This window comes from Schistosoma haematobium, chromosome ZW (assembly GCF_000699445.3).
Source record: "Schistosoma haematobium chromosome ZW, whole genome shotgun sequence".
NCBI lineage: Eukaryota > Metazoa > Platyhelminthes > Trematoda > Strigeidida > Schistosomatidae > Schistosoma > Schistosoma haematobium.
The window spans coordinates 34,118,001-34,262,179 of record NC_067195.1 but is presented as its reverse complement, the minus strand read 5'-3'; the positions used below and the strand labels follow the sequence as shown (position 1 = coordinate 34,262,179).

At 35.4% G+C, this 144,179-nt stretch overlaps 4 protein-coding genes across 7 annotated transcripts; 1 reads left to right on the top strand and 3 right to left on the bottom strand.

Annotated features, from left to right (window-relative positions):
- Positions 1-24,159: 24,159 nt before the first annotated feature.
- Positions 24,160-42,508, bottom strand: MS3_00003370 (uncharacterized protein). The gene is made up of 7 exons (XM_051211140.1): positions 42,446-42,508; positions 39,487-39,603; positions 37,245-37,472; positions 36,009-36,150; positions 32,457-32,854; positions 29,841-30,335; positions 24,160-28,886 (listed from the first exon to the last, which is right to left on the bottom strand). The coding sequence occupies exons 5-7, from the start codon at positions 32,610-32,612 to the stop codon at positions 24,189-24,191; spliced, it is 5,349 nt and encodes a 1,782-aa protein (XP_051071178.1). The 5' UTR covers positions 32,613-32,854; positions 36,009-36,150; positions 37,245-37,472; positions 39,487-39,603; positions 42,446-42,508; the 3' UTR covers positions 24,160-24,188.
- Positions 42,509-45,149: 2,641 nt separating this feature from the next.
- Positions 45,150-63,554, bottom strand: XYLT2_1 (Xylosyltransferase 2). 2 transcript variants are annotated; one of them, XM_051211139.1, is made up of 11 exons: positions 63,244-63,554; positions 63,011-63,203; positions 62,188-62,523; positions 61,212-61,366; positions 58,284-58,492; positions 57,799-57,879; positions 56,476-56,692; positions 52,289-52,604; positions 50,872-51,039; positions 49,934-50,217; positions 45,150-46,184 (listed from the first exon to the last, which is right to left on the bottom strand). In XM_051211139.1, the coding sequence occupies exons 1-11, from the start codon at positions 63,361-63,363 to the stop codon at positions 45,555-45,557; spliced, it is 2,709 nt and encodes a 902-aa protein (XP_051071177.1). In that variant the 5' UTR covers positions 63,364-63,554; the 3' UTR covers positions 45,150-45,554. The 2 variants fall into 2 exon arrangements, with proteins under 2 accessions (XP_051071177.1, XP_051071176.1); XM_051211138.1 differs by having other exon boundaries at positions 50,872-57,879; positions 58,284-62,954.
- A 14,582-nt stretch (positions 63,555-78,136) lies between these two features.
- MS3_00003368 (uncharacterized protein) lies at positions 78,137-135,377 on the top strand. Of its 3 annotated transcripts, XM_051211137.1 has the most exons (20): positions 78,137-78,312; positions 85,937-86,070; positions 88,507-88,588; positions 88,625-88,706; positions 88,756-99,296; positions 101,737-102,015; positions 107,534-107,612; positions 108,373-108,508; positions 109,327-109,491; positions 109,867-109,944; positions 114,144-114,312; positions 114,659-115,272; positions 117,540-117,765; positions 119,451-119,582; positions 121,192-121,278; positions 122,244-122,450; positions 124,321-124,537; positions 126,715-130,929; positions 133,246-133,439; positions 134,195-134,560. In XM_051211137.1, exons 6-12 carry the CDS (start codon positions 101,761-101,763, stop codon positions 114,683-114,685), a joined length of 909 nt encoding a protein of 302 aa, XP_051071175.1. In that variant the 5' UTR covers positions 78,137-78,312; positions 85,937-86,070; positions 88,507-88,588; positions 88,625-88,706; positions 88,756-99,296; positions 101,737-101,760; the 3' UTR covers positions 114,686-115,272; positions 117,540-117,765; positions 119,451-119,582; positions 121,192-121,278; positions 122,244-122,450; positions 124,321-124,537; positions 126,715-130,929; positions 133,246-133,439; positions 134,195-134,560. The 3 variants fall into 3 exon arrangements, with proteins under 3 accessions (XP_051071175.1, XP_051071173.1, XP_051071174.1); XM_051211135.1 differs by lacking the exons at positions 78,137-78,312; positions 85,937-86,070; positions 88,507-88,588; positions 88,625-88,706; positions 88,756-99,296 and having other exon boundaries at positions 99,525-102,015; positions 115,076-115,272; positions 121,192-122,450; ... (2 more) ...; positions 129,460-130,929; positions 134,195-135,377; XM_051211136.1 differs by lacking the exons at positions 78,137-78,312; positions 85,937-86,070; positions 88,507-88,588; ... (12 more) ...; positions 122,244-122,450; positions 124,321-124,537 and having other exon boundaries at positions 126,164-126,990; positions 129,084-129,414; positions 129,453-130,929; positions 133,246-134,562.
- Positions 135,378-136,208: 831 nt separating this feature from the next.
- MS3_00003367 (uncharacterized protein) lies at positions 136,209-142,425 on the bottom strand. Its single transcript, XM_051211134.1, has 3 exons — positions 137,820-142,425; positions 137,429-137,784; positions 136,209-137,391 (listed from the first exon to the last, which is right to left on the bottom strand). The coding sequence occupies exons 1-3, from the start codon at positions 138,031-138,033 to the stop codon at positions 137,290-137,292; spliced, it is 672 nt and encodes a 223-aa protein (XP_051071172.1). The 5' UTR covers positions 138,034-142,425; the 3' UTR covers positions 136,209-137,289.
- Between the last annotated feature and the right edge of the window lie 1,754 nt (positions 142,426-144,179).

The following is a 144,179-nucleotide window of genomic DNA, read 5'->3' as shown; positions in this document are numbered from 1 at the left end:
GATGATAATATCACAAATAATACTAAATGGCAATCAAAATCTTCAAAAACAATTTACGTTTAACCAGTAGGACCTTCTCATTTAAATATTAGTGGAGAAATCACAGTATCGTCCAGAAAATTTCTCTAAGTAGTAAAACCACTACGTACTCCTACCTTAAATTATCGGGTCGCATATATTTCAGTAGCTCATTATAAATGAGGTCAATAAAAGCTTGATGAAGTGATACTCTTTTCAAGTTTATAACTCACTTTTATTTGGTGTCATACAAATGTAGTTTCAATGCATCACCTCTGAAGATGTGGAATACAGACAAATGTAAGCAACTGTTCAGTCCTATTAGAGTCTCATTGTTTAAATGATTAAGGAAACTTGAAGCAACTGATGTACAGTCATGTTTTTATCTTTTAGGCTGTTTCCTACTCAACAAGACAAACAATTGGTGATTGTCGGTCAAAAAGCCTATTCATGCAAGATTCATTTGAGGTTTCATATTATAACAACTTTGTTTTCGGAGAAAGTTATTTGTTATTGATAGAACTGGAATGGATGGAATTTCACTTCCCCTGACTTATCTATCAATTTTCCACGTAACCCTCTAGGTTTATCAAAAGTTATCAAAAGGTTTATTACTTGTTGGTCATTCCCACTAACATCTTATGTCACATGGAGAATTCTGTTGAGAAATCTCCAATTCATAGAACTGACTAGAATAACTTTATTGAAAGGAGAGTAATCTCAGTAAATTAAATTTCTATAGCTTCTAAACTTATTTTGTTTCTAAAATAATTTTAATAACACACAACCACTTGATAAATTTTGCCAACATAACACCAACTTGACAAGTTTTCATAAAATTGGCTTAAAAAATTCATGTTAATTTTTTAATAAATGAAAATCATTTGTTGTTTTTCCACAGTTATGAAGGATAATATTAATTTGTCATTTTTTTGAAAAAAAAATTCAGTCGCAAAATTGACAAGTATTACGTGACTGTTTCAAATTTCTATGCAATATCCGTTCTAATGCATCTATGCACATCACTTTAGGCATACGAACACTTATGTACACATAAAATGTATGAAATATGAATCTATGAAGACAATATCGTTCGTTATTTTCTTTACAAATTTTGTTAGGTCAATAATGTGTTTTCTGTTTTGGTGTTCAGCTTAGCCAATTATAGATTTCTAGTATATATATATATGAAGGGGATTTTTATTCTTGTTAAATATACACCGGACAAAAGTTCGAACTTAAGTTGGAGTCGATGAACATTGTGCCCTAGTCGCTACATTCTCTAAAGTCCTTATGATCACTTTCCAGAACAGAATTATCAGGTACCAAGATGTTTAAGCTTTTAATTAATTAGACTAAAATTAAGTTTTTTGATTCAAACTGAACATGCAAGTTTGCTAGGAAAACGTAAGTTAATAAAAGTGAATTATAAATATTCTGTGAAATAAGTGTTGAGAAATATTTGCAAAAATCTGTCAAAAATCTCAACTGGATTTTCCGCAAGCCATTAGTTAGCTCTTAAAATACTTCATCGGTAGATAAAGATTTTTGTAAAAATCCAGTAACAGAAACTTATGCATTTTTAGTGTACTCAAGAAATAAGTCTAAAAAGGATTTAAATGGTGTTGAGCTTATTTTCATCATTGCTACTAGGAGTTACGATATAAATGGTAGGGATAAAAGATAAAAAGAATATTTATGCTCTACTCTTTAATAAATAAGGCTTAAGATAGCCTACAATTTTAAAAGTAGGAGTTTTTGAGATGTCAATTGCTACCTTGAAAAAACTTACTCATAATTTCACAAGAGTGAAAATTTTGCTAGATTTCACACTTATTTAAACTTTTCGTCGATTAATACCCCTTCATAGCAGTTTTACCTCACATTTGATATTGCCTTTTAAATGAAACTTACTAGTTTATCTGGTCGGTTTTTGGTGCGACAAACACTACATCGGACAAAGCGGGCGCCCCCTCCACCTACGCCTACATGAACATCAATTAGCAGTCAAACGCCATGATATCTCTTCACTTATATCAATACACGTGGATAACTACGGACATTCATTCGATTGGGAAAATGTAGAAATCTTAGACAGAGGAAACTCCAAAAACACCAGAGAATTTTTAGAAGCTTGGCACTCAGGTCAATCAGCAATCAACAAACATATTGAAATCAATCCAATTTATCAACCAATCAGGAAAATCATGCATAAATATAGGAACAAAAATCAAACCAATGGGAGACACAACCAAAACAAAGAAGTAAACAATGATAAATTTAAGGTCAACAAGAACCAATCAACATCGAGGTGCACAGAACAAGCTGTGAAACACATATGGAGAAATTCGAACACTTCACTTCTATCTGAAGTTTGTGCTGATGATGTCGTTCAGAAGAACGATGAAAGCTCCACGACCAAACCATCCAGCTCAGAGAACAAAACACCACCAAAATCATCCACCTGAGCTACAAATCTTCTCCATTATCTGGTCGGTAAATAGTAAACTCATTATTATTGATATTCGTAATTTTCGTATCTTATTCTAAGATACCATTCTTTTTACTGACATTTTAAGTTTATGGATTCGTATCATCATTTTGATTAAATAGCTGTTCCAAAGTAATTTATGAATGCTTAAATAAAGTATAAATCGGAAAGGCATATTCATAAAAAGCCATGAGAAGCATGCTGAAAAGGATAAATATTATAGAAATTTTAAAATGTTTTCATAGTATAATTTACTTTCGCAGTTAAACTAATTAATAATTACAATGGTTAAGATCATGTATCTGTTGAAGCTAGACCATCATGGAAAACCTGGAAGCACTGGACGGCCGTTTCGTCCTACTGTGGGACTCCCCAGCAATGCGCATCCACGACCTCGCCCCCTACGAGGTTCGAACCCAGGACCTACCGGTTTCGCGCGCAAGCACTTAACCACTAGATTACTGGGCCGACATCCAACTTCCAGTGCTTCCAGGTTTTCCATGGTGGTTTAGCTTCAACTAACTCATAATCCTAACCATTGAAATTACTATAATATCCACAAAACCCATCTAATATTAATTAACAATTAGTTTGACGACGAGAACTAAATGAGTTGCGAATTTGTCCAACTGAAGATTTTTATGTAGAACAAAATAACAACGCGTCCTAGATTCTAGTTCGATGCACCACCAAAAGCTAATTTATTTCCAATGGTTATGAACTCTTTTTTTCAAATAGTCGTTCAAACTGTTTTTATGTAACCTATCTCATGTAAATACATGTTTATTTGTTTATTTAGTTAATCATTAACTTCTGCTTAATACAGCTGTTTGTAATAATGAACATTTAATAATAAAGGATGGAAATTATGCTAATTCTTGAGTGGCAATCGACATTAATTCACTAGAGTGTCTTGACAACATATTTTTGTGTGACTTGTGCTTATTATTGTCGTATGTACAAACCCTAATTGAGAAAGATATCCTTCTACAGTAGGGTATGAAAATAATCTATACTACTACTACTACTACTAATACTAATACTCACATTTATTCTTGTGTTTTCATATGTGTATTGTTAGAGTTGGTTTCGATTTAATAGGATATATATATATTAAGTAAACAGACGTTTTACTCAGTAATTTAAGTGTGGGTTCTTTAATAATAAATGAATAAATGAAGATCAAATTTCATATTAGATCAAACAGAAACCACTTTGAAAAATGACATAATAAGGAAGACTGTCTCGTTTACTCACACAAAGGTATAAGTTTATGAACTTATTAATAAAAAAAACAACAATTTTGATTAATATATTTTTTTAATAATATGCAGTTATTTAAAATGATTGGAAAATAGTTTTGATTAGTACAGGATAAATTTTAATCAGAAAATTCATTGATAATATGGGTATACATTTTGCGCACTTTCCTACAAGATTTTAAATCAAACATGTCCACCATGTTGCTAAGTGGTGACATGCATATTTTGTAACCTGAATACAGCACAGAGGGAGGAGTTAGATAAGTGATTAACAATGATTTTTTGTTTGACGAAATAAATTAATTTTTGAAAACTAAGAATATTTGAGCGAACAACTGTTCTCAATAACTTCATCATCAAGCTCTACAGTTATACATCCATAATTATTGTGTTATTTTTATAAGCCACGCATTCATGAATTTGATTATGTTATATATTAAAATTGATGAACTTTTGCATTTATTACGACATATATACTCCAAAATTGTGTTATAGTTATTTTCCTTGGATCGACATGATATGATGAAATTTCCTTAATACTTATGATCTAACACTGTCCTGGGTTTAATTATAATTGATTAGATGATAACTGACACTAACCATATTGAGATATAATTAAACTTACGAAGTTATTTGTTGTGTACTGCTAGATAGAACTCTATGAATTTTGATTGCATCAACGATAAAAAGTCTTAAATGTTATAATTTCAAATTCAACAGCGGATATTACTTACTTACTTACGCCTGTTACTCCCAATGGAGCATAGGCCGCAGACCAGCATTCTCCAACCCACTCTGTTCTGCGCCTTCTTTTCTAATTCCATCCAATTCTTGTTCATTTTTCTCATGTCTATCTCCATTTCTCGGCGTAATGTGTTCTTTCGTCTTCCTCTTTTCCTTTGGCCTTGAGGATTCCGTGTGAGGGCTTGTCTTGTGACGCAGTTGGATGCTTTCCTCAATGTGTGTTCTATCCACTTCCAGCGCTTCTTCCTGATTTCTTCCTCCGTTGGGATCTGGTTTGTTCTCTCCCACAGTACGTTGTTGCTAATAGTGTCTGGCCAACAGATCTGAAGTATTTTGCGTAGACAACTGTCAATAAACACCTGTATTTTCTGGATGATGGCTTTTGTAGTTCTCCAGGTTTCTGCCCCATATAGTAGAACTGTCTTGACATTTGTGTTGGAAATCCTGATCTTGGTGTTTGTTGACAGTTGCTTTGAGCTCCAGATGTTCCTCAGTTGTAAATATGCTGCTCTTGCTTTGCCGATCTGCACCTTCACATCTGCATCAGATCCACCCTGTTCATCAATGATGCTGCCCAAATATGTAAAGGTTTTTACATCTTCCAAATCTTCTCCGTCAGTTGTGATTGGATTGGTGCATGCTGTGTTGTACCGCAGAATCTTGCTTTTCCCTTTGTGTATGTTGAGACCTACTGCTGCTGAGGCTGCTGCTACACAGATCATCTTGTGCATTTGTTGTTGCGTGTGCGATAGAAGGGCCAGATCATCTGTGAAGTCTCGATTATCCAGCTGCATCCCAGTTGTCCACTATATCCCGTGCTTCCCTTCAGACGTTGACGTCTTCATGATCCAGTCGATCTCCAGGAGATAGAGGAAAGGTGAGAGTAAGAAGCCTTGCCTGACACCGATCTTTACCTTGGACGAGTCTGTCAACTGTCCTCTGTGCACGATTTGGCAGTTTAATCCATCATAGGAATTCCGTATGATATTGACTATCTTCTGAGGCACGCCGTAGTATCGAAGAAGCTTCCATAGTGTTGTTCTGTCCACGCTATCAAATGCTTTTTCGTAGTCAATGAAGTTGATGTAGAGTGACGAATTCTATTTAATTGATTGTTCCACAATGATCCGTAGTGTTGCGATTTGGTCGGTACACGATCGATCCTTACGGAATCCAGCTTGTTGGTCACGAAGTTGGGTGTCTACGGAGTCCTTCATCCTGTTTAACAATAAACAGTAGATCTTAGGTGTATTTTATAACTGAAACAAAAAATATCATTGAATGTTTATTTTACTTTTAATGGCTAATTCACTGCTCTCAAAATTCGTAAGAGCTTGCACTATTGATTTGCTAAAACCTTAATGAGGTAATAAATTGACCATTTTTATGACGGATAGATTGTCTAATGTTTGATGAATAATTTACATTGAAGAACTTCATACAAATAAACAGTATTAACGAAGATGCTTAATTTAAAAATGAATCACAAGGTCTCAGATTAAATAACCGTCAAAACACTATTTTGTTCTAATTCAACCCATTAGTCATAGTTTACGATATTTTTATTTCATGGCATCACAGTGGTATGGATGCATTTGTAGTCATTTTTAGCAGGCTTTTGGGATTTCAAAGTTGTTAGATGACAGAAGAAAATCGGAAGGAACTCCTGAAACCAGGTACTGTTATTCTTAATGTGCATCCGTAAGATTTGTAAGTACTTTCCACAGAACCGGTATTAATTCAGATATTCAAATCGATATCACAGAGTATTATAATGATATCAAGTCATTTAGTCTACTCAGTTGACACAGTAACCTGTTCAACGATGTTCGGTTGTTCCTAATGACTGGAAAGGAAACTGCTTGCTGCCGAATAACCGAAAACTTGAATAATTATTACAATAATATAAAATTAAATGTTCCCTAAAAAAAGATAGCTGTTTGTTTAATGCGATTCCATAGCTTTCCTAAGAACTTGGTATTGCTAGCTGGTGATGGAATCTGAGGGTTCAGTATCAGCCAAGAATGGCTATGTGGGTAGACGCGAAAAAAACGTCACATGTAAAAGAGCAGTTAGCTGCTTCTTGTGTTTCTAGACTGTTCTGCATGTGACCTCATTTCATTCTAGAAATCTGTCCAGAAAAAGATTTCCAACAGCTCCCCTACCTCATTAAATTCAAGGAGTATCAAACTCTTAGAATAGTGATTCGAAAATTTTGAATACACTTTACTTGATTCTGACCAAGAAGCCTATTTACTTTAGTTTTTTTTAATTAATTCACCACTTGGCAAATATTGAGAGAATGATTATACAAATAAGTCTTGCTACACATAGATTATATTGATAAGTAAACTTGACAAAGAGATATGCGTAATAGCGGAGCTGATTTCATTACCATAGTTCGAGAATACTTTTAGATGAAGTGTCAAGATTAATTACGACTATTCCACTTAGAAAACATAATAAAAATAAGAATTTCTTGCACGGTTGGAGATTTTTGAGCAGAGTACAAGACACAAATGAGTAAACTTCACAACTCGTCCGTGGTATAAAAATATTCTGTTTGGAAAATTAACTAGCAAAAACCACACGATGTGATCTATCGGACAAAAAAGTCGGAGAAACAGAAACTGGAGACCATTTCGATCATTTTAACTGTCACACATTTGGTCATATTCAAGTTCAGACATACTCAATGCGTCAAGGTAAATGCTGAACAAGTAACTCATGTAAGCAAGTGATTTTGTGAGACTTCATTTATGTAATAACAAGAAAACAACTGTGGTTTAACTTTGTTATAATTCACACCCAACCACATATTGATGAATAATTTTTTACACCTTCCATCTTCACACTCCTTAAACCTGTCTGTTGCATAATAATATTAGTAATTTTCAAAATGACATAATCAGTTATTATTGTTGTTTAAAGATGAATATGAAAGTTAATTATTTGTGCAGTGATTTACATTTTAGTAGCATGGTTACAGCCATATATAATTTGTTTTTCAGAATTGCTATGTCTTCATATATTTGGGCTAAAAGAAAGTCCCCACCCAGATATATTGAGCATATATTTCTATAACACTTAAACCAGTCACTATTTCCTTAGTATATGTGGTCAAAATTTATCGTTAGGGTTCAAGTTAAGAAAGCCATGGTGGTTTTTATATTAGCCTTGTTTATGGAGTAACATTAACTAGAGAATCACTTAACCACAGAGTACTTAGTGTTATTAAGCATTTTAAATTATTCATTCTTTCTACTTCCCGTAGAACATATAATAGATAAAGTCTATTGACTTGTTAGGACAGAATGAACATAATATAAATCTATTTATCGCTATATTTTTCAGTCATAAAGAGTTGATTACATTCAACAATCTGTCTTATTCAAGTATACGATTGAATCTTTGCAAGAATAAGCTCATATTTTAAAATGTAATTTTTTTGGAATTCCCTTTTTATATTTTCACCTGTATCAAGATTTTAATAAGGCAGGCTCTTTTCCGGAGCAGTAAATATATCATCACTTTTAATAACAAAATAATTGAGTGCTAATTGACTTTGATATGAGCTGGTATAGCCTATATGCAATGAAAAGACTAGCCATCTGTTTGTAGAGTACAAATTATTCGGAAATGAATTTGTGCTTTTTAAACAAATACGGATAAATGTAGCCGATAGCGATTATTTAAAGTTAACTGACCAGTTGGGGGCGGGGGAAGAAATAATAACAACAGACAGTGAACTATATCTCTGTTACAAGTTGGAAGTCTAGGAGGAGAAAATCTCTTCCCAAAGACAGGCAAGTCATAAAATACTTTTCTAGAATCAATGGATCTCATACAAATTAACATTAAATTTCACCATTACTTCATACGCTTCCCTTTCCTTGGCATAATTCATGAAATTTGAGAAGGTAAGTGTCATAAAGGAATACATCTCGATTTTGACATGATTTCAAACAGAATAAGAAACTGAAGTCAAATAATTTATCAGTTTATCAATATCATTCATTTAAAGCTTCTGATAAATGACATATTGCCTAGCATAACATAATTAATCTGTAAATTAATCTTTAAGACAAGCATATTCCCGGTAAAAAGATGAACCTTCAGAAATTAAAAAGTTGACAAAGTCTTAAGGTAAAGATAAACTTATTCAAAATGATCATACTTCGTTTTATCTAAATAGACAGTTCATCATTTGTGTGTGGGCTGTGATACTACCCGGGCGCCCAGACCGAAGCACGTGGTTTCCTTAGGGGGCCACACCCCGAGCCTTTGACCTAAAGGTCTAACCCACAAGGCAGTGGAGCATCGTGAGGAGATGCAATCCCATGGTAGCCGGTGACCAACGATTGGTTCATACGCCATTTGTTCCCGCAGGATACTGGAGCCCATGTGCACCATTGGTTTGGGATCCAGTTAAAGCGCCGGACATTCGCTTTTCGTCCTCTCATTTTCGTAAACAACACTCCCACCACGAGAAGGCAGTGAGTAGGACTTCCCTGGCAGAGGCTGTATACGCGTGGCCGTGTGAGAGTATTTCGAGAGGGAGGGTGAGCCCACCCCGCTCTCAGCCATATCAGGGCATTTGGGGGCCAGAGAATTCCACGTCGTGCATTATTTGCCGACTCTGGGACTGGTTGGAAAAAGCGGAGAGGTGGTCAGTGTATGACATGGTGTCGTGGTATGAAAGAAAGCTGTACAGGACTGGCTTGTGTTGGTCCTCCACGACTCCCTGGCTGGGGTCCGAGAGATGGTGCAACACAGTGGCTAGAGACGTTATCAGATATGGCTCAGAGTAGAAGCCAGTGGCGATCCTGCTGTAACCTTTTACTTTCTTCATAAAAGGTGGTTGTATCTTCCTTAACTGAAAAATTTCTTCTGATTGTACCTTTTCGTTTCCTCCATTAGTATTATTATTACGCTACCTTACCTTATTCTGTTCGTTATTGTTCTTTATTTTTTTGTTTTTACTCTCCTCACCTTTTTTCTTTCTCCTCTTCAAATTCCCATTGTTTTGTGTGGCGCATATATATTTGGTGCCCTCTTGTACCAATATTTGTGTTCAAATAAATAAATAAATTTATACAATAAGCGGTACTTATGTACTATAACTTTTTATGAAGCTGCTTACTCAGTAGCTCATGTGAATATTTAAAATTCGGAAGTTGACATCAGAAAGTCGACCTGTGAGTAAACCATCTATATCAATTTCAAACATAGTACTCTCAATTCATATTTACCCACTACTCTTCTATGATAAATGATTTACACCCACTTAATTTGTGCGCCTTATAGTTACCTTGATTTAGCCATGGATAGAGTAAGCATAACAGTATCATTAAGACCTTTGCGAATGTCACAAATAAAAATATGCTTAACGGAACATAGACAACAAAATAGTTCGATCATTACGTCTTTTTCCCGACTGGGTCCGAGAGATGGTGCTACACAGTGGCTAGAGACGTTATCAGATATGGCTCAGAATAGAAGCCAGTGGCGATCCTGCTGTAACCTTCTTTTACTCTCTTCATTAAAAATGACTGCTTCTTCCTTATTTGAAAGGTCTCTTCTGATTGTACGTTTCTGTTTCCTCCATTATTATTATTACATAACCTTACACTAATCTCTTCCTTATTGTTCTCTTTTTTTAACGCTCCTTACCTTTCGTTTTTTTCCTTCTTCTCTTCAAATTCTCATTGTTTTGTGTGGCGCATATTTATTTGGTGCCCTCTTGTACCAATATTTGTGTTCAAATAATAATAATAAATAATTTATCTAAATATCAAAATAACGAGAAAAAAAACTCGCTAGGTTACTGAAGAGAAATAATCTCAACTCGAGGGAAATAATTCTGTTTTCGACTATACTATTTACGAAAATTGTTCAACTGTATTCAGATTGACTTAACATGTATGTTAATCCATTGAGAAATAGAACGGGGTTGGATATCAAAATACTTAAGTAATTTAAGAATCCAAAAAAAGTGAGCTAATATCAAATACCAAGATAAAAACAGTTCCTTGATAAGAATTAGTTGTCTGTTGGGAGAGTATAAAGTAGGTAAGGAAAAAACCTAGCCTAAAGACGATCATAACTACTAACTAGTAATTACTAAAATCATGGGATGAGAAATGTCAAGTGATTATTAAGTATCCAAAAGTACAGAGGGCTAGGACCATGATGGGACAAGTAGCTACTGTAACTGCGTTAAGGTTAAACTAACGATAAATTCGTATTGGTCTGCTGATTACTGAAAACGATTGACAGAAAACCTTGATACTTGGTTTCATGTTTAATGAAACTCTGTAGTTAGGTTTAACTACAACCTTAATAAAACTGATACTTCATTTAAGATTAAAACTGATGTTGCACAGTGTAACTACTAAAAATGTTCACTTCTTGAAAATCAACCAGTAACTATAAAATTACATGAACATCTTGGAAACACAAGTATTAATAGAGAGAAAGCACTACCTCAGAATAAAAGTCTGCGTAGACTGGTGCTCTATAATTTTGTTCTAAAACTTTCCGATAGAGTAATACTTTCTACTGAGATGATTATCGCAATTATTATGATGGTCATCTCTGCAGAATGATTAATATGGGAGAATATTTGTTCCAAATGAGTTTTGTTTTGAGTGCTTTTTTGCCATAAACATGTCCAGTTGTATGAATTATATGTTTTCATCCCAGTGTGGGAGATCTTTATAAGATTTTGATAAACGAAAAATCGAAATGTGGATCATTTCCACCAAAAAAGAATAAATCTCTGTTCCGCCCAAGTAGGGAATAATTGCATGTGCTCATCTTAATTCTTTCGGAGAAAAAGCTATTTTTCGATGATACATGTATTTCTACTTTAAAAGTATTCATATTAATAAAATCATCAATAGAAGAAATAGTCACAAAAGTAACACTTTTCTTAAAATACATGTGGTTTATTGCTAGATCAACCAATTTAGTTTCCATTAAAGAAAAAAATTCTAATAAATAACGATAATCTGAAAAAAACATTGATTACTGCTCTATGTGAGTGGAGGATTTCTGTAAAACTTTTCCCCTAAATATATCGATTTGGTTATATCCCGCATCAGTTCTAATCAAAATAGATTATTTAAATAAATATTTGTGCATATACTCTTTTAAATAATTCAAAATTAATCTGATGGTACCTATTTATAATAAGCCAAGTTAAACCTTTCCTAGAATAGAACTGTATTTGTATCTATTCAGTGTGTAAGTTTTATTTGACTTTATTTGAATATTCATTTTTCCCCACTTTTTTTTTTAAAAAAAACACTCAGTATATGCTAATGAATAAAGAAAGATAAATACTCCCTGAATGAATACTATTTACTCAACTGGTAGCTTTTGCCCGCATTTATTTAGTTTAATTTTTCTATTAAATATAAATTTAGAAAATTTTTTGTAACTAACATTTTATTTTTAGAGAAAGGAATCTCGTCTCCGTGATGTGTGCGTATGTGTGTGGTCACTTCATTCGACACACCAATGCACAGATGTAAAAGTATGAACATAAGAAATATAGAAAACAGAAAGGAAAGTAAAAGCCAAGAGGTGATGTCCAAAAAGAGAAAAAAATAAGAGGGGGTTAGTAAATTTTACTATGTTCGATAATGTTTAGGTCTACAATGTAGATCGCAACGATTACTCATCCAATGTGTCAGATTCTTGTGGATAAGTCAATCTTCATTTCTTCAAATATACCCCTCCACTATAAAAAAAAACCATAGTATTTCTACTAAAATAAGGGTAGCATATTTAAACAAAATGCTAAAGTGATGCAAATGATCTGAAGGATTAATGGAACATTGCAGAGCAAAAGAGGAATACTGATAGAAGAATAAAATAAAGGACATGGGTATTATTTATAATTTTTTGACTTTATGGATGTAGAGATAGGACAAGAGGAGATTGAATGAGAATATGTGGGCAATTTCTAGAAGAAATATATGAAAGCATACAATAAAAATGTCACTATGATTTTGCCATAGTTTACGTTTTTATTTCTTTTTTAAAAAAAGCATGTTTACACGGTTGCGGGTTAAGTGACTGAAATTAAAATTCATCTATACATTTTAAACAATTAAAAATGGTTTGAAAAATTCACTATCAAAACAAAAGCAGGTATAATTAATGATAATAAGGACAATATCAGTAAGGTCATGTAGTACAGGGAATTTTCCACACTTAACGACTATTTAATAACACTTGACCATTATACTATACTGTAGAAATATTTTATTAACCAAAGCAAAACATTTTAACTGTTTATTAACTGCAGTAACAATGGGTTTAACTTGTGATATTTTATAAACACACACACACAGACATCAGAACAAATAATCGAATTTAGAATCTAAACCATGTAAGTGATTCAGTTGATGATGTGAGGAGACAAAGAAAAACAAACAATGCATGCCCAAGCATAAATGTACCGTATTCTTGTTCTACAAAATGCGGGGTGCTCAAAAAGATTACTTTTATTGACTTTTAAAAATAATTTTCGGAAATTTTGGAAGTATTTACTCATTAATTTATTTATATATCTCGGGTGTGTGTGTGTGGGGGGGATTGGATAATTTAGACATTTCCAGAGTCGATATTAATCTTGTAGTATAATCAATAGTCTATGATTGTTGAAACAGTCATTTAAAATATCGAAATATTATGAGATACTTGAAAATTTTTTAAAGAAACCTAATTATTCATCATTAATTCAAAAAGAAAAAAGTATTTATGTAAGTACTTATGCTGGTATCCGATGAAGAAAAGTTCCATGAATAGAAAGAGAGAGAGAGACTATTGAAAGAGTCAATTCAGTCATCATTAATTCTTTGTTTTAATGTTTGTCTGAAATGTTTTATTTTACAATTAAATAATCATTGTATTTTTCTCTATCAGATATCTAAGAAAAAAAATAAAACAGAGATCAGATAATTATTTTAACTTCACTTCATAAACTCAATTTTCTGTAAAAAATTAATGTCGTTATTCACCTTTTTGAAATCATACTTTCATATATTTTCAAAGAAAGAACGATAGAATCCTACTCACAAAATTACAAAACTACTCAATTATGGGCTATTATACATAATTAATTTATAAATAACTTGAGAGTAGTTGATTTTATTGTTCTATATTGATGAATAAAACTAGTCATTGCTCCGATTCCCTTGAACTGAACGTCCCTAACATAATCACACCTGAAATATATCATAGATAACTTTATTCATCTGTATAACTGTATAATGAAACATTTGAAATAAGAGAACATGATGAAAGTTATTTACTTCGGTCAAAACTATGACGATGTTGTCTTGCTGAACAGATGGTGATACAAATCTATGCTTATCCTACTGATAATATATTTCTGAAAAACTCATATCTCTGTCAGTGACAAAACCAACTTTCTTTTACTCGCCTTTGAAAAGAGATAAAATGATTTAATTAAAGTGGATTTAATTTAAATTAATTCATCAATAAAAGTGTAAATAATAGTCATTTTGTAATCGAAATCTATAGTTTATGGAAAAAAATTGTTCAGTGGATGAATTTGAATACAGAATAAAGTTTTGAATTAAATAAACATTTATGACCTTCTATTACAAACATATACCAATGATAATAAGAATAATAGACCACTAATAAAGTTCATCAACTAGGACATCCAACATTTATATACACACCCTCTGAAAACTCATTCAAGTCACGTGCGCATTTTTATGAGCAGGTATTAAATGACAGTAGAACAAGAAGCAGTAGCTCTAATTATAGACGGAAAAAAAGATTTCGTTTGAGTATATTATTAAACTTATTTATTGTAAAACATTTTACAACGGCAAACAATACTGAATTTATAAAACAAAGAGGATAGTTAAATTTTTTTTATAATTTTAAAGTCACTCTTATTCATTCCAGTTTTGACGAAAAAGCACAGGTTTGTTCAGTAGAAAAATCCTAAAATGCTTTAAACAAACAAATAGGGAATTATTTGACGATATGTTTAGTTATAAGATTAGGATGATTAATATTAGTTAAATAAAGGTGCTGGATTTTTATTTTCTTTATCATTTTTTTTTTAAATAAGACCTTCAAATATGAACAAAGGGATCTTGTAGAATTATTTCTTTTGATTAACAAGGTAACTTCATTGTATGATGTCGTACATAGTCAGGTCATAGAATAAGTTATTAATCGTTTATGTTGTTTGACATCAAGTTAGAAACTCAAAAGTGTTGTTATGTAATGACTGATGTTTATAAATAGTGTCGTACTGTTAGTATTTAAAACTACCGAGTTATGCAGTCTCATGGTTGGCACCATAAATGATGAATAAAAAGATGATTTTAGTACTCACCCAGCAGAAAATAAGATCTTATATTATATTGTTACTCAGTAGGAAATAAGTCTCAAATATTTTATCACTTAAACCAGCACCAAGATTACATCATACTATTGTGTACTATTCGAAGATCAATTTACTGACAGATTTATTTTGATAAATTAGCAATATTTGGAAAGCCTGGTTGCAATGCGATTGTTAATTTTATTCTAAAACACTTCTATATTATAGACACAAAAGTCCTTTACAAATTTTGTTGTTGATGTACAGTTTAAGAGTTACAATGACAGATTTATGGATTGTTTCTAATATTAGTACATATTAACTGAACAAAGCAACTGAAAGTTTGAATGTTCACAACAAGGTTATTGATTAATACATATGAATGACCCTGTTTAACATACAATCCAGAACCTTTAGTTTTTGAGTCGATTACCTTTCCAAAAATTTGTTAAGTCTAATTTCAGCGGCACACATTTCCTGAATTATTTAACTTATAATGTAGCTTAACTAATCCTCCAATTCATTTACTACCCAAGATATTAATGCTGTACTTATCAAAAATAGCATCTATTGTAACAGGTTATCATCATAAAACAAAAATGTTCTATTAAGCTAACTAAAAACACATGTTGATCTTTTAGTGTGCACACAAACGTACACGTTATGATTCTGTATATTTGACTATTGAAATGAATAAGCTATTTGTCGTGTTACACACAAAGGCATTATTGTAGTTGATAGAACATCAGGATAGTGGTAGAAGATTTCCATCATTGAATATTCTGCAACAGCTAAGTATTCATTATAAAGTAATTCCAATTTTGTCTCAAAAGAAGTAAGCCACGACATTGACAGATTATAAGTAAAGCTGCCAAATGGAGCGTCCTTAACGAAGAATTAAGACGTTTCAGCGTTTCTGTAAACATCATCATGATTAATAAAAGTCATACATAAGAAAGTTGAATTAAGGATATTCTCAATGATTGGAGATAATGAGGGAAAATCTAATGAGTAAATTTTTACACCTATGAATGGCTGCCGTAAAGGTTGTAATTATTAAAAAAAGTAAACAAAGAGAAAAATATTATTTCCTATTAATTCTCCGTTAAATAATACCCCCCCCCAATTCTATAACATATAATGCTTTATCTCTGTTCATCAGCTTTTTATGTGCATATTTGTGGCAGTTACAAATATACTCTGTTTTGATAGTATTATTTGATTAGTATTATAAACACAATATGACCGGGTGCTTCAATAGTCATTACTTTATTTTCAGCTAAAAACGAATCATGATCAACTTGATTGACAAGTGAGAACATATTTCTTAGATTTAAACATTAAGTGAAAAATTTAAACATGCTAAAACTTTATTCTTTGTCCGAAGTATTTTCTTTTTATTTCTGTGGTACATATTCATATGTATATTTCTTACTGATTACGTGAATCACAGGAGAAAAAAAATTCACCGTACAACTGTTCACTGTCCATTGTCTAGATAATCAAGTTTGATAAAGTCAATAGAAAAGTAATTATTAGATGTAAAACAAAATATTCACCTTAAATAAGGCAAGGGAATATTTCATTGGAAATAGAGAAAAATATGTGAAATAAGGAAAATTAGACGTAAGTTTACACTGAAGATAGATATCTGAATATTTTCATGTTTACGTTTTATCTGTATAATTTCTCTACTGAGAATTTCTCACGCAACAACGCACTCACCATTGTTATCTTTTTCAGTGATATGTGTGGCAGATTTTTAAGAAGAAAAAAACAACAGAATATAGGTGTGATTTGAAGTTAGTGGATGGATTATTAAAAATAGCAGAAATCTCAGTAATGTCTGTTTCGTAACACCCCAATGTAATGGTTAGGAATGAGTGACATATTAAGCAAAAAAATATTTTGTGACCTGAATTCTAACACTGTGATTTAGAGGAATAGGATAACCAACGCCGTGAGAACATAAGATATCTAAAAACTAACAGGATTAATTACGAAAGTGATGGTTATTGATACAAAAAAACATTATTTGAATATAACTACAAAATTCTTTGAAAACTGGAACTATTTTCATCAATCACCCATATCAAACATTAAATAACTATGTGTAATGATGTTCCTCTCATAACATGATCTCATTCAGAAATTCACACTATACACTCCTTCTGTTATAGATTGTGTTAGGTTATTGGATCAGGATTTGAGTGACGAGGTTTACCGAATCTAATTCATTTGCAATGAGACAACTTCAATATAACGGCAGTTGTTTTCACCATCTCTGTTATATTGATTCCACTTCAACGGTGATTAAAAGACGTACTTAATAGATTTATAAAACATGATAAAATGTAAACAACACCAAAACAATCACTCTTGTAAAATGTATAATCAGTCAGTCTATCCAGAACAACAATGAACGCTTCAAAATTAAATCATTTAGCTCAAAGAAAACAACACAAGCAAAAGCAACCACCTGAACTGTAATTCTTCTTCATCATTTTGATTGATCGACTGAATGAGATTATTCTCTCTGGTTTATACCCTAATTTCTTATATTCTATGAACTCCAGTTTAAGAAAGTTATATAAAATTAGCTTTAGTTGGTTATCAAGTAATTTTACAGGAAATTTTTAATAGATATTTACTTTTATTTGTTTCAGTGAGCAGCACTATCTTATTTGATGACCGTACCGATGGAATCTACATAACTGACACGTATTTATTTTATTATATATTGGTGATAATGCAATGTGAAATTCAGGAAGACGTCTTTTCTGCGTTTGATTGAAAAGTTCTGTTTAGTTGACTACACTGAAGTAAACCAAGCAGTGACCGGATTTTCAACCCAAGTTCTGAGTCAAAATAAAACTGCAGGTCCTCAGTTGATAACATTTAATTTAGTAGGATTCTTCTGAGAAACGAGAAACTGTGAAGATTTTTCTTAGGTAAATGAATATCTTGAAGATAGAGAACTACTAATTTTTTAAAGAGAAATATAGACAAATCAAAGAGAAAATGTAAGAATTGGGTTTAATTTGTGAAAAATGTTCAATAGAAGACATTCTTATGACAGTTAGCTCTCTAGCTTAATTGGTGGTCAATGTATGTAGAAATTTCACATGAATATACCTGAATTTCTTTTTATATATCATAACTAATAATGAACAGTACAACAACTTCTGACGATTTAGCTCGTTCAGTATATAATGCTATTTAAAACAGTTAAATGAATCATTTTTTGCTAATTCAATGGGACGATATGAAGTGGTGGGGGAATATTAATATTCATTTAGAAACCTATAACTTTACGTGTGAGAAATGGGATCTGAATGTTTCGGATTCCTTTTGATTTGTCTAAAAATTAATTTCGCCCTAATCTGAAAGTTTTAGTCAGAATTCAAATCACAATTAGACCCTATTCTAGTTGGTTTCAGGGCTTGTTTTTCTGAGAAATAAACAATTTAAGGTAATTATAAGTGGATTAACTTTGGCATATTCAAGAACACAAATCGTATAACTTTGATTTTTGTCTGATTACAGTTTAATTAAACATTGGTATTGTTTTTCTCAATGAAACCACGAAATCAGTAATCTTTGTAATCTTGTTAACCGTAACTTGGGACTAAGACACATTCGTAGAAAAAAAATTTAAACGTTTTCTGCGGATAGACCAATTAAGCATCACTCTTATCAAATTGATAGATTAAACTGTGAATTGCATGCCATATTCTATTTGTGTACTAAACATTGTTATCTTTATTAAAAATTATGGACTACTTTTCGTTTGAAAATAATGAATTGTTTCTTTCATGATATTGAACAAGGGTGGTTGAGAGAAAGTAGACATGTACATAGAAAATAAAGTTGGATTCAAAGGATTTTTGAAATAATTCTGGTTTGTGTGGGGAAAAAAATATTCGTTTAAGATAACGGCATTGATAAATGATTCTGAATTATAAAATGCTGTCCATATGAAGCTCAGTAACATCATTTATTGAGTCTGTGCAACTGACAGTAGGATTAATCGTGCATTAAAAAAATCTAGGATTAATCAGAAATTACTTACCAAACGCACTGATGAATTCTAATACGGAATACGTTAAAGTCTGTCCCTAGTAAAGTTGTATCAGAGATAATGTCCAAGTTGATCATATAGTTTTGATTACTAATAAAAGTATTATGCTAATGAATATATGCAACCAAGTCATCTTTCATTATTAATGATATGATGGAAAGAAAAGTCAAAATTAGATTGATTTACTCATTCTGAGTCTTGTTCAACTTTACTTCCGTTCTGATTCAATGTAATGGTTACTTAATGTAGTATTCGGCTTTGTTTTCTCGAATGATATTTTATTCTGTATAATATACGATATTCTTGTTTTCCATTGACATGAACTATGCTCAGTATGCGATTTGTTATAACTTTAAGTATTTTTCATATATGTGATTTCATCCTAATTGTTAATCAAAATGAGTGTATTTTCTACTAGAGTTGTCGTCGTCGTGTTTTGGGGTTAATAAATTATCACTTATACCAGTCTTTGTGTTCTTACTTTCGTGTCGTGGGAATTGCAGAGGTCCCTCGTTCCGAGTATAAGTGATAAGCGTTTCCGACATAACAATCAGTGACGACCAGATACTAAAAGTAGCATTAAAAGAGCCAAGACAATAAGCATTCAAACGACAAATTATAACAGTTAGGTACAAATCTTTACGACAGTCTGAAATGACAATAGAATATTACATACTGTGCACTTGTTTTCAACTAAACTTTTTAAACCGAAAGTTCAATTAATGCTAAAAAGGCATTTAGATGTGATAGTGCCCCTTAACCTTTAAAGATCATCGAAAGTACTAAAGTAAAATATCGGTGGAAAGGTAGAGAAAACAGGAGTGGATTGAATATACAGTAACTTGATAATTCATGACCAGTATCTTTATTCTCATCATCGTCGTTATTACTGGAAGAGTTTTCATTTGAGCAGTAGTAGACGAATTTTATTACTAATTTTTTTAACGATACCTAGCTACTGATAAAAAAGCCAGAAGAATAAAATAACGAGTGAGTGAAACTATCGATCTCTGTAACAGTCTTCAATATAAAGGACTGATGAATAGAGTGACTCACAGTTGTACACGTTACTTTCCTAAAATGAAATCTGAGTTCGGGAGCAATTTAGATTTTCCTAAGGAAGGTAAAGTTTCATGTAATTGGCTTTGTACCACGCATTTTATAAGATTCCTTATGATTCTATCTGGTTCTTTAGACTATAATATGTAAAATCGGGTTCAGAACCAGATTTTGTGAGTCGAAAATCAAGTACTTTAGCTAAGAAACTACCTCTCCCCATAGAATTGAAGCATATTTCTAAAAAAAAACTTAAACCTTGGTTTTTTCAGTTGTCCGAGATAACCATATTTTATGCTTATTGTGATCACTATATCTCCAAAATTAATTTGCGGCATTTAACTACGACTTGTACTCTTCTAGACTGTACAGGATTAAGTAACTGGTTCTAGGTAAGTAGTGTTTAAAGAATCATAAGATATCTATGTGAATTCACAAATGATCCTACGGTTTAATATAAGATATTTTGGAATTTTCTGGTTTTAATTAGCTACCACAAAGAAGCAAATCGAATCCTATAGTCATTTGCGGAAAGAGAAACTTCATCAGTTAACCTTCTACATACAAAATGACCTTAATAGGTTTTCATTTAAAGTAGCTTAAGTACGGAGATATTAATATTTCTGTTAACTTATATAGTTATCAAGGTAATTCGTAGGACATAGGGTGAGTTGATCTATGGTCAAATGTAATTTTGTTAATCAGTAATTACAATACCCAAAATGGGTGAGAAGAGCAGCCATATACAGAGAAAAATATCTTGACAAATAGGATATAGTATAATTAGAATAATTATGAAGCAATACTTCATACACTTTTGAAATTATTTATCCTTTCTCTAAGCACAAGAAACAAGCATTTGAATCCTCACAGATATTTCCAAGATACATTACTTAGAATTCATTTCATCGATAGAGCTAAAAGAATCAATGTGGTATAATAGTGAATAAAATGGTTAACTGGAAACCATTCACACATATCTACAGCTTTGATAAGTCGTATCGAAATGCATTGAATTCTGGCAGGCAGTTTGGAGTGTTTGAAACTGAGTCTGTCTACATGGTGCTCAAAAACATTCAGCCTGAAGGAATTCACTTGTCTCTGAGTTTATCCGGATGCAACACCGATAAAATTAGCATAAAAAAGACGAATGTTCTATTTAGTGCTAAGATTTAAAATAATCTGATTTAAAAAACCTGTAGATCAGTAAGAGAGGTTTCTAAGCGATTATTGTTTGTTGAATTCAGTCCTTAATTCTTTCCTCAGGATCCTATTTCTTTCTCATTTTCACACGTATCATATCCCCTTTCATAATTTAACCCTTTTTGTTAGCTTTCTTCACAATGATGTTGTTAATGATCACACCTTCAGACTTTTTAATTAGACTCTATTTGATTCTAATCACTTAATCACCCAATCAACTTAATTCAGAAACCTAACCATTCGTCTTGATAGATGAACCGTATCGTTAGTTTTATCAAGAATTTTATTATCATTTGAAGTTTACGCCAAATATTTGTTTAAACCGAATGTTTCGTCGTGGTTTTGTTTGTCAGTCAATATTTATTAAATAATTTTCAGCAAAAAATTATATTTATTCTTTTGCAAACATTAAATTAGTAAATATCATGCTGATGTTTCTATAAAGCTAGCTAGGTTTGTCAACAGAGGTTAAGGGATGGGATAAACAGATATTATGAGATCATAATTCTCATATTTTAGAGAAAATCTAAAACAGACTTTCACTAGTGAGACATACAACTGCTACAAGTTGCTAATACTAACCCCTACATATCAGTATAACAATTTGTGTTTGATTAAAGCATATGAATATGCATGTACAATATACCAAGTTAATGAAATATCACATTTTGGGTGGTATTTTTGAACTGAATCGTTAAAGCGTAATACTCTTATAGAGGAGCCTAACAAATCTCAAAGGAATAAGTTGATGATATTTATTGATAGTTTAACGTTGAACAGAATAAAACAATAATTTAATTGCCTTTCAGTGAACACAATACTTTTATAGTGACTATCTTTAAGCAATTTTATCAGAGAGTATATAAATTTTATTTAAATAAATTAGCCCAATACTTATTTCTCGTAATATTTACTTACCTAAAATGTGGTGAAATATGAATTAAGAATAACCGAAATAAGCTCTCACCTTGATATAATTATTGATAAATACTTTACTAAACCTGGTCTGCTATTGTAAGCTTAATAACTGCATAAAATATTAGCTGATAGATGTAATCAGATCCTCTAAATTATTTCTATGGTAGGCCAGTTGAGTGTACCTATATTACTGTTACTATGACTAAGTCTGGCAAACATTTTCATTTTATGCTTAGATATTGTTAGAATACTCCCGTAAGAATAGTTACACGAAGCACAAAATTAATACACATAACGGATCCTGACAAAATATCACTAATACATTCTAAAATGATGTTTGAAAATTTACTTTTAACTGCGTCTATTAGTTCTTATTTGCATCTCATAGAACGTACACTGGAACAATAGTGATTAATACATATATCTATACTTTCTATTACTGTTTAAAAGATTCTAAACTCTAAGTAAGCACTACTGAAACTGTTCTAATGTTAGCCATCTAGTTGACTCTGAACATTATATTAGTGATTAAAGATACATCAGAATAATCGGATGTAGTGTGAACACTTGTCATTCACTCTCAAACGATTAAAGTTGAATTTATCTATTTAGCAAGAAAAAATGGTAAACCATTCAGTACGATAAAAAACTATATATATTTACACAATCCAGTAAGTCATTAATATGACATAATCTATTTAACTCCGAAAATCCATTTCGAATTTCTGCAGTCTATGTTTGTAGCTACCCAAACTGTTAGGCGTGAGCAGCTTTGACCTTTACTCTAGAGTGTCATGTCTTGATTACTAAAGAAAGTTAATTCGAAATTTGAAGATACATTATGGAAACACATCTTAATTAAAATGCGATTTCCGATATCCACTTTTTCTTAATTACATTTAGACATGGGAAACCATATTCATAACAAGTTAATTTTAGGCTGTATGTTGCACTAGGAACTCAATGAAATAATCACTTACTGAGTGTTGGTACTTCAGAATCTCAAGTAATGTCCACTATGTAGAAAACATCAGAGAGATTTTCTCTGTGTCACAATACAATTATCACATTATTTGAAAGGTGCAAAAGTTGTGATAGAAAAATATACGTAAGGTAGCTTAGAAAATTAATGAGCTATTTATCAGCTGAATAGAAATGTGGATTATTTGGACACTAATTCATTCACTTTCTTAATCTAAATAGACTTGATTGTTAGAAACTGGTGTCTAAATCATAACAGACACATTAATTTTCATCCAACTGTGATATGTATTCAGGTTTTACACTCATCTTTGTGATCCTAAAACGTTTTACCATATAAAGCAAAGTTGGTATTTAGTAATGTCACAAAAAGAATGTTATGAAGAAAACTCATCCTTGACATAAGTGCCATAGTCATCTAAAAGTTATTCATAAAAGAAGTATGTAACCGTCCAGTTGTACTGAAATACTGATCATTCAGCTTTTATGATTGGGATGTACCGTTCTTAATTTCACTTGACTGTTACTGGAGTGTTTATCTAAAACTCATAGCCTAAGTGACTTTTCTCGTTCATCTAGAAGAGACTTCGAATAACTAAAAACATCATTTTCTCCAATCAATACAACTATTATATATATATATATATATATATATATATATATATATATATATATATATATATATATATATATATTAGGTGATTTGAAGTACAAGGCAGGGAACCCTGGACCTAGGTTTCATCATAGTTTATACTCGTCAACAAGGTGGATCTACAATACTGATGGAGTTGACACTTCCTGGGGGATCCAAACCCGCGTTACCCGATTCACTGGGATTATTGGCCATATTACAATTTGATCGACAGAATTATATCAACACTAAGAATTAGACAAAACTGACACTGGTAACCACTTAGTGATTAATTAATGTAATTTATTTATATAAGTTATTATTTGAAAAACCAGAGTTCAGCAACTAAAAATAAATTGATGTTCAAAAGACGGAACCATTTAATTAATCTAAACAGTTTATATTTCATTTAGTTGTTATACTCAAATAAGTAAACAAGTTTGTGATCGTCTCTCACCGAAGTGTCCACAGTGTTGATAAAGTTTAAAGTCCTCTGGTTTTATATGCTTAAAAGGCAGATAATGAATCATTGGATCTAAATATTTTACATCATTCATCTTATCTTGAGTAGAATAGAAGTTTAGGTGTTGACCAATGCTTTCAGTTACTTTTGAATTCGTGTTTAAATGAGCTTCTTTCAATACCAACTGGATACCAGTGCTTTCATTGTTTAAATTATCATCAGTGGTAATATAATATGAAATAATATAGCCATCAAGGGTACCAATAAATAAACTTCTGTCACTAAATGGATTTTTACTGATCGTTGTTATAGTATGTTGTACGTCAATAAAAGTAACAATTTTGGCTAACGCTGGTCTAACTAAATAGATTGTTGAATGGTGAGAAAAAATGCATAAATTATCGTTCAGTACGTAACCATGAAATTTTACTGGGTTACAATTTGTGTACTGTTTAGTTTGTACTGTGAAATGAGGTATGTGCTTCTTGAAATACTCATGTGACACATGTCTTGTTCCTGGTGGTAGGATATAATATTGCCCAGTAGTAGAATCGTACAGCTCGTGCTTCGGGAAAGAATAATAAAGAGTTTGAAATGGTGACCATTCACTCAGTCCTGTAATCGATCTCAGTATAACAAGCATCCATTCTTTTGATAATTCACTTTGATCAGTTTTAACAATTTCAGCTAATAGCATACCTTTCGGTAACCCCATGCCTGTAATCCAATCAACTGAAAGATCAGATTTTATGCGATCATTAAATTTTGCAAAGATAACAACAACTAGAGAGGACTCATTTTGAATAGGCGCACAGTTTAAAATATGTAAATCATATTCTGTATTATCAGTCAGCAAAGTCTTAAGTTCTTTGGTATGTGTGTACCATAATTTGCCATTTTGTTCTGTACTTTCATTTTCGGAAGAATAAAAGCTCCAGAATGCTAGTTCTTGGCATATATAAGCACCTTGCTTTAATCCATCACTATTTCCCATTTGGACGACTAAATGTTCATCATCTGATGTCACAAAAGGTCTGGAGCCAGGGACAATAGATGACAGTCTAGTGGATGTAACTGGTTTGATGCTAGCTTTGTTTTCCTCCTTATTCGTTTTATCAATTTCCACCTGTAAAATTACGTAAGAACATCCCTGTGTATTATTATCCAAAGCCAGCTCTGGCATTAGATGAAGAAAGTGGCCGTTCTTTTTAGTACGCTCAATATGAAAGCCGACCTGATTACCATATTCTACAACAATCAGTCTTTTGGATAAATCCCAGATTAAATTAGCATTTTCCTCAGTTTGGTTGTTTACAGACAAACCGATTAGAACATACTTACCACATGAACTAAGTACAACTGATTGAACTATTCCATTATGCGTAAACACGTCAGTAAGATGTCCGCTGTGTAAGTCAAATACGCCTAACTCATCACTATTATGACATGTCACTAACAGTATGTTGGATGAATTCGAGTAAATTAGTTGATTAATTGGTTTAGTTAGACAATCTATCCTGTTACTTCCATTTAGAAATGAGACAGGAGTTGTATCAGAATTTTGTTTTAATGCAGCGTTTGTGAGTGCTAGCGGTAAATTCCATAAATTTAAAATCTTTGATGTGCTTATATATCCAATGAGCTGTCTCTCTGAGGGATCAACTAACAAACGTGAGATAACCCCGATGGATGATGTTAGTGTAGTCAATTGTACGCCTAGGCGTACATCCCATATTAAAATATTACGAAATATTGCAGCTAAGACAATTTGGTCGTTTAGTGCAAATTCAACAGCTGTAAAAACTAAACTCTGATATTTTGTGTTTGGTAGGCGGAATTCTTTTGGTATACCAGTTGGACGTGTGATATGAACAAATACAGCATCGTTTTCATAGTCATAGACTAATACATTCTTTTTGGCATGGATCAGTAAAAATGAGTGGTATTTTGATAACTTGATATCGAGAATATTATCTTTTGTGATTAGATCATCATAAGAAATCCGAAAAGATTTGTTAATTTGACCCAATTTATTGATTAATAGTTGTAAAACACATGGGTGACTACTGTCCAAGATGAATAATCTTTGATTGTCATTACTGACTAAAATTTTACGTGGTACAAATTGTAAATCAATTGAGAATTGTTGTTCACCGGATTTTAAATGGAAACCAAGTAAATGGTCGGCTGAATTTATAAAAAATAAGTCACAACTTCTATTTATACTTTCATTGTTATCGTCAATACTAACATTTGGTGATTCTTTCTCGTTTACTCTACTGACTTGAACAAGTTTAACTAGCGTAGCACACGGTGTTGGACTTATTAGATGTAAAGGCTTTCCTGTAGTCAACTCGAAGATAACCACGTGATTAATTGTACCAGCAGATAAACTTTCGGAGAGATGGTGCAAAGACATAGATTTATTAATTGGTCCCTTAGTCTTATTTTTGTCTGTGTCATTATTGCAGTCACGGATGTTATTGTGGAAATTCTCATCTCCATCATCTAGATAGTCAACATATTCGCTTGGATTTAAGAAACTTCGTGTATTTTTAGTTTGCACAATGAACCCCACATAGTCGTCAGTGATATCGAGGAAGATAATATCCATATTCAATGTTTCCTTTTCAGGGTGTTTTATCCATATTGGTTTAATCCACAATCCTGGATTAATCTGACCTATTAGCGGTACGCAACCATCGATATCTATATCGATTTGATGAATTTTTAGAGTGTCTCTTTTTTCTTCATCTATAATAATGGCGTATTTACCATTAGGTGTCAAGTATAAATATCCGGAACTTGATTTCCAACAAGGGATCTCTCGTTCCTGCTGACAATCATATCGGTAAATAATTGGATCATTTCTCAATTTGATCAATATTTGATTGTTTAATTTCCACGCATCGTTATTTTGGTTCAAGTTACGTAAATTTAATAAAGGTGTCGCACAGGTGATTTGTCCCAGAAGGGGGTTACCCGGAGTAAGTGGATAAGAGTATAATGGTAACAGATGGCTTTTTTTGACAATCTCCATTTCACACTGTTTTACAAGTAAATCAATTAAAGAAATTCTTTCAAGTTCAGACATTTGCTTTCCAAAGTTAATGAATCTTGAAGTGAAACGAATCAGATATCCCAAAAGTTCAGTTGGTAAACTGTCTGGATTGTTGTATAAACTTTTACTTAATTGTGTAAGTATATTTTGCACAACACTTGATGCAAATCTGACCGTTTCAGTATTTTCGGCAAAGTTAGACTGATTATCTAGACTAGACAACATATCAATGAGAATTTGTAAATCGTTCAGTACTGGTTTAACACCAATTGAATAAATTTTCCCATAAAGCCAATCAAAAAAGAATATTGTTCGATAGCTGAACTCGTAATAATCTTTTGAATTCAGTAAACAGAATGATAGGTGTCGCAGGTAACGAACATTGTAATTTAAAACACGTAAATCACAGCTATAACCCTCCTTCTTTGGATTATTTGAACCACGAGGGACGGTGTAGTAAACTGAATGAAAGGAAATGCTATATGGTTTTAGAGAAAACAGATCTTTACTTTTTTCATACCATTCATTCAAAAAATAACTCTTCAACATTTTACTGACCACATTCATTGTCTTTGGATCCACTTGATTGTTAGTAAAAAGTTTGTACACAAAGTACCCATCTAAAGAACAAATTGGACTTTGATGCCCGAGACGAGCAGTTAAGCTTTTCTCAGAAGAATGTAACAGTAATAATAAACAGCCATTGTCAAAAACCGGAGTATTACTGTTTTCAAAATACTGTTGAGATGTTTGATTTGTAGGCAATTCATGTGGTAAACTTAAAATCTCCTGTAATTCATGTATGGTTGCACCTGGACTATTTAGTTTTTCGTTACCTACAGTAATAAGTAGATAAATAAGGTGTTCAACTGTATGGTGACAAAAATATTTCCCGAAATAGGAGATGAAATCATTCAAATGTGTGTGGATCAACTTACACACTAAGTCATTTCCTTTGATATATTCAGATGGTAGATCTGGTAAAATGCATAAACCCGCAGCACATGCTAAAATAGGTAAATTCTTTTCTTCGGAAATTAACTGAAACAGTTGATGAACACTGAGAAGTTGGTCGTTTGTTAAACAATGATTTAATTTAGTTAAATTATACATGCAGTTTGTAAATCCTCCAGATAAACCTTTAGAGCATACCTCCAAATTTAAACTTGTTGTAGGCAATAATATTCCATCACTAATTCCCATTTCTGACTCTTCAATGTTCTCCTTTAGCTTGGTCATTGTCAGATTGCCAGATAATATCAACTTTATTCCGCTAGCCAGACGTCTTGGGAATTGTTTTGCTTGTAGAATAGGTAGTAAGCCTTCCATAGAATCCTGATACTCGCTTACTTCAAGGTGTTCTATGCCACCAATTATGATGATAATTGACTTTGAAATATGTTTTCTTTGTAAGCATGATAGTGAATACAAGAAGGAAGCTAGAGTTGTAGTTTTTAATGTACCGATATCAGTTTGTAAAACAACACTGATTTGTTCAGCCAAATCTGATAAAACATCTGTGATCAGAATTGAATTTGTGTATATTCGAATAAGTAATAAACAATCAGTTGAATTAGCACTAAGTCGCTTTTGTACCTAAAGGATAAATTTTAAAATAAAAGGCAAATAAGCCAAATACTAAACTAAAGAACGATTTAGTATTTGTAATGTCCAGATAAAATTATATTTTAAGTTTTGTAATGTAATTCTAAAATCGTATGATTTGAATGGATCATTCTAAAAATTTGTAGTGATCCAAAATGTATTAGTCCATAAACCGAAAAAAATATATAGAAGTACCAGTGTTAAGTTTAATCATATTCTCGCACTGAGTTCTAGAGACGATATATTTTCATCGTTTACTTACCATAATAGTAAAAGTATAAAGCATAATATAGTTGGATTAACAATTTAGAACTAAGGTGTTTGTATGCTGGTTATGACCACGAAGATCTATTCAAACTGTTACTTTTAAGATAATTTAAACAACTGGTTGAACTTTAATGTTTTGAAGGATAAAATATTGTAAAACATCTACGTAATAAAAGCTTTTTTAAGACATCACGTCTTCGCGAGTATCGTAGTGAAATATGCCTATGAATTGATACACAAATATAAAAGAAAATTGCAGGTTTGTGTTCAAGGTAACACAAGTAGTAATATAGGCTAAATCTTGTTTATTCGTCTGTACACGTCTCGACCTGCTACCAGGAAGTAAATTAACTGAATATGTATTATTACATTCAACAAATTTTCCTTTTTAGACAATATTAAAAAAATATTTACAATACATCTTCCACCGAGTTTAAATCTGTTTATTTTAGTAAGACAAATATAAATATACTGATGTCATATCACTTTGGGTCACTTTTTTAAATATACACGTTAAGATAACGGGAATAAAACTACCCTATCACTGAAAGTGGACAAACTATTGTTATGCATATTAAGTTGGAGTGAGATAAGTTACCAATAAAAACAATTATCGAATCTGGTATGGTTGAATAACATTGGCCAAGTTTACTTTACTGTAAGAATATAAAAACTGACCTCTTGAAAACAGCAAGCAGCTACGCCATTAGCCAAACAAAACGGTTTTTCACTTGTTTTATCTGTAGTTTTACAGGTACTGTAAACCAACATAGGGACCTGTGCTGTTGGATCAGTATCTTCTAAATAACATAATGAGGTTTCTATTTCATTTATATATGAACTTGCAATCGGTATTAGCCATCCAACATAATTTAACGAATTCCATACATTATCCCAGAGATTAATACGTTTTTGGAATTCTCTTGCTAAATGAGTGTGTCTGTTTTGAATTTGTGGAAAAGTGATTACAGGCGCAGATAAGGTACATTCCATACCTTCATTTTTTTCAGACTCTACAAACGGAACAGAAGTTTCCTCTCTTTCTAATTGTAGATGACCAATTGGTAGATTTGGTAACATGAGAGCAACTTTCGTCCTTGCTCTTTTGTCAATCGCATCACATGTAAGATTCTTGAATCGTGTAACAAACTCTGAGAGATAATCTTGATGAAACTGAAACAAAAAAACAGTTGGATTAGGAGATATTTTCGGTTAACGACTTTGCGTACTTGCAAGTAGTATGATTTAGATCCAATCTATTCACAAAATGGAATTAAGTGAACGAGAAAGTGAATGACCGTTATCACACTTAGAAATTATCAATATACTCCATGAAACGTGTCTTGTGCTGTAATACCCTTGAGTTTGTGAAGGAAGTCCACTTGGACAGTAGTTCTTACTCTGTGTACTTCAGTTTAACTAAATATATCCATTTAAGACTAATTTTATATTTCAGTTAACTTGGTCATATTTTCCTTAAACCAAAGTAACATCCATTTAACCAACCTACATCGAATAGCCGGGATTTTCCAGTGGGAGTAATACCGATAATATATTTTACTGTACCCACCTTTAAGTTATATGATTCGTATTTTCTGTTTTAATTAAATACTTATGTATGGAAATTTTGTGATTTGCAATAACTTTTCTGTGGTGCTACTCGTAATCCTCTTTGTATACATGAAACCATGAACTTCGGGTAAAAATAACTATACTGTATCAAATAAACAGCGACGACTACAATATCAGACTGTTCGTGTCTGATGACACTTCAGGACGGATCCAAAAGTCTATTATGTGTTTCTTCAACGAGAGCCGCCTTTGGGGCAGGCAATATATTAACATATTAACGAGTATATATAACGTACAGCAGCCCTCCCACACTACCTTCTCTGAAATTGAAGGAAGTAGATATCAAGTATATGATCGTTTTATAGCTTTTATTACGCATTGCTGAACCACTGGGTAATAAATATCAATGGTTTGCGTAGAGTACTACGTAAAGGAGATAAGCCAGTGGATGATGTTACGAATCTTCTTACCGTACAGTTCAGACAGTAGTAATCTGCTTTTGGAAGCTTTACGCAATTTAGCTCAAAGTTTTCTACATTAGTATATACGTATACACCTGTTAATTTTTCTAGATCTCAGTTCCAACACTGTTTCTTTATATCCATTACATATTCATTTGGAATTATTTTAATTGCAGTTTTCTTACTTAGCTAACTGCTAACCGACGAGAACAATGAGAATTTTTACCAAACACTCCAGTAACTGGCCATGTAAATCAAGGTAATTAATAATTCTTCTTTGTCCACTTCCATTTGCCTATGGACAATAGACCTATCATTTTCCACATGGAACTCTAATTCTAAGATTCATCACGACTACACATAAACTGCATCTATATAGATCAAAAGCAGGACAATTATTTCCTGGAGTCGATATTCTAGTGAACTTTTTCTAAATGACCCCTGTTTTCCACTTCGATCAATCAGTGACAGGAGAAGACTTATTACCTGATTTGATGATTTTCTCTGTCACCATATATCGCGCAACTCGTTCATGAAGGCATAACTACATGGTAAGTCATTAATCGTGTCTCCATTAACTAATCATCAGTATGGACGGAAATTGTTGCACTGAAAATGTGTAACAAAGAAACGTTGTTTCATTGAACATAATAAATGTTTGGTTACATGTAGTCTACATTAAACACAGAATAACAATGACCATTTTCATTGAAAAATTATGCAATTTACAAGTGTTAATAAAACCAGGTGACAAATACAAATACAGAATCAACAAGTGAAGCGATACAGTTGAAATATCACACCTATAAGGATATTAATTAAGATGAACTTTCCATCCTGGGACCCTTGAAAATCTTTTTCATTTACCGGACTTAAATGCTTAGATTTTGTTGGTAAGTGAAGTCCTTAAAAAGACTAGTAGACAACATATTTATCTCCATACAAATTAAAGTAATCATTGAAAGAAACAGTCTAACATTTAGCTATCATATATACTTGTATCAGGAGAGTTCTTGTTAGTTGTGACGATCACTTTGTAACTAACTGTTATTTAACATCACTGAATACTAACATAAGCCTATTTATCTGTAAATCCTTTCAAAAATATGACAAAATCGTAGTTTTACATGAAAAGTATCAAAGCTGTATGAAGGACTAAGCATCTAATTTAATCCGAATATTTAGTTGGAGAAACGTCGAGTAACTTTAAATTACCACATTAAAGATTAATAAAACACTAAAGCATAATAGCACGAAATACCTTCCGATCAATCCCATTAGGCGATCTCCAGAGCACCTTTAGTTTTTGATCTTCGAATTTCGGCTTACTCTTATGAATCTTTTGGATCAAATGTTTTATAACAACCTGTAGATTATCCTGAAGCAGCTGATCAACCATGGATTGTTTTTTCGACATATCAGAATCCTGGCAATCAAATATTGTTCCAAAAATAGGTGTTAACTCCGGAACAATATCAATATACTTTTCAGTATTCAACTCATCATTTACATAGTACTGAATATCAATAATTTCCCTCTGTAGTACTATTGGATCCGAAAACATCCAGTCGGTATTTATGGGTGATCCGTTGTTATTCATCCAACCGTTACAATGTAGCTCAGTTGAGTTGATTAATAGCGACAATGCATGCGAGAATTCTGAAATGAAGATAAGTATTGTTAAGTGAAACCTTTTGAAAGATGAAGCTTTTAGAGATAGTGAAGGGAAGAGGTTTGTGAAATTCAGGAGCAAATTATGTAACAAATTTGCATAGAATTAAATAGATCACATATATTCACAATTTTATACTCAAGACTATTGTGCAGTGAAGCCGGTTGTCCCAATTTACAGTTTTAGCCGCACTTGCTTTTGGTGTCTTAAGCATTAAATTTGATTAGTGAAAAGCAAACACTAGACAGTTGAGCGACAGACAAAAAAAATCATCACTTCTCCACAAATTATGGAATTGATTAATGCAGCCATAGATGGTAGACTGGTATTGTTTTGTAGATAATGTGGTGCTTGTGAAAAAAACTGATTAGTAAACATTACACGGGGAGCTCTTATTTAGACCACCATTGCTATGAATTATTGGTACAGTTTAAAATTTACTAGCTGATTACATTTCAGTAACTCTGAATACACTTTATAAACATTAGATGAATAAATTATGAGCCTCTACCTCTAAAATTACTCAAAGTACTGAAAACCAATTTTCTGAGAATAATTGAACTCGGAAAAGTCTACACTGTATGGTTTAAATTTTAATAAATTTGACATTTGGTGATTCTGGTATAAGGAATGGTTAGATATTTGTGAGTTGCCTTCTATGAACGATCTGGGGGTTTCGCCCATCGCTGGAGTTCTGTATGATGGATGGCGATCTTCACAGGCACTCCATAGTGTCGAAGAAGATTCCATAACTTTCCCTATTCATGCCGTCGAGCGCTTTCTCATAGTCAGGGAAGTTGACATATAGCGACGAGTTCCATTCAAATGATTGTCCAACAGTGATCCACAGTGTTGCGGTAAATGATCTACCTTTACGAAAGCCAGCTTGTTGATCTCCAAGTTAGGTATCTACTGAATCTTTCATTAGGGTTAGTAATATTCTGCCGAGAACTTTATTTAATACTAACAGGAGTGTAATTCCTCTGTAGTCCTAAGACACACTAAGATTTCTCATCTTCAGAAGCTTGATGAGGTATCTCACGTTCCAGTCTATGGGTAACTGTTCTTTGTCGCGAATATTTCTGGAGGGAACATAGAACATCATCGAAGTTACCTCTATATCTGACTTCAGTGACGAAGCTGACATCCTGTCTAGTCTTGCTGCTTTGCCATTCTTGATTAGTCTGGTGACCTTACTGATTTCCTCCATTGTTGATAGAGAGTCGTATATAGGGGGGAAGTTCTATGCATCAATACTGATTGCCGCCTTAGTTATCAGAAGAGGTATCTGCCTTGTAGCTTCCGAAGAATCCTGGTTTTCACCATGAGGGATCATAACTTTTATAAACGAAGACCTTTCCATTTACAGTCTTTAAACTTGTTTAGCCTGATGAAAAATTTTCACTTCAGTCTATAAACCTGGCCTTTTCACACTTACTGTACCACTCAGAACTTATCAAATAACACCACGTTTTTATAAATAACTTACTTGTTAGTAATATAGTGTAAGCGAGTTTCTTGACCAATGTATTAAGGTAGTAACGGTTTATATTTAGTAAATAATCATTTTTATTTGATTTCATAGTTGGTAAAAAGCGTCATATTCTGTATAGAGATTAAGCCATCCTTGGAACGTTTAAAAAGTTATTTTCAACATTTATTATGAAAGTTAAAGTAAGTCTGTTCGTTTGGAGAGCAAGTAGAATATTTATTTTATGTACTTTATAAAAAGTATGGTCATTTTATGATAAGTTTTACTCAAAAATATCACAGGTTGTAAGAAGCTAATGAGAAACCACCGAAATAAAACGTATACATAGTTATCTTCTCAATTCCTTATGTCTTCTCTATTTAAGAATATGTTCGTTAAAAAATTGACGTTTTCCACTAAGGGTTAATAGGCTTATATTAAAGATGATTTACTAAACGAAACTCATCATAAAGAAAGTGCCAATAGTGTGGGAGAAGTGTTTCATCAGCAGTTACAATACCATGGTAGTATAGATTTATAAAACAAATGAATATGATTACTTCAAGAAGACACAGAGTCAAAAAGTTATTCGGCATCTGCTGACAGCCTGTAGTTGGCTACTGATTTCGAAGTGTGGTGAAGATTCAAAAAGAACTAAGTTGGGTCTAAATTAAACAAAAAAATTATTCACCTCATAATATTTAACATGATTTGCTTAAGAGAAATAAAAATTATAGTTTCATAAACGAAAGGTTTATCACCAGATTTTGTAATAAACATCATCAAGTAACTCAGTAAAGAGGTGGTTTTCATCAATCACCTTTTAAAAATGGTAATCTGTTCGCTTTGATTTGTCAAGATCAAAAGTGAGATATTTTATTAGCAGTGGGTTATAATAACTCGTCTAGTTTCCTATTCTTGAGAAGTAAATTGAAAAACTTTCGAAAAGTAATTTGACATAAAAGCAGTTTCTTCATAGATTTTCCAGAGTAAGATTCATATCGACTTAGTTATAGAAGGCATATTATTCAAGAGAAAGAATATATTTGTAAAATCTCAGCGAAAGAATTTGAAGTAAATCCAACGTTTCTCCAGGCAATCTGGTCCAAGCTTTTTCAAGGAAAATATTTTCCTTGGGCCAGATTGCCAGGCGAAACGTTGGATTTGCTTCAAAATGCATTCGCTGAGATTTTACAAATACATTCTTTCTCTTTAATGATTCACATTAAATCGGCGCCCAAATACTGTGAAACTATTCGTTCAAATTTAGACGAAGGTTCTTAGGCATATTACTCGTTTTGTAAACAAAACGGAATGAAGATTTAACGTAATATTCTCTGATACTATTAGCGTTTACTGTTGATACTGATTAGGTATATCAAAGTAAACAAACTGGAATGTGAATAACATATTTCAAACTAAGATAAATGTGGAAAATGAAGGTGATGTAAATCTTTAATAAATCCTGTTACTTATGACTGATCGAATCAAGGTAACGGAAAAACTAGTTGTCGCTACAAGAAAAATTTATTCATTGTCATAAATGAACAGTTATCTCAACGCTCACCTTTCTTTACAGATCAAGATATCTTTAAAGTCTGGGCTGATCAAGAAATAATCATTGAAATTTCTACGTTTTATCTCTAAGGTGAAAACACTAAAAAACTAACCTGTTAATACTAATGCATTAAAATCTTGTTCTGTTATTAGATTCTCTCGTAAACACAGATTTCCAATATAATAAAAAATCCAAACTATAATATTCCGCTCATGGTTCCACTCTTTTATTATCTTCTTGCGACTTTCAAATGACTATTTTAGCGTGAGAATAAAAACAATATCATTTCAATAAAACCTGAAGGGTGTAAAGAAGATATGATAGCAAGTCTGGTGAATGTAACCTATAATTTTGATAGTCGAATAACTACATTTAAATGTCTGCTATATGATTTTGTCTACTAATAAGTAGTCTATATGAGTACAAAGTATTTCTGTTTAACGATAAATAAGATGAATTACGAGTGACATCGTTTCGGAAAAAGTATCAATTTAAGTTGAATGAGGCTGATTAATATGCTTCATACAATCTATACTTTTGAGTTTTCTTCTGTGTTATATTACATAACATACATCCACTTCTATGCATACAGTGAACAGTAAAACACTTGTAAGGCCTGAGTTAGATCTTATGTGGAGCCATGGGTGAATGTTGCTAAGGTGTCTCCGGACAAAACAGTAACCTATTTCTTGCTGAATTTAAAAGCTTCTCCAGAGAACTTCAGTCACGTAGAAAATGATCTTCCTTATCAAAGATTTGAAATGAAAATTCAATGAATTAATTTTAATTAAATTAAACCCTTAAAAAGCAGAAAAATTTCCAGCTTATGTATAAAAATATCAACTACCAACATCATTTATTTAGTCTCAACCTATCCACATGAATAGAACTGAGACTGGTACCACAGAAAATCTGTTGATGGTGAATAAACTGTGCGACTGCAAGTCTCTTTAACTGGAAGATTTGTAGTTCTATTTGTACATTTAAGCTGTATGGTTGGCTTGATAACTCATGAACCGTACTCCATTAGACGACATAATGCAGCATACTAGGTACTAAAAACACTTTTAAATTAAAGAATATTCTATCACCTATCAAAACTCAGGGTAGAAGATTACTCTTCTGAAAGAATTCCTTAACATACGGCATTTGGCCTTCGACAGCTCGGTTCTCTATATCATTCAAATAATCCAGTCAAGAAAACTGGTAAGAGGCCAAGTTCGGGTAAAATATTTCCCTTTTATCTCTAAAGCTAAACGAAAAAATTCATTCAAAAGAACAAAAACAGTGAAGTGAACAAATATATTTGAGGTTGAACATTATAGTGAACACAGAAATGTAGGCCTACCTTATTTTCCAGCTTGTCTCCTAAATAGTCCATTGAATTCAAATTCCACTCAGGTTCACCTAGTACATTTGGGTTTAGATGATACCATTTTGCCAAGTCGACTGCTTGAAGAACTTTGTAATATGGATTACAGGTCTTTTGCTTCATACGATGTATAATACATTCAAATATATTAGCAGATATTCGTTTCGGTAATAATGGTAGACCATACTTTTGACCGAGAAGTACCTATAAAAGTATGCAAGAACTCAAGAACACTATAGAATGGTTACGTAACAAACCCTATAAACATTGACAACAGGTTCAAAATATTGTGAAACAGTTCACGTAGATAAATAAACGTTAGTTTAAAGAAAAATACATGAACTGTTCTCTTGTTAATTATTTTTTGAAAGGAGATAACGGCTATATAGGGTATGGATATTTTCTAAATCAAGTTTTTAAAATGAAACCGCGTTTATGAGTAAATAGAACTAACCTTATTAAATTGAGCTGATGGTCGGAGAGATATTCAGAATCCATCAAGAAAAAAGGATAGATATGTCCTACTTTTTAAAAATATAAACACTGGTTTCGATTTTCCAGAATGTTGTTATTAGTTTAAAGCTAAAATTCACTTGTTCTCACTTTCTTCAGTCAAAATATGCGTGAAGAATTCTCAACGATTTCGATAGTAAAACATTAGAATCCCTATTCCCCTTGAATGAGGTCATTCCGAATAAATGTCGATTATTACATTTCCGTATTAAACCATGTTGCTAAGCTACTTAACCATATTAAGATGACAGAGTCTGAATTCTAGTTCAAAGTGTATTTTAACCGTATTTCAATGACTTGGCATAATGTAGGATATCCAGAGCCTATTTAACTGTATTTATGTTGTATGAACATAAGTCAAATCAACACCGCAAAAATACTTAAGGTAAGTGGATCTTTTCACATATGATTTGATAAACACCGATCATAACGCCTTAGAATAAAAAAGCATGAATGTTCAGTTATATATATAAGCTGATTCATTCTCGCTCAGATCTTTAAAGGCAAAGGTTTTTTCATAACATACATAATTTTTCTTCCCAAAGGGTGTTAAACAGTTAGAATTCTGCCTAAGAAATGAGCAATTTTCAGGAATTAGTTAACAAGATCCTATAACATCGATAGAAATGTTTGAATTATTGAGAGAATGATGAAATCTCATTCAAGCTTCTGTGCTTGAAGTACTTAAACCAACAAGATTGGAAATACTCAATCCTGAAACAAGCATTCACTTCATCAACACTGGAGATATGGTTTACTGATGATTAGCGTCTAATGAAGCGTTAGTTTGTAGGTCTCTTGGAAGATGGGATGTTCTGAATTTTAGCCCGGCTTATTATCACGTGACTTGTTAGCCAATTGAAATAAGACTTATGTAATCCTAGCACTGCCTAACTAATTACTTATCGACCAGCATGAGCAACCTAGCGTCCTCATTGGTCCTTTGTTCGCCTAGCCCTGTCAGTTGAGTCCAGAATGCCAATAACAGCTCCCACTATGCGAATCATTTATTTCAGACATAATCGCTTTATATACAAGCCAAACGGACCATATCACACAATAAAATAGGAAATAATATTTGTTAAGATCAAGCCAAAAAGTGGCTGTGAACGTGGGAGACTGTAATCAATAAACTGAACGGTAAATCGTATAATAATAGTCTATAAGTCAAAATGAAGCTTACAATAAGAGGAATAGCGATATACACAATCTAGTTACTGAACAGTTATACAATAGGAATATATGTAATATTAGTCTATTAATAGTTCTCAGAAGTTACCCGTAATTTAACCTTCACCAGGATAATAACAAGGGATCTATTGAATTCAGTCAGTCTCAGAAACTGGACAACATGGTATAAGTTATCATCCAGTAACCGAACAGTGCAAATGAATACTTCGACTAAAAACTTTGTCTACATCTTGGACTAGCTGTGGTAAAAAACTAACAACAGATTCATTACTTCTGATATTTCGATAGGCGTTATTGCAAATCAATGTTCATGTAGTTACTGAATGGAAAGCTTTAGTAAAACTAGTTTGTAGAATAAACATATTATTGACTGTTGTGAAGCATGAACAACGCACGTTCGTTTTCAAAAGTTTATCAAGGGACTAATTGGATGAAACTACTGACTGCTAAGTTTTGAACCACAGCTTTTATGGGGTATTAAAATATTATACTTAATAGGATATGATTCACTTACAATTGGACAGCAATTAAGGTCATTACGACAGTATTGCAAGCTGAGTTTTCTAAACAAGTCAACATATCCAAGATGTTCCAATGGTACGATATCTTCCAGCGGTCTGGGATCGATAAACTGTCAACATAACCAAACGATCATAATTGTGTAAGTAAAACACTACTTTGTAAATCATATTAAATAACCAAGAAAAAGTGGAAATGTCAGTTTAAAGAATAATCGAATAATCGAAAACATTAAAATCAGTTCACTGACGCTTTTGTGTCTGAAATTCAGAAGTACTAACGTCTTTCATCATAGAACAAATGAATCCAATCGTGTATACATTCTTAGTTTTAGTATTTATTAATCGCTCTTTAAAGTACTGGTCTATTTTAGCTTTTAATGAAAAGTAATGTCACCTAGATTGGTTTTATAGATCTTTATCACAACGAATGTGATTTATTGATGGGAAATACTTCCACTGCATGTGGTGGTTAGTTTAAATAATTTATGACCATAACTCTAATACTGATATGTTCGAACTGGAAATTGAAAACAAAACAACCTATGTGAAAACCCTATTTTTATCCAATAAAACATTATCTAAATACCTAACTTAAAAGTGTGTCAAATAACTTTGTTTAATCACATAATTCATAGGTTTACGCGAAAACACGTGTAGTAAAATCCGCATAGCAGAGGAAGTAATTTCCATTATTTTACAAGAACCTGGCTGCTTCATATATCTACCTGACAAGTATGGAGTTTTATGAATTTCGGCGCATACAAATATCAAACCTTAATGAAAAGTTATCAAGTTTGTGGGTATACATTTTTCAAGACAAAATGAAATAATAGTTAGGTTAATTAAAATGTATCATATGAGCAGCAGAGATTTAGCACAGAAAAGGGTTAACTATCTAGGGAAAGTATTTTAGAAAGTTGAAACGGCGCGCATGATCTATGAAAAATGAACATAAAGGTGTATAAATGTTCAGATAGATATATGGGATAATACGAAGTCAGTCAGCAAAAACGTAGAACTTCGTACGTACGTACATCAGTTCAAGTTGTCATACCACATTAGCACACAGATACAATTGTCAATTCAAATCCCATAGTGGTAGAGGTAGTAAAAAGTATAAGTGATAATCGGAAGGATTAGGGTTTGAAGATGTTATTCAAGGAGTATAATACAGTGAAATAAATTTGGAAAGAGAAAAATTAAGGGACATGAAGAATTCAGATTAGAATTTGGGAGAACACAAAGAGTGGATGCACCCGTGTCGTTGCAAACGACTTTAAGTCATGTCATTCAGGGTCTCTAACCATCGGTTGATATAATCTCGCGGTCCCCAACCAGGTAGTCTACACCTACCAACATGACTCAGTTCACTTGTCAGTGGCTTCATGGACTTGTGCCATGTTGTGATCTGGCCGCCCCTAGCTTTCTTCCAACCTACTCCTATACCACTGAACATCGCACGTCGAGGCAGTCAGTGGTCGGACATGCGTAACACGTGTCCCAGCCATCTCAACTGATGAAGTTTCACTACGTCATCAATTGATTTGCCATCCTTACCTAGTACCCGTTTCTTAACAACTACATTACTTACTCGGTGGTCCCAGGATATACGAGCAATGCTTCGAAAATACTAGTAACCTACGAATATCCTGTACTCTTACCGGCCATATTTCACTGCTATAAAGTAGGACGAGACGAACTGCTGAGAAGTAAACCCGTCCTTTGGTTGGTAGACGGATACCTCAGCTGCACCATAAATGACACAAGTTGGCAACAGCTAGTCGAGCCTTCTGCATCTGTGCTGAGATTTCGTCACACACCAGAACACAAAGACTGATGAGACTCCCAAGATAAGTGAAGCGGTCAACACACTCAACTACTTCACTCACTATCATTAGTTCAGATGCCGATGAAACCCAATCCTGAAGCAACATTTTGCATTTCAAGGGGGGAGAATTGCATCCCGAACATGCTTGCATTGCTGCTTACGGTGGTCAGAAGACTCGGCATTTTGTCAGCGTCTTCACCAAACAGAACTATATCATCGGTATATTCCAAGTCAACAAGTGAGTCTCCCGGTACAAGTTCAACTCCCGTAAATGTAGATGAGAGAAGTGTTATCTTTAAAAGTACGCCAACGACAAAGCTAAACAAGAATGGAGAAAGTGGACAACCCCAACGAACACCACTTGAGGTAATCAATTCTGATGACAGTTCGCCATGAGCTCTCACTCGACCAGTTGTGTTTGAGTAGAGAGCCTTTATAAGGTTAATGTACTTCTTTGGTACTCCTTTCAGTGAAAAACACTAAACTGAAACCTATTTAGCTATTTTATTTTTGAGAAATCCATAAAATTGACAATTACAAGTAAGTGCTTACAACAAATTGACTAATTGATTTTTCTTTATATTCTGTTGTCGATTTCCGAAAGTTTATCAATAAAGAACTATGCTTCTATTAATTATTTTGGTTTACGGAGTAGTCATGTCTAAAATTATTATTCAAATTATAAAAATCCGAACATATCAGAAGTAAAATTATCACGTCTTTACAACTGAATAGGTACTAGTATTTTTTCACTACAACCTGAGTTGAACCACTGACCCACACTTTAGAAGATAATAATAGTAATAATCACTTTCAACATGGTTAAGTTCAATTAGTTGAGCTAAATAGAATTTAAAAAAATAGTCAACCAAGTGATTCTCCCTTAGGAGCTCAACAGTCACGTATATATAGCATTATAATTGAGGGTTGGTACCTCAGTTATGGAAATGTTTAACGAAACCTAGAAAAAGGGATCAATCCCTAATGGTTGTGCAGTTTCTAGTGGTCTATCAAGTAGTGTTGATTACTGGAGAAAGCTGTCGTTGAGAAACAATAAAGTTCAACATGTTGTTTGATTTAACCACAAATACTAAAAAAAAGTGAAGGAAACCTCTTCAACTTACACAAACATCAAGCCCATATTTTTCTTGAGAATATTTACGAATATCGTGATATATACTTTCTTGTAATATACGTCTTTCCAAAGAAAAATCTATTTAATTAGAAAAACATAAACATATTTTATAACACTCAACTGCCTAAAATATGTAGCCACATTTTTTAATATGTGATGAATCATTCGGACCAAGAGATCCACTTTTCATAAGCATATGTTCTTTAGTGTTCACTAGGATTCGTCCTCATGTCTCTTACAGTAATTTTATTTTGAATAAAAGTTCAGTATTAACTTATCCTTACATGGTCATCACTTATTATCAGGTTAAAAGTGAAAAACTGGCTCAATTTACAGGGTGTAGTTCCTGGAAATATCTCCCTAGTTAAAGATATGTGATAAGTGATGTTTTCTTGACGATAACCAGAATTTAAATATATATAAATGATTGATTTCTTGAATGCCGACCTCTATGAAAATATAAACAGAATATACTTTATACGATCGAGAAATGCTTTTAAAAACGTCGAACCCTGTCGGATGATCATGAGTAACAGGAATTTGGACTGAAGTTTGAAGCCCGATTTATCGCCATTCACAGTCAAATCACTTAACTTAGTAATTCCACTAAACAACACAAATTCGATCGATAATGGGTATACAGTATTACGACCAGTAACTTTAAAAGTGGTTATTCTTCTGGATGCACTCCCCGAATGGTTCGGTGTTATTGTTTGGGACTTCAGTGCAAATTGATGAGGGTTAACTTTTTTGATATCCAACTATTAAATAAAAAAGGCAAATACATAAATAATTATCAGGTGTTTGATTTATGTTACCTAGAGATATATAGCATTCAAGTTATATACCGGTCTTCATTTCATCAAAAACAGAATAAGTCAAATGTAAAATCACAGAATCTATTCGAAAGCTACAGATAAACGTGATGGGAATTCTATTCACTTCCACAAAACTTATTTAAATTGAAAACTGACGAGATTTCGATCTAGTTGTTTGAATATTTGATAAGAAGTTAACTATTTATCGATTCAGTAAAAAATTGTATACATGTATATTCAAATTTTAGGTATAAAGAATAGACTGGGTTAAATTACTGCAATTTCTTTTGGAAAGTGGTTTTAATCACACGTCAATAAAACCTAGAAAAATCATTTTTTCGTATTCTGGAATTCCTTGTAAGTACTCACTCGGGATTCTTATCACATTTGAACAAAAACACAAATCCATTATCGCTTAATGAGAAATACTTTTATAAACTAATAGTGTGAAATAAACCGCTATATTTACAGTAAGTTTAATATCTACGACCTCATTTCTAAATATGATTGAAGAAATATTAAGGTGGATGCCTACTGAACCACATATATTTCACTCTTACATGCATAAGTACGCCACTGCACCAAACTTGTTTAGTCAGTTTTTATGACAAACATAAATTGTAGCTACAGTGTACTATGTGACTGAAATATTTTTTAAAAGATTAAAAGGAATACATTTTCTCACCTGTGTAAGCTGAACAAATGAAAAAATAAATGGTCCTAGGACTGATAACTGGCAATTCGTCAGGTTTTATACGACCTTGACATAATGGTAGTAAATAATTCATTTGTATGTATATATGGTTAATTCGCTTCGGGCCAAATTTATTTTGCTGTTTATCTAGTCAGTAGTGATCAGATTTGATGTTATTCTTATTAGTGAAATAGCAAAAGCAGTGAAAAACCAAAAAGAGAAATAAGCGCTATTGTACACTGTTGTCATAGTGAACTTGATTACTGAGACAACCAATCAAATCTAAATGAAGTTATGCGTTAACCTGATTTGCTAAACGATGTAGATCGATATTTGGCGGAAATTTATTGCAAACGCTTAAAATGCAATACCTTTCGTCTTTGCACGATTTAGCTTATAAAAATTGTACTAAAAGAAAATAAACTTGGAATTATCATTAACAGGACAGCTCAAGAGATATTGGCATTTGCTTGATATAAAAATAACGTTCCTTATCTTGTACGGTCAACAGAATACATGGAAAAACAAAACGTCAGAAGACACGTATAACCACTAATAATATAATTGAGACGTATCTTACTAACAATTAACAGGTTTATATACAAGGACGTAGGGTACATCATCTAAAAGCTACCGAAAACCATAGGAACGGTTGGGTTCCAAAAGAAATTCGTTGTCTAAACAGTGAACTACAGACCCGTAATTTAAATGGCATGAAGCAATCGCTTATTTACAAAAGATTTTCGCAGCGTTTTGTTATTTTAAACGGAAGTGAAAACGCTGTTATGTTACTGAGTTAAGTGAAACAGATCACGGTAGGATTTTACGTGAAATAGCTTCTGAAGTGTTGAAAAGAGACGAGAAAAGGAAATAACGTATAAGAATCTATACCCTAGACATGTATCTATTGGGATTTATAAATTAACTTACATAATCACGTGAGTTATTAGTCTGACTAATAAAGGTATTGAACCATTCATCTGGCTTTCACTGGTAATTAGACAACGTGGGAAACTAAGTGGTCTATTGACCGAGTGATGAATACATTAACGGAGCTAATGAATGGATTATCAACAACGTAGGCAAAGACACAACAGGAACAAAAACACTCCTGAGGGAATTCAAGTACAAAATATGGCTGATTTACAGATAAGTGATCCCCATGGCAAAAATAATGATACCAACAAGAACCATAATATCTTATGCAGAAAACCTTCCTTAACAGATTTCTTATTCTATTTTATTTCAAATGATTTTTTTCTGAAGACGTAAATCCAAAGACTTATTATTCCCTGCTAAGTTTGGCGACAGGCCAGCAATTGTTTCTATTTTACAACTACTACAATGTTGTTAACTTCATCGCAGTTAATTAGATTATTAAACGTACTTTTACTGGAAGAGATGTAGCATCTACTATACCAGACTGGATATGATTTATTCATGGCGCCTTTTTGGGATACGTGGCATATTTCCATAGATAACAAAACAATATTTCTTTGAAAAATGTGAATATAATTAAAGCTAAACTGTGAATATTTACAAAGAGGGAAGCAGATCTGGTAAAAAAAATTGCAAATAAAAAGGAATTACAAATGAGAATATTTAAAAAAGGAACTCCACTGAACAGAAGTACAATTTCGACGAAAATCATTTAACAAACTGTTAAAAATGCGAAAGGTAATATTATTAGTATACAACGAATTCGATTTCCCTTTAGTCGACTGTTGGATTATACAAAAGTCAGTCACTTGAACAGAATTCCACGACTTTGAATCGAACAATTTCTCGTCTGCCAATAATTTATAAGGAAGTCTTAATGACTGGCTAAGCTTCAATGGGTCAGATAGAACGAATTTGGCACGACTAATCTGTCCACTTGAAGTTACGGCAATAATAGTCCATTCACCAGGAACAATATTAACATGTTTTTGTACACAATTCATTAAAATTGTGTTTTTAAATAGACTCGTAGTGATATATAGTTCTGGCATAGCCAATGACCGAAGAGTATGTTTATTTTGTATAAGTGGTAATTTGAGTTGTTTCAAACAAGGTATACCTAAAGGATTGATTAAAGTGAATACAACTGAAGTTTTGTATATTTTATGATCAGAATTTCCTTTCCATAATACTAAAATAGTTAAGGTTTCTTGTAACGTTAAAAAACGTGGATAATTACGAAATATTTGTTCTTTGACATCGAAATTTGAACTGATCTACAACATTAGAAAAAAAACTTTAAAATTATATAGTTCTACAAATATTAATCACGTGAGTTTAACAAAATAAGGCAGTTACATTTCTAACAGGTTATGGTATAATATTACCTTCTGGGAACAAACCTTTAACAGACATTCTATATGATTCATGATCTTTGACCTAGTAAATACATCTAAATTAGTTTACATACTGAACACTACGATAATTTATAACCCTTTAAAACCAGATAGGAATTAACACGAGTTTTGAAAACACGGCTAATTATATTGATACACTGAGCCAATCAAGAACAGGACAAATAATCAGTGACTGGCCAAGGAATGATATTCATTTCCAAGGGATGAGACGTACACTATTAATCGTTTAATTGTTTAAGGGATATGCGTTCACGCCTGTAAACTGGTGTGAATTCTGTAATTATTATTTCCAGAATATATATATATATATATATATATATATATATATATATATATATATATATATATATATCGATTTGGTGTAGTCAACAAACCTCCTTTCCCATTCTCAGTTTTTCACCCGAGTAGCTGGTTGGGCTTATGTATAGGAAGATTGCGTATCAGTATCAACTCACGGACACAACACATCACAACATATATTTTGATAACTACACTAAAATTTAAGTACAGAAAGATCTCAATTAGTCGTAGTAAATTATCCTCAATAGTACATAGATCCTAGTGATTTGAAACAACCATGCTTTAAAATTAAGACCATAATCTTGAATGTGGTTCACAAGTTTGTTCGTTGGATGTATTCACCAGTAAAATATGATTCACTAGTTTAGTAAAGAAAATAAAATTTTCTTCGCTGATTTATCTTTTAAAGCAATTAGTCCCTTTTATAAATTTCGATAGGACAATGAGAAGATGGACTTTCATGCAAATAGTTCCCTTTATGAATTTAAATAAAGCAAGAACAAATATTGATGCAGAATAGTATGAATTCATAATATTTCGAGGTTTCTCGTAAGCTGCTTACAACCAAATATGTAATAGAATTTTACATGGAAATAAGAAATAGTGTGAAACAATTGACATAAATGAATGTAAATAACTGGAATGACAAAGGTTTACAATAATAACTATATATATATATATATATATATATATATATATATGCAAGAACAGGTCAAAGGTCATTAGGTGTCATAATCAAAGCAACATTAAGGGTGGATAGTGTAATAGTTGAGTGGAGTTCAGAGACAGATAAGATAAATTGTGTGATAATTTTAGAGGTAATAAAGGATTCATGGAATTAAAAACTGATAAGATAGGTTACGTAATAATTAAATAAAATTTGAAGAGTTAAGATAATTTAAGAGGATAAGGTGGTGGAAATGTGTGAATAAAAAGTTGGTTTAAGAATTAGGTAATGGGGGAGGAATATAACACAAAATCAATATTTTAAAATGAATAAATGAATAAAATAACCACATTAACAAGACAAACAAAAGAAAGGTTGGATTACCAGGGTAATAATAGGTTTATTAATGTCTCTTTTTGAATGCATAAGTCCGGTTTAAGTTTTTTATCGCGATTGCTTCAGCGAAACGGAGAGCAGTCGTACTTCTTTGTTGATAATTTTAAAGACGGTCGGTCGTATGCCCGGTGTCAAGTAGATGCGGGGCTACTGCACTGTTGAGAGTCCCAGTCCCTCGCAGCCTCAGGTTTTTTGGAACATGCTCAGAAATGAGAATATGCACTCTTCTTTCAGTTCTTCTAATGTATGTGCTTTGGCACGTACATGTGAATTGGTAAATGCAGTTGGAGCTACTGAGAAAAGGGGGCTTGTCGATTTTAGTTTGTTTGAAAGCTTACTGACTGACACATTAATAGCTAATCGTTATCCACTAAAGTTTATTAATAGGTGCAAAAGTCAGTTAATGTCAAGACCTCTTGTTTATTTAGTTCCAAAGAAAAAAGTTTATATCAATCTACCATATAGAGGTGAATCCAACAGCATAGTTTTAAGACAGAGATTGAAAGCAGCCATCGAGAATATCTATTATGCTGCTCAGTTGGTTGTGATTGAAAAGTCTAAGCCCGTGATTCCTAATAGACTCAAACAATGCACTAATGATTGCGTCACATCCCACTGTATTTACCAATTTACATGTTTGTGTGGACACATATACATAGGGAGGAGTAATCGAACAATGCGATCAAGGGTCAATGAACATGTGCCTGGATGGCTTCAAAATCAATGTGTCAAATGATCCGATCAATGTGGGAGGTAGAAAACTAGGTTCATCGATAGCGAAACATATAATTGAAACGGGGCACAAAATTGACATTAATACAGCTTTTAGAACGTTGTATAGAAATTGTCAAGGGCGAATTCTTAAGTTTATTGAAGCCTTGGCTATTCGTAAATGTAAACCCCCCTTATGTGTACAAAAACAATTTGTCGTAACCTTGAATTTACCTTGGCAATCCTTAAGTCATTCTATGGCCTAGGATAATGCGACAATTTCTTACTCTTTCTCTCCCCTTTGTTATTTTACTTGAGCTTTCATTTAATTGACCTTTATTAATTTTCATATAAAAATGTCCTGACAAGTATATGTGCGACCAGATTGTTCGAAATGTATAGCGCAAATACATCACATTTTTCAGATAGACTCCATCTCATTGTTTTATCGGAATTCTCTTTTTTCCTATGCAATGACATTATGAGTCATTTTAATTAGCAACTTAGCTTGGAGCTGTCAGATAAATTTAACTAGTACCTCAGTTGACATTGAACAAATCATTATTTAAGGCATTTGTATCAAATTGAAATACTTGGGTTTCTTAAATGATAGAGCAGTAAGAATATAAAGTCTATTTGAACTTCGACATAGTATAGAGCCGACAATGTGCATAAATTTATTTCGTTTGTAATTTTCTGAAATCTAACGGAAGGTATGCTTGATTATTATTTACGAAAAAGACAATTCATTCGTGATGAAACTAATACCAAAACAGATACAATCAATATTTCTTAATAATTATTAGAGGTTTGATTCATTTAAAGATAATTATCGTCAGACTGTTGCCAGTTGGATAACTATTGAATAGTTTATTTGTTCAAGGCTGGAAGTGAGACAGATATCCATTGGTGTTATTAGGCGGTAATTCTTCTGTAATGAGAAATTGATTAAAGTTAGAATATATAGATCACCGAATCTTGACTCAGTGTTGTTTTCGAAATACAACCTGCATATTCTAGGTAGGTGATGTTAGGAAACGTAAAATCAATCACACTGTGAGCATTAATATCCTTAAATGTTTTTGAATAATAATATCTTTGTAAACAATTAAATCAAAGGGTTCGCTGGTGTAAAGAAATATCACAAGAAACAGGATTAAAAATCACTCGATAGCGATCTACATAAGAGAACTCAACTTAGATTCGATACTTGCTCTTTAGTATAAATAGTACTTTCATAAGGATAAAAACAATTTTTATTAGTAACGTAATTGTTCTCAGGTTATTTATAAGTAAAATGTATTGTTTTACAAATAATTAGTAGTAACGATCTTTTAAAATCACAGTCTAAGAACACTATACATAGATGGGAAAAAATTACTAAACCATATTTAACTTAAAGCAAAATTGTCTGTCTTCTCCTCTTTGAATATAAAATTATCATTCTATTTATTATTATGTGAATGCAATGATTTTCGCTGCATAATTTGTTTGACAAAGAATATACAATATGAATTAAAACTGAACAACTTACTTCTAGAAACCCAATATCACCGGGTAATAAGTTACTAATGGTATCTACAGTAGTGAAACTAAGTGATGGTGGATGTACCAGGAATTCTACGATAAAGTGGTTTCTATCGTTAATAGTACTCAAATTTGTAAATTCTGTCAGCCGAATTTGTATTACTAATGGAGGTACAATGTTCCTTTTATTAACCCATGTATTCAATAGCTCATTCGACGGAATATGATAGAATTCTTCCCAACCTGTTGCATTGAACAACGCAAAACTATTTAAAAGCGATGACTTTGCATCTATAGACAAATCAATAAAATTGAGTAAGTGAATGGATCAGAGAAAATAATAAATAAGAAAATACAATTGAGAAGTATAACAAACGCCCACATTTAGAGTGGGTGGTTATCATTAAAAAAACAATCATATTTTAAAAAAGTAAGCGTAAATTATGGACGGCTACTTTTTTCAGTATTGGGATTGCCCAGAAATGTGAGTGTTGTTATGTTGTAATTTACAAATCACTCATTTCTGTTAGGTGACATTTATCACTATTAGAAAAATGCATTTAGTGAACAGGAGAAATAAATTAAATTAGGTTCTAAAGGATTACTGTAAACCATAATTGTAGTTAAGTCAATAGTGAGGACACAAAGTTGTCAAATATACCATAAAACAACCATGTTTTATTGCTAATTTAGTACTCTAAAAATAAATAAATGTCCAAAAAAGGTATTGCATCGTGAAATCTCAGAGTGAATGAATGTATTTTCACAAACAGCATGTAAAAAAGAGGTAGGAACTTTTTACAATGTTATTGATCTATACGTCAATACACTATGCCTAGCCTTCGTAATTCATCATAAATACAGCTAACATCCTGCATATTAAGAAAACTATGCTTGTTGAAATCGTCAAATCATTGAAAATCAGATAAACACACCTCAACTTACACAACAAATCAGGATTGTAGTTAGAATTTCGTAAAAATTGATACATTAGTTTCTTTGATAAACACTTCAAAGCTAAATACAGTGTTTGTCGATGTGGATTCTCTATTAATGAATCCTCCTCTTTTGAGTAGATATTTTCCAAATAATAGTTATCGTTACGCAGGTTAACTGAAACAAAAGAAAAAAATTGGACTGATAAATGAAGAATCAGCATTGCTATACTGGACGAACTCAAAAGGGTCATATCTTGTCGTAAGTACACAGTAAGGTGGGTTATTTATTTATTTGAACACATAAATATTGGTACAAGGGGGGACCAAATATATATGCACCACACAAAACAATGGGAAAAGAAAAAAGAAGGTAAGGAGCGTATAAGAGAAAAGAAGAACAATAGAGACCACAGATTAGTGTAAGGTAGTGTAGTAATAATAATGGGGGAAACGGAAAGGTACAACCAGAAGAATTCTTTCAGTTAAGGAAGATACAACCACTTTTTATAAAGAAAGTAAAAGAAGGTTACAGCAGGATCGCCACTGGCTTCTATTCTAAGCCATATCTGATAATGTCTCTATCCAATGTGTTGGACCATCTCTCGGACCCCAGCCCTTTGCAGCTTTCTTTCACACCAGACACCATGTTATACACTAACCACCTCGTAAGGTGAGTGGCGCAAGTGCGGGGAGGTGAACTATTCACTTATCTAAAGTGATCCCACCACGTTTCTGCATGGACCAGTTCGACAAATTACATTGACGGAGTTGTGTTTATTATTATGTCTCCCGCTCTGGTTAGCCGGTTGATAGAGCACTTAAAAGGATGCATTAACAACCAAAATCGGATCTCAGGACACAATAAATATACTACGCAAATTCTGCAGCTTGTTTTACAGATTGAATGGATTTAACTATAGTCTGGGTAAAAAGTAGACTGAACACAGCTGTTAGATTGCTATCCCAACTTCCAGTTAAAATGGAGCGAGGAACTTTACATGAATTTTTTCTACAATTTTGTATTAAGGTACATAAGGTGAAATACAGGCTAACATTTTAAATGATATTTGAAGCTTATCTATACGTCAAACACGATCGAGACATTGCTAGCGTAAAATAGTTACTGATAATTAGAAAAACAGTCAACAAAATATAGTCCACAAAAACTGAGGACAACTTTTATGAGATTTATGTCTAATGCATATAATATTTGGAAAAGAGAGGATAATTTCAATGGGTATTTCTGATTTCTAGCCAAAAACTATAAATTTCACTGAACTAATAGAATTATTTCTCCCTAAATTAATCAAATCTATCCAAATGCAGTTACATCAAAACCCATATACGTTTATATTTGAATAATTTAACTCATCACTATGATATCAAAATAATTTGGACGAAAAATGAATCTTGAACTAGACTACCTGCTCCATCGGAACGCTCTAACAATTTATATACAACAAAATTTATTATCCCCAGATCAATAGTTGAGTCAAATTTGCGAGCAAAAAATAATGGCTGTAATCCGTAATCTGGCTTTAAACACTTCCCGGTTAATTCACATAAAAGTTCTGCATCTTTTGGTCCGTTCAATGCAAGTGGAGAACAACCACACCAATCAACCACACTGCCATATTTACAGCCACAACCTTGTGGTCTTTTCCAATTGATAAACCGTAGATAATGATTGATGACTGAGGTGCAAAAGTGAGTGTTTTGCGCAACAGTATGAAAAAAGCTCTGTAAGTAAAAAGATATAAATAGATATATTAAAAAAAAACCCACGGTTTTTGGTCTAAAATGAATCGGCTTGATATCGTAGTGGATGGCTGTTTAAAACAAAGCATGATTGGATAGGATGACCTTGCAGCATTTCAGATAATCTTGGTGGTGTTTTGTTCTCTGAGCTGGATGGTTTGGTCCATCCAGCTCAGAGAACAAAACACCACCAAAATCATCCACCTGAGCTACAAATCTTCTCCACCATCTCAATTTCAGATAATCGTCTGATGAAACAACACATTGAAGCAAAACTAACAGAAAATGAATCACATAAATCTTAAGAAGACGAAGAATTAGTGGGACCAGCACGAAAAATTACCTTAGATTGTTTTGTATCACTATTAGCCTTTCTAAAATCCATTCAGCTTTATTCATTACACTTCCATCAGTAAAATGACTTAATTGCTGTGGTAAGAAACCTCCTGAATTAGTTATGGAATTAACTTTTTATGTTAGATAGTTCTCTCAAGATGTAGATTCATCTTACTAGGGAGCTGAACCTTTCCATTTGATTTTGGCATTAAGTGACGAATCGTACTTCACACTGGGACATTTCAAAGGGTTCTTTCGTCACTTTACCACCCACAATCAAGTGGAAAAGCTGAACATTTCGTCCACACCTTTAGATAAGCGCTGCAAAAATCAGAAGATAGAAACTGGTAGAAAGTTTACAAAGTTTCTTATCTGCATGCCACACTAGGCCTAATGACACGGCGCCCGAGAAATTGTCTTCAGCGGAAGCCTTCATCGGTAGAAAACTAAAAACAACTCACTATCTTATGATGCTTTCCCAGAATCCCAAGTTTACACACTAGTGTTTCTCCGTGACTACCTGCCTAACCATAACTGAACAGAAGAGTATATAGCCAGAATCCAAATAATGGTACTGTACAAAGTAGTTGTGGGTAAGGGTCGATGGACTAAACACTTTACTCACCTGTGCATAGGAAATATTTCCGGGCCGCCCGCAAACAATAAAGTACCTCTGAATATCTTTCTAGATACTTTCAGTCAGTGAAACCTTTGTATTAATTATTCTAGTGTGACTTTTCACCCATTGATAAGGATATTCATTTGTTTCAACTTTGTGTGGTATTCGTTCAGTGAAACAATTTCCTTCACTAGTAGTTAGCACATGTAATGTATATATAAATGGGAGAGTTTAAATAGTTAATCTTTGGAATTATTTATTTATTTATTTATTAGCTTTATTTTGTTGTGACTTTAAGACCGGCTTATTATCACGTGACTTGTTAGCCAATTGAAATAAGACTTATGTAATCCTAGCACTGCCTAACTAATTACTTATCGACCAGCATGAGCAACCTAGCGTCCTCATTGGTCCTTTGTTCGCCTAGCCCTGTCAGTTGAGTCCAGAATGCCAATAACAGCTCCCACTATGCGAATCATTTATTTCAGACATAATCGCTTTATATACAAGCCAAACGGACCATATCACACAATAAAATAGGAAATAATATTTGTTAAGATCAAGCCAAAAAGTGGCTGTGAACGTGGGAGACTGTAATCAATAAACTGAACGGTAAATCGTATAATAATAGTCTATAAGTCAAAATGAAGCTTACAATAAGAGGAATAGCGATATACACAATCTAGTTACTGAACAGTTATACAATAGGAATATATGTAATATTAGTCTATTAATAGTTCTCAGAAGTTACCCGTAATTTAATCTTCACTAGGATATAACATATCAATCGTATATTTTTGGTACAATATAAAATTCTCAGCACAAAATATTTCAACACGTTTCTGTTTCTTGGTCGATCTTGACGATAAATGTTGAGTGGTCGCCAGTTAGAAGTTAACAGTCAAGTAAATCGACATCTAAATAATGTACATTCTTTTCGCTGCATATTGCCAGCAACCACGATATCTCCGATTGGGTCTTTGTAACTTGTACAACGAAAGGTTGTACACTTTTCAGAAACGCACATAGGTTTGCATTTTGGAATAGACGGGGCTGGAGAAGAATAGAAGCTTAGGTATCCTGGTACCAATGTGTAGTTGGAATTTATCATTGTTATCACAAGTCATAAAAGAAAGTTGTCATTTTTTAAAGAAAAAATGAAATAACATCGTCTAACAATTAACGCATGTTTACGAATGTTAGCGACGGTTGAAGACAAGTGGCAGGAAGTCACTGATCTAGGTTTTTTGTTAGTCGGCAGTTGTCATCAAGGGGAATCATCGATCTTGAGGGAACCACCTAATATCAAGCCAAGTGAATCGCTATGCTAAGTCACTTAGAATGAGAACAATACTGAGACCCAGTCGATAGAATTAGACAAGAATTAGATGACATTACATCAGTTACGACAAGTGATCAGGATAATATGGAGGGTGGAAAGATGTATGAGGGGACATCGGAACAAAGACAGAATAAGAAAATATTCAAAGTTATACAAGACCACTTTATTTATTTGCTGTACGTAAAAACTGGAACAAATGGCCACCAAAAATGGTATGTGCTATACAAATAGCATTCAGGTTAGTTAGAACATTACTGAAATCTGAATTTACCAAAAATATTAATCTAATTAATAAACATCGTTCATAAGAATTAAAATGATGCTCAACAAAATGCTGGATGCCTAATTTTGTTTTGCTATTTGAGCTAGTAGTGAAATCTCACTGCGTCGCAAATGAACTTTATGTTTGTTGTGATGATGAAACTGTAGAAAGGAAATCAATTCACCCGGAGACAAAAAGAATATTTGAATTTATGAATCGATTTAAGCTAGACCACCGTTGAAAACCTGGAAACACTGGACAGCCGCTTCGTCCTAGTACGGTCATCCAGTGTTTCCAGGTTTTCAATAATGGTCTATCTTAAATCGACTCACGAATCCAACTACCAAAAAATTACTACAATCCCCACAAACCCCCATTCTAATAAAAAGAATAAACAAGTGCACGTACATACTGATAATCGATTTGCATTTATTGTATGATTCGTTTGTTACAATCAACATTGAGCATGATACAAATGTATGTTAGACCAAGCTGCTACACCAAATCAGCAAAACGAGGTAAAATAGACAAGATGGATAATAATTGAGTATTACTAATATTTGACGAGGATAAATATTAAAAATATATCAGAAGGGGTTTTGTGGAGATTGTAGTAATTTCAATAGTTGATATCATGAGTTAATTGAAGCTAGACCACCATGGAAAACCTGGAAGCACTGGATAGCGGTTTCGTCCTATTATGGGACCCCTCAGCAGTGCGCATCCACGACCCCGCCTCACGGGATTCGGACCCAGGACCTATCAGTCTCGCACCAGGCGCTTAACCAACTAGACCACTGAGCCGGCACCCAACGGTGTTAATGTCTAACTTCAACTAGTCCACGGAATTGAGCGACACATCTACCATTGTCATCAGTGAGTTACTACCTCACAAGTGACCCGGTTGAACTCCACTGGTCACTGCTTCTCACTAGAACTCCAGGATATATCTCTTGAAGCCAGTCTAGCAATCAATGGTTTTATGGATTGATGACACGTTTTAGTTTAGCCGCCCCTGGCATTTTCCCAACCCACTTCTACTCCCTCCAGTAGTGGAAATGGGGGTAAGTGGTGGTTAGGTATACGTCTCGGTCACTCCAATCTATGAAGATTCACAATTTAGGACTAAAAATATTTGTTATCCGACCTCCCAAACGAAAATGAACGTTTCGGAATCTAAACGCTCGACCTACTGGTTTACAATTGAATCATCAACACCATTTGGGGGACATGTTAACATTACGAAAAATACTAAGTATAAAACTTACACTATCTTTGTATAAAATATACTTACCTCAACTGGTAGCAAACTATAGCGGAAGTATTCCTTGATATCGCGTAATAAATTAGCATCACTGTAAATAACATAGTCCACAAATATTTTAGGCAGTATCATCCAGTCAGAACCACCGTCTAAAATAATTCCAGATGGGACCGATCGTTCACCTAGGTGCCATACATATGAGTCACATTCGAGGAATAACTGACCAAAACCTTGATTTCTTAAGAAACTAGAATGATAACAGATGAAAATTAGGAAAGCCTTTACGGCATTAACTGGGCCAAATACGAATTTCATGCTGAAACTGTCAAACAGTGTTTTATAACATGTAACACCGATTAAATTGTTGCTTAAAACGGAATTTCTAAGGAACGAATAGTATCAGTGGGAGATAATCCTTTACTGTAAGTTGACAGAATATGTTTAGTAGAACTGTATGCAAACGTAAGCTGTTGCTTGTCAAATAGTTTTATTTTAAATGTAAACAAGCAAATTAGAAACAAAAGGTTAACCTGTCAACCAAAAAATGAACATTTGTGTCCGCCGTAAGACCAGTTTTATTTTAGTTATCAGAAATTTAATCTCACTCAAACGGATGAAATACTAGAACGTTTCAACAACTGATTTCAAATATTCATAATTAGTGGGGACCGTTGTTTGCTGAATGGTGTAACTTTATGATCAAGTCACACAAATGGGAAATAACCAACGCTATAATGTGTAGCGCTATGTGAAGACAAAACAGGAACTTAATTCATTTAAGATACAGACCACAAACATCCTAATACTGAAATGAATCGATTCCATTGATATGTGCAAAGTTAAGGAAAACTGTACCAGTTATTGTATCAACTTTGTTGTCTTAACTCTTAATTTATGAATGCTTATAAGTACTTTGCCATTCCTAAGGGTTTCTATGGTTAAAATTACTACATTTCTCCTATATGAGCACTTCAGAATGGTGAAGGTATATTTCGAACAAGAAATGTTTGTAGCACCGTTTTGAGATTCAAGTAATGACAGATATCCATTGACCAGTGATAATAATCTGATTATAGAAGAGTGAAGTGATAATGCTTAGTGCTTAATGGTTGAAGATAGTTTGTAGGAGAACTAGTATAAAGTCTACAACGAACTTCTATAATTGTTAATACGCTTATATGATGTTCTCATCAACAACTGAAAAGCACTAGTCATTAATAAACTATACATGTAACAATGCTGTATTCTCCATCCATGAAAGGTGATTTTGAAGTCTTAATCACATGAGATATTGCATATCGAAACGGTCATTAGATTATTCTAAATTTACAAGTGTATCAGATGATAAATTACCTTTGCCCAGTATGACTGAATGAGCGTAGAAAAATTTTATCCCGATTGTGACTCAAATAGGTAACCAGTTCATGATTAGGTCTGTGTATTTAAAAAAACAATAAAATTAAAAAAAAAGCAAATTATTCAGATATCCACTGAATGATCGGTTTCACCATTACGAAAATAATCGTAAAATATATCCACATAAAGTGTAATCTGCTAGAATTATAACACAAAGAAGGATGGTGGGGAGTATAATAAAACAACAATAAACAAACTGCTGATTCTAGTGTTCTTCATACCTAGTACTGTTTTAAGATAATCAAAATAAAGGGCAGTTGTTTCAATCAACAAATTGGAGTGATAACATAATAATGCTGAGATCTCTCTACTGTATCCAAATATATAGTATTAAATAAAATGATTATTACCAGTATACTAATTTTATCAGTTACATAAGTACTAACTCATGAGTATTTTAACGATGAAACAAAAAATATCACCTGATAGGCAAATCGCTTTCACTCAAGTTGATCACAAAGTCCCATTCCCAATCACTCATATTAAAGGATAAATCTTTTAATGATGACAAGAACATATCAAGTAGACTTTGTCCACCCCATATTGGCGAAAACCGAGTAGATGTTAGGTAGACATTTGACGGGTAATTTCCAATAAAAGATTTAACCATTGTGTACAGATAACCACATCGCTAAAATAGAGGATGGTTTTAGATAGTAATGTGAAACGAATATTCAAAGTACATTTTAAATGAAGGTTATAAATAATTAATGTCAAAAACTTAAGAGGTATAGATAAATATCAGAAGGGGTTTTCGTGGATATTATGGTAATTTCAATAGTTGATATCATAAGTCAATTGAAGCTGGACCACCGTCCAATGCTTCCAGGTTTTCCATCGTGGTCTAGCTTCAATTAACTCATGATTTCAACTATTGACATATAGATAACTCCCAATAAGGTGTAATAAGGAATATAATTTACCTTCAAAGCACACATTGAAGAACAGTTTAACGGCACTCCAGCTACCTTTCATTTGCCTACTTTCACCATGAAACCTGAATGGGATGTCAACATAAGCTTCACAACTCTTAATGAAGTAGAAAAAGCAATAGTTAATCTAAAATGACAAAGAGCAGCATGCTCTGATCGATTGACCTCGGAGATCTTTAAAGATGGTAGTTCAGTTTCAGCTGTTTGATTGACCGAGATCTTACTTGGAGTCTGGGAACTGAATGGTTTTAATTACTGATCACTCCAGTTCATAAGAAAGAATAAAACTACTTTTGTGATGACCGTATAGGGATAGGTTTGACTAATACAGTGTTTAGAATATTAGCGTTAATAATAATCAAACACCTGACTAGGGTTCGTGAGGAGAAAACCAGGCTGGTTCTAGGACTAGACGTGGATTTACCCACTGAATATTTGCCCTTTGCCAGATTTTGGACACAGACATATCTACCGACCTTAAATCATAGTCGCATCTCTTGACCTTAAGGCAACCCTTGATGTTGTGGACCGATAAACTTTATAGCAGTCCTTAAACGAAAGGTGTAACGAATAAGTACATTAACCTTGTACAGACTCTCCATTGGACAGTTACTAGTTGAGACAGAGCTTATGATGAACTGTCATCGGAATAGATAATTTTAAGTAGTGCTCATCGGAGCTGTCCGCTTTCCCATTTTTATTTATCTTTGCCCCAAGCATTCTTTCAGAGACAACACATTCATTACCTGACTTTTGGGGAATCAAACAACCAGATTCTTTTGTTGACTTATAGCTTGCAGATGACGGTGAAATATGGGCAAGATATCCATTTGGCAACTAAAAAACGAATGTACCGAGCAGCTATTGGCTCTGTTCTACTTTATTTCTGTAAAATTTGGCCGCTAAAATTAGAGGATATTCGTAGGTCACTAGTATTCGATCGTAGGTGTGTTCGAAGAATCGCTCGTGTTTCGGGACCATTTAGTTAGCGCTTCTGAGGACGGACGCATAATGCTAGGTAAGTGTGGCACATAGATTTATGAGGTAGTGAACCTTTACCCAATGAGATGGTTAGGTCATGTATTACGCAAGCACACCCGCCGACCACGTCGACGCGCCATGATGGCTGGTGTGTAGTAGGTTGGAAAAAAGCTGAAAATTTTCAAAGACGTGGCGTCACTCCACGAAGACAATCACTGTTGAGCTGAGTCATGTAGATAGATTCAGACTACTTGTCTAACGTCCGCGTGATTATTGACGCCAATGGTTGTAGACCTTGGATGACATTACTCAAAATCGCCCGCAATGGCGCAGGTGCATTTACTTTTACTTTTCCCTTAGATCCTAAATTCTTCAAACAACTTTTGTCGTCACTAATTCATATTTTCCTTTTTGAATCATATCTTCTATGTCCAATCTTTCGACTAACATCACTGTTACTACCTCTACTACTGTGGGATTAGCTCTGACAGTTTCATCTCGCTGTTCTAATCGGGTATGCCAACCTGAACCGATGTACAAATGTGCAAGATTATACATTGCGTATAACTGACTGACTTTAGAGCATGCACTTAGAAAACTACTCTGAAATCGGTATAAAAACCCTATGATAAATACAACAAGCAGTAACAGCCAAAACTTTAGGATCCTTAATTATGATTTCGCTTTGTCTTTAAGCGTATATATTTAGTTCGCTTCTATTCAGTTAGACAAATATTTACGATTCATTTTAAAGAAGTACATGTCACTGACAAGTGGACTGAGTCATGTTGGTAGGTGTAGACTACCTGGTTGGGGACCGCGAGATGATAGCAACCGACGGTTAGAGACCCTGAATGACATGGCTCAAAATCGTTTGCAATGGCGCAGGTGCATCCACTCTCTGTGCTCTCCCAAATTCTAATCTTCTGAATTCTTCATGTCTCTTTTTTCCTCTTTCCAAATTTATTTCACTGGATTATACTCTTTAAATAACATCTCCAAACCCTAATAGTTCCGATTATTGCTTTTACTCTTATTACCTCTACCACTACGGGATTTGAGTCGACAACTGCATCTCTGTGCTAATGTGGTGTGGCAACTCCAACTGATGTACGTACGTACGAAGTTCTACGTTGTTACTGACTGACTGAGTACATGTCAGCTTGATACGATACCCTAGTATTAGATCTTGATTGGAGAATGAGAGACCTACAACCTAATTTACTTCAATTACCTATGAAATTTTGGTGTTTTTACTTTGTGTCAATATTCTGTATATAAGCATGCTATCTCATTATATATACCTGGTAAGTGGTCATGTTTTGATTTCAAATCACTTGAGCGCTTGAGAAGGAACACCAATACAGAACAAGCACAAGTTAATATTACAAACCCATAAAGACGGAAAAAAATGCCTTTCAAACAGTAATTACTAACCGCATCCACATGAATGTAATAATAATGTCGAGTGTTGTATATTAGCTCGAACATTCGACGGATATGGGGCCAACTCCTTCCATTCCAGACAAGTAGATAGACTATCCTTACTGGTTTCGAAGATACTAGGTCGATAAGACCAGACTTAAGAGAAACTGAAAATAGAGATATTAAATGGCACTACAATACTCGATAGCATTCTTAAGAACTTACATTACAATGCAATGTCGAAGTACAGTAATGGAAATTAATATCACAAATCCCGCTTGGTGAATGGTGGGTCTTAAATTGGCGAACGAAGAAAAATGAAATTCTGTTTAAATCTGCGTTCATGGTACCTAACTTGGCTAAACTCCACCTTTAGCCCTTCTAGGGTTACTGTCGGTCTCAATCCCATGGACACTGGTTTCTACCTCTTAAATTAAGCAGACGTGATGAGTGATGAGACCAATTATGACTAGAATATTATCATGATAGGTAATGTTGGTCAAATCTAGATTAATTTGATGAAACTCATCAGCCAAGATCAAGTACACGAACCTTTCGGTCATATGTTTTTGTAAGCTAATGACGCTACCAGAATGCCCAAACTAAAGCAGATAGAGCGATGTTCGAATACGTAATCCGGTGTGAAAGTCCAGTAATGATGAACACTGGAATATGTGGGGCAAAAACCCGGGAAAAACCTTAAAATTATTTTGAAACTAAGAAATAAGTTTATCTGTGTTCGAAAGGAAAACTAAAAAATTCATTGGCTTTTGTTCGTGCCATTATTTTTACAACTAACTTCTTTAAATATACAATGTCAATACATATTTTTCGATCCATCCTAATCTCACTGTCTGGATATTGAGTGACTGAATAATGAAGATAACAAAATAAACTTGTGTAAAAGAGCATATATCATACAGCAAATTATTTATCAAATACACACAAATACGCCATACCAGAAAATAACAAAATTACTAAAACTTACGAGGAACAGGATGCCAAGGAGGACTTGCCTTTGTCGCATAAACCCGGACCGGGACTGGGTCAGGACAAAGCGGATCATTATTAGGACCGAAACCGTGTCCTTCAAGAGTGCAAGTGATGCTGCATTGAGAAAGAGGGATGCTTCTTGATTCATTCGGTAGCTGCATCATACACCAGCACGTATGACTAGGACCTAACCATGAATACGCTATGCCCAGAGAACGACAGATGCTCAGACAATCATTATCATCTTTGTATTCACTCGACTTAACGAAGTTAAGTTCACTGTGACGGATGAGGAAGCAGCCGACGAAAGACGGTTGTTCGCTAAGGTTACCTGAATATTAAGAAAAAATATTGCGAAACACAAAAGTCTAAACGGCATCTAAGCTGATATTTGGTGGAGAGGGAGTAAAACGGTATATATAGCATAGAAGACATATCTTGAAAAAGTTAATATTAGAAGTCAATATCACAAGGGTACTGCGCTTGCTGATAATTGTTAAACACTAAAATAAGCCCAGTGGCAGTACCCTGGCCCTCACACAAATCGAATGATCTATGTGCCTTCTTGCACTCATCCTTCTGTTTAAATAAATAAATATGTCTATCTCTATCTCCATGAAATTGAATCACTTGCCTTCGTAAAATGAGTGATTAAGCGGACGAATCTTAAACTGCAGAAAACCTTTGTGAATTACTTAAGACAATGATATATTTTACCATTGGCTGGACACAACCAACAATTAGATACCAAGTAATAGGGAACTAAGTAAAGAAAAAAGTTAAAGAGAAAACGAATATTTAATATGATTAAGCTTTACCTTGAACATGGCAAAAGCTGCTAGAAAAGCTTTCGTATGTAACAGGAGAACAACCTACACCAATAAATATTTGCTTGCAGCTTTCTGAATTTGTGCGGTTGTAAGCACTCCAAACGTATTTATTACTGCGAAGACACTTTGTTATTTTATTTAGGCTACCATTTTTGTTTGTACGACTTGAAATTTCGACGGTCTTAAGAGAAAACGATTAAGAATATACAAGTGTAACTTACAGACAAGAACGGACTTTTGAAAACATATACATACAGCTGAATATAAAGCTGTATAACCACGAAAATACAAGTAAATACGTAACAAACAACCATACGTTGTCTGGATACAGCTGATATCATTATAAGTTAGGTAAGATGCCATCTTAAATGTGTAGTAACGGATACATTTCAAAATACCGCGGTGGGCTACAAATGGATCAAATGGTTTTGGATGAAATAGAAAAAGCTTGTGCTTAACGGGCTTCCGTATCTAGTGGCAGTGGATCACCAATACCTACAGGTAGGAATTCAGGTATATTATCGATGAATGAGGAAAAATTAAATAGGCAAATCATAGTAAGCTACTGTCTTCAGTCTTTAAGAATCAGTTTCAGTTTGGAAAGGACAGGAAGCTTGATGGACTGTGTTAGTCCTGGCAATGATGTTCTCTTAGTTGGTTCAACTTCCTTTTGAAAGAGTCAATGGATGGGTCCTCAACCACATGCTGAATTAATGAATACTACGCGTTGATGATTCGATGGGAAAGTCAATAGTCAACTGACAGGTAATTTGTCTCGGGCTTGTTAACATTTTTGGAGCGTCCTCGTAGATTCTCTGTTTCCGAAGACAATAAAAATGAGGGCATGTCGGGTGCAGACTTATCACCAAGCAATTCGAAAACTGTAATCAAGTCGCCTCTAGTTCTTCAATATGACAATGAATAGGTTTAGCTTGGCCAGTCTAGCATCATACGAGAGCTTCTCTATTCCGGGAATCACCTTAGTTGCAGTTCTCTGAACCTTTTCCAAAATTTTATTGTTTTTTTAAGCAGGGGCTAGGCGCTTGTATGCAGTACTCAAGTTTGGGACGTACGAACAATGTATACAAAGTCAAAAAGGTTTTAGCGTTGACACGACTAAAAGCCCTACGTACTGGCCATAAAGTCTTAAAACTTTTGGCGGCTATTGCACGGCAGTATGCAGTCTTGGCTAACGATGACTCCTTAGTCATTGTGTGTCTGGACAACAGGTAGCTCAGTGTTATTGTGTATGACCGATATGCATCGCAATACACTTGGAAATATTTATTGGCAACTGCCAGGTTTGAGACCATTCAGATAATTTCTCCGGGTCATTTTGGAGCTCTAAACTACCATGTTTACCTTTTGTCACTCTCTTTGTCTTTACATCGTCAGCACGTAGCAAGACCGATGATGATATTATGTGAAGAAGGTCATTTACATACAAGAGGCACTCCACTAAGCACAGATCCCAGCTAGATAAGTTTGAGTTCACCCGTGCTCGTTGTTGGCGCCCAACCAGGAAGTCTTTTACCTACATCAATAGATCGCCTCCAATTCCGACATTTCTTAGCCTAAACAACAGCCGGTTGTGCGAAACTTTGTCAAAAGCTTTGCTGAAGTCAATGTAGGCTACATCTACAAGTAACTTTTGGTCCTTAAGAGCTCACTAGCGTTCATGAGAGACTAATAAGTTAGTGAGACAAGAATAACCTATTCTAAAGCTATGCTGTCTTTCCGAAGAGATCCGGTTTTCATCGAGGTACTCAAACAGCTCCTTCTGAATAATCTTTTCTAAGATTTTAACAGTCACACTAGTCAGGCTAACGGGTCGGTAATTCTCAGGTTTATGTTTCGTACCTGTTTTAAAGGCAGGACTTACTGTGGCGTTCTTCCAGTTTTTTGACAAATGACCTTGGGTTACGGATAGATTAAAGCATATACTTAAAGGGTTCGCAACAAAGTTAGATAATTCCTTCAGTAGCCTAGCATGCAACTCATCGGGCCCAGTGGATTTACCTACGTCAAGCTTATTCAGCATATCAAAAACATCGAGATCTTTAACGGTCACGCTGTCCAGTGTTTGTGTGGAGGAATTTGTATGGACTGACGGAAAGGGTGTTTCTATGGTATATAGATTGCTAAAGTAGTTTGAGAATACTTGGAAAACTCTAGTTTTGGCTTGATGAAGAGAGAGTGCATAACGGAATAAGCTCTTCGAATTATAGACGAATTTATCCATAAGCTTTAACTGGTACTGAAGCCTGTCTTCCTTTATAGCCTTCGTGGATATGTTCCAAATATGTTTGTATTACCTATACGCCCCATTATTGTCAGTTCCTTTGTATTCTGCCCAACAATGCCTTTTGAAGCTCAGCAGGCGAAGAGTGAGGTTTTTGATTATTTTAGGTTGCTTGTAGCTTTTGGGGACCGTTTGAGGAACTGGCTGCTTTGTAGCACATAAGAGCGTGTGCAGTAAGAAGTCCCAATGAGTATCCACATCAAGTTGAGGGTAGATAGTCCTATAGAGCTGACACATTCAACCGTTTGAAATTCCAGCGCCTGTTGTCAGCGAGATATATTAGCTCAGTTTTGCTGACAAAACTGAAGGCTATAACGACGTGATCGCTTTTTTCCAGGGGAGCCAGGATTGAGAGGTTTTAAACTAGAAATTCTTCGTTTGTAAATACCCAGTCTAAGCGTGACGATATCTGACTGTCTCTCCAACAAGTTGCCGACTTCACATTTTCTTATAATCCCAGATCATCAATAAGACTGAAGAACGAAGCTTCAGTAGAGTTTCCACCTTTAATATGAGTATGTTCCGTGAAATTGGCTCTAGGAAGACCAAAGTCTCCTAGATTTAAGATATGTATGTATCCGAGATGAGCAGAGTAGGACAATCCCTCCAGCATACGATTGTCGTGCTCGATGTCAGCGATGGGTCTCCTGTAGATGACTCCAATTCGACAATCTTATTGAGCAACATATGGATTTGTCAAGTTTGATAAACTTTTGGTTATGCACTTGATTTAACTCTAGACAAGATAGCAAGTAAAAGGCTACTCCATCCTCCATTTTTGTTTTTCTGTCATTGAGAAATAAAAACATGACATGTATTGCTAGCTCCTTGCCCATAATTTGAGATATCCATGTTTCAGATATTTCTATCAGATAAGCTCTATTAGTATTACTGAGTTCACGCAGCTCATCTATTTTATTCGGTAGACTCGTGGAGTTCATATATGAACAGTTCATGCTTTTGATTTGAAATGCGGATTTTACGGGACGTTCCAAGCATTTGCACACATCGGTATTTCTGAACAAAAGAAGATAGCTTGTACAGTTAATACATGGAACTATTAGAGTATTATGTCGTCATGTCTATTCATAGTCAGTACTACGGAAATTTCAATCGCTGTCCAATCCAACAGAAACAGTCTTAAATATAATCGTTCACTCGATGACAACTGTAGTTTCGAAAGATTCACAGAAATATATCCTTCTGTGCAAGGGTCAGTCAGTCAGTGACAACGTAGAACTTCGTACGTACGTACATCAGTTGGAGTTGCCACACCACATTAGCACAGAGATGCAGTTGTCGACTCAAATCCCGTAGTGGTAGAGGTAATAAGAGTAAAAGCAATAATCGGAACTATTAGGGTTTGGAGATGTTATTTAAAGAGTATAATCCAGTGAAATAAATTTGGAAAGAGGAAAAAAGAGACATGAAGAATTCAGAAGATTAGAATTTGGGAGAGCACAGAGAGTGGATGCACCTGCGCCATTGCAAACGATTTTGAGCCATGTCATTCAGGGTCTCTAACCGTCGGTTGCTATCATCTCGCGGTCCCCAACCAGGTAGTCTACACCTACCAACATGACTCAGTCCACTTGTCAGTGACTTCATGGATTTGTGCCATGATTTGGTCTGGCCACCCCTACCTTTCTTCCAATCTACTCCTATACCATTGAACATCGCTCGTCGAGGCAGTCGGTCGTTGGGCATACGTAACACGTGTCCCAGCCATTTCAACTGATAAAGTTCCACCACTTCATCAATCGATTTGCTATCCTTACCTAGTACCCGTTTCCTAACAACTGTGTTACTTACTCGATGGTCCCATGATATACGAGCAATGTTTCGAAGATACCTCTGATCGAATACTAGTAACCTACGGATATCCTCTACTCTTACCGGCCATGTTTCACTGCCGTAAAGTAGGACGGAACGAACCGCTGCGCAGTAAACACGTCCTTTGGTTGATAGACGGATATCTCGCCTACGCCATAAATGACCAAGTTGGTAAAAGCAAGACGAGCCTTCTGTATCCGTGCTGAGATTTCGTCACACACCAGAACACAAGGGCTGATGAGACTTCCAAGATAAGTGAAGCGGTCGACACACTCAACTACTTCACTCACTATCACTAGTTCGGGTGTCGATGTAACCCAATCCTGAAACAACATTTTACATTTCGAGGGAGAGAATCGCATACCGAACATGCTTGCATTGTTGCTTAGAGTGATCAGAAGACTCTACATTTTGTCAGCGTCTTCACCAAATAGAACTATGTCATCTGCATATTCTAAGTCAACAAGTGAACCTCCTGGTAGAAGTTCAGACCCTGTGAAGTCAGATGAGGAAAGTGTTATCTCTAAAAGTACGTCAATGACAAAGTTGAACAAGAATGGAGAGAGTAAACAGCCCTAACGAACACCACTTGAGGTAATCAATTCTGATGACAGTTCGCCATAAGCTCTCACTCGACCAGTTGTGTTCGAGTAGAGAGCCTTTATAAGGTTAATGTACTTCTTTGGTACTCCTTTCAGTGACAAACACTGCCATAGAACCTCACGATCAACAGAGTCGAATGCCGCCTTAAGGTCGAGAAATACTACCATTGTGGGGCGTCTGAACGTGTGTCTGTGTTCTAGAACCTGACGTAGTGCGAATATCTGATCTATACAACCACGTCCAAGTCGAAAAACAGCCTGATTTTCTCTAGTCTGCTCTTCACGAGCTTTAGTTAGGCGTCGAAGTATTATTGAAGCTAATATTTTAGACACTATATTTGTCAAACTGATTCCTCTATGATTGTCACAAGAGGACTTTTGTCCTTTCTTATAGACTGGCACAATCAGTGATTGAGACCAGTCAGATGGGATTACGTCCATTTCCCAAATTCTACCTAAGACCTCAGTTAATCTCGCTGCTAATACTGAACCACTATCCTTAAAAATCTCAGGAGTAAACCTGTCAGGGCCTGGTGCTCTCCCTCGTTTCAGATTTCCTATGGCTTTTTCAACTTCGTAAAGGGACGGAGGACCTACATTAACTTGCCATTCAGGTTGACTAGAGATCGTGGGAAACCGAAGTGTGGCTGAAGGCCAGTTGAACTGATCCCTAAAGTGTTCTGCCCATCGATCCAATCTCCTGGATTGAGAATGTATAATATGTCCATTTTTCTGAGTGTTTCGCTAACAGTCGGTTTCCTAATACCGGTTTCCTTAACAAGTCTGAACAATTGTCTGCTATTACCTATTGCCGCTGCCTTTTCCATCTCTCTTGCTTTCGCTACCCACCACTGTTCGCGATCATTGCGTAGACTTCTTGTCAGCTTGCGCTTAAGCTGACTCCGCTCTTCGCAATGTTCAGAGCCAGGTGGAATGAGTTTCCGAGCATCTATCAGTGTGATAGATGCTGCTGAGATCCAGTGTTTCTCCCTAACCTTACGGGTTACCGTACTAGCAGATATCATTGCTGTTTCCACAGCTTTTCGGATATCATTGCATGCTGCCTCGGGGTGGGCATCACATACATGGCTGCCTGACTGTTTTCCTAGTTGTTCCTGAAATATATTCTTAGCTTGACTATCACTAAGTAGGACCATAAGAGGTTTCCTTGCAGAGTCTTTCCTACGTCCAGTAAGACGCGAGCAAATACGCGCCCGTACTAGAGCATGATCTGAATCTAAGCATGTGCTCCAGAACGAGAGACAGTCTTCTATCGAGCCCCTCCATCGGTGGCTGATAGCAATGTGATCTATTTGGGTCCAACGTTGGGACGAATTAGGCGGTCGCCATGTTAAAAGATGTTTTCCTTATGCTTAAAGTTAGTATTTGCAAGAAACAGGCGGTTATCTGAGCATAGCTGCAACAGACGGTCGCCATTATCTGTTCTTTGAGCCACGATGCTATAAGATCCATCCAGGTGTCTTTCCCTGTCGCTTAGTTTACCTACTTGAGCATTAGTCACCGGCCATTGTTATTACATCCGAGCGCCTAGCTTTTAGGAGGAGGTCGGAGAGCTTTCTGTAAAACTCATCTTTTACATCATCTGCGCTGCAGTCAGTGGGAGAATAGGCAGAGACGACGAGTGTCCCTATCTTTCCGGATCCTTACTGTTCCGTTCAGTCGGACAGCGCACAAACGACTGTCTACTGGGATCCACTCTAAGAGAGCTAGTTCTGCCCTAGAACTCAATACTATACCTACGCCGGCGAGGCCACGGGAAGCAGAATCAGCGCTTCCAGATACACGAAGTGTGAATCGAGTCGGTTCTTTATTTTGGCATGGTGAGGTCAGATGAATGACGCTACTCGGATCCTGTATGCGCGTTTCGGAGACGCAGAACACATCGATGGAGCGGGATTCTAAAGTCCTAGCTAACGAAGCCTGATGTCCTATTTGGCACAGTGTTCGGACGTTAAAAGCTCCTACGTGTAGTGAAGAGCGTGGTTTCAGGAGACCAGGAATAGCGTTCCGCGTACTCGAATCGTTTGTCTTGGCGGTGCGAGGTGATAAAGAGACGTGTGGAGGGTTAGTCATGGAGATAAGAGAGGTATTAGGAGGTGTAGGAAGGATTTGAATGTGACCAACTTGGTCTCTTGTGCTGTTACGGGTATGAGGGCTGGTATCACTTCCCGGCTGCCCACACCGTGGAAGGGTATTTCTTGGGGAACCTGAAAAGGAAATTGGATTAGTGTTGGTCTTGACGACCTGGGAGCGTGACCGCAGAGCCCAAGGGACAACTGCTTGAGGCCGGTCTCGCACGGCCTTTTCGTGGAAGGTTTTTAATGTGTTAGCTCCGTTCTTCAAAGGGCCTTACCGCCGGAGACGGGAATCCGTGAGGTAAGGTGAGGTGTGACATTTCTAGGGTCGACCTTTTCTAACCCCACTCCTCCATGTGGGAAGGCAGCATCGCTGCAGATGCTGGTTGTCCGAGGGAAACATCTTACTGCTGTCACACCTCTCTACAGTCAGCAGTACGACTTCGCCCTCAGACCTTGAGTTGCTGCTTTTAGTCTACCGTTCTCCAATCGACCTGCCTGGCATGGTAGAACCTACAGGAACATATGTTCCAGCCCATATAGCTCAGTTGGGTCATCACGATAGGCAAGCCCGACCACCGCCTCAAGGTAGCAGCTTCGGTCGGGTCTGTGCAAGGGTGGTTGTGCTCGATAATAAATGAGGTGATCTTAAGCTCACCATTTTCTGCACGAACCCAAAATGCAGATCAGCAGTGGCAATATTTACACCTGAAGGATAAATTAGTCTGACGTCGACTTCTATGTCTAGATTGTTGTGGTGAGTTAGAAGGTGAATGCTCTTCGGATGAATGTTGATCACCATAATCGTCTACATCCTGTAGACAATCATATTATAACGATGCACTGCGTTTATCTCCATAAGTACGAACATATTTGGAGTTATGTCATTTTTTTTGTCCTTTTTACATACTGACACAACATACTTAGAGTGCGTATACTATACGAAAATCATCAACCACAGAAGTCCTATTACCTTATGTACTTCTTTCAAGCAGGTCTCAGAATTGTCCCAACTGGTATATCGTCGCGATAACATAACATCGCTGAAGATTTGTCCTATATAATTCATCATTACGACGGCATCACTTTTCTTACTTGAAGGATGGATGTTATCACACAGTGTGGTTGAACTCCAATCAAATCTAAAATTGTCTTGATTGAGATGGATTTGTCCGCAACGTTTCCATGTGAGCCTAATGTATCGCCCAGTGTAACAACGGTCACGTCTGTGTTCAAGTAATGATAGAATTTGTCATTTTTTAATGTATTTCTTGTCAAATAAGTAGATTATGCTGTGAATTTTGCTCTGGTTGTAATTTTTATTCGCATTGTCCTGATGATGTCACAGGTACTCAGTGTTTGACAACGCTTCTACCAGTAACACCTTCTAATATATTTCGTTCCCACCAAGAGAAATCAAAAGACAGAGTCGAGGAGATCGGAAGAGTATATTTGGCGATGACCAATATACCGGAATTCTCTGATCTAATCTGGCTAGCGATTGCGGTTGATGTTGAGCACGGCGTTACCACACGTGATCTGGTGCGGATGCCTGACCGAGCGCCTTCAGCTAGGTGGGTCCACTAAAACATATGGTCAGCATCCAATGTCGAAAACTTAGTGCTATTTATTTTGGGGATTTATTTACCGCTACAGATCACTCCCCCCCTAGTGGGGCAGTGACGACCCTAAGACGTGGCCAGCCAGAAGTTTAAACCCAACGAGTTTGTCGTTGGTAAACACTCTTCTGATAGCTTACTAAATTTAGCAGCGTCTGGTCGTCTTTCCTTACTATATGGGACCGAGGTACAACATAGTAAAAAAAGAAAATGTACAATGAAAATTTCGGATCCTCATAAACGTCATCGTTCTTTTCCAGCCGTCCTGGAAAAGAAAAAAGAAAATGTAAGTGCATGTCGAAATACACTCGTATGTGCGTAAAAACACAATGTCGGCGGAAAAAAATGGAAAATAAACTCATGAACACGTAATAGCATTAAAAAAATTGTTTTTTTTGTTTTGTTTTTTTTAAATAGAAATAAAAATATATAAGCATATTAAAATTGTTTTTTCTTTTAAAAATAATATAAAATGTCGAGAAGTGCCTTACGTGCAATAGTCGTTTAAATGTTCTGGAAATCTCACCCTTCTTCCAGAACGCGTCGTTTTAAGTTTATTTTCGGATACTGTCGAAGTATCATCGTGTGTGTTGGTTGTCGGATGAGGTATTGTAAGTGTCGGAGTCGTGTCGTTCGATTGTACCGAAGGAAAATCCACGTAGATAGGATTTCCTTCTAAATACGCTGCTTTTAAGCGGTCGATGCTGATGCTATCGTTGGTTCCGTTCTTATCGACTATATAGTACTTAGATTCACGCTGAAGAACTTTGAAGGGTCCTTCGTATGCTGATTCGAATGGTCGTCGATGCGAGTCTCGACGAATGAAAACGTGTGTACTATATCGTAAGTCAGGTTGAACGAAAACAGCAGTTGATTGAGGTCGAGTGAAAGCAGGTTTAACTGAACGCATTGCGTTTGTAAGCCTGTTCGTGTAGGAGGTTAGATCCATGTTCATTGAAGAGGATGAAGGATCCACGAATTCTCCTGGAAGTCGAAGTGTCGTTCCATAAACGAGTTGAGACGCAGTGTATCCAATGTCAGCTTTCACTGCATTGCGGATACCTAGTAAGACTAGTGGAAGAGCGTCGGTCCACTGTGAAACGTTTGCTGCTGATAGCGAAGCTTTCAGTTGTCGGTGAAAACGTTCTACCGACCCGTTTGCTTGTGGATGGTAGGCGGTCGTTCGGAAGCGAGTGATTCCTAAAAGTGTGGTCAGACGACGGAAAAGATCAGATTCAAACTGACGTCCGCGGTCTGTAGTGATGGTTGAAGGGCAGCCGAAGTTTGCTACCCATCGTTCGACGAAGGTGCGGGCCACTGTTTCAGCAGTGATGTCCTTAATAGGTACTGCTTCTGGCCATCGAGTGAAACGGTCAACGCAGGTTAAGAGATAAGAGTATCCATTTGAATCTGGTAAAGGTCCTACCAAATCCAAATGAACATGGTCGAAACGAGCATCGGGAGTTTTAAACGAGCCTAAGGGACATTTATTGTGTCCGATAACCTTAGATTTTTGGCAGCTTACACAGGAGCGTGCCCACCCCCTCACGTCTTTATTCATTCCAGGCCAGCAAAACCTTTCTGCTATAAGCTTGATGGTTGCACGAACACCTGGATGCGAAAGTTTGTGCAATGCGTTGAAGACATTGCGTCGATAATGTTTCGGCACGATTGGGCGATCCCTACCTGTAGATGTGTCACAAAGCAGAGTTTTCTTACCTGTTCCCATCTGTTTGATGCGTAGTTTAAGTGTTGTGGACGATAACTCGTGCTGAAGATCAGTGTCTTCTTTTGAAGCTCGGCGAGTTTAAGAAGGTCGATTCCTTGGAAACTGTTCAAGGAAGTTATACGAGATAAAGCGTCTGCAACTACATTGTTTGCTCCAGAGATGTGTTGAATGTCTGAAGTAAACTGCGAAATGTAGTCCAGTTGTCGAGACTCACGAGGAGAGTACTTGTCAGAAGGAGAGCTTAACGAGAAAGTGAGCGGTTTATGGTCCGTGAAAAGAGTGAATTCACGACCTTCGATGTAGTGTTGGAAATGCCGTACAGCACAATACATAGCTAGGAGTTCCCTACCGAATGTGCTGCACCTCGATTCGGTGTCTAGCAACCTTCTAGAGAAAAATGCCAAGGATTGCCAGGAGTTGTTAACCCATTGTTGTAAGACTCCTCCGATTGCTGAGTCGGATGCGTCTACTGCGATGCTAATGGGTGCTCGGGTGTCCTGATGTGCGAGCATTGTTGCTTTAGCAATCAGTTCCTTAACTGTGGAGAATGCTTTTCGTGCGGTGTCGTCCAAATTAATGGATTTCGCACTTCCACGAAGTTGGTCGGTCAGAGGTTTCATAAGTAATGCGCATTTGGGTATGAAACGTCTATAGAAACTTACGAGGCCGTTGAACGTGCGTAATTGCTTGACGGTGGTCGGTTCTGGGTAATCCAGAATGGCCGCCACTTTGGTCCTAAGAGGTCGAATGCCTTGAGCATCGATAGTGTGTCCCAGAAAGTCTAACGAGTCGGTTCCGAATTGGCATTTCTGAACGTTTACAGTAATGCCATGTTTTTGAAGTCGTTCGAAAACAAGATCCAGATGCTTGAGATGTGTTTCTCTGTCCGGACTTGCGATTAGACAGTCATCAACATACGCGTGTACGAAGTTGAGACCTCGAAAAACGTCGTCTATGAATCTTTGGAATGTTTGAGCAGCATTCCTTAGACCGAAAGGCATTCGCAAAAATTCATAGAGTCCGAAAGGAGTTATGATAGCTGTTTTCGGTATGTCGTCAGTAGCCATAGGGATTTGGTTATACGCTTTAACCAAGTCGATTTTCGAAAAGACAGTTGTACCTTTCAAGGTAGCTGTCAAATCGTGAATGTGAGGCAACGGGTAACGATCGGGAATGGTTTTCGCGTTCAATCGCCGATAGTCACCAGTTGGACGCCAATCGTTGCTGTCCTTTTTAGGGACCATGTGCAACGGAGATGCATATGGGCTACTTGACGGTCGTATGATTCCTAAGTCCATCATGTGATCGAATTCGTTTTTCGCTAACCTTAGCTTTTCAGGAGCTAGTCGTCGTGCTTTAGAGAATACAGGTGGTCCTGTAGTCGTGATGTGATGTGTAACGTTGCTGGTTACACACGGTAGTTTCGGTTGAGTTTGTTGTATCCCAGGGTACTTATCGAGTAGTGGTTGATAGAGTGGGTCTATCATATGTTTAACTGTGACTGGGGATACTCTACAACCAGTAAAAGAAGTTACGCAAACGGACAAATTAGTGTTCCCGTCTACTAGCCTCCGTTTGCGCGTATCGATGATCAGATTGTGGTGTTGTAGAAGGTCCATGCCAATGATTGGTATAGAAACATCTGCAACAACGAAAATCCAGTGTATGGGTTTGCGTAAACCCACGTTAAGGTAAACGTACCTTTTGCCATACGTAGCGATCGGTTTTCCGTTTGCCGCCTGTAAGTTTAGGGTCGATTCGTGAAGCCGGTCGTTAGGATTTGCTGGGAGAACGCTAACTTCTGCGCCAGTGTCGACGAGGTAGCGTACTCTCGTTGTCACATCTGTGACGTGTAACAGACGGCTTTGTTCGCCGGCTGCGGTTGCCGTTAACGCGTGCCGGCTTGGAAGTTTCCCGAATTGTTTTTCGAATCAGTCGGTTTCGTGTTGGGAAAATTGCAGGGTTTTCTGCAATTTCTGGAAAGCTTTCCATACTGGTTATGATACCAGCACCAGTCGGGGTTATCTGTCTCTCGTGGTCTAGAGACAGATCGCTTACGAGAAATGCTTCTACGTGGTGTGCGCGATCTCTTACGGTCGGTACGAAGACTAAGATAACGCGTGAGTGTGTGACATAAGTCGGTTATATCATTCTGAGTCGTGTGAGGCTTTTCTTTGACTGAAAATACCTCGGTAGTAGAAGGTTTCGTAATCTCTAGAATGCGGTCGGCAGATACAGCTAGCTCGTCTAAGGCGTTGTTCTGGAACGAGACCAGAACTGCTTGCACCTGTTGGGGAAGTTTTGACAAGAAGAGTTGTTTGAATAGACCTTCGTCGAAAGTTCATGGGCCTATAACCTCTCTCATCCGTTGCAACATGTCCGTCGCAGAACCGTGTTGCAGGTCGATGTTATTGAAGAGTTGATCTAACCTTTGTCGATCGGTTAGATCTCCTCGTTTAAGAATCGAGCGTTTTAAGATTTCGTAAGGATCGGAAACATCACTAGTAAACATACTAGGTGTTACGTACCTGTTGAATTCGCGCGGTAGTGCCTTGACTACTGCGAGGAATTGTGCACGTGTGTCGATCACGCCGTGCTCGGAGAAGTCGGCTTCTGCGTAGCAAAACCAGGCTTCGATGTCGTCGGGCCAGAAAGGCATCAGTTGAAACGAAGGTGGGGACAAAGTCTTAAGCTTGAGTACTTTAGGTGTCTGTTCAGTCATGATGAAGTATGAAGTACGATAATGAACGAGGGGAAAATATATATATATATCCAAGAAAAAACACGAAAAAAATCACAATGTTTAAAAAAAAATAAAAAATAAGGCAATGATATATAAAAATCCCAAAAAGGAACAGACTCACAGTTGCAATTAGGTATACCAGATCACGTCGGGTTCACCAATGATGATGTCACAGGTATTCAGTGTTTGACAACGCTTCTACCAGTAACACCTTCTAATATATTTCGTTCCCACCAAGAGAAATCAAAAGACAGAGTCGAGGAGATCGGAAGAGTATATTTGGCGATGACCAATATACCGGAATTCTCTGATCTAATCTGGCTAGCGATTGCGGTTGATGTTGAGCACGGCGTTACCACACGTGATCTGGTGCGGATGCCTGACCGAGCGCCTTCAGCTAGGTGGGTCCACTAAAACATATGGTCAGCATCCAATGTCGAAAACTTAGTGCTATTTATTTTGGGGATTTATTTACCGCTACAGTCCAACTACGTTACACTGTACGTTCATTGCATGCTGGAATGATATCCCGAGTCGTAGTAAGTTTATTCACATCGTTGATTGTTTCCAGATAGACCGACAGTGTATAGTGTTACTGAAGAAAGGTTTGTTGTGCTGTAAACTATGTTTTTATGAACAACTGACTGTTGTCTTAAGTCTCAAAACAATATCCTTTGTCTTCTGCTAGGTAAGTTTAACTGGCCTATAGCCCGTGTTTTGGTTTTATTGGCTGAATTATGTACATTTAACTACTTTGAGTAACATGTCTGTGCAGATGAAACAATAATTCTGACACTTGCTTAGTTTAGTATTCTTGGTTGTCGTATAATTCAGTTTGGTCTATAGAATTATACTACACTTAAGTATAGTGCTTGAAGCCTGCAACGAAACAGATCAGTTTAATAAGTAGAGCTGCCTGTTCTTAATGAGTATACTGATTCAAATCAGTCTGATTAAAAATAGGAAAAAAAGTGCCTTTGGTGCTGTTGCTGTCATACGTTATAAGATAGCGGTAAGTATGTTTGGTGTTTATTTCTAGACTCTACATCTAGCACTGACCATATTTCGAGATCATTGTCATTAAACGATTCCCCCAGCAATAACATCGGTAGCAAGATAGCTAAGCGTCTGAGCTTTAAGTTGCCTTCATGACAGCAGTATACAGTCCTAGAAGATGAGTGTTCTGTGTCTCAATGAAATGCAGCTGGCTGTCGACAAATGTTAAGAATCTTTTTGACAACTGGGACTTTTAGTTTATCAGACACTTATTCTGCTTGTATGTCTTCCTGTTAAACCAGACGCAGATACATGGGAATACTTAAATGGGAGCAAAACAATAAAAGCATTGCAATACGGTACTAAGCCCATGTTATGCTTTGCACAAGTCATAGTAGCTGACCTGATCTAATATTCATGAACTCGATGCTGCATAAATTCTTTACTAAAAAACATGTAATTTGCTTACTTATCTGTTCCATATTTCTGACTACATTCAGCACTATTTTTTCATTTAGAATGCAACAAAAGTGAGCCTTCAGGATCCTAAAAACCCCACGGCTTCCTTTTATGGCCAAAACAGCAAACATACACTACACACTGATAGCAGATTTCCGGCTTTTCAGTGTTAAGCTTGCTTTCACGCACGACGTAATGAGTGAAACCCTTTTATTACTGCTGTGTGGTATATTTGTAATAACAAACCCTCTGCAGTAGATTGGTAGCATCTGTGACTTCGTCTATGGTTGTCGGAAACCTATGCCCTTTCGAAAACAATACTGATATCCCCTACTGCTGGGCACTCAGTACTAGTTTGACTCGTTGATGGGATAGTGTTGTTCATAATACTTAAGAAAATAAAAAAATCGGAAATCGTTTTCTCTCATTTCGCCAATAACATCATCAAGGACAGTTAAGAACGTACATGCGGACAGTTAGAGTCACAGGCGGCAGCAACAATTATTTTAGCTAAAAAACTAACTCCGGCTTTGAATATCTAAAAAACAAGTCAAAACAAAACCGATCATAATTTTAAAACATAAGACTAGCGAGCTTGCCTGAAGAAATACACTGACTTCAGTAGCAGCGGCAAAAACCCAGGAAACAAAGTTAAATCAGAAAAATATTGCTGCAACATTCAAAGTAATACATTAACTTCTGCATTTTAGCACACTGAAACATTAAATTCTGTAGCTACACAAAAGAAATAGCGGAAAAAGCACAGAACGAAGAAAGCCTGCCACTGCTTACGAAGATGGCGGATATAATAATCCTTGCTTCATTCTGATTGGTCGCTAAGCCGACTGCCGCGTTTACGAAATCGAGTTGCGTTTAATTGCAGCCCTATCCATCCCGCAAGGTGTCATGAGGTATGGTAACTTTGTTTACATTGTTTTGAATTCTTTCCATAACACTGAGTTATAAGTCTGTAAGTCAATAACATTGACATTTTCGTTTGAAATCTTGAATTTTTGTGTCCAAATTTCAGTGACATGACTGCTCATTCAAAGGACTAGCGAAATAAAGGAGACATATTTGAGAATTCGGTGTGGAATAAAGGGAAATACAGGCATTTGTCGCATTTTTACCTACCCTAGGGAGATAGTAAAGTTTTTTCGCATGATATTCAGAAATCCAAGCAAACGAAATGAGAGCGAACTTGGGAGAAATCTTGTGGAAAATCTTCAAGTTAAGTCAGTGTGGATTTAGGCGACAATGCATTGAAATGTCTTTATCTTATCAGCCCGTGTAAAAAATGCGTATTTTCCCCGAATTTCCTCCTTGAGGGATAATGTCTCGAAATTAACACTTATCTTCCTTAAAATGTCTACTTTTCCTCAGTATTAACTTCGGATGGTCTAATTATCCGTAGTTTCAACAAGGGTTATAATTTTTGGCAAAGCTTAACGTACTAGTATACTGCGTACTTCAGAAGTCAGCATTAGTTCTCCAAATCAAGTAAATTATGCACTTGTTCGAGATAATTAACAGTGGTTTGAATGAGAACAATTTATTACCACTTTTTGCATATGCAATTGTCAGTAATATTTACATAGAGGGAAGTATGAAACGTCTACATTGCAAATGATAGAAAAAGTTGTCTTCAATCGTGATCTAAAAAATTGGTGAGTTTTATGTCCATATATAAAGAAAGCTTCGTTCAAACGAGATACTCATGGATATCAACGTCTACATGCTAAATCAACGTACTCGATACAAGTGGGAAGTTTAATATGGGCTTAAAGAACATTCATATCGCAAAGAATATTTACACTAAAGATAACTTTTACAACAATGTTTCCAGTAATAAGCAGCGTTCTCAACACTTAAATTCTAAAACAAAACAGCACTTGACAATTATGGATATTTTTATTACTTATTACCTATTAAAAATTTATTATCCAATAAGCTGAAACTTACAGTGATATAGCAAAGAGTGTATGACGACATCTAAAAACGAAAAAGTGTTCACAGTCAAAATCGCACATACATCTTAGGCCTTAAGGCTTGTGATATTTTTTGCGGAGTACATCTTATGGTTTTGAATTTTTTGAACGCTTAAAGACTTCTGATTTCACTTTTATAATACGTGCTTTTATTAAAGCATCATAGCTGTTATTCTTTGCACGTATAATCTTTTGGCTGTACTTTTTCGCGAGTGTAGAGAAAAACTTTTGTGTGGTTTGTGCTTTGTAAGGCGAATGGTCCGTTTGTGAAACGAGTACTTCATTCTTTTGTGAGTACGATATAAATGATTCTTTTCGACCAGTGTTTTGTAATTCTGATATTTATCGAAATACGTATTTCGTATCTAATTTTGTTCACCTTTTCGGTGTTTTCAGTATTTTATCGCGTTTCGACCTATCCAAGTGTCTTAGAAAAAACGTCGTTGTGGTAGACTCACACTCCTCTTTTCGGATGGGGATGACGTGCGACATTATAACTTTAACAAGTGATACCATCTGACTCACTCCTGTATATAAGAGGTGTTGCAGGGGAGTCGTTTTTGTCGTGCCAAATATGCTTCTCCACAAGGTCTCTGTTGATACTCAGGACGGTTGAGTTGCCAAAACGATCTAGGAAGCTTCCCACAGGTCAACAACAAGCTTTATTTAACATGGACTAATCAATAGATCTTGAGGACGTAATGTTTAGTATCATTAGTTTAACTTCATATCTGAATACAATCATTTCGTCTTAACTCCAAAAGTAGAAGTTGATGATGAACACACTGATGCACTCACAGCTACATAAATATATCAAAGATGCAAAAAGGATGAAATATAAGTTCTAAAAAGCGTGCGTCGCTGGATACAACCTCAGGACCCCATATCTATGCTACAATGACCATGTCAGATCCTGGTTCGCACAAAATGGAAGAAATTCACTTAAATCAAAAACTGGCCAAAAGCGGGATCTAGTAAACCAACTTAAAAAACCAGAAAATAAAGCGTATTCGTCGGTCACCAAACCGGGCTTCAGAGTAAAAACAGTTTAAGGGAAGGAACCTTAAAACCTACCAAGATAGGTCCCTCAGAGAGGTCCGTGATCTTCCTTAGGGTGAAAGTCTTTCGAAAAGGACTAGAAGGCAAGGCTTTATTTATCATTTATTTGAACACATAAATATTGGTACAAGAATGCGCCAAATATATATGCGCCACACAAAACAATGAGAATTTAAGTAGAAGGAGAAAAAAAGGAAAGAAAAGAGATTGATGTAAGGTGGTGTAATGATAATAATGGTAAAAATGGCGGAACAGAAAGGTACAGTCAGAAGAAATCTTTCAGTTAAGAGAGACACAACCACTTTTTATGAAGAAAGTAAAAGAAGGTTACAGCAGGATCGCCACTCGCTTCTATTCTGAGCCATACCTGATAACGTCTCTAGCCACTGTGTAGCACCATCTCTCGGACCCCATCCTGGGAGTCGTGAAGGACCAACAGAAGCCAGTCCTTTGCAGCTTTCTTTCATACCACGACACCATGTCATATACTGACCACCTCCGCTTCTTCCAACCAGTCCCAGAGTCGGCAAATAATGCACGACGTGTAATTCTCTGGGACGACATTCGTAGGACTTGTCCAAGCCACCGAAGTCGGTGTTTCAAGATGGTGACACCAATTGCATTATCGTCTCTGTGTCCGAACACAAGATGCCGAACCTCAGCATTACTGACATGGTGTTGCCACTGAATGTCAGCAATCCTTCGGAGACAGCGATGATCGAACACAGAGAGTCGTCTAACGTCCTCAACTCGGAGAGGCCAGGTTTCACAAGCATAGAGCAAAACTGCTCTCACAGACGCGTTGTAGATCCGACCTTTTACAGCCAGACTAACATCACGAAGGCGCCAAAGGTGGCCCAGATTGGCATAAGCCGCTCTGGCTTTCACTATACGTGCATTGATCTCATCACTCACACCCCCACCATCACTCATACAGCTACCCAGACACACGAACTTCTCGACTACTTCTATCTGCTCACCATCCAGAGTGAGTGCAGGGTTAGAATCCTGCCAGTCTTGTAGAAGTACTTTGCACTTCGAAGGTGCAAAGTACATACCATACTGATTGCCAACTGATTAAGTGCGGATTGCATGCCTTGGGCATTGTCGCACAGTAAGACAATATCATCCGCATACTCAAGGTCGAGAAGTCTTTCTCCAGGCAACAGATCCACACCACCATTACTTACATTCATCAGAGCTGTTTCCAGAATGTCATCGATGGCAAAGTTGAAGAGGAATGGTGAGATTGGGCAACCCTGTCTAACCCCACTGCCCGAATGGAACAATAGAGAAAGGTGGTTGTATGCCCTCACTCTGCCTGAGGTGTTTGTATATAGGGCTTTTAGGATGTTAATAAACTTCTCAGGTACACCCTTCTTCAATAGACAATCCCAGAGAACAGTCCTATCCAATGAATCGAAGGTAGCCCTGATGTCAAGAAACACTACGATTGTTGGCCTTTGATAAGTATGGCGGTGTTCTAACATTTGGCGGAGGGTGAAGATATGATCAATACATCCTCGACCCGAACGAAACCCAGCCTGCTCCTCACGAGTCAATCTTTCTCGGGTTTTGAACAACCTACGAAGTATGACGGAAGCCAATAGCTTGGACGCAATCGGAAGTAGACTTATCCCCGATAGTTGTTACAGGAACGACGTGAACCCTTTTTAAAGATAGGGACAACTATCGACTCATTCCATGACGTTGGTACACTCTCTAGTTCCCAAACCTTTGTAAACAACATCGTCAGTTCTTTAGTCAGAAAGTCACCATCATCTTTAAAAAGAGCCGGAGGTAAGTCATCTGGGCCAGGTGATTTGTAGCGTTTCAAGAGTTGGAGTTCCTTGCGGACTTCCGCCTCATTTGGTGGATCAGTCGTCACCGGCCATGGAGGGCAGGACGGTCTGACCGATGTTGCCGGAGCAGCAGGCCAGTTGAACTGCCCTTCGAAAAATTCTGCCCATCGTCCAAGACGTCGATGGATGTTAGTGATTGGCATCCCGTCATCCTCGCAGATTGTTTCATTCACACTAGACTTCTTGCTGCCAGTGGCTCGGATGAGTTGGAAGAGCTTCCGGTAATTACCAGATGCAGCTGCTGCTTCCAGCTCATTAGCACGCTCCGACCACCAGGCTTCTCGGTCCTTACGCAAGGTTTGCCCAATTTCATGACGTAACATCCTTCGTTTGTGGTCAAACTCACGGTCACCCGGAGTAGACCGACGGGCTTCAATGAGTTGTAAGGAACCAGAAGAAACCCAGTGCTTATAAGCGGGACATTTCGCGAACCCACAACTGACTGTACCCACCATTTTCATGGCGTCATGCAATTGCAACCAATGCTCATCTATACTTTTCAGTGGAATGGTAGCTAGCCTAGAGGCTAGCTCGGTTCGATACTTACTTGCAACAGAAGTTGCAACCAGCTTGCTAATATCAATCCGTTGATGGCGGTCACTTCGTTGTCCACTGAAAAGTAAGGCAAGATTGGCGCAGACCAAGGCATAGTCAGAGTCCAGATAGGTACTCCAAAAGGAGCGGCAGTCTTGTACACAACCACGCCAGCGGTAGCTGATCGCGATGTGATCAATCTGAGTCCAGGCTTGAGATGCAGAGGGAGGACGCCAGGTGGCACATCGGCGATGACTGTGCCGAAAGTTAGTGCTAGCCAGAAACAGGTTGTGGTCTGTGCAAAGTTGCAGTAGATGGTCCCCGTTATCTGACCTGCGACCAACGAGTCCCCATCGGCCACCTAAACGACTCTCTTCTGTGCCTAGATGCCCGACCTGAGCATTCAAGTCTCCGGCTAGTACCACAATATCTGTCGAACGCACTTTCTGGAGAAGAACAGATAACTGGTGGTAAAACTCATCCTTGATTGCATCTGGGCTGCAATCTGTCGGAGCATAGGCGGAGATGACGAAAAGACATTGTTTCTCACACCGATTTCTTCTCACTTTGATGGAACTCTCTAATCTAGCAGCACATAACCGACTGTTGATGGGGATCCAATCGACCAGTGCTGCCTCAGCTCTAGCGCTTAGTGCGACACCAACGCCAGCAAGACCAGACGAAGATACCACAGGGTCCCCGGATAAGCGCACGTAAAACAAGCTTTTGAATCGACAGATGGAGATCGAATTTGTAGTACTTCACCAGAGTCTTGAATACGGGTCTCGGATAGACAGCAAACATCGATATAAAGACTTTCCAAAGACATAGCCAGCCCTATCTGTTGTCCGACCTGGATAAGTGTGCGAACGTTGAAGGCAGCCAGTTTGAATGGTGCATGTGGTTTAAGAAAATCTGCTTCAGCACTCATATTCGGTGGTAACATACAATTTTCAACCGGACAGTGACTCGAGAACGTTTAGATAGAGTCGAATTTCCACCAAAGACGAGCTGCTGTATAAACCGAAAAATTAAGTATAGACGGAGTAGGAATAAAAGAGGGTGAATAATGATGTAGTAAATAATAATAATAATAATAATAATAATAATAATAATAATAATAATAATAATAGTGATGATAATAATTTGAATCATTTGATTGTTATTCGGAGCGAGAAATGTAGTTTCCATAGATATAGAGAGTTCATCATTTGCGTGTGGGCTGTGATACTACCCGGGTGCCCGAACCGAAGCAGGTGGTTATCTTAGGGGCCACTCCCCGAGCCTTTGACCTAAAGGTCTAACCCACAAGGCAGTGGAGCATCGTAAGGAGATGCAATCCCATGGTAGCCGGTGACCGAAAATTGGTTCATACGCCATTTGTTCCCGCAGGATACTGGAGCCCATGTGCACCATTGATTTGTGATCCGGTTAAAGCGCCGGACATTCGCTTTTCGTCCTCTCATTTTCGTAAACAACACCCCTGCCACGAGACGGCAATGAGTAGGATTTCCCTGGCAGAGGCTGTATACGCGTGGCCGTGTGAGAGTATTTCGAGAGGGAGAGCGGACCCACACCGCTCTCGGCCGTACCAGGGCATTTGGGGGCACAAGGCTTTAACACAACGTAAGTCACTAGTATGTAAGCAACCTTCGCAAACGGTCGCAGGAATTAACACACGCAGGTTATACAGAATAGGACAGAAAGCGAATTTAGATTGTTTTCGGGAAAGGTACCTCTTAAACGTTACTGTTGCTGTGATTGAGGAGCCAAATCTATCACGAAGTACGCATAAATTGCCGGGACCTGTAATATGAGTTCGTGCGGACCATAGTTTGGGTGATTTTATTAAGACTCTCTAGAGAACCAGAAGCAAATGGGTGCTGTCGAAAGGATAACAACCTTGTACTTCGGTTTGGAGTAAAGCGATTTTTAGACCACTCAGCGGTAAGGAAAAGCATTTCACAGAGCTAATAGATTGTCTTCAGATGCTGGAAGCCTGCAAAGTAAAATGGTGAAGCTTAGGAACGTTGAAGACGCACAAAACACTATTGTTAATGCTACCCCAAAAACATGGCTAACGTCAGAAGTAAATGGCAACGAAATTCAATTGTTCAGTTTCCCATTTTATAGGTCAGTCAGTCATTTACAACGTACGACCAAGCACATATGTGCATCGGTCGAAGTTGCCATACCTCACTAGCACGACAGAATGAACACCGAATTCATAGACACAGTTACTTCAATGGCAGTAGTATATGTAGATAAAGGTTACACATAAGGATATGATACAGGGAGAAATAATTAGATCGTAGAAAGAAAGGTATAAAGTAATTTTAATCTCACTGTTTAAGGGAAGACAAAGAGTGTATACACTTACGCCATTGTGATCGATTCTGAGCCATGTCACTCAGAGTCTCCAACCATTGGTTACGATAGTCGCGCGGACCCCAACCAAGTAGTTTGCATCTACCAACATGACTCAGACCAGAAGTTAGTGGCTTTATGAACTGATGCGACGTTTTGGTTCGGTCGCACCTAACTTTCTTCCACCCGTCTCCAGTACTAGTCAGCAGCATTGAGCGCCGTGGTAGTCGGTGGTTGTGCATGCGTAATACGTGACCCAACTATCTCAGTCGATGAAGGTTCACAACCTCATCAACTGACTTATTATTATTTACTGAGAGCCTGAGTCTAACCTCACCATTACTTACCTGGTGATCCCAACAGATACGAGCAATATTTCTAAGACATCTGTGGTCAAATATTAGTAACTTACAAGTATCCTCTACTCTTGATGGCCGCGTTTCGTAGCCGTAAAGTAGGACAGAACGAACTACTGCGCAGTATATTGGTCCTTTAATTGGTAGACGGATATCTCTCCTTCGTCATAGGTGGTGACGTAAGTTGGCAAAAGCCAAACGAGATTTCTGAATCCATGTAAAGATTGCGTTAGACACCAACTGATTAGGGCTGATCAGACTTCCAAGATAAGTGGTGTTGTTCACGATTCGACTACTTCACTCGCTACCCTTGGTTTCGATAGGATACCCTATATATATAAAATACATCACTTCTCTTTGAATTTCTAGTGTAATTGCATCAATCAAAAGTATTGATGAACTTTTAAAGGAAGTCAAAAAATATGAAGGAAAAAGAATATTTATCCTGTTCTGTGGTACACCTCTGTCAGATGGGACTAACTGGTGTCCTGATTGTGTGAAAGGTTGGTATTATAGTTGTTTTCATATTTGATTTTGTGTCGTATGTGCAGTAATGGTCATCTGTCCCCTCTAGCTGTGATATATAAAAACCTAGGTACTCAGAATATCATAGGTCAATAGTAATGCATTAGTTCACTTCACCTCTCTGTTATTGGTCTTTTTTGGACTCGACCAACATTTCTACAGTTATATGAGTGCAAGAAAATCTTATGACTTAGTGTGAGCAGAAGCGCTTACTAATCTTATAAAAATACTTTACACGTTGGTGGAGTAAAGTGCATATTATACGTTTTTGGTGCCAATGATCTATTAGTAATGTGACTTAATTATTTCCCATGTTATCTCATGGCAGCATTGGGAAGCCCTATTGATTTGAGGTAATGTACGTTGTTTGAATTTGATATTAGAAGTACTTTTTTAACGGACATTCTTAAAGTACAGATTTATTTATTTATTTGAATACATAAATATTGGTACAAAGGGGCACCGAATAGATATGCGTCACACAAGTCACTTGATTCGTGTGTGGGCTGTGATACTGCTCGAGTGCCCAGACCGAAGCAGGTGCTTTTCTTAGGTGGTCACACCTGGAGCTTTCGACCTAAAGGTCTGATCCACAAGGCAGTGGAGCAACGTCAGGAGATGCAGTCCCATGGTAGCTGGTGACCAACAGTTGGTTCATACAACATTTGTTTCTTCAGGATCCTGGAGCCCATGTGCAATATTGGTTTGGGATCAGGGTTTTCCAACTATCCTGGATGGATCGTCCATATCCACCGACCCGGTTAAAGCGCCTCTCAATTTCATAGGACTTCCCTGGCAGCAGGTGCATACGCACAGACCTGTGGAACAAATACGAGGTAGTCGTAGTTGACGAGGAATACAGTTTGGTCAGTGGCTAAACAATACCTGTTGTGCTTATCACAACCCATTTTCCGATGCGATTTTAATATTCACATTAAAACGACCATTGGTCTTAAACAAATTGTTCAGAAATGCTAATGGGTAGATCGTTTGGACTCGGAGCCTTATGATATTTTCGTACTTAGGGTCGCTTCTGAACCTCAATTTCTGTAGATACGTAAGTATTCACCATCCATATAACATAGGTCATTATGGCCTGGATTACTGGTTCAGTGGGTTTATACAAACGTCTTTCAACCCTGTATCCTCAATTTCTTAGGTTTGTTCAAAAATCGTTAGCCAACATACCTTGTTTCACAAATCTTTTCTAGGACATCAGGTTACTTGCTGTTGACACCTCAAGTAAGACGTAATGAACAATTTCTGTTTCCAGCTTCTGTTTTCACACAAACCGCTATATCTGTTCATTAAGTTTCATGATTCTTACGTAGGTCTTGAAAACACCTTCATACTTTCGATTCACCGAAGTAAATTCACGATCTATAAAAGGCTCACGAAATTGTTACAAGATACCTATCCACTATTTAATTGGAATGTGCAGATTACTCACACCAAGAGATGTCGAATTTGTTTTAAAAGCCTCAATATTTCAAAGGAAGCATTTTTTTCAACTTAAGCCCACTAGTAGGAAGTCTGTGTCAAAGGGAAAGGTATCTTAGTGGTATTTTCTAAATCCTTTCTTCAAGGACTATTCATAATGATCAACTGTTGCCACGGTGTTCATGCGAACTATTTGTCTTGACCTCGTCAGCTTTATAGTGGTCTCTATCTGTAATAGAAGTCAAACAAATATATTTATAGCTAAGAGTTGTAGAAAGACATGTTTGGGATGGTTTTTACAGCTGTCAAACCCAAAATGATAGTTCAAGTCTAGCCTACGTCTATGTGTGTTTTAACAGTACTGTGTTAAATGTTCTGCGACAATGATCATCTTGTATTCCATGTGCGTTAATGTGACTCTAATGAATGTTTCGTCAACGAAAATCCTAGCTACGATTTATAGATCTATATTAAGTATAAAATCAGAAATCTATTTGGATGTTTACTAAATGGTGAATGTACTCGACTACTCTCCATTCTAATGTATAAAGACACTTATTATATACCGATGAAATACAAGTTTTACTGATATTTCGCTGGGTTTTTTAGAACCACTCGTTTGTTTTATAGCCACAGTCGTTGAAAGGGATCAGCGAGATAAATCACTTAATGGAGTTGTAAACCTGTGCTGACTGGGATGTATGTAGTGTGTCTATTTTTACTTACAACTCAAGGAAAAATGAGGTCAAATCAAGAAAAACCTCGGCACTTCCAAAACAGGAAATGTAGTCAATTAATTTAGTTCGTGGTTTAATCAGAACTACTTTGAGATATGTACGGTTTCTTTTTGGAGTGGATGATGTATTACTTGATAGGAATAAGCTTCATACCAAGTTTACCACTCTTAGGTAATGTGCTATAGTTTTCATTTCTAACACTTCCTAATACTCAACCAATCGTTTCTTATTTGCTAGGTGAACCAATAGTAAAAGAAGCTCTTAAAAAATTACCAGAAAATGCAGTTTTCCTAAAAGTAGAAGTTGGAGATCGAACTGCGTATGATAGTACATTACGTTGTTTTTAGCTTTCTAGTTGGCGTGATCCTAACAACGTGTTTAGAACGCACCCGAAATTTCGAATAAATAGCATCCCTTCATTGATCGAGCTTAACACTGTAAGTGTTTCTATTCTATATTATCTCGAATGATATTTTTCAAAATTAGATGAAAAGATTGTCAGACAAAGAAGTTGTACAATCTAATCTCGTCGAGCTCATGTTCGAAGATTAGTTACACGAAGTCATTTACTTTCGTTAATTTCTTATATTTTTTGAACATTTCAAAACTGTTTTTGTATTCCTTCCGATAAATAAAATTCGTATAATAAAAGTGCAAACTTCAAACACGGGAAAATTTCTACTACCGAATAATTTTCTAAACATATCTAAGTTGATTTCATACTAACTTGTACCAATAAAGTGCTTTCTATATTACTGTTACGATTGACTCTGAACTCGATGAAGAGAGAAAAAATCAGATCTAGGTTAACCAAAAGTCTATGGAACGGTCGTAAGCAGTGATGGGCAACGAAAGCAAAAGAGATGGAAAGGACGGCGACTGTAATTAACACCAGGCAGCTTTTCAGACTAATAAACGAAGCTGGAATTAGGAAGTTAAGTGCGAGACGATCTCGGAAAAAGACGACAGTCTTATCTGCTCTCAGCCCCAACGTTTAAAACGATGGACGGAACACTTTAATGAGCAGTTCAGCTGACCTTCAGCTACTCTACAACTATTCACCATTTCTAAACAGCTTGAATGAAACGCTAAAATAGGTCCCCTGACTTTAATTGGAGTTCATAATGTTGTAGCTAATTTCAAACGGGAAAGAGCAGCTGGTCTACATGGATCGGCTCTAGAGGTCGTTAAGGATGGTGGTCCAGATTAAGCGATTAGGTTAACTGATATTTTCGCTCATATCTGGGAACTGGACGTAATCCCGAGTGACCGGTCGTAATCACTGATCGTCCCAATATATATAAGAAGGGATCATAATCCTGTGATAATCATAGAGGGACTAGTTTAACTTATATAACGTCTAAAATGCTATTCCCAATAGTGATCGGATGCCTAACAAAGAAGCGTGGACTGAAAACACTAAAAAATCAAACTGGCTTCAGACCTGGTCGTGGCCGCATCGACCACATATTCACCATTCGCCACGTTTAAGAACACAGGCATGCTTATCGGCATCTGACAATGATAGTTTTTCTTGACTTAAAAGCTGCATTTTACTCTGTACAACGAGAGCTTCTGTGGCAGTGTCTCTCATTCAAAGGTGTACCTCAGAGGTGCATAAACCTTGTGAAGGCTTTTTACTCGAACACTACCAGTCGAGTCAGACTTTATGGTGAACTGTCATGCGATTTTGCAACCTCAAGTGGTGTCCGACAAGACTGTCCACTATCTCCATTTCTTGTCCAACTTCACCATAGACATACTGCTGGAAATAACACTCGTATTCTAAACTTTGAGGAATTGATTTCGTTCCAGGAGGTCCACTCATAGACTTAAAATACGCAGATAACAATCCTGTTTGTTGAAGACGCTGATAAAATGCAGAGACTTTTGGTAACAATGAACGACAATGTCAGAATGTTTGGGGTGTACTTCTTTACCTCTAAATACATGTTGTTGCTTCAAGATTGGCCTGCGTTAACACCTGAACTAAGGATAGCGAGTGAAGTAGTCGAATCGTGAACAACACCACTTATCTTGGAAGTCTGATCAGCCCTAATCAGTTGGTGTCTAACGCAATCTTTACATGGATTCAGAAATCTCGTTTGGCTTTTGCCAACTTACGTCACCACCTATGACGAAGGAGAGATATCCGTCTACCAATTAAAGGACCAATATACTGCGCAGTAGTTCGTTCTGTCCTACTTTACGGCTACGAAACGCGGCCATCAAGAGTAGAGGATACTTGTAAGTTACTAATATTTGACCACAGATGTCTTAGAAATATTGCTCGTATCTGTTGGGATCACCAGGTAAGTAATGGTGAGGTTAGACTCAGGCTCTCAGTAAATAATAATAAGTCAGTTGATGAGGTTGTGAACCTTCATCGACTGAGATAGTTGGGTCACGTATTACGCATGCACAACCACCGACTACCACGGCGCTCAATGCTGCTGACTAGTACTGGAGACGGGTGGAAGAAAGTTAGGTGCGACCGAACCAAAACGTCGCATCAGTTCATAAAGCCACTAACTTCTGGTCTGAGTCATGTTGGTAGATGCAAACTTATTTATTTATTTATTTGAACACATAAATATTGGTGCAAGAGAGCGCTAATATATATGCGCCACACAAAACAATGAGAATTCGAAGAGAAATAGAAAAAAAAAGAGAACAATAACGAAGAGATTGGTGTAAGGTAGTGTGGTGGTAATGAGGGAACGCAAAGGTACAATCGGAAGAAATCTTTCAGGTAAGGGAGAGAACCACTTTTTATGAAGAAAGTAAAAGAAGGTTACAGCAGGATCGCCACTCGCTTCTATTCTGAGCCATACCTGATAACGTCTCTAGCCACTGTGTTGCACCATCTCTCAGACTCCAACCAGGGAGTCGTGAAGGACCGACAGAAGCCAGTCCTTTGCAGCTTTCTTTCATACCACGACACCATGTCATATACTGACCACCTCCGCTTCTTCCAACCAGTCCCAGAGTCGGCAAATAATGCACGACGTGTAATTCTCTGGGACGACATTCGTAGGACTTGTCCAAGCCACCGAAGTCGGTGTTTCAAGATGGTGACACCAATTGCATTATCGTCTCTGTGTCCGAACACAAGATGCCGAACCTCAGCATTACTGACATGGTGTTGCCACTGAATGTCAGCAATCCTTCGGAGACAGCGATGATCGAACACAGAGAGTCGTCTAACGTCCTCAACTCGGAGAGGCCAGGTTTCACAAGCATAGAGCAAAACTGCTCTCACAGACGCGTTGTAGATCCGACCTTTTACAGCCAGACTAACATCACGAAGGCGCCAAAGGTGGCCCAGATTGGCATAAGCCGCTCTGGCTTTCACTATACGTGCATTGATCTCATCACTCACACCCCCACCATCACTCATACAGCTACCCAGACACACGAACTTCTCGACTACTTCTATCTGCTCACCATCCAGAGTGAGTGCAGGGTTAGAATCCTGCCAGTCTTGTAGAAGTACTTTGCACTTCGAAGGTGCAAAGTACATACCATACTGATTGCCAACTGATTAAGTGCGGATTGCATGCCTTGGGCATTGTCGCACAGTAAGACAATATCATCCGCATACTCAAGGTCGAGAAGTCTTTCTCCAGGCAACAGATCCACACCACCATTACTTACATTCATCAGAGCTGTTTCCAGAATGTCATCGATGGCAAAGTTGAAGAGGAATGGTGAGATTGGGCAACCCTGTCTAACCCCACTGCCCGAATGGAACAATAGAGAAAGGTGGTTGTATGCCCTCACTCTGCCTGAGGTGTTTGTATATAGGGCTTTTAGGATGTTAATAAACTTCTCAGGTACACCCTTCTTCAATAGACAATCCCAGAGAACAGTCCTATCCAATGAATCGAAGGTAGCCCTGATGTCAAGAAACACTACGATTGTTGGCCTTTGATAAGTATGGCGGTGTTCTAACATTTGGCGGAGGGTGAAGATATGATCAATACATCCTCGACCCGAACGAAACCCAGCCTGCTCCTCACGAGTCAATCTTTCTCGGGTTTTGAACAACCTACGAAGTATGACGGAAGCCAATAGCTTGGACGCAATCGGAAGTAGACTTATCCCCGATAGTTGTTACAGGAACGACGTGAACCCTTTTTAAAGATAGGGACAACTATCGACTCATTCCATGACGTTGGTACACTCTCTAGTTCCCAAACCTTTGTAAACAACATCGTCAGTTCTTTAGTCAGAAAGTCACCATCATCTTTAAAAAGAGCCGGAGGTAAGTCATCTGGGCCAGGTGATTTGTAGCGTTTCAAGAGTTGGAGTTCCTTGCGGACTTCCGCCTCATTTGGTGGATCAGTCGTCACCGGCCATGGAGGGCAGGACGGTCTGACCGATGTTGCCGGAGCAGCAGGCCAGTTGAACTGCCCTTCGAAAAATTCTGCCCATCGTCCAAGACGTCGATGGATGTTAGTGATTGGCATCCCGTCATCCTCGCAGATTGTTTCATTCACACTAGACTTCTTGCTGCCAGTGGCTCGGATGAGTTGGAAGAGCTTCCGGTAATTACCAGATGCAGCTGCTGCTTCCAGCTCATTAGCACGCTCCGACCACCAGGCTTCTCGGTCCTTACGCAAGGTTTGCCCAATTTCATGACGTAACATCCTTCGTTTGTGGTCAAACTCACGGTCACCCGGAGTAGACCGACGGGCTTCAATGAGTTGTAAGGAACCAGAAGAAACCCAGTGCTTATAAGCGGGACATTTCGCGAACCCACAACTGACTGTACCCACCATTTTCATGGCGTCATGCAATTGCAACCAATGCTCATCTATACTTTTCAGTGGAATGGTAGCTAGCCTAGAGGCTAGCTCGGTTCGATACTTACTTGCAACAGAAGTTGCAACCAGCTTGCTAATATCAATCCGTTGATGGCGGTCACTTCGTTGTCCACTGAAAAGTAAGGCAAGATTGGCGCAGACCAAGGCATAGTCAGAGTCCAGATAGGTACTCCAAAAGGAGCGGCAGTCTTGTACACAACCACGCCAGCGGTAGCTGATCGCGATGTGATCAATCTGAGTCCAGGCTTGAGATGCAGAGGGAGGACGCCAGGTGGCACATCGGCGATGACTGTGCCGAAAGTTAGTGCTAGCCAGAAACAGGTTGTGGTCTGTGCAAAGTTGCAGTAGATGGTCCCCGTTATCTGACCTGCGACCAACGAGTCCCCATCGGCCACCTAAACGACTCTCTTCTGTGCCTAGATGCCCGACCTGAGCATTCAAGTCTCCGGCTAGTACCACAATATCTGTCGAACGCACTTTCTGGAGAAGAACAGATAACTGGTGGTAAAACTCATCCTTGATTGCATCTGGGCTGCAATCTGTCGGAGCATAGGCGGAGATGACGAAAAGACATTGTTTCTCACACCGATTTCTTCTCACTTTGATGGAACTCTCTAATCTAGCAGCACATAACCGACTGTTGATGGGGATCCAATCGACCAGTGCTGCCTCAGCTCTAGCGCTTAGTGCGACACCAACGCCAGCAAGACCAGACGAAGATACCACAGGGTCCCCGGATAAGCGCACGTAAAACAAGCTTTTGAATCGACAGATGGAGATCGAATTTGTAGTACTTCACCAGAGTCTTGAATACGGGTCTCGGATAGACAGCAAACATCGATATAAAGACTTTCCAAAGACATAGCCAGCCCTATCTGTTGTCCGACCTGGATAAGTGTGCGAACGTTGAAGGCAGCCAGTTTGAATGGTGCATGTGGTTTAAGAAAATCTGCTTCAGCACTCATATTCGGTGGTAACATACAATTTTCAACCGGACAGTGACTCGAGAACGTTTAGATAGAGTCGAATTTCCACCAAAGACGAGCTGCTGTATAAACCGAAAAATTAAGTATAGACGGAGTAGGAATAAAAGAGGGTGAATAATGATGTAGTAAATAATAATAATAATAATAATAATAATAATAATAATAATAATAATAATAATAATAATAATAATAATAATAATAATAATAATAGTGATGATAATAATTTGAATCATTTGATTGTTATTCGGAGCGAGAAATGTAGTTTCCATAGATATAGAGAGTTCATCATTTGCGTGTGGGCTGTGATACTACCCGGGTGCCCGAACCGAAGCAGGTGGTTATCTTAGGGGCCACTCCCCGAGCCTTTGACCTAAAGGTCTAACCCACAAGGCAGTGGAGCATCGTAAGGAGATGCAATCCCATGGTAGCCGGTGACCGAAAATTGGTTCATACGCCATTTGTTCCCGCAGGATACTGGAGCCCATGTGCACCATTGATTTGTGATCCGGTTAAAGCGCCGGACATTCGCTTTTCGTCCTCTCATTTTCGTAAACAACACCCCTGCCACGAGACGGCAATGAGTAGGATTTCCCTGGCAGAGGCTGTATACGCGTGGCCGTGTGAGAGTATTTCGAGAGGGAGAGCGGACTCTCCCCACTCTCGGCCGTACCAGGGCACTCGGGGGCAGATGCAAACTACTTGGTTGGGGTCCGCGCGACTATCGTAACCAATGGTTGGAGACTCTGAGTGACATGGCTCAGAATCGATCACAATGGCGTAAGTGTATACACTCTTTGTCTTCCCTTAAACAGTGAGATTAAAATTACTTTATACCTTTCTTTCTACGATCTAATTATTTCTCCCTGTATCATATCCTTATGTGTAACCTTTATCTACATATACTACTGCCATTGAAGTAACTGTGTCTATGAATTCGGTGTTCATTCTGTCGTGCTAGTGAGGTATGGCAACTTCGACCGATGCACATATGTGCTTGGTCGTACGTTGTAAATGACTGACTGACCTATAAAATGGGAAACTGAACAATTGAATTTCGTTGCCATTTACTTCTGACGTTAGCCATGTTTTTGGGGTAGCATTAACAATAGTGTTTTGTGCGTCTTCAACGTTCCTAAGCTTCACCATTTTACTTTGCACATATGTGCTTGGTCCTACATTGTAGATGAATGATTGACTGACTCATGATTAATAAATGATCTTATGTAACTAGGCCGAAATTCATTCTACTTTAAATTCTTCTAATGAAGTTTTCATAGTTTAGGAACGTAAAGATCGCTTGACTATTTAAGCCAATGATGTTTGCTCTTATCACATTTGTATAATACGAACTAATAAGAAATATATAGATAGCTAATGCTGCTTTAGGCATTTTTTTTAAGAAAAAGCACATCTGTTTAGGAGGTCGCAATTGAATATAGTAATCAACTGGAGTTGCTCCTTTCATCCAAATGATTGATAACAAGACATCGTTTGTCAGCGAGACAATCTCTGATATAGATAGAGTTCCAAACAGCAGTTTTTAAGAAAGCTCAAAACTTGGCGTAAGTTACTTCAAAAAATGTCTAAATTGTTTAACTGCAGTTGTTGTTTGTCCCTTTACGCATTATGCATTATAAACCTTTAAAAAATGTTGAAATTTCGATGTACCCACATAGTGATAGCCACAGTGGTATAGTAATGTTGAGCACCTTCAATGCCATCATAATCTTGGTTAACGTGACGAAACACTACTAAATGACGGATAGTTTTGATGTTAGCATGTTTTGGGACATAATTCCTCTCTTGATAGTATCGTAATTGTAGTGGATTTGAGGAAATTGTGACATGGTAGTGTATAGATCGAATTGGACAGTAATATGCACACTTCATAAATCATAGAATTCAGTTTCGATGAAATAAGCTGTACATTATATTTTCACTTGAACTACATTTCACTGCAATTTTTGTTATTGCTGTATTGTTTTCCGCCTTTTCACAAACATTTAATCTCGTTTACATGTGAAACTACCTATTCGCCCCCTTTTTTAAAAAGCATCTTTGTATTATAAATAAAATAATAAATAATATTCACAATTTTCTAACTTCTCGTTTCTTTCGGTTGCTTGTTTGATGGGCTTGTAAAAAAAGTTTAAATTATTCCAGTTAGTTTCGTGGATAGACACACATTAAATCTGGTTAATTAAATATTTTTAATCAATATGATTACCTTAAGATTAACATTTGATTGTGGTGTTTAATAAGGAGTGGAACGTCTAGAACACTAAGTTTTAAGGAAGTAATTTAGACTATGTAAAGCAAGGTAATATTTAGTTAGAATGCTATTTTCGGTGACTACTGCGATCATTGCATTCTCTTTTCCTCAAACGGTAGTCAAACTTATCGCATATGCTTAATTTCCTGAATAAATTAATATTTCCAGACAAACCGTCTATGCATCTTGGTATTGTATATTAAAATAGTTGGATTACTATGGTAGTATCTATTTGCAATCCCCATTATAATTTACTTGCATTGTTTAGCTAAAATTGGAACTTCGGCTTTTAACTGTTTGCTATTATTTGTAAATAGTCCTGTAAACTGAATGCTTGGTTTCGGGTGTGCTTTTTGTTTCATAGTGACAAATCAAATCAAATAGGATCTCAGTTTCTTATACAATAGTGATTGAAAGTTCATAACAATAGAACACTTCCTTTTTATGATGGAAGTTGTACTCTACTCGTTATTTGCAAAACAGAATGTTTTGAAAATACGTGAGTTTGATCGATGACTATTCACCATGAAATCAAAGTGGTTGATGTGTGAACATTTAATCCAGTGGTTTGCAAAATAACGGAATAACGATAATACAATATAATTATTGTAATTAAAAAACTACGATGGAGTTTTTCTGTTTCTAGGTGTACTATTTTTGAGTTCTTGATTTTTAGCAAAACTCTATTTTATTCCTTCTATCTATTACCTATCTACACTAACCTTCGCAGTTAGCTTTGTTTTTTCCTTCTAATCAACTTTGTGCATCTGTTCTGTTAAGTTCTTTAGTTTAAGGGAATAGACTATTCTATGATATTTCAAATCATTATGTTTGTTTGGCTTTGTGACAAAATAATTAAGAGACTAGTGATAATAATTCATTCTTGTAGCTACATTGCTGTCATTATACAATATACTGAAAATATTCGTCCAGAGTTAATAAATAATTTCCTAAAGTAACTTGCAGTTGTATCCACCAGGATAAAAACTGTTTTTAAACAAGTGAGTAGAAAAATCTCAGAAAAAGATGTTTAATAGATTTCTTGTACATGTTCTGTAAACCTCATATCTGAACACAACATTCTGCCAATAACAAAATCATACATCCTATGAATTTCTGGATGTGATCATTTAGTATTTGAAACACTGGGCTTTTAATCATTGATTCAAAAGTTCGAACCGTGCTCTATTTGGATTTTCTAGGTGACGAGTGGCTCGAAGCTGATATCAGGTGTGAAATTGGTTAAGTTGTATAATTTGATTACTTTTGATAAAATTCGAATTTATTAAATAGGGTGCATACAAATAATAATTTGTTTAATTCTGCTGATGAACTTTGGTCACATCGTTTAATTACTTATTTGATTTTAGAAACATAAACTGCTGCATATAATATATTGATGTATTTTGACCCTTTGTACACTTAAATCAGTTCAATATCACATGGTTGCTAATCTTGTAATTTGGTGGTAATGAAGTCGTTTCTGCACATGATGACTAAACGATAGAAAAATCTTTGGTTTTGGAATTTCTTTTCAATTAGTTTTTCATCATGGCTCAACACTAATGAAATAATACTCGTCGAGTAGATACACTGCGTAATAATTATATAATTACATGTCGATTATAAACTAACATTGAGTAATTGGAAGAAAGTGGATTATAATAACCAAAGTAATTATTCAAGAATAAAGCAGTTGCTACGTTGCATAATATATAAGAAGAGAAGGAAATAACAAAATATTTTGATGAATGGTTAGTAGTATAGCAGTTATGTAAGAATTAAGAAACGAATGTCGAGAATAGGTATAATACAAAAGTGGGAGAAATACAAAAATAGTTCTGCTAAAAACTTTTCTATACCGATGACCAAGGTAGCGATAGTGGTTGTACAAACTTCTTTTCGATGCAAAGGGTTGGTTTGTAAACATGGATTCCAATGGCTTCAGCAATGTGCAAAAGACGAACTCGTAAACCATGCGGAAAATTTGATGGAATATGGTGGATAACCCTAAAAGCTTTATTCTTGCTCACTTGGTGGACACACGTCATCAAGTTAGTTCCTTCTTTTTTATATAATATGCAACGTAGCAACTGCTTTATTCTTGAATAATTACTTTGGTTATTATAATCCACTTTCTTCCAATTACTCAATGTTAGTTTATAATCGACATGTAATTATATAATTATTACGCAGTGTATCTACTCGATGAGTATTATTTCATTCGCTCGATTCGTTCCTTCTTTATTTACCAAATCTTTGGTCGTTTCTCGTGATTGTTAAGAAGTAATGATTTTATCCGACTCCTCATTTATTGTCATATATTTCGATAAATCAGATAACAAGTTTCTAATAAACCATTCACTAGCGTTGTTGAGATGTCCCCAATCGGGACGCTGTTTTATACAAAAACATTCACTAAAAGTGAAAGGAAATCTGGTTAGCAGCAAGATTTAAGTCAGTGTCCTGTTTACTCGGTCTAGGACATCCAGCTAACTGAAGAGGTCCACATATATTATTTTTGGAATTAAAGTGTAGGCGTATATGGGGAACAGTGGCAATATTTTCAGTCAGAACTCCCTTAGAAATATATTTGATATGTGGACGTGCTCCAAAGTATTTCATGATTTTGTTCCTTTCCGTGATCTCGATGCATGCTTTTTTTCACGATGATAAGATTTTTTCAGTTTACTTAAGCCAATAATGTTAGCTGGAATAAAATATAGAAAAATTAAGAAAATGTGACAAAATAATTATGTTCGTGATGGATGCTTACTTTTGGATATTTTTTAGAAACCGTGACAATCTGATTTTTTTCTTCTAATACAATCAAACTTACTCATTGTGTGACGAATACAAAATAATACTATAATTTTTGAGGTAAACGCGATTGATTTACCTTTGGAAAGAAACGTAGATAAATCTGCACCAAATGAAATAGTATGTTGGTTAATGTTTGTAGTCTTTAGTCTGACCTTTTTCCAATTAGGCTCTTAAAATATATATGGTCATAAAAAAGTATCAGAAGGGTTTTTGTGGATATTATAGTGATTTCAATGGTTGAGATTATGAGTCAATTGAAGCTAGACCACCATGGAAAACCCGGAAGCACTGGACGGCCGTTTCGTCCTATTGTGGGACTCTTCAGCAATGCGGATCCACGATTCCGCCTCACGAGCTTCGAACCCAGGACCTGTCAGTCTCGCGCGCGCGCTTAACCACAATAGGATGAAACGGCCGTCCAGTGCTTCCAGGTTTTCCATGGTGGTCTAGCTTCAATTGACTCATGATCTCAACCATTGAAATGAAAAAGTATATTAGACGACTACATTAGTCTCTTTTCTTGGAGTAGACAGGGGATTTTGTTAGAAGAACAAATAAGACATGAATAAAAATAGTAGATTGGTAATATCACAATGAGTGGAGAAATTATTTTTATTGATAACAATCTACTCAATGCCCAATTTACTTGAAGTTATCAAGTCAAATCTAAGTAATGACACCTACAAATAAGACATTATTTAGATGATAGATAACGTTGATTGGAACTATGTGATATATTAGCAAATCTTTCGAATAGGCTGGTCACAAAAACATTTAGATAGTATTTATGTTAGAAATAGAATAATTCAAGTTAAAACAGTGAGAAGAAAAGAACAGCTAGAAAAAAAAACAATTTTTGTCATTCTTATTAGAAGTTTCAATAAATATTTCTTGTGATTACAAGCTTTTTGAATATATACTATGTGCTGGGAACGTTAGATCCCCAGAACTCATTTGGAAAAGGACCAATCAGGACTCTAGACTGCCCGCACGTGTTTTATGCGTCATTGGTTCGATCGGTAATTCACTGCTGCCTAATTGGCGGCATGATTACGTTATACATCAACAGGGCACACAGACCACAAGTCATAACACTATAGAATTATAATTTTTGTCCGCCCAAGACTTGATTAGATCTAGGTGTTCACTTCTGACTGCGTTTCTTCATTATTACAAAAGTTGCTTTAAGTCCCATGACATGTTCTTAATATCTGTTCAAGTATATCTTTCGTATAATCAGGACATGCTTCTTTGTCTACGGAAAATAATCTGGAGATTCGAGGAGGATTAGATTAGTTTTCTTTAACTTAGATGTTTTCAACAAACTAATATTCACTAGGAATCAATAAATGTCCTCTCTTCTGATGGGGACTAGGTAGTCTTCTTTGTAAGTCTTCAAACGTAATATCTAACACTTCTCAACAATCATTTTTTTGAAAATTGAAAGTTAGTGTTTATCGATTTCTTAAGGTAAATTAGTAATATTCCAGAGCTTATCATACATTTAATGATGTCAAAGGTATAATGTAAGTTCTTCTGAATAAATGCTACAGAGAATTGTTGGTTTATGAGTCTAAAATAAAACAACTAGCAGATAATGGCTTACTGCTTCATTCCTTTATCATAAATGGGGCCATGGGGAGTGAACTAGTGAAAATACTCATAAGATGTTTAATGTATTTTCAGTAACTTAAATGTTCTCATTTAGACATTAAAAGTACAATTCATACAGAGGAATATTACTTTTCAATTCACTTCCCATGAAAGCTCAGCATTAATATGTAGTTTTACATTTGAATATAAAACACAAATTAAATGGTGATAGAGAAATTAACACATAATAATAATACAAATACACTTAAGTGTAATTTTAGGTTTAAGAATTAGTTAATGATCTTTAACTATTGCATAAGAATAAGGATTGAAAAATGTAAAATTAGGTTTATAAATCGGTTAGTTACTCAAATCAATTACATAGAAATGAGAAAAGCAAAAGGTGTATAGGTATAGGTTTAAAATTAATAGCCTGTTAATTATTAGAAATAATCACTGGAATAACTATGAAGAATGAAGGGATGTGCTTAAATCTAATTTGATGGCTATAGCGGAGAGACAAGCTATACAACTGTTTTCTCCATAGAGAGGTTAAGTTTATTTAAATAGATTCCTACGGTTGTCTTTGTATAGGAGGCGAAATCTAGAAACGTATTTTCATAAGACACTGCCTCAACTGCTAGATTTCTAAAAGTTAGTGTTAAGTTGAAAAACGCCCTATGGTTTCATTATCACACAAATTAAGTCATCTTAAATTAGTAATAGAAATTTGAATAACGAACTCTCCAGTGTATTTTTTGCTAGCTAATGTTGGTCTTTCCAACTAGAATATAAATCAAATAATTAGTTCATGCGATTATCATTATGTGAAAAGCTAATTTTCATTGGTTAATTAGTGACAGTTTAAAATCTATATATATATATATCAACTGAATTTTTGTTTTCTATATTATATTAACTAGAATTCTTATCAAATGATCTCTCACTTCATCCTTGTATTCAGTTTTTGATCATAAGCTAATCAATCATGTTGTGGAGTATACTATCTTCATTTCACCGGTTTCATTGCAATTTTGTTCAAACTTTATGTCATCAGCATCATTTACTTGGGATTAGAGTAATGCCAAGTTGTTCACGCTTAATAATAAGAAGTTTATCGAGTGGATCGAATATCTCTAGTATTGATGAGAAACCGGAAGCTCCAAAAGCAGATTTCGTGCACCGACATATTGGTCCATCTGAGAAAGATATCAATCACATGCTCCAATTTTGTGGTTTTAATGTAAGTGTTTTGGTGATTAATTTGGATACATTTTTTCGCCTTTTATTTCAACTAGTGTTATCTCACCATCAGATGTTTTACTTGTACTATGGCTTATTGTGTCCTTATTTCTATTTTTCATCAAAACAATTATGCTAGGATTCGGTAACGAGTAGCCTATTATTTACACAGAATTTAAGAACCCAATGCGTTTATTACAATAATTGTGTATATTCAGATTTATAGATTATTTATGATTACGTTTACACAAATTATGCTAATAAGAAACGCCAGTTAATTGTGACAATACAAAAGCTAATTAAGTAATTCGTATTTATCTGAACAATTTGAAGAGAAGTTCATCAAAGCACACGTCATCACATTACTGTATGGTTCGGATTATATTTATCTTGTTGACAAGATGGTGAAAAATTTGACTGTACAATTAATTTGATAAAGAAAACACTCACCACCTTCAGCGTAGCTATTTACAATAACAGAACGCATAACAATCTATACATATTCAAGCTATATGCACACGAATTAACTGCAATTTAAATGTTTGTGTGTGATGATCCTTTAGATGTTAACTACTGTTGGCCCGAGGGCTTATATATAATGTTTTGCAAAGGATATACTTACTCGCGGTAACTTTCAGATATTTCAAACGTTTTTGTAATTCAAGCCTATCTATCACATCGTAAATCAAGAAACAGGTATGTTTCACTAAAGAGACCTTTCTCATAAAAAATCTTACAAATTCTAAAGTTCATATCCTTCTACAGTTTGGCAGTGGGGAAGTGACAACCGTCCTCATACATCTAACAGCATCCAAAATCATGTTGTTCACAATAATGTAATAAGGTATAGCAAATATTTCAACGGGTTCTCGCATTCACATTGTTTATAAACGATTGTTAATGTTTTTAGAGGTTTAGTTTAATGTTTATTTGTGTTGTGTTAATGAAATTAACAAAAAAAAACTAGCCAACATCAAAAATTGAAGATTTGTTGCTCTGTATACCTTTCTGAAACCGCTTATTTATGATCAAGTCAGTTAAGATATTGAGTGGTTTTTTTATTTATTAAAAAAAATTAGTGGTTCAGCGTCAACTGATTAAGTTATTATAAAAATGAGAATGGACGGGTTGTGAATGTGCAAAATAGGTTAGGTTCAAAGTTTTGATGGAAATAGAAAGCTATCGATTGGAAAATTTCAAGCACGTTAAATCACTAAATCACCAAACAAACCTAATTTCTGGTCGTGTTAAATTCTCAGGAATATAAGTTTTATCTTTAAATAGAGGAATTAGAATCGATTATAGATTAAAAAATAGTTGTTTCAAACTGTTGATTGCAAATAAATATAGTAAGGAAGTGTCCGTAAACAAGTATGAACAATTCTAGATAAACAAACTGTCACTCGCTGAATGATGTCAATTGTATCCAAATATCTTATTTACAATAATTGATTTTCATTTTACATAAACAAATAACTTCTTACCAAACTATAAGTGAAGCTCAACTAGTATTTTTGGTAAAATGAAACCAAGAATAACAAGCGTTGGAGAATAAGGCTAGTTTATTTGTTTCATGGGTTCTCGTCAGCTGTTTGCAACGTATAAATGATATTAATGATTTTTTACAACTAATGTACATACCTTGTATTATATTAATGAAGTTTCATGGACTAATAACAACTGTTGTGGAAGAACCGTCTGTTAATCCATCATTTCGGGGTTGTTACTACGTAACTTCGATATCAATTTTCTTGCTCAAGAAACGTAAATCCATGTGTTTGAAGGATTTTTTTCTTCTAGATATTTCACGTTTAGTAGCGTAAATATTCATTCATTTTACCATTTTATAATTATTTCATACTTGTCGTTATTCTACTAATTTTCATTAATATGGTATGAACTATGTACAGTAGTTGTAAATGATCATTACTATTCTTCTAGGTTATTAGCAGCTGACGAGAATCCAAGAAATAAATGAATTCATCCTATTCTACTATGCTTGTTGTTTTTGCTTTAGTCAAACTTACCAAAGGGAAAATTGTGTGAAAATGAAATCTATCTTATAACGTTTTGCAAATGGATTACAGCAACAACTATGATTACATTAGAACAGCTTACCTCTACCAAACTTCAATAAAACTCTATCTCATTTGAACAGAAATTTGACATTTTGATAAACATATATATTAAAAATACAAAAAAACATTTGTGCGGTTGGACAGTCATTATTCGAAATATATTTACTTATTTAATACTAATTTTCGTATCTTCTGTGTTCGCTCAAATGAATTTCGATACGAAATCATTAGTCCAAACGTAATTCATTAGTATCAATCTGTTACCGTTTACAACTGTTAGTAATAAATATTAATTTTAAGCAGTCTCAAAACTGCATTGAATACTTTGTTTCTTGTGTTACGGTGTGATGTGGAAGCCTAAGCTTTTAAAATATATTATGATGCTAAATCAAAATTAGTTTGTTGTAGACAGCTATAGTGACACTAATTGCTGATTGCTTTTTCAAGTTATTTGAATTGTCTTAAGATTTAATTTTATAAAAAGTCATGATTATGCAGGTATGATATAAACGTAGCATATTTTTATGGAAGTGACACGTGTAAACGGGAATTCGTCTTAAATTTAAAAAATAAACTGATATTTCTTCTAATGGAACGCTAATTGTTATATCTGGTCGTTGTGGATTATTATGTCGGAATCGCTCATCACTTATACTCGAAAACGAGGAACTACTGTAATTCCCACGACGCGAAAGTAAGAACAGAAAGACTGGTACAAATGAAGATTTATTAACCCCATAACACGGCGATGACGACCCTACTCGAAAATACACTCATATATATGTATATATATATATATATATATATATATATATATATATATATATTGATTTGTACATTCATTTTGATTAATAATTAGAATGAAAATATTTAGTTATTCCATGTTGTATATCCATGCTGAGCATAATTCATGTGAATTAAATACAAGAATATCGTATATTATACAGAATAAAATATTATACGGGTAAACAACTATACTAAATAATTATCACATTGAATGAAAACGGAATTAATATTGAACAAAAATCATAATAAATAAATTCATCTCAATTTGACTTTTCATCCCGTTAGATCAAAATATGTAACTGTAATAAGTTAACTTACGAAATTTTAGTGTACAGTCCATGTAATACAAGTCGAAATTCATTCCAAGTGAATATTTACCAGACGATAATCGAATATGAGAGTGTTGAATACTTTGACGTTCACTTACAAGTTTTATGATCACGAAATTTCCATCCGTTCATTGTACGTCATTTAAATAAGTTTAGTTAAAAACAAATTGGAAGTCTAACCAATGTAGCAAAAAACATTATGTTAGTGTGCTTTACTTACGTAAATATAGAAGTCATATCGGTGATTTCATTCCTTGACGTGAATTCTTCACAAATATTTCGATTTCTTACTCCAGTGTTATCAGTGTATATGCATCATTACGGCTAGTCATTGTACTCTACTTCTGACAGCCGATTGAATTTTATTTCTTTTGCTAAACAATGTTTATATTCATTATTTGTTTACTGTGCATATTAATTGACCAGATATTTAACCCAATATTTCTATGATATACGATTCCTAGTTATCCGTGTTCTTCTTGTGCTTCAATGTACAAATTCATAATGACATATCCACACATAATCCCAAAAAGACAAAGATATGAGATCCTGGCGAACGTTTTGTTCTGTGTATTTGTAAAATGAATGTTATGCACCAAACAAACCCGATTTTGTCTAACGTTTTTAAATTCGCAGTTAAATATATTTTCGTTTCATATAAAGCCACTATATTTATGATAAGATGACATTAGTTTGACCATAAATAGCATATTCGGTAGTTTTGAGGTCATGATAATAATTAGAATGTCGACAGTTAGGGATCCTAAGTTTACTGAATCCTACACATGAATGAATGAAGCATCACACTTTTATTGAACTAACGACACAACAGTGTGAATATTTTTGGCAAATTTTGAACTTGAATTTCTTTTCTCAAGTCATGTTGAGTTGCTGTAAATGAAATCCAACTGATAGGAGTATTTAGCTCCGCGTTTTCTTGAGTTGTCCTTATCTACAGTTGTTTTACAATGTCCACTGAGAAGTTCATTAAACAATGACTTTAATCAGCTAAAATACAAGAGAATTGTTTGAGGTGACCATAGTTTATGATCACTGGTAACTTATTGCCACCTTTTTATGAATTGTATAGTTGCTCCTAAAAATCATTGACACACAGAGATAAAGCAATTGACATGATACGTTTTTAACTTTATTGTATGTTAAACAAAACTTTGATTTGAAGCATTTTAAAGAAAAAGTCATTAAAAAACAAGGTAGTTTGTATCAACGCGTTATTTCCATGTAGTTTATTTTCTACATTTTCTCAATAAAATTACTGGTCTCACTGACAGTTACAACAAAATTAAGAATTACGCTTAAAATGGTTTGTTTCAAAAAACCACATCTCTCAGTTTCCTGAAGGAAACAATTTTCGTTTCTCAATAAATTTTAATATTCCATTTCATCAAACAAAACTACAGTCACGTGCTTTACTAATGTTGATAGGAAAGTGAAATCCTAATATAACGTTGGCTTGCTCAAATGTTTGGGGCATCTGTTTCCCAACTGTATAAATGTTATAATAAACCTTCCTGTTTTAGATTTATTTAAACTTAATTGTATGTACTCGCGCGGTGTCATGAAAAAATTTTGAAATAAAAGATGAATATATTCAAATTCAGGAACTCAATATTTGATGGGCAATAAATTGTTGAGCACCAGAACTGATGGTAGGCTTTCGTCATTAAATATATTTACTATTGGAAATACGTTTATGGGAGATAATTTTCGAATGATTACCATTTGAATGTATATTAAAGAGAAATTTATGGTAATATTGCACAATTGATGCTGAGAATTCGTCATCGTAGCAAAATTTTTATAGTGGTTAAAACTATCATTGTTATACATTAAATATTTATTGAGAATTCCTACAATTAGGTAATAAACAATAAGCCTTACATGTCGCGTCTTATGATCCTTCGTTGTTCATAACATCTTAAGACTGTGGGATGAGTGGTCACATATTTACATATAAATGAGTAGTACTTATGTCCAATTACTTATTAATGGCAAAAAGAAAATTGACAAGTAATTTAGTCTTTATTACATATTCTTTAGTTACAGTCCTTGTACATAGGTAAAACTACTATGAGTCTCACACACACAGTGTACCTTTTATCTAATTCACATCTTAATTTCACAAATTTTCACACTGATAATCACTGATTTCCATTGAAGAAGTCAAGATATAATTTAATTTCTAAATATTGGGTTATTTATAATTCTTGCTCCTGTTCAGAATCATTTTTTATTTAAAAATTGTCTTTTTAATTTTCATATCGGGCTGTACCAATTATTGCTTACTTTGTTTGCTTTTCTCTAGAGAATTGAAGATTTTATATCCAAAGTAGTACCAGATAGTATATCACTAAAAAGGGATTTGAAATTAGAAAATGAAACAAGTATGTATGAAGTCTTTATTTAGGATAAATTAGTTATTTTGCTATCTATGAATAAAACATGTAAATTAACTACAACTCAGTAGATATATGTTGGCTGAAATTCTGAGTAGTTATTCATAAGTACTGTGTAAATAAATGTGTTAGTGTTTCGCCGTTGAAATTTAATTAAATTTAGTTTGAACTAATCTCCCAGTGATTTTAAGATGAATCCCTGAATCATAAACCTACTCATTTGTCAATTCACTTATCGAACTTAAACAATGTTTATACAGAATTGGAAATTCTGATTTTCTGAGATTTTGTCCACATATTTTGTTGTTAAATAAAAATATTTCACTAAGCATATCTAGGGTTGTTTCAATTTGTTTATAGTAATGTATCTAGTTTTCAGGATAATCACCGGTTGAAGAGGTCAATCCATGAAAGTCGAAGTAGCTTTTCGGTAGTTTGTATTCTGTATGGATTTCAGACACATTACTATTAAAAATTAGTAATCAAAATACAAACAAGTTTTGTCCTAGAATCCTTCACTGGTTGCCTCAATAATATTCATATATCGTTATAAAACTTTAGCTCCGTATTAAGTATTGTTTCAATAACCAGATCATATTCATAAAATCCATTGGTATAACAGACGGAATCTAAAAAGAATCTAAAACTTATTAGTGTACGTATTTTTACTGCTGATTTTAACAATAATTTTAATTAATCCCATTCAAATCACTCTTAACTATTGTAATTATTATTTCGTAAACTTAAGGTGAGGCAGACCTCATCAGGCGTTTAAAGTTGCTCATGAGCAAGAATGAAGTTTGGCGTTCTTATATTGGACAAGGATATTATGGTACTATAACACCATCTACAATACAACGTAATATATTTGAAAATCCCGGTTGGTATGTTAATACATTTTCGCAAATTTCCCTACAGTTATTTCAATTGCTATGTTGTTTTAATTTGCTACCACCTTCCAATATGTTTTACAATATCTTTTACCTAAATATTCTGTTGAAGAATACATAGAATTTATCTTCAATATCTCGATTACTTTGAATCCGGAAATCTCATTTGTTTGACCAACTGGCAATTATACGATTAAGAGAATGACATTGCTTAATCCTAGTTAACAAGCTTAAGGTTCATTTGTGAATTAGGTTACATTTGTGTTGATTAATCATTGAGTATCAACCGATTTCACGTTTGTCTAATCTTTAATTCTGATTGAATCCTATCTGTTAGTTTTAATGACTTGATATTTTTAGCACTGTTTTGACGTTAGATGGTCGGAGGTAGAAAACCTTGTATTTACCAACTTGTACCTACAACCATGAGGGAACTGATGAATGCTGTGGGATTGGGACTTATCTCAACCAGTTTCATAGTCTTGAATCATCTGTTGAAAGTTATTTATTTATAGTGGCTACGGATCTAGTTAAATGTCAACTATTATCGTAACCCAGCTAATATGCTTCAATTTTTATCACTTAAAGTTCTCTATTCCGTTTTTATTTTTCACTGATTCCTTGCACATCAGGGGTTGTACGATTATGTAAAATCAGAATAATACTACCAATTTTCGAATCAATTTACGTGATAATTTTTCACGAAAGTTAGTTTCACTTCATCTCAACTACCGATCAATAGCTAATCCTCAAACCCCAAACTGAAAACGTTTTTCCAAATTTTCACCTCTCAACAAACCTTCATTTTTCAGGTACACTTCCTACACACCATACCAACCTGAAATAAGCCAAGGTCGTTTAGAATCACTATTTAATTATCAGACGATGATATCAGACTTAACGGGTTTGGCGAGAGCAAATGCATCACTGTTGGATGAAGGTACAGCATCTGCAGAAGCAATGTGTATGGCAGTCAGGTAAGTTCTTGTATTTTATACAAGATATTCCACTTTATTAAGAAGCTAATAAAAAGATGTGTTTCTTCTAAATGTGAAATATGATTTACATTTTAGGTAAATAAGTAAAAGCGATTGCAGTATAAATAGTATCATGTTGTGTAATATTGTTTGAAGTTCATCAACCAAGTTCGTAGTGTATCCTTAAATAACAACTCAAATAATGTAAATCAAAGGACTCGAAATTTTTGCAATAGACAATTAGAATGTCAACCTTATGTCGATAGAGAAAATTTTGACGTATCCATTACTTTTAAGAATGACAAAAGTGTATGTTTAGCAGCAACTGTATTTATGTTACATTCAGTCTTTCTTGTGATGATTTTTGTCCCATAGATATACAAACAGAAAAAAGTTTCTCCTCGATAGGAGATGTCATCCACAAACTATGAATGTCGTCACATCTAGAGCAAGGTAAGTGGAAATTGAAATTAAAATTGTCCGTGGTTTTTTGTCATGCATAATTTTTACTCTCAATTTTCGCAAAATATGCTGTTTAGCTTAGTGACAGCACCATTTCTAGTGTTTTATCATTTGAGATATTCTTCAGTTAAAGCATCTAAACTCTTCAAGACTTATGGCACATATACAAACATCTGAAATTTAATGTTTTTCAGTGACAAATTATGTGACGCACCAAGATCTCAATTACAGTAAACATAATGTGATGTAGTTAGTTAATCCATTCTGTTGATAAGTTCTATTCTTTGAAGATGTAATTGGTCAACAAACGTTTAATAAGGAAAACAGGATATTTGGAAATTCCCCATCCATCATTCTGATCAACTTTGACTATTGGTAAAAGTTGTATTATGTACAAATTATATACATTGTAGTTTGTAATGAACAGATTTTTCACTACTAAATTAAGTGAAACAGTGGTTGATCTTCGAGTATGTACCAACTGGTTTGTTATCGCACCAAATAGCTATCATACTGTGAAAACTACCTGGACTAGCCGTCAGGTATTCATTTATAGTCCTTCAAATATATAGTCCAGTCTTGTTCCAAACAATTTATAGCTTTTGTATCAGGATCTATAAACAAAGTGGGTTTAAGCCCCAGGTAAGTAATGATGCATAGTAACGAAGGCTAGTTACAAGCTTTTAACGAAAAATCTTTTTTTAACTCCAGGTAAGAATAATATCTTCTTATGGCCTTTTTTCCTTCAGATATAAAAACCTTCAATGGTTCTTCAATAATTTATGATCATCGAAACTATCTGATTTTTGTTCATTTAAAATAAAAACAATTAATTATGCTACGTCAGGTTGTATTTGTTTATATTTTGATTATGAGATACCTAAAGTTACAGTAAATCAACGATATAGCACCGTTGATTACAAATTCAGTTTGTTGTGATTCACTCACAAATACTTTTTATCTAGTAGATTATATAACTGAACCATTATTCAACTTCAATATCAGTCAGTCAGTCATTCATCTACAATCTAGGATCAGGCACATATGTGCATCGGTCCAAAATGCCACACCTCACTAGCACGACAGAATGAATACCAAATTCATAGACGCCGTTACTCCAATGACAGTAGTATATGTAGATAAAGGTTAGGTCGTAGAAAGAAAGGTATAAAGTAATTTTAATCTCACTGTTTAAGGGAAGACTTCACTCTTTATCTTTAGTTCAGGTGTTGACACAGGCCAATCCTGAAGCAACAGCACGCATTTAGAGGTAGAGAAGTACATCCCAAACATCCTGACATTGTCGTTCATTGTTACCAAAAGTCTCTGCATTTTATCAGCGTCTTCAACAAACAGGATTGTTATCTGCGTATTTTAAGTCTATGAGTGGACCTCCTGGAACGAAATCAATTCCTCAAAGTTTAGAATACGAGTGTTATTTCCAGCAGTATGTCTATGGTGAAGTTGGACAAGAAATGGAGATAGTGGACAGTCTTGTCGGACACCACTTGAGGTTGCAAAATCGCATGACAGTTCACCATAAAGTCTGACTCGACTGGTAGTGTTCGAGTAAAAAGCCTTCACAAGGTTTATGCACCTCTGAGGTACACCTTTGAATGAGAGACACTGCCACAGAAGCTCTCGTTGTACAGAGTAAAATGCAGCTTTTAAGTCAAGAAAAACTATCATTTCCAGTATTGGTTTGTGGAGATTATTAAGTTATTGATTGAGATCTCGAACCGATTGGCATTAAACCACCATTGACAACCTGGAAGTACTGGACGGCCGTTTCTTCCTATTGTCGGACTCCTCAGCAGTGCGCGTCCACGATCTTGCTCGCGGGACTCGAACTCATGGCCTTCAGTCTCGCGCGCGAACGCCTAGCCTACTAGACCACTGAGCCAGGATCTAGCGGTGTTAACGCCTAACACCAACCAGTCCACGAAATTGCGTGACCATCTTCAATTTACCTGTCTGTCCTCGACACGTGTTAGCTCCATTGATTACGGCTTCTCACTAGAACTCCGAGAATTCCCTCACGAATCTAGTCAATTGTGAGCACATGGTAATTATCAGTATATGGTTGTGGAGATTATTAAGTTCTAAAAGTTCTTGTTCTGCCTTCATACTAAGTGTTATGCCTTCACCCACCAGTCCACGAGAATTTGCCTTCGGGTCGCCAGATAAACGGAGGGTGTATCTCGTCGGTTCCCTGTTTAGAATGACTATACTAGCATCTTGTGTGTGTGTGTTTCGAAGAAGCAGCATACATCAATGGTACGAAATTCTAGGGTCTTGACTAAGGAGGTCTATTAGCCGATTTCACATAGGGTACGTACGTTGAAGGCTCCAATGTGTAGTTTGGAGCGAGGTTTCAGTAGACCTGGGACAGCAATTCTCGCACTAATATCGTTGACCATGGTGACATTTGAGGGGAAAGTCGAGGTAGGAGTAATAGTATGAATTAAAGAGAGAAATTGATTATGAATACTGTGGTCTTGATTGCTTTTAGAGGTATGGGGCGGTTACTACTTCCTGGTTACCGACATTGCAGAAGGGTTCTTCTAGAGGTACCTGAAGAGGAACTCGGGCTAGAATTGGTCTTGGTGACCTGAGAGTGTGACCGCAGTGCTTAAGGGATAACTACTTGAGGCCGGTCGCACACGACCCTTTTGTGGGTAATTTTTAACCTCTATTTATCTAATAATCTTAGTGAACAAGGATGTAAACATCGAACACTTTTGTGAGTTTTATCGGTTTTAGTTGGAACCATGCACTCGAATCTACCCTACATAAATATGTGCATTAATATATGTATAATATTGCATCCTTTTGTTTATTTGTCTTCACTTAAGAAATCAACGGCAAAACATTTGAAGTTATATCACACAATGATGACTCACGTCCTAATGAACTTTTATTAGTTAATTTCTGTTAAAACATATGACCTGTCCGATTTTTTTTGAAATATTTAGGTGTATAATCATGTATACCATAAGATAGTTGATATTCTAATATTCAACATTAATCAATGTATATTATCAAACGTTGGTGTTAGATACTTGAAGCTAGGGTAGCTCGTTGTATTTGTATAAGGTGATAATATTGAAGACGGGTGCATGATGGCCGACAGAATTCGGCTGTCGATAATGTGCATATTTTGAAGTTTAAATTCACGCGATATTGTTTACTTGAATCTTCCCATTGATGTTTGGGACTGCAATCGATCAGTCTCTTATTGGCATATGTGCATACTGAGCCTATTGCCTCCATATTGCCTTAATTCACAAGCATTATAAGCAAAGATGGATAGTGAACATCAACTCTGAGATACAGGTACATCCAGATGACTAGTCTCAAATAGGACGAAACGTGCGTCCTAGATTCCACTGCTGGCCACTAGCCATTTTTGCTTATATTTTGAAGTTTAATTTTTCATTTGGTATTTTAATAGTTTAAACTGTAAGCTTTCAAATTAAGCGTCAGTATCGGGTTGTAGAGATCATTTAATTTCATTGAAATTATGAAACGATCAAAGTTAAACAACCGTTAGGAAACCTGGTTCAGTGGTCTAGAGGTTAGGTGCTAAGGTCCTGGGTTCGGTTTCCGGCCAGTGGGTCGTGGATGACCATTGTTAGGAAGCTCCATACCAGGACGAAACAACCATCCAGTGCTTTCAGGTTTTCAATGGTGGTCTAACTTTGATCGGTTTATAATTTCAATGGGATTTCAACTATCTGTTTGTATATATATATATATAATTTTGAACGACGCCATAAATAAGAAAAACCATACAGTGACAGTAGTCAAGATCTTTATTAACTCGTGTATGTAGTTCAGTGATGTGTTTGATGACTAGCAAAAGAATACTGAAAGCATAAATCTAACTTTTTAAAATTGCACATACTTGCAAATGATAATTTAACTTTCCATAGTATTCTAATCTTAGGTATGAAGAATTCTGTTACAGCCTCTTCATGTAAATTGATATAAATCGACTTATCAACATTAGAGCTTTTTATTTAGTAAGAATATCCTAATTTCTTGTCTCGTAATTCATGACCTCATTCTAGAAAAAATGATTACTGAATAACTTTTCACAAGCTTTTGTAGTGCATTGTTTTTTTTTTGGTAAATGTTTTTGTCGATAATTGGTGGTATTAAACGGAGTTTATCCACTTATTCTTTAGGAACCTTAATATTGAAATTGAAGTTGTTTCCATAGACAATGTAGAACACGTAAAAGAAATTATTAGTACTGGACAGTTCTCTGGATATCTACTACAGTATCCAGATACAGAAGGTAATATATGGGATGAGAAAATACGTGCAGTTGCTGAAATAACGAAATTAAATAAGGTCAGATTTAAATCTTATTTACTATTTTAATCATTCATATAAGAAACATTGTAAGTAAAATTAATGAAGGAAACTAGTGACTATACTTAGGATCTTCAGAAGGCCAAGATTACACCATAGAATAGTATTTATACAAAATGACTTAGTAACAGTATTTATACTAAGCCTGCAACTTATCAGCTTTCAGCTTCTGCTCCCTCTGGTCATGTAATAATTGTCGTAGGAAAATATAACTTTCATTATTTTAATTGTCTCTTTGTGATTCTTCGTTTGTTTATCGCTTTCAGACACTAGTAACAAATTTGTTAAATTGTATTTTAAACCGTTATTTGTTTATTTATTTAAGCCTGTTACCTATCGTGGAGGAGCATAGGCCACCCACCAGCATTCTCCATCCATGTCCTGGGCAATCCTTCCCAATTGTTATTCATCCTTTTCATATCCGCTTCCATTCCCCGACGTAGCGGGTTCTTCGGTCTTCCTCTTTCCCGCTTCCCTTCAGGATTCCAAGTTAGGGCTTACTTCGTGATGCAGTTTGGTGATTTTCGTAATGTATGTCCTATTCACCTCCAACATCTTTTCTTAATTTCCTCTTCAGTTGGAAGCTGGTTTGTCCTCTCCAAGCCAACGGATATTAATTATTTTGCTTTGACAACTGTTTATAAATATTGTATCTTTTTAGTGATGGCTGTATTAGTTCTAAATCTGAATAAATTTTCCACTATTTGTTCTATTACTTGATGAAAATTGTAAATAATTTCAGACACTTCTCATCACAGCAACCGACTTGTTGGCTCTTACACTTATTGAATCACCTGGTAGTCTAGGTGCTGATATAGCTGTTGGATCTTCACAACGTTTCGGAATACCAATGGGTTTTGGAGGACCCCATGCAGCATTTATTTCGTCAACTGAAGCACTTACCAGATTATTACCAGGAAGAATAGTCGGTCTTTCTAAGTAAGTGAAACATACTTAAAAAAGTAACTATCTAAAAGTAGTAATTGTTTCTTGAAGTTACTTACGCCTGTTAAGCCTCGTGGAGGAGCATAGGCCGCCCACCAGAATTCTCCATCGAAATCTGCCCTGGGTATGGAAAAGTGCTATTCTCAGCTTTTTATCAAAATACACCCGTAGTACCATGGGTGGGACAGAAATGTTTATTATGTTTACTGAATTTATTGCAGTGGATCGATGGCTTACTTTTGATTCTTTAGTAACTATTTCTGTAATTCTATATACGAATTATTTGTGCATACAAAGTTAGTTTTAAAATGAAAAAAATTCATACTTTTCATTACCAGAGAGTGAGGTGTGATTAAAATAAAACGATTAATTAAATCGTTTTGTAACATTTATTTAACGAATCAACCTTGTAAACAATATACTTTTCCGAAATATTTGATATCTAATAAGATTATAGTTCTATTCATATCATTGTTTTTCCATCAACTACAGTATATACAAAATAATTTGAAATGTCCTCATTTCAGAAGTTCATGACTATATTGTATTCCATTTAAATGAAGCTAACAATATTTTTTGAATAATGAAAATTAAATGTTTAATCTGATGAGAAATTGAAGATATTTAAAGGTGGTTTTGTGGAGATTTTTGTTTACTCTAAAGCTAATATTTATCATGAGTCCACCTCATTTAGAGAACCTCTAAGAACCAGAAAGTATCAGACACTTGTTTTATCTTAGCCTAGGACTCCTTTGCAGTTCACAAACGAGACCTCACTTGAATTTCAAAAGACAGCTTTGAATTATCGTTGTCATTATGATGTATTCAGATAACTGAGTCGAAATACAGTTATCCACGTTTTCGACATCGGTTATCTGTGATAAAAGAGGACCTCACTCAATGTCATCAGTGTGTCATAATTTCAATTTCGACTTGATGGTCATTGGAATTTTGAAAGTTACCATTTTTCATTCACTTGTCATCAAGTAGTAGTGAAAATTACTTTTATAACTACGCAAATATTATTTACATATGACATTTTAACAGTTGAAGATGTTTTCTTACTCAAAATATCAAGATTAATAAAGTGTGTAAAATCTTAGTTTCATAAGTACATTACCACTAAAATCCTATCTATGGAATAGAAGTTGATGAAGACATTTTAAGACCGGTGTTCTATACCATGATGTAAAGGTTTAAACTTCCTTAATCTTCTGTCTTCGTGACAGTCCAGTGTCGACTAAAGTTCATAGTACAAATCATACTGTGCTGTCGTAAATATAGTATTGAAAAGTATAAATTTGCAGAAAAAAGTACTGTCTCATCTTTTTATTTACTCATTCAAGGTATTCCCTCATATGAACGGCTGTTATAATTAAGTGTTTTATTATGGTCTATACTAACCTACAAGAGATTATTCCTACCAAATAAGGAATGTTCGAATAATCCTGGACCATCTAGACTTCCGAGTGGTTTTGTAGCGCCTGTAAAACAAATTATGCCGACGAAATACTTTTCATCTTTTTTCAAAAATCCATCAATAAAGCCATTTGATAAATGAACTGTGTCTAAATATGTGGTGATGTATGGTGTAGAGATTCATTTTCCGATAATATGTAATGTATATAAATTCAAAAAAGATGGTCCGTGTACAAATATGCTCATTTTGTCGAATCAAAATTAAGTTCACAAAAAATCCCTATCAGTCTTACCAGAATGAGTGTATCTTTTTAGACATTCAGAAATTTCCTTTACGAGTTTGAAGCAATTCTAGTGCCATAAATTATGCTCCACAATATAAACCTTGATAGGAATATTAAATTGTCTTGATATGTCACAGATATCTGGTGTGTTCCAAGAAAGTTAGGGGGTTTAAAAAAAGCTCCATGTCATGTAGTCAGGGCATAGTAAAATCATGTATTAATCGAAATTCATATAATAGTTTTGATACGGAAATAAAAAATAACGATCATTGACTAAACGCCGGATGCTAGTTGAATAAAAAAAGTGGTAAATGTATGATAAACAATGTTCGTATGATACTTATAAGAAGTTCTTCAAAATAAAATACTGTTTCTGTAGTTCTGAAAGACCTTAGATCTACTTGGACAGATACTATGACTAATATGCAATGATGTTAGTTATAGACATGAATGGAAGTTTATTTCCTTCTGCTAATTAGGATTATATTTTTGAGTGTTATTTTATATGACTCAGTCAATGTCAGATAAAGTAATCAGTTTTAAACATTTTAATTACAGGGATGCGATGAACCAACCTGCGTATCGACTTGCCTTACAAACGCGGGAACAACATATTCGTAGAGATAAAGCCACAAGTAACATCTGCACAGCTCAAGCATTACTTGCTAATATGGCTGCTTTCTATGCAGTTTATCATGGGCCGGAAGGATTAAAGCAAATAGCTTCACGTATCCATAGAAATACTTTACGTTTAGTATCAGCTCTAGAAAATGCTGGTTATAAGGTTAGTTAAAACTTTATGAGACTCATAAAAAGTATGTTAAAAAGGTTTTAATTACTTTGAGTTATTGTTTTACTCATGGGGACTTGGGAAATTAACTTGAATTTAATTGTGGATAAAGATTAACATTTCAAGATAAATTGTTATATGGCTGTACTCTATTTCACTTAAGGTTTTCAATACTTATCTCTTTGAAGTGCATATGAACAGTAGATACTAACCCAAAACAGACTTTACGACGAAAGTTTACTGACAGTTTCTCAATTCCTTCTGAGCCATACCAAATATGAATAATGACTTTTCTTATGATCATTCGTCATAGAGAGTAGACGTCAATTTCTAATCATATTTATGGTTAACTAGTCTCCTTATTCAGTACAGCTTCACAATGTTTCCTAACTTGTTTGCAGGAAGATATGTGAAGATTGTATAGTGTGAGCTTAATTTTCGCCACGGGTTAACATCAGCACAAAAACATTGAAATACTCAATTATGTTCCAAAAGTCTACATTTCAAACACCAGCGACTTCACAAAATTTTCTCTGTAGAGCGAGTAGGCTGATATTAGGAGTTTGGACTTTGGGGTTCTTATTTGCTCGATCGAACCGTGACACGCCTCGTCAATAAAATACTGGTTCTTAGTCTGATCTCTAGCGACACTATAAGTGGTAACTTGTTGGAAGTCCAACTCTTACATGAAACAGTTATCCAGTGCAGACTGGTTTTCAATATTTCTCTATTTGATGTCAGTTTATGACGTAAACGAACTTCATCCACTAGATTTGGTAACAGCTTAGTGACCGGAAATAATACGTATTCTTGCCTTCTAAACTTTTCTGAATGGTCAAAATGCTATCCGTCTGTATAACTAAATTTTACGTAAAGGGAAACTTTTATCGTCGAATTTAAGTCAAGACTATATTTCTATTAGACAATATGAATACAACAGAAACATTTTTATGATATTGTGTTAATGTGAATGTACATAAATTACTCAGCAACAACTTATAGACTTGGAAGCAAAGTCAGAGTATTCTGCATTCTAGAATATTCAAACATTTGCTATTATAAATTTTTAAGGTCATAAAACACTTGAACTTCAATTTATTCCTATAACTTATAACTAGTTAACGGTTTTAGCAGAATAATAGAGACCACAAGAACGCTTCAACACCGTTCGTTTCCCGTGACATGTGACCACCATAATTATTTGTTGTCACAGTGAATACATCACATTTGGTCCTTAATTTTACTCATACAAACTGTAGTTAACAACAAGTGGTAAAGATACTTTTGTTTGTATTTATCTACAGTGATAAGCCATTATAGGTCAACAGTAAAGTCTCTATGTATTGTCAAAACATTTATAGTTCTTAGTGCACCATAAGATTAAAGCACTTTCCAAACAGATAAATACATAAAAACAAAATAAATTCCTCTGTAAGTACGAAAATCGGATGATCAACTGTTTGGGATGATATATGGCTAAAAGGTTTCACCATACCATCACTGGTTACACATAACTTGAGATGGAAAATTCGCTAAAATCTTTAAAATTAAGCAACCAACATATTAATAAGTGTAACAAGAAACTAGTATTATTCTTCATATACATTTCTATGTAAGGGATGTATTCACATCTATAATTATTCACCCGTTTATTTACTTTACATGTGAACCAAACCTAGATTGCCAATCAGACTGCGGTATTTGATACAATCAAAGTATTACCAAATTCTAAACCAAATTGTCTTCAGTCTATTCGAAGAAAAGCATTTGAAAAACGAGTGAATCTCTTATACTATCCAAACGGTGGGGCAGTAAGTTAATTTCAACAATTAACTTTTATACACCTTCCCTTATTTTTAAGGCTATAAGCTACGAATTACAGTTGTACGCCTTCAGAACGCCCAAAATATAATAACTGGAAAAATCCTAGGAAATTGTTTGACAGAAGTTCATTAATCGTTTTCACTTTATTATTAGTAGAACTGCTTTTTAAATATAACAAAATTTGTTACAGTAAAAATCTGTCGCTGAACTCTGGCACATTCTTCTTTCAACTATACGCGTATAATACTGTTCACACCAAAGAATTGTCATCATATAGTCCATTGGCATCAATTGTAGACAAATAGCCATTTGATAAATAAGTAAGACGAGGAAAATAGGAGGAGAGGTGAGAAATTAAATCATAAAGACCAGGTCCTGGTGATCGGTTTTGAAATAACTAGGTTGAATATGAAAGTTCAGAAGATGATTACAAGAAGAAAGTTGATAATTCAGTTAAGTTTGGAGTGATGAAAAAATCTCAAATAGTTTCAAAAAGACTACAGATTGTTTTAGAAGAAATAATAAGCGTAGCTGGATATCCATAATAAAAATATCATTATAATATCGTGTCAATATTCGAATTTGTTTTTGTATGATTGCTTTCTAAGTTACATTTCACAATCTTCTGTTGGACATAAATCATAACTTTCTAATAAAAAGTCTTTCAACATTATTCTTCAAGAGTTTTGTAAGGATTAACAATTTCAGATGTAAAAGTATAAGTTTTTGTTGTTATGAGTAAACCAGATTACAAAAAATAAAATTGTATCCATTTTCAGTGACGAAAGCAGATTTATGACTGATGTTAATTCTGATGGATTACGTAAATTAGAAAAGAAAGTCTGGTGGAATTTTGTGAAATCAGCTAACACGAAATAAATTTTAATTAGGCTCAACAATAGATTACCGAGTTCAACAGCTTTTCAAACGACTTTTTGTACTGTATGTTTGTTTCTTCCAGTTCTAGATGATAATCCTTTATTTACTAAGCTCCTAATTCATTTCAAATTGAAAGAGACTTGTTTACAACTAGGTACATTGTGTCGAATAAATTAAAATTGATTTACTTATTTGGTGTTGAGACTACATCATTTATGTCTCAATCAACAAACCAATTAGTCGACTATACAATAACTGATTTATATGTACTAGAAGGATTTATATGCATGATTTCAAACTCGCTCATTTCCGAATTTTTTTCTCTCAGTCGACACAGTGCTATAAACCAGAGTTTTCTGCGTATTGGTGCTCATCATAAAAAGTGTAGCTGTAACAACAAAAAAGGTTTTAGCTCTTCGTTAACCTAAAATAGTTAAAAGTATGGTCCGAGGCATCAAAACTGACCTGTTCAAAATGAATTTAACTTCATTTACAGAACTAGATTGTGTGCGTGTTATTTCTTAAGTTTACATATTCAGTGCTTCAGATAAATTCCAAACATGCAAAATGAAGTATCAAACACTAGAATTTTTGTTTGATTTATTATTAACTATCTCGGTTTTTTTAATTAGGTGTTTACAAAAGGAAATGTAATGTATTCGAGTTGATCACTTTAAACTATACCTAAATTTATTAAATAGTCTATCTATTATTCAGGTTGGTTTATCAATAGATGAAACTCTAACTGTTGAAGATTTTAATGACCTAATGTACCTTTTCGGAGCAACTCTAGTGAAGCCTCAGGTAACCTAATTTGCTTAAGATTTTGCAAGATTGGTTTTAGAATTCCGATCCACTATAATTTATGATCACAAAGTTGTTTTCGGATAATATGCATTCATATTTTAGTCAGGGCTAACTGTTTGATTTTAAAAGTTATAAAGCTTCAATTGTTAAGAATATTAGTTTATTCATATGAATTTTTCCTGAATTTTAGCTTAGTTTTATTGTGACGAACTACTGACAGTTTCCTACATACCAAAGCATTTGCTAGTCAAAATTTAATCTTTATGTATGTTAACCCTCGAATTTTCGCCTGATGGTTTATTCATAAAAATCTACTTTATATTCTGCGTCTTTGTACCTGTAGTCGGCATTTATTTCATTACACAATACCATTACTTAATTCGTCTAAAACACATTTTCTACTCAAGTTTACCACGAAAAAAGCAAATGACAAAAATTAATCTGCCATTAATAACTCATTTAATATTAAAAGGATTCAATGGAATTGTCTTTATTCTTAATTAATGGTTGCTTTTGACCATTATACATTTAATTGCGAGAAAGATTGAGTTAAAACTGATTGTGTATCGTTCTAAGTAACTATATTATAACGTTGCTCTTACTTCGAAAAAAGATTATTTATGCAATACTGATTTGACAAAGATACTTATCAGAAAACCTAGCAAAAGTCATTATAACGAAATTACATTAACTGATCAATACTATACGTAGTTAAAAATATCATTACATTTTCATGATTTTCACTATTCATGTCAGAGAACGGTTCATTTTGAGGTACAATTTTTGCATAATTTATAGCGTATCTGCTCAATTAGCTCCTCAACAAACACGTTTGAATTGGGTAATCAAAGGATTTAGTTGTGAAACTATTGCTTTATTCACAAAGCCTTGGTGTGTTTTATATGTAGAATATATAGTTTATATTGTCGTTGTTTTATTAAACATACACATTTATTTTTTAGGAACATTCAATTTTCGCTATCAACACATATCCTAATCTGATACGTAAAAATAGCTATTTAACACATCCTGTATTCAATTCATTTCATTCGGAGACTGAATTATTACGATATATGAAAAAACTCGAGAATAAAGATATTTCTTTAGCACATTCTATGATACCGTTAGGCTCTTGCACTATGAAATTAAATGGTACTACTGAACTACTTGTAAGTGATCGGGAAATATTCTGTCTGTGATTGTATGAAGTTATTATATTTTCTTCATTTTTCGATTTTCGCCAATTTCATTTTGGATAATATTAATTAGTTTAAAACATATCTTTAGCCGAGTCATCTTTAAGATGTAAGAGTGAAAATATCTAACACATATAATACATGGACAATTTATATTTTCCAGCGAGCCCAAAGAACGGTACGATAATGCAGATCGACGTAAATAGTCAGCCGAACATTAATCAAAAACTTCACGAAACAATCAATCACAAGTTTAACATAACAATTATTCCATATAAAATTTAGAAGTTAAATTGCCCTCTAAACTCAATCCATTGGGAGAGAGAAACAGGATAAGTTGTGAAAGGAGATGAATAAAAAAAAGTATGATAAAAAAGCAGTTGAAAATGGTTGTCGAAATAAGAAATAGTTAAATCAAATTTTAAGTTTCCGATAACCATAACGGCCTGTATCTGCTACGTAATGCATTTCGATATGGAACAATAATCTTGAAATTTTAGAATATTGTTTGTGTATCTGAAAAACATCAAATACTCGCGCAAGTTTTGGCAAACGAAAACAACATATTTTAAAATTTACATTGAGAAGCAGCACAGAGTACAGATGAAATAACACGTTTGACTATTTCGCGTTCGCTGACAACTTATTTAAAAATCACTATCTCATATTGGCAGTAGACAAGAAGAAAACTGTAATATCTAGACAAGTCAGAAAATACTACATGAATTACACTGATATAATTTAAAACTGTAATTTTTTATTTATCTGTAATGTATTTCTTTTTTAAAGTATTAACTGAGCTTCATGCATACTTTTGATCGATTACTCTGAATAAGAATCTGCCTGGTAAGAATATTTAAATACTTATCTAAATATCTGTTTACGGTTGTGGAGATTGGTAAATTTTTCATTGCGATCATCAATCGAAGAATGTTAAGCGTTCGCGCGCGAGACCGAAGGTCCTGGGTTCGAATCCCGCGCGCGGAATCAAGGATACATACTACTGAGGAGTCCCATACTAGGACGAAACGGCCTTCTAGTGCTTCCAGATTTTCAATGTTGGTCTAACATCAATCGATTCATGATCTTAATCAAAAAATTGTCTAAATCTTTTCCAGAAAAATACATTCTAATAAATGATAGTATTCGATTCATGCAAAGCCTATTTCAACCTTTTGATGTTTTGATGCGACTCAAATAGTGTATTGTATCTAGTAAAAAATTTAATATCGCCTGTCAATGAATCGAAGTACTGACTTATTCTTGTGAAACCTGTTAACATTTACTATACAAACAGTTATATGTGTTCTTGATAAACGTAATTTACCTATCTCAGTAAATTCATATAGCCGAAACCGAATCTATAATTATAAGAGTATACTTAAAGGAATATAAAGCTAATTTTTGTCTAAATATCAACACCCCGGTCTCATAATAGCCGCTTTGTGCTTTTTGACTAAATTGTGTGTTAAATTGCAACTGAATAAAACCAAAAATTTCTATAACTGAAAAATCACTCTGAAGTCTCTTTAAACTTAATAAGTATTAGCCTGAAAATACAAACATATTTTTAAAACTGTAATCTATGAAAATTGTGCAAATCGGAGTAGCTATAGAACTTGGAATATTACATTGTTGGTTAACTGATGAAAAATACAGGTAAAAGCTGCAAATTTGTTAGAATTTTTGTGACCATAAAAACTTTGTGGTGCAGACAGATAATTTGGATATGGTAACTATTTGAAATGTGCAGAAAAATCAACTTTTCAAGAAACATACCTAACGGAACACGTTGTGTGTTAAAGGACGCATATTAATTACTTTATCTATTTGCAACTAATAGGCTTGCTCATGGGATATTGTCAACAAGTTGCATCCTTTCGTACCGAAAAATCAAGTTACTGGTTATTTGGAATTGATTGCACAACTGGAAAATGACATCAAAGAGATAACTGGCTATGATTGTTTCTCTTGCACCGAATAGTGGAGCACAGGGTGAGTACGCTGGATTAAAAGCTATCAGAGGATATTTGGATAGAAAAGGTGAACATAAACGTACAGTAAGTGATTATGGTTCTTATATTTATTTTGAGCTGAGTTATTATAAACATTTTTCGTAAAAGAGGCTGAACAAACCTTTTATTCGGGTTACTTATTGTCCAGTAATCAATTTGCAAGAGTTGTGTGGAGTTCGATGTAATGACTGTTGTTAACTTTCACTCTGATTGATTTTCAGTAACTCTAGTTGACTCTTGTCAGATGCTAACTAGGTACATATTGAGGCAGCCTCGCAGAATCGAGAGGAACAAAGCACCATTAGACTTTTAGAGGGTTTCGAGCTTAAACAACTAACTGTTTATTTTTGAATCAAGTTCTTTAAAGCCATTTATAGTTAGGGACACATTTTTCATGTTGTTACGTGACTTATTTCGTTAAACTCTTTGCCATGTACAATTTAAAATATTCCATTAAATATATTGAGCTGTCTCATTGTTTGATATAAGAATTACTTAATTCACTAGATCTTTTATAATTAGTTCATGCTGATTCATGTATGTACAAATATTTTATCCAGATGTTAATACTATCACTGAGCCAAATGTATTCCGTTTGAACTGAGGAAACTATGTCTCTATGTTGAATTAATTCTAGTGGATGTATTCTTTACTGTTTTATTAGCTGTATTATACCATCAGTGTGAATTGCAACCGTAACACCGTCCGTCTTCAGAAATAAAATCAATTTAGCAAAGTTTGATCTAAATCCTATTTATTTAAAGTTTATTTGTCTCGATTGGCAGCAATATTATGAAATGTCATGAAATATCCGAGAAAGAGAATGCCTTGCTTAAAATATATTTTTTCCTCAGACTCATTATATGTGAAAATTATATTTGAAATATTCTCAGCGATTGAAATTTAACTAATTCCAACGTTTCGTCCAGCTAACTTGTCTGGACTTCTTCAGGGTAATAATCAAAATCAAGATTATCAAAGAAATATATAGCTTTTAACAGTCAGGATTATACTGTGTTAAACCAATCATATTTGGATATTGATTTTTTGTAAAACATGATATAAGAGAGTATTCTAGAGCGAATAACACATTAAGATCGACATTAGTGAAAGTTAAGGACAAGTTAGCAAAGGAAGAACAACAGAACATTGTGTATGAGATTCACTGTCATGACTGTAATGCTACCTATGTTGGAGAAACATCCAGGTAATTGAATGTAAGATTGAAGGAACACAAACAATGCTTGAAAAATGTTCCAAAATCCTCGGTTTATTTAAAGAAATTTGAAAATAAGTCAGCGATAGCGTTACATGCGTTAGAAACAGGACACAAGATTAATTTTGAAGGGACCAAAATACTTCAGAAAGGTTTTAACACCCATAAAGAAAGATTGACAGCAGAAGCGCTGCATATATGGGCGAACAAGAACAGCCTGAACCGAAAAAATGGTATTCAACTGGCAACTACTTGGCAAATTTCGTTTGACAAGTAAATTTGGAACCTATCTCTTGTTTAAACCTGTTTTTTAATATCACATGCATCGTTATTATTTTTGAAATGAATTCAATGAGTTTTTTAAACAATACAATTTATGTTTTGACATGTACATCGATGTTTCATTATCAATTTTTCATCCTTGAACTTGAACGTTATTATTTATTCCTTCATATCAATCTCTTACACATACATACATACCTGCACACTCACACACATACGATTTGTTACTCAGTTAAGTATTTCCATGTAGTTGAATTCTCCACATGATTTGTAGTTAACTGACTCATTTTATCCTATTTTACAAAATCAACATCCAAATATGATTGGTTTAACACAGTATAATCCTGATTGTTAAAAAGCTATATATTTCGTTGATAATTTTGATTCTGATTATTACCCTGAAGAAGTCCAGACAAGTTAGCTGGACGAAACGTTGAAATTAGTTAAATTTCAATCGCTGAGAATATTTCAAATATAATTTTCACATATAATAACTTCTCTATACTCGGCGCTCAATTACTGTCAAACTATTCGTTCTAATCTTGACGAATATTCGTATAAATTAAGAAATGACTATTTCACATTTGTCTACTTCGATTTCACAGACTACAACCGCCAACTAGTTACTAAATGCGTATTTTTATCTATTTGTTCAGTAATTCAAACAAATGATGAATAAGTAAAAAAACATAATATAAACATTGCTTTTCTGTTTGAAATACAGATCTGTTTAATCCCTACCTCAGCACATGGGACGAATCCTGCTAGTGCTCAAATGGCTGGAATGACTGTTAAACACGTGAAAACTACATCGACTGGTAGTCTAGACATGAACCATCTAGAAGAACAAACTTCTCTATATAAAGATCATTTAGCAGCCATTATGATCACCTATCCAAGTACATTTGGTGTATTTGATAGTAATGTTCAAAAAGTGTGTGAAGTCGTTCACGAAGCTGGTGGACAGGTTTTTATGGATGGTGCCAATTTGAATGCACAGGTATTACCGCTTTATTTTAATAACTCTTAATGTTCATTTCTGCCAAATAACATATACCTCAATAAGTACTTTGTAAAAAAAATTCACTGATTTTGCGAGTGATTTTTACCATGGTCTGTCTAGGTTTTTAAGTGCGCTATCCTGAGGAGCCGTCAACTACAATAAAACAGATGTTCCTGGCTCCCTGATGTCCAACTGTAGCAGAGAAATTCTTTACTTTAAAATTTTCAGAATCACGAAGAAATACAGAGCACCTTGCTGTCATATGTCTGAAATCACTAATTTTCGACTTTGTAGTACATAATATTTTGCTCTTAATTGGATCACTGACAACATGGTGATGTTGCTTAAATTCAGCATTTATAAGTAAGACATTAAAATCAGGAGGAAACGATTAAAGTGTTACGGTTTCACCAATACGATATTAAATCATTAAACACCTGAAACGATTTCAGACTTCATTTTAGTGAATATTATCAGATCTATTTATATCGACTTCACTTTATTTTCTTCGATATTTGAATCAATACACAAATTTTATTATTCTGAAGACATTTTGAGTAGGTTTCGAAATTTTCACACAGATTAAAACACACCGATTTCCGTACGAAAACCTAAAGAATAGATGTCGTTTTAACTTCTCTCTATTCGAGAAATACATATCACTTTTTAAATCAGATCAAAATCAAAGCTAAGTAGGATTTGATTTGTATACAGATGAATTTTCAAATCAAGTCCCTATACTGTCGTACATAGAGTCTTGGCACCATTAGAGTCAAAACATGTAACTATATGTCAGCCAACAGTTATGATTTTATAAAACAAATTAATAAAATTAATACGACCAAGTAAAATACTGCAATCCAACTGGAAACAGAGCAATAAACACACGCTGGGTAATAGTAGGAGAGACACAACGAAAATAAACCGAAATCAAGGTTAATCATATTTATAGAAAAAAGAGGTCAGATTCAAAGATTGATAGTTAAATAAAAATAATAATAATAACCAGTTTGAGGTTAAATGAGTCTTAAGTGTTGTCCGTCTATTTTGAATATAATCGATCGAAGTTAACACCCTGTCCCGATTTTTAATTCTGAAAGGTTATCATAACTACAAACCTGTTTCAGAAACGTTTTCAGATTTCACGTGAATGAAGTGTTCTACATATATTGTTCACTGTGAACTTCAATAAATAGACAGAAATCTAAATATTTCAATTCATCAAGAAAAAAAGACGGTTTTTAAATATTCTGCAACACATCACTGGAGGTATTTTATTGGCAAGATCGTTGTATAGGTTGGTGATTGCAGTCTGTTTTAATCTAAAATCATTAAGAGTTTACACATAGTCTAACAATAATCGTTACATTTTGCTTGACGACCTGAAATCTACATGTCTTATGTGGCCTTATATCTGACTCCAGTTAAATCATATTGTGATTTTTATCGAAATATACATACATCCCGGCTACCCTCGTATATAATCATCGCCTTAAATCGCGTTAGTGAATAACGGAATTAAATAAGTTAAATACGAGAATGGATTTTGAGTACGTATATTTCATACAATCGTTGGTCTCAACAGACAATCAAGGAAACGCAACCAAGGTAGGGAAGCAAAATGAAACAATACTCAGTGCAGAAGACGAGTGAACCAGCTCCATTTAACCAAGCATGACCCGATATTTATAGTCAAACAAAAATAGGTTACAGATATGTAGTGAGAAGGGTAAGGGATTAACACACACGCTCATATAAAACAGTCAAGGTTAATAAGCGGATGATTCACAAGGTTAAAATGTGACCCAAGAAGAATGAATAAATTGGTCCGTCTGGAAGTCAGAATAACTCATATCGGCATGACTTAGTACCAGCCTCTATATGTCAATTGATGTTTATTACAATTTTGTCTAACTATACACTTAAATTTTAATTAAAGAATTTTTAAATAAGGGGTATCAGTATTCAAACATGAGTATTGTATAGATATTCATTTCAATAAAAATTTATTGTCGTGATATCGGTTCACTGTTTGGCTGTATTTGTAACCTAGATCTATAAGTTGGTATTATTATTACTATTATGGACAGAGAGAAATAGTTGTGGAATTCCCTCTTCGTACGTCGATTCATCGAAACATTCCTATAATGACGTCTCAAAAAAGAAACAATTAATATTAATGAGATGATTTCCCATGGGTTAAAAATCAGAATAGGAATCTGGAGACGAGAATCAGTGAATAATAATAAATGTTCTTTAGTAATTTTGAACTTGTTTGCTGTTTCGCGAAATGACTGATATCAAACAAACGTCGAGGACAACGCGCTTGTGTCACCTTTGGTAGGGTAAACTATGCAAACAATTTAAGGAAGATATGATCGCTTCTTTGTTGCTCACACTTAAATGTGAGCAGTGTTTCAGGTAGGTCGTGTCCTAAAAAACTAATATATATATTGTAGAGAATAGGAAGGTGTTTTCCCTTTATCCTTCAAAATTAACTAGGTCGGTTTATGTCGCCCTGGTGATATCGGTTCAGATGTTTCGCACATAAATTTGCACAAGACATTCAGTATTCCACACGGTGGAGGTGGACCTGGTTGTGGCCCTGTTTGTGCCAAGTCGCACTTAGCACCATTTCTTCCCCAGCATTATTTATACGATCATACTTGTGTGGGTCGTTCTGGTCACAAAATGAACACCGAAAATAAATGTTCTGATCATTTCGCAATTTGTTCTGCTCCATTTGGTTCTGCAAGCTTATTACCAATATCATGGGCGTATATGAGGTTGTTAGGCCCAAAAGGTAGATGTTTCTATTCAGATTTCTTTTTTATCTTTTGTTTTGTATTGAAATTCACTCTGTACGAAAAGGATGAAAGTAATTCCTTCCATATTTGATCAAAATCATCATGAATTTTACGAGACCACGTGAATCAAATAATGATGATAAATTGATAGCTTTAAGGTGAGAAAGGAATTTAAGATTTTAAACGCAACATTGACCCCAGTAATGTTGAAGTATGGGGCTTGTTAAACTATTCGTACATTAAATTTAAAGTGTTATTCACCTGAATAACGGTTTCTTATTGATTCTTTTCAACTATGTAATAGCGAGTGACTTGAACCTGAATGATTTACGTTAGAAAATATACAGCGAACTTATACGAATTCATTAATACTATAGATTAAACAATATGATATTAGCAGCACTCCAAGACTGTTTAATTATTGAATTGGGAATGATCTACTGCAAATTGCAGAATGGTTGATCACAAAATAAAGTTCGGTACACATAAAAGTAGATATACATTTAGGTGACAATGGTTTCTTACAACAGTTACGACTTTATTTTATATTATTCAGGATTTTTGCGATTTCATATGAATCTTGGTAATTACTAGTCAAAACTACTTTCTTAGTTATTTCCAAAGAACGATCCAGCTATGTCCTGACGTTTATGGTTTGATTTTTCTTGAAAATAAGTGGCTGAATTTTTCTTGATTATATTATCATAGGCTCTTAAGATTTCAAACTCGGCTTTGAAGGTTGCACTCCAACTGATCACATGTTGACGGATAGGAATGAATATTACCAATTTTTTTTGAGAAAGTTTTTATTTGTGATGCTGATCAGGGTAGTGTAAGATGAAGGTTGTAGAAAGTGTGAACGTAACAGTTAGCATTTCGCGAAGTGATATAACTTTCCTTTCAAATACAGACAAATAAATAACTGTTATTGTCTTTACAGGTTTGAAGAGAGCAAGTCAGATGGCTTTGTTAAATGCTAATTATATGCTCAAGCGTCTCCGAGATTATTATAATATACGCTATCTAAACAGCGCGGGGATGTGTGCACATGAATTTATAATAGATTGTTCACAATTCTCTAAACAGAATATTGATGTGATTGATATTGCAAAACGACTAATGGATTATGGTATGTATCATGAATTAAGTTTTGAATTTTTTTCCTTACTTTAACCAGGATTAGAAATTGCTTTCAGATACACGGAATTCGAGAAAATAACTAGGTCTTTGTTATGATAAAGTCGCTTTATGCATTTAGTGTCAACGATAGTGGCATTGTAACCTCATTGAGAATAAATACCTATGTCCGGCGTTGGAAGCCTGTTTGTTTCACTTTTATACAGGATTAGGTGTTTTCAGATAAAGCCTATTTTGTTCTCAATTTTACAACGGTTTCTTGCACCTAGGATTCCACTTCAAACGATTCCCCATAATAAAAGGTTGAAGTAGATTAAGAATTAGCTGGTAACACGAATAAGCACCTGCTCCTGTCAAGATATCAGAAGTGCATTGTAAGGGATACAGCAGGTGATTATTATAAGTTTCAGCCTATCGAGTGGTATATCTCTATTATATTGTAATGTCTTTATAATCTAGTAAAAATATTCATGAATCTCCTGGTCAGTAATTGAAAGTTCACTGTTTGTGAAAAGCACTTTTATTGACTACAATTGTCGAGTTTCTACAGAATACTAGAACTTCGACCACTTCTTTATATACCGAGTTTCACTAACCCCTAATAATCAGTAATCTGAAATTCCATCGAAATCATCTACCTGAGCTACAAATCTCCACCATCTCACATTCCATCTTATTATCTATTGACTTATAATCTTGTAAATAATAAGTATAATTGTCAGGATTAAAATAAAATATTTGATGTGCTCGTCTCAAAAACTTCGATATTTAGGACAGATAAATACTGAAACAGTACCAGTTTACTAACAAGTTGAAGATCTTCTGCAGCATTTTTATTATCTATTTCTACTAAAAAAAATCAGTGTATTTGCAAGTAAAGTTAAATGACCCAATTTTTTATTACCCGAAAATTTTATAAATAAATTCACTGAACATGATTGAGGTTATGGCGATTCGACTGTGCGATTGAGGAAACCACCAATCATTTGGAACTGTTTTTTGAGAAATTTCGTACACATAGTTCCCTTTATCATTTTGAAAAGAGCAAGAACAAAGATTTTAGCAGAATAGCATGAATTCATTTTGCTGAAGCCATTGCTATCAGGCGTCAAAAACCTGACCTATGTATTCAAAAGGAGACGGTGGTTAATCTTTCCTTGCCCTGGTGACAAATATTCCTTCACTGCACCTTAAAATCTTTTTTTCCCTTTTTCTTTTTTGCATTTATTGCATCATTGATGTTATTTTATTTTTTCAACTATCTTTCAAATGAATAATCTTTCAACTGAACTCTACTCACTATGTTCCTATCAATGTTTATTCATTATGTAATCAATTGTTTCTAACCCACTTTTGAACGGTTGTCACAATTAATGTTGTAGAATATTCTTTCACATTAGGTATATATTTACAATATTCAGTAAGCAATTTAAACCCATTATGTAATTATGATGATTTTTAAACATCACAGGTTGTAAGCAGCTGACGAGAACCTACGAAATAAAATGAATTCATGCTATTCTGCTAAAATCTTTGTTCTTGCTCTTTTCATTTGGAACTGATTTCATCTTGATAATGAAATTTTGGCCTACCTAAAGTCCGTATTAAGCTTATCATTACTGTGTACAGCTACTTATATCAGTCACTAGTGGATAATTAACTGTACAAAATTTGTAGATTCTTCTTAATTTAGACCCCTCAGCTACTATATCTCACTGTGACATCTTACCAGTTTTCTAGTAATTTGATTTAATAATCCCGTGATGAGTAGTATTCTTATGTTTATTATCTTCAATCCACATATACCAGACTTTATACCTACTATTTCTGTACCTAGTAGAAGTGGGAAGTCAGCCGAAAAAAGCTATGGGAAGATAAAAATGGAAATTCAAGGCGGTATACCCAATCGTTAAATTTAAATTTTTACAAAATTCTTACTTTTTATGTGCTATAGTTTATTTCACGAATGGTAATTAAGTCAACATAAATAGATATTGATTTAGTATATGAACTTGGATGATTAGGTTGTTGCTTTAAGCGACTCCGCAATTTTTTCCTATTGATCTCTTATTTTCGAGCATAAAGTAGGCATATCATTGCAATAATTAGAGAAGGAACCTAACTTTGAATATTTTTGGTTACCTAAATGGTTCTCAGTCCTGCTTCGATTTGTATGTAAACAATATTGATACAACAAGAATTAGTTTGCTCAACTGCCGAACAAACTAAATATGACAATATTGTGAAATTCATGATAAACAAGTTATCTTTTTTCTCTCCCATTACTTTTGAAACCAAACAAATGGAGGTTTCCACAGCCCAACTATGTCATGGCCTGTGACATCAAGCCTAATGATTGAACCCACAGAGAGTGAACCTAAAGCTGAGTGCGACCGTCTATGTGAAGCACTCATTTCGATCAGAGGAGAGATTGACAAGGTGACCAAAGGAGAGTGGGATATCGAATGTAATCCATTAAAGATGGCTCCACATACTATGGAAGTAAGTATCCAAAATATCTATTCGTCTAATTCTAAACTTACTATCGTGACAAACCTTTAAAAATCCACCCCAATGGACAAGCCAGTAGCTATCCAGAATCAGTAGCTAAGTGGATAACGCGATGACGTCTGAAGAGAACGGTACCGGGTCCAACTCTCGAAGTAAATACCAACTGCTGGGTGCAGGTAAATCCAGCTGACGAGTCTCATACAGGGTTCCACTGCTACCCACCATCCATCTCTGCGCCAGAAATCAAAGGTTGTAAACTGTAGGTGGCATGGGTCGTTATCAACAAAATCAAAATCCCAAACATTTCCATCCCTTTTTTCACCCATTTTCTGGTTTTAAGGTTGAGAAATGACGCAATCTATGCAATCTTTTGCTCAATAGTATTCATCAAGATGAGTTGGAGATTTCATATAAATACTTATCCGTACATCGAAAATTGTTATGGGGATTACAGTTAAAAAGATCAAAGTTTTAAGTTATGAAATATGTTCCTGTAAAAATTCATATGAACAACTACAAACAAAAGCTTGTGTATAATATAGGTGGCTTATTCTGCTACGAAGGACCGAAATTTATGGTGTCACTTAATCCTCCTAAAACACTCAGGTTGCTACTTCTGCAATAAAGGATGAAATTAGTTTAGAAATACATATCGTGTAGCACTTTTTATCCAAGTTCGAATTCATGGGTCAATGCCTGGAAGCGGTTTTCCTAATAATTAATTAATGCACTATTACCTGTTTCAGACAGTAATGGATTCGAAGTGGGACAGGCCATATACACGCCAAGTGGCAGCATTTCCAGCCCCATGGCAAAATATGAAAGATGAATCAACAAGTAAACGTTCAAAATTGTGGCCAACTGTAAGTCGGCTAGATGATGTATACGGTGATCAACACTTGATATGTACGTGCCCTTCACTTCTGGGAAATGAAACCAACTCCAAACTCTAATTCTAAATTAGCATTAAACCTCTAGTGAGGAAACTTCAAGATAATTCATGAAAATATTGAGCTTTTTTTAAAACCAATCGAATTTAAATCAGGGGTTTACTACTATTAATAGCTGGTTTTTTGTGTAGAAAAACGTGTAGCTGAAAAATAAAATATTCCTGCTTAAAAATTTGGTTTCTACCACTACAGAACCCTAAAGATGGCAACTAAATCTGGAAGCTCACCGTATGAACCCCTAGGATTTAAGTTTCAGGCTCAGTGATCGACACTAAAACGACTTCGCTACAAACGCAGGGGTTTTTCGGCATTTAACTCTAAAAAAAGTTAAACACAGCATACTGTTTGAGCCACAAGTGATCATATGCACAAATAAATTACTGGTAACGTTCTGTCCATTAAAACAAATAATCAAGAAACTCCTGTCGAAAGTCTAACAACATCAATGCATAGAACTGCTTGATCTAGTGGTTATTATCGTATCCCTTGGTCTATAAACAGGGGTGCTCGAGATGAGCGGTCGTTTGCATTCTCAAAGATGTATGCACAACACTCATCTATAATATTACCCCAGATTTATTTCTATCAACAAGGATTCAAGTAGCCTTCCAGTGAGTTCTCTCTGATGTTTGGTGGGATCTCATTTTCGTTTCCACCTTGTCCGGTCGTTACACGATCTTGTAAAAAAGCCAACTTCCCAAAAAACCCTTCCAATTGTTTATTAGACATCACCCCCGTTGATTCACATTCCTACTCGACTTAGAATCTAACTTGTGCTCACTACAGAAGTTTACCGAATAATAAAATCCAGCTTAGTGACAAACTGTCCGCTTTTCTGTTGTTCCGAAACAAAGTAATCGCAGATATAGCGTGTGAACACGTGTACGCTACTAATTCTGAACATACAATCCTTAACAACTAGTTGGGACCTTTTACACTTATCAAAGTATGTGTAGTTAAAGTATCGTCGGTCATTACATAGGTGAGATTATGGATAGCACCAAAGAACTGAAAATAACTACTGGGTTACGATTTTAACGTTCACTTTTACGAGGACTAGTTGCAAGTCAGTAGATAAGTGGGACGGTCATTGACTATTGGACTGAGCCATATAAGTAGTTGCAGATCGCTGTGTTGGTTCCGCACAACGTCCATAACTAATGGTTAAGCTCTGGGCGACATGGCTCAGGAACGTATACAGCGCTGCAGGTACATTCATCTCCCCTTAGTTCTTAAACACCGTATTCTTCTTTTTCATTCGTTGTATACCTAGTCGTATCTATTACTCCTATTATTGCGGGATTTATTTTGAAATAATTTTGTCTCTGCTAATATGGTGTGGTAATTTGAGCTGACGTACGTGTTAGGTTCAATGTCCCATATCAAATGACTGATTAGTAAACGAGAAATGATTCGATTTTTTTAGGTTTACCAGGGAAACAAATTACAATATTTATGTAAGCCAGATTTTTTACTTCTGGAGGTGATTATGTGATATATACAAAACGGTTTAAAGACACTTTTGACATAAGATGTACATCGCAAGGAAAAACTTACTCATTCTTATTAATTCTAGTTCATGTGAATCCGAGAAAAAAGACTAGTTACCCGATTCTAACGGATCCAGAAAGTGATGCCGTAATTTTTTGCTTGGTGGCACACGCTTTCTGTGTGCGTCTATCTAATTTCCATTAACTTCATATCACCTCAATCATGGCAAGATAATCTTATTGGTTTATATGTTCAACTTTCAGTAATACCATTTTTTAGAGCTAAAGGTACTATCAGTTATCCAAATTGAAAATAAGGTACGGTATGATCCTACCGATGTCAGTTGTTTATCATAACTTTCCAGGGCTAACTTTGTATACCACTGAATAAATTAGTAAGGACTGAACAAACATGTTTTTAACGAATAAGAAGCGAACGAACTCTAGATTTTGAAAGTGTGGTCAGATTTGGTTATTTTATTGAGATCATGAACCGATTGATGTTAGACCATCACAATTGAAAACCATGATGTTGTGGCCCATAGAAACTTAGCAGTAGTCAGAACAACTCGAGAACACCAGTAAGCCTTTTAAAATTCCAAACATTAATTTTGAAAATTATTGTAAACAGTATTTTTTACAGAAAACATGTAAAATGCATAAGAGCAGCGTAAAAAATAAAAAAAGAGATAAATATAAAAACCAAACGATACCGATCAGGCAGTCATGTCCTGACATTATGTAAGTCCGGTCGATAACTTACAAAAATATAGATGACGTACATCGATGTAGAACAGACAAAAATTAACTTATAATCTTCTCATCACTGAGGAAGTTGGAAAGGAGCTGAAGACCGCATAAAAACATAACTACGATTCCAACTCCACAGAAAGACAAAAGGTTCAAAAAAAGAACCGGATTATGATTTTAAAACGAAAGCATAGGACCTAGATCGTAACTACTCGTCGAAGAATTCGGTAACACTTGGTAAATACAATAGCTATCACAAAATGAAATATAGTGCGGGAAGGAAGTAAATCTAATAAATAAATAGTCATTTAATCAACTTAAATGGTTGTAAGTAGCAATTACAGAATAAGCTGAAGCAAATTTCGTACAAGTTGAATAAGAATAAGAAATGCCCAGATAGATTACTGCAAATCGGAAAGGCGAGCTATCCTCGAAAGACTTAAAAGTTAAAAATGCAATAAGTTGTAATCGGTTGATGGCGAAATGTATGCTGCAATGCAATGTAAAATCAACGTACGTAAATGAAAACTAACTAGAGCATGAAATCGATTTGTATGGTTCGAAGATTGTGGACTGCAGGAATACTGAACTAGGGAAGACTAGGAAGCTAAATCACTGATAAAAGTCTAACTACACGTAACAGTCTGTGTATCAACTCATATTTTGTCCATATAACAACGAATGTAGAAAGCCGACATCTGGGGAAACGACTTGATCATTACATAAGTCCTCGAATGTCGAACCTTCACATACCTGAAAAACTACATGCCAAGACATATATTCCACTTACCTTATCCATCTCCTTTGGTACATTTACTCTGCAATCGTCAAGGATACTTGTTTCTATCTCTGAAATGGAAGTTGTACCTAAATTCGGAATTGGAGATATTTGCAGTTTGTCTTCATGCTTCTTTAAATGCTGTAGCAAATAAGCACGAGAAGCATAGACTCGAGAACAGTAACAGCAGGTTAGAAGACTTGGATCGGTGTGTAACAAAGCATGGTTCTTCAACAAGTTAGGACGCGTGAACGTACGAGAACAAAATGAGCATTGGTATGGCGAGCACTTGGTGTGAATGATGTTGTGGCGTTCTAGTTCACTTTGATGAGCAAAGTTTTTTTTACAGACTTTGCATGGCAGTAACTCTGAACGAAAATTATATTGATAAAAGCCAACATACTTTTAGGACTAAGCTTACAATGCTGTAATAGGTGTCGTTGCAAACTGATAATAAACAGAAATCCACGATCGCAGGTTTTACACACAAAAGGTTTCCGTGTCTCATCTAATTCGACATAGGCATGATGAGAGTCTAAATGCAATTTAAGATGACTTTTCTGAGCAAAATTAGCATTGCAAAGCTGGCAGTAGTATGGCATATAATCTACAAACATCAACTAAAGAAATTACAAAACTTGCTTCGGTGCAATCTGTTATGAACAGCTAATGAATTGGTCGATGAGAAACCCTTTCCACAAACACTACAGGTGGGGCGATCAAAAATCTCGTGACGCCTGAAGATGTGACGCTGTAAATAAGAGGGCGACGAAAACGTAGCACGACAGTAAGGACAGGAATAGCTACCCTTGCATTTAAGTACATGAGAACCTATAGCATCCGATGCAAATATCTGTTGACAAACTTTGCAAACAGCGGCCAAACGCTCTTTATGTTTTGTAGTTAGATGACCTATGAGTCCAGATTGAGAAGCACAGGAATGAGGACAAACAGGACACTTATGACCTGACATTATTACACCAGGTTTACTACGTTTTTCAGAAAGCACCGTGTTGTCAGTATCCATTACTACTCGTGCTGTGGTCATAAATGAAAGACGAACCGATTAACAACTTCTTAAGTAGTATTGCGTGCCTAAAATCAAAGAAATACACTTTAGTGGATGAGTGGAAAACTGGTCTGAAGCAATCTAACTTTTGATCGTTAATACATGCTCTCTACTTATAATGAGATATCTTTTAAAACATCTTATTTCTAATGAGACAGTAATCGTAATCTTCATTAGAACCAAGTAAAGCATTTAGAGATAAAACACCGCAGTTGTGAATACAGGAATAAACAAAATAATTGCACAATTCAGTGACTCCACATAACAAACTATGTGAGGTTTTATTTGTTTGGACTGAGTGCAACCAGACAGGCGAACTTCACCTCAATATAATCAACTTAAGTAGATATTTTTTTCGTTATTAATAGTTCTTGACAAAACGTATAAAAAAATCGTCAGTGTTAGCCAGAATATTTTATAAGAACTTCAGCGTTTAATAATACGAATAGTAGGTCGGTGGACATGTATTAATCCTTGGAGCTTGTCTTCCAGTGCAGGTGCAGTTTCTCATTTAAAATGTTCACTGATGTGACTGATACCACTTGTTCAAGCAAGGCGTTTGGGCCAATGACCACTCGATGAGAAAAATGGAGCCCCACTCAGTTTATTCGATCGCAGTTTTTGAACCTTTTTCTATGACCTCGGAGATTAATTCTGGAGGGAGCAAAAAGATAAGACATTAACACCCAAATCAATATTAAACATATGCAATGCCAATATCAGGTCGGCTTGCGTTCTACGATACGATAAGGAGAAAACAGGAGTTTTGAGCGCTCATCGTCAGGGATTTTGGAAATACCCTTCAATAACTTTATCCTGAAAGCAGAACACAATCGTGTGTCAGCATTCTTCAGTCAGTCAGCTACAACGTAGGACCAGGCACATATGTGCATCGGTCCAAGTTGCCATACCTCATTAACACAACAAGATGGACACCGGATTCATGAAAGTAGTTAATTCAGAGATGGTGATATATAAAAGAAATACTGCATATAAAAATATAGTACAGGAAGAAAGGAAGATATGAAGCGATTTTAATCCCATAGTTTAAGGGAAGACAGAGAGTGTATACACCGACGCCATTGTGATCGATTCTGAGCCATGTCACCAAGAATCTCCAACCATTCGTTACGATTGTCACGCGGACCCCAACCAAGTAGTTTGCATCTACCAACATGGCTCAGACTAGAAGTTACTGACTTCAAGCACTGATGCCACGTTTTGGTTTGGCTGCCCCTAACTTCCATCTCCACCACCGGTTAGCATTGCACGTCGTGGTAATCGGTGTTCAGGCATACATAACACGTGGCCCAACCATCTCAGTCGATGAAGACTCACAACCTCATCAACTGATTTATCATCATTCCCTAATACCCTACGTCTAACCTCACTATTATTTACCCGGTGATCCCAGCAGACGCCAGAAATATTTCTAAGGCATCTGTGATCAAATACTAGTAGCTTACGAGTGTCTTCGACTCTTAATGGCCATGCTTCGCTGCCGTAAATTAAAACAGAACGGACTGCCGCGCAGTATACTCGTCCTTCTATTGATAGACGGACCAGATGTTTGGACGTAATGCCCTAAGTGGTATTACACAGATGGGTAGAGTATTTGCCACAGGGGTGCTCAAAGACAAAGTCCAGCAATAATGGTTCCAATTCAATGTGTCGGTCCTGCGACATATTGTGCAAGGGGCACTCAACGATAGTTGACAGCAGGCTACCATCAAAATATTCACACAAATTTCGGTTCATTGAAATCGCCTATTATGAGACAAATATCAACTCTATTCCAATAAAAAACATGCGTTAAGACAAAGTCATCAACAAGACAACGTAGGCTGCGTTATATTCCTTCTATAGTCATTAGCCAATGCCTAGATTTACTTGGACAAGCTACCTCACACGCAACACTATAGTTAGTCTCTGATGGGCTTGATTGTGAACAAAAGTGACCCATAACATAGAGTATTATGCCTCCTTGTGATTTATAGCTCTTACTTCTAACACAGATGTGTCCTGTAATGACTGGAAAACAGTCCACATGTACGACGAGGTACGTTGCTGGGACAACAATTATATTGGGGAAATCCAGCCATCATCAAGCTTAGTTCAGACGTTTTGTTTGTAAGACTATGGACGTTTGTGTGACACACACCTAAGGTGTTTTGACAACTACTTTTCTATCCATACAGGTCTCGGGAGCATTCTTTTACGACCTGATCTGTTTCACTGTTTTGCTTTTGAGTTTTTAACTCAGTAAAAGCATTCTCCCACTTGACTCCGTCGACTACCAATATTCGAGTTTTTCACTAGTTATTCGGTAGTCTCTTTCCCCGTAACTTCCAAGTGATATCTTCAAGATCTTTATTGACTGCGTCTTGTCTCCAACGCACTTGCTGAGTTTTGTTAATGAAGTAACATGTTCTAAATCCCTTACCAGCAGTGTTTTTCTGATGACAGGACCCGCTAACGCCGTCGTGTGAATGAGTTTTGACAGTCGTTTTCTTCCGACACCCCCAGATCCCAAATAATTAAACTAGGAATGGATATGACTTCCTTGGAAGTTGTGTTAACGGCTTTTTATCGTATTGTCGCTTCCTTTCTGTTAACTACAGGAAGCTTTTTTAAAGCTGTCTTTCTAGTTTTAACTTTTGGACGGATTCGCAACATTTAACTTTTCCATGAGATTTTTGCCCTCTACATCGTATGGTTGCATTCATCCCATCAGTACTACTTGAAGTGCACTTCCGAAATAAGGTATTCACCTTGCCCTGACAGTGAGAGGATAATTACAATTACACATAACGGTTTAGGTAGAGGTTGCTTCATCTTTTGGTTTGTCGACAATTAGTGTCTCAGCCTGCTGACAATAGTGAAAGCTAAGTTAACGGTATTGGCGATTACACTTGCTGTTTCTTCTTCGTCCGATGTCAGACTAAGGGGGGTACCGGCACACGGCGAATTCCCCAAATTGAGACCAGAATCTTCATTTAGTAAAGTTGTCTTAATACGGCAATATTTTACGTATAACTATGGTGAGGTTAGTTTACAGCAACACATACGTGACTGGCACAAAGAAACGAAAAACACATTATTAGTGAAAGTATTCAGATTAATTTGGGTCCAGTAGACATGTCTATACAACCCCTGCTTATCAACACGTTAAAAAAAGTCAATAGGCTACGAGGAAAGGGACAAATAAATCAGAAGCATGGAAAACAAGTACAGCACACTAAAAGATCCGGAAGAAAACACTGGAAGACAAAGTCATCAAAGCAAGTGAAATCCATACAACTGGCTGCACTCGGCACCTTCACGTGAGATAAACTGATGTACAAAATAATGAGATCTTTGAAATCAAGCCATTTGTTTCAGAGAACATGACACAACTAGAAGACTGACATTAAAAGTATGTCAAACTGCACACAAGTCCGTGAGGAAGCCTGAAGGTGTGAAAACCAGGTAAAAGTTTCGAATTACGTCAATAGAAAACAATACGAGGAAACCTCAACAACCGTCAATATCGATTTATGAACAGTAATGCTCAGACAACACATGCAAATAGTCCCCTACATTATACAAAACGAAATGAAAATTTATGGATTAACATCTGTTGGAGTAACAACACAATTTATAATCTTTTTGGGACGCATAAAAATAGCCCAACAGACCAGTGGGAATCTACTGCAACTCATCCGGTCGTACAAAAATTGACTAGCGCGCTAAAAGTGTGCCTCACTATCAATTCGTATGGTAGAAAATGGACAACAGTGATATATTTATTAGTAATGGCTAACAAATGCTGAAACTAGAATTTCTCAAGCTTTAAAAATGTATGATTTACACAGTACTAAACACTTTCGAGCTAACTTATGTATGAAGCAGAGCAGGAAAACTACTACTTTCAAACCAGGAGGAAGGACGAGGGTTAGTAGTAAGGCTAGTCAGAGTTGACACGTTGATCCATTTGAACTCTGCAATGCGAGTCTCAGGGACTCCTGATAGCAAACTCACGACTCCTCATGACGAAAATCAAGATTCTTTTGAAGATACGAGGCCACAAGTCCTTGATACTGCTATGGAAACATTTGCTTTTGGTGTTTGGACAATATGGGAGACCAGGAGAGTCACTAAATTAGCGGTCCTGACAAGAAGAATTAAAATCTATCTATCTGAATTTAGCGAGAAGAAACGATTTCAGTGAGTTTTATACAGTATTGCCCACCTAAGATTGATGCAGCAGAGATGACTAGGACCAATTTCATGTAAGTTTGAGCATTGTGTTAAAGAACCGTATATGGAAAGACCTAACCATCTTATTATCAGAATTGAGTCCCAAGATATGAATGGACAAAACTGAGTATCAACATAGTGTGTCGACACAGAGTGAACGAAATTAACGAGAATGTTGAATACACTTCAAACTTGCAAGCCCTCAGCAGCATAGTCAAGATCTATTCAGAGAATAAGAAAATACTATGGAGAAAACTGAAAACGGACAGTGATAGCTTCAAAGCGGTAGACAGTGAGCCTCAAAAAGCGCTAGGATTACCAGTGAGTCAATGTTGACAGTTTGGGAAAGATCCAACAAGTAAATCCAGAAAGTCTAGAATGAACATTGGCCATATAAGAGCAGAAAAAGTCAAGGAACAGATTGATGTAAAGAAGACCAAGGAACGGATAAGGGCATCAGAGCACGAAAAAGGAAATCTATATGGCATCTGGAAACCTAGGATAGTTGAAAGTACTAGATTTCTTATGTTATTCCTATTTAAGACAGATGGAGCTTCATGAACTGAACGCATTTTACTTGGAATTCGTAACAAGCTGAAAATCGGGTTAAAAAGAATAATCAATTACTACAAATGCTACAATCTTCACAGCCTAAATGGAGACCAAAATTTCTGCTCTCAGTTAGATATCTTCTACCTAGATCCATTATCGGTCAGTTAGGCTGTTTTTCGGATATAAACTGTTTGTGCTCTAGAATCTACTCATTAGTATCGGAATTAGAAACCGAAATAGGAATAGATTCATCTGGTTTCTGGGACTGTGGTTGATTGACATGTCGTTAGTGTTTACTTAAATCACTGTTATCTAGGACCTGAATCGCTGATTTTATAACATTCTTCACTATAATTCTCGTGAATGACTAAAAATCATTTCAAAAGTAAATAACTTCCCCAAACTGTTAACATTTCATGTATATTGTATATTGTATTGTATATTGGGACAGAAATGGATTGACTGCAATTTTCCTTGTCCTAACAAAAGTTTCCACTTGAGTATTTGAACAAATGTATCTTGGGTCGGTGAAGAGATGTTTAGACCTTTTATCATTCAAACAGGTAGTAACAGCTTCTGCTGCAAAGTTAGATGCATTATCAGTCACTAGTACCGTAAGGAATTCTTGACGGTGCTTGGATTATGAAGTCAGAATCCGATGAAGTTGTGGCGAAAATTCAAGCCTCTAAGGAAGGAATCACTGGCAACAAGTATCAGCAACAAATACAGAATATACACTACTTGAGTAACTTCGTAAGGCACAATCGCTTCGAAGAAAGTCTGACAGACTTCTTAAACATATTTCTTGTACTTCATCTCATTTATATAGGTTAGAAGTCAAAACTGTACAAATGATAATCAGAGCAAAAAGGAATACTAGGAAACATACTAGAGAGCATTCAT

Bases quoted from the DNA above. Each gene is read 5' to 3' on its own strand.
- MS3_00003370 (XM_051211140.1), bottom strand. From the start codon at position 32,612: ATGTCGAAAAAACAATCCATGGTTGATCAGCTGCTTCAGGATAATCTA. The intron at 30,336-32,456 runs GTATTTCGTGCT...TTTTTGTTTCAG, and splicing joins CTAATGGGATTGATCGGAAG to TTTCATCAAGATTATCTCTC. The intron at 28,887-29,840 runs GTCAGTTTTTAT...TTTATCCTTTAG, and splicing joins CTGCTTGCTGTTTTCAAGAG to GTACAAAAGCGACTTAGTGC.
- XYLT2_1 (XM_051211139.1), bottom strand. From the start codon at position 63,363: ATGATATCAGCTGTATCCAGACAACGTATGGTTGTTTGTTACGTATTT. The intron at 56,693-57,798 runs GTAATTTATCAT...TTATCATTCTAG, and splicing joins TTCAGTCATACTGGGCAAAG to TTTCTTAAGAAATCAAGGTT. The intron at 46,185-49,933 runs GTAAGTTGTTCA...CTAATGTTGTAG, and splicing joins GTGATATTGGGTTTCTAGAA to ATCAGTTCAAATTTCGATGT.
- MS3_00003368 (XM_051211135.1), top strand. From the start codon at position 101,761: ATGTTGTGGAGTATACTATCTTCATTTCACCGGTTTCATTGCAATTTT. The intron at 109,492-109,866 runs GTAAGTTCTTGT...TTTGTCCCATAG, and splicing joins GCAATGTGTATGGCAGTCAG to ATATACAAACAGAAAAAAGT. The intron at 114,313-115,075 runs GTCAGATTTAAA...AAATAATTTCAG, and splicing joins AAATAACGAAATTAAATAAG to ACACTTCTCATCACAGCAAC.
- MS3_00003367 (XM_051211134.1), bottom strand. From the start codon at position 138,033: ATGTTTGTAGATTATATGCCATACTACTGCCAGCTTTGCAATGCTAAT. The intron at 137,785-137,819 runs GTATGTTGGCTT...ATTTTCGTTCAG, and splicing joins TTGTAAGCTTAGTCCTAAAA to AGTTACTGCCATGCAAAGTC. The intron at 137,392-137,428 runs GTAAGTGGAATA...GTAGTTTTTCAG, and splicing joins TACCAAAGGAGATGGATAAG to GTATGTGAAGGTTCGACATT.